The sequence below is a fragment of the Alexandromys fortis genome, unplaced genomic scaffold, assembly GCF_014885135.2.
Source record: "Alexandromys fortis isolate MF-2015 unplaced genomic scaffold, M_Fortis_MF-2015_v1.1 scaffold_13, whole genome shotgun sequence".
NCBI lineage: Eukaryota > Metazoa > Chordata > Mammalia > Rodentia > Cricetidae > Alexandromys > Alexandromys fortis.
The window spans coordinates 12385836-12514039 of record NW_026067908.1 but is presented as its reverse complement, the minus strand read 5'-3'; the positions used below and the strand labels follow the sequence as shown (position 1 = coordinate 12514039).

The following is a 128204-nucleotide window of genomic DNA, read 5'->3' as shown; positions in this document are numbered from 1 at the left end:
TCTCTCTCTCTCTCTCTCTCTCTCTCTCTCTCTCTCTCTCTCTCTCTCTCTCTCTCTCTCTCTCTCTCTCTCTCTCTCTCTCTCTCTCTCTCCTGTCTATAGATCAGAGTGTAAAGCTCTCAGCTACTTTTCTAGCATTGTGTTTGCTCCCATGCTCCCTGCCATGATGAAAATGGACTAAATCTCTGAAATTGTAAACAAGCCCCCAGTTAAATGCTCTCTTTTATAAGAGTTGGCTTGGTCATGGTGCCTCTTCACAACAATAGAACACTGACTAAGACAACACATAATCAAAAAACTGAAGAACAAAATATTGTACTGATAAAGTCATCTGGGCAGAGCAGATTCCTTGCTGTTCCTTGGACACACAATCCAATCCTGGAATTCTGTGTGTACTTCTTTCCCCAAATTCTTTCTCCTTTTCAGATTTTCAGATCTACCCATCATTGCTCATTTGTTCATACAATACTGTATTTCCATGTCTTTCAGGATCTGCTTTGAAAAAAAAAAAAAAAAGACAGATTGCCCTGACTCAGCGGAGCTGTCATTTCAGAACAGTAATCTATCACTCATCACACACCGTGCCTGTGAACTGAAGACTGGGCTGGTCAACGCATGGAGTTTCAAGCAGACACAGGTTCCCTCTGAACCTTATCTCTCTGGGAAGCCACAGACCTCTGCTTTCTGAGTAACAGCCTTGTGTAGTGTGTTCGAACACTGAGTCACTCTGCTTAGGGCTACAGCAAGGACAGGAGAGACAGAACTACAAACTCTCTGAGGTGCTACCCAGTTTCGCCAACTCCAAGGTTCCGTCTGTTGCCATTTGGTCCTGATTCATCATCTCCTGAGGCCCGGCACCTCAGCTGGGTTCCTTCTATCCATGACATTAATGAAGAAGATGAGATGCGAAATAATATCTGGTTCTGAAGACCCAAATTGGTTTTAAGAACAGTTGAGACTGTCAACTTAGAAAAAAAGAACGTGAGCTGTATTTTAACAGTGAGTAACTTGTTTTTCAAGCATGTTGCCACTAAAGCATCCCAATCCCCAATATCTCTTGGCTCCTAACTCAATATTTTTAATTACTTGCCTTTATTGGTCAGACAAAATGTAGAGTCAAGTTTCAAGTAATCCCTTTTATTGGACTAATGGGAGAATATTGACAGATAAGCTTTGGGGGATACAGAAAACTCCCCTCAAGGTCAGTGAGGGATTGACTCCGAAGAAAGAATCTCTGTAGGCAGAAGAGCCTCTCTGTCAATACAGTACGGTTTGTCTGATAAAGGGTATCTCTCAAAACATGGCTGGGGCTCTGTTTTGACATCTAAAAACCACAGTGCACTAAGGACATTGTTATATGGGGTGGGGCTTCTGCAAGCTCCCAGCAAGCTCTTTCTGAACCCCCATTCCCTCACTTCTCCCGGCTGCTTCTCGGGGTTAGCGTACTGCTAATGTCTGTTAGAATATTCTCGTAGCTGAGAAGTATGATAAAATGCATGATATAATTACTATTGATTGTTAATATGCCCAAACTATTAGTGGCAGTAAACTGAAGCTAACAGATAGCAAAGAGGCAGCATCACTGATAGTCACCCTGGTGAGAGGCCTTTGAATTCCTACCCCCATCCTACTAAGTTACAATATCACTTCAACTAAATGCTCCCGGGTCCACATTAAAGGTTCCGAGAGCAGAGCTATGCTCACCCAATGCCTTTCATAAGAGTCCTACATTTGTTCTAAAAAGAACTATTAGATTCCAAGTAGACTTCTCATTCATTGCAAAACACTTCCCTTGGTGTCCTTTGCAACAAGATCAAGACAAACAGCAAATGGCCTGCCCTTTCTGAGATCTGGAAATCTAGACGTGTTTATATGACTGAGTATTAATACCTCAAACTTGAAAAACTCTCATCTTCAGTAACACAGACAACTAACCCTTTCTCACCAGTTTTGTGTATTTGCACATGTATAGGTATCTGGGTATGCATATTTGCATGTCTGTAGGTGCATGTGAATGTGTGGATGTGCAAACTGTGTGACCATGTGCCTCTGTGACTGTATGCCTGTGAGGGGTCAAAGTTGATATCCGGCATCTTTCTCAGTTACTCTCCACTTTATTTATTAAAGCAGAATCTTCCCCAGAACCTGGAGCTAACCAGCTTGCCTCAGGGATCCCCTCTCATGCTTCTGAGAACTGGAATTACAGGCAGCCACTGTACCTATGAAGTTTTCGTGTGAGGTCTGGGGATCTGAACTCCGGTCCTCATGCTTGCAAGGTGAGCGCTGTATCTACTGAGTCATCTCTCCAGCCAGCGCTCTCTCATTTTAAAACAACTCGCTGAACAGTGCTTTCAGCAGCAACTAGCTATTTCTTGACATTGCCTTTCCTAAAACAGGGAGTAACTTGCAAAGCCTGAGTTTCTGAAGGAACTTCACAGCATTACAGTGAACATAAGAGCTGTATTTGAGTGAGATCCCTGTCAATAGGGGATCATTTAGACCAAATCACGTCAATAAAACAACTGGTTTCAGGAATTCTTTTCATTAAAAGAATCTACTCACTCAAATATGCTGATGTCTCAAATACATTATAAAGCTAGGCTTCCCCCCACCCCCCACACACACTCCTTCAGCAGACTACATAACACCTTCCAGTGCTGTGAGAGCTAACCAGCCGGGAGGAAGTTTCCTGATCAATACCAACTTGATTTCTCCATTTCCTAGCACCAAAATATATAGTGTCTTTAGTAACAGGGTCTTACCACCAAGTTCTGGGGGCAACCAAGAGCAACGGCAATAGGCCCTATTGTCTTGAGGCTTCCAGGACACCCTTGACTAACAACTAAAAGAGAAGTATCCTACACACCTCAGATGACCTTGTGCTTCAGTCAAAGCCTCCCCTTATAGAAGGAAGAACTCCCTAGGCTTGTCACATCTATAGAAGCAAAAGCATATTTCGAAAGGACTAGAGCATCTAAGAGAGTAGATGCTGGAGAAATAGGGGGAGAATTGGGGAGTCCAGATACTTATCTTCAGGTTTGCTATCATAATTAATCCAAAATTTAGCATCAGATTACTGTCTTAGTTAGATTTTTATTGCTGTAAAGATACACCATGACCACAGCAACTCTTACAAAGGAAAACATTTAACTGGGGGCTGGCTTATATTTCAGAGGTTTAGTCTGTTAGCATCATAGTGGGAAACATGGCAGCATGCATGAAGACATGGTGCTGGAGAGGTAGCTGAGAGCTCTGCATCTTGATCCTCAAGTAGAAGAAGGAGACTATGTGCAACACTGAGCAGAGCTTGAGCATATGACACCTCAAAGACCTCCCCCGCAGTGACACACTTCCTCCAACAAGGCCATACCTACTCCAACAAGACTAAACCTCCCAATAATGCCACTCCCTATGGGTCAAGCATTCAAACACATGTGTCTATTAGGGCTATATGTATTCAAACCACCATATTGATTTGCTGTCATAATCAATACAAAATTTAACCTTGACAAACACACACACACACACACACACAGAAAAGAACTTGAAAGAACTTGACTTCTTTCTTTATTTGTAATGCCTCTCCAGATTGATGACAAGGAATCTCCACCCCTCAAGATCAAGTGCACTCAAATGAAGCAGAAATGGAGATAAGGGAAGCAAAACTAAGGAGAGAAACTTGGACTTGGCTTTAACAGAGAGAAGAGTTTCAAACCTGAAATATTAAGAAATCAATACTTCTGCACACAAGACTCAACAGCATGGTTTTGTACTCACACCATTTACACCTTGTAGTTACTGTTTTATTTGAGGTGCAAAACCAAACCAAAACAAAAAACAATAAACAAAAACAAAAAACAATGAAAGCCAGAAAAAAAACCACTGTTTGTTTTTCCTATTCTCAGTCACCCAATGATGGCTCTGAGGCTGGCTGGTTTGTGTTCATAGGTAAACACCCTATGTGCCAAAGGGAGTCACGGGCCTCTGGAAGTAATATTTTTATTAATGTTTAAAATTCAAATGCAACCTTTATCACAAGACACGATATACTATATACTTTTCTATTATTGTGATAAAACACCATTACCAAAAGCAACTCAGAGTGAAAAGGGTTTATTTCATCTTACACTTCCAGGTAACAGTCCATCACAGAAGGAAGTCACAGTAGGAATTCAAAGCAGGAAGCAAAGCAGAGACCATGGAGGAACACTGCTTATTGGCTTACTGCCCATGGCTTGCTCAACCTGATTTTTTTTAAAATACTGTGTAGGACTACCTGCCCAGGCCTGGTCCCACCCATAGTGAGGCTGGGCCCTCCCACAACAATCGCTAATGAAGAAAATGCCCCACAAGCCTACCTATAGGCCAACCTTTGAAAGCATTTTCTCATTGTGGTTCTCTTGACTCACTCTAGCTTGCGTCAAGGCAGAAGAAACCCAGTAGGACACATAAACACTATGCTGAGGAAGAACAGCATCATCTTTGGTCAGCTTCACGGGCTGATCCTTCCTCTTCAGTGTCCTCCCTTCAGCTCAGGCCAGGCTCATGAAAACTACGTTTCAAGAATACAGTTTTCGACTCATCTTGTAACTAAGATTCTTAAGGTTGTTTGAGATGTGTATAACTCCATATATCAGCATTATTTATAAAGATAATGGGTGTACTTTTTTTTTGCCAGTTCTGCTTTTCATAAGCAAATGGTGAGAACATGAACAGTCATAGCCCTGAGCAATAGTCATCAATTGAGAAGCACTTCATCATTGAGTAAGTTCGTGAGTCATGTTACAAGGCCTGCTCTGCATATGAGAAATGGCAGAAAGATGGCACACACCTTTTCAAGATTGGCCATGTTCACCCCCTGTAGAATATGTCTTCATGGAATACGTGAAACAAATCTTCCTCAAGATCTCCTGTGGGACCTCTTCCGATTCTCTCTGTAGAGAAATTTCTCATTCGCCTTGTTGTTTATTCTTCCCAACAACTGTCTGAATGCCTGCTGGTGTCACGTTTTGTGATACACTATGGGCTCCCAGCGATGGATTTGATAGCTTGGTTCCTGTCTTGACTCTGTGTACCGTTCTGTGGTTGGAGTTATAGTTAAGGACAGGGACACTTGCACAACAGGAGACCTGCATACTGGAATGAGCAGGGCTGTGTGGAAACACACGGGGACACTTAATCTAGTCTGGAGAGTCAAGAAACTTGCCTGGAGATCACAGGTGAAAACTGAGTCAAGACAAAATAAATACGTGGGTACAAAGACCAAAACCAAGATGTGTCTGTAGGAGTGTGTGTGTGTGTGTGTGTGTGTGTGTGTACCAAGATGTGTCTGTAGGAGTGTGTGTGTGTGTGTGTGTGTGTGTGTGTACCAAGATGTGTCTGTAGGAGTGTGTGTGTGTGTGTGTGATGGCTTTAAGAAGTGGTGTGAGCAACCCCTGAGAAGCATCCTAACAAGAAGGACACTGGGGAGGCATGCATGGATGCCTAGGAAGGGGAAATAGATAAGATCTCCAGAGTAAATTGGGAGGGTGGGGGAAAGGGAGGAATGAAGGGAATGAGGAGAACATGAGGGACAGAGAGGGAGAGCAAGGAAGGAGATGTCTTGATAGAGGGAGCTATTCTGGAGTTAGGGAGCAATCTAGTGAGAGGGTGGCCCCAGCTAAGACTCCTAGCAATAGTGGAGATTAATGGCTGCCCTAATTGTCATCATAGAACCTTCATCCAGTAACTGATGGAAGCGGATGCAGAGATCCACAGCTAAGCACTGGATCAAGTCCAGTCACAGAGAAGGAAGAGGGATTATATGAGCAAAGGGGACAAGATCATGATGGGGAAACCCACAGAGACAGCTGACCTGAGCTAGTGGGAGATCACTGACTCTGGACTGATAGTTGGAACACCAGCATAGGACTGAACTAGGCCCTCTGAATGTGGGTAACAGTACTGTGGCTTGGGCAGTCTGGGGGCCACTGGCAGTGGGACCAGGATTTATCTCCAGTGCATAAACTGGCTTTTTGGGGCCCATTCCCTATGGAAGAATACTATGCTCAGCTGTGATACAGATACAAAGGCTTTACCCTTTCTGAGGAATGGATGTGGGGTTGGGTAGGGGTAAGGTGGGGGGGGTGGGAGGAGGAGAGAGGGGGGACTATAGTTGGTATGTAAAATGAGGAAAAAAACTTTTAAATAAAAAAATTTAAAAAAAAGAAGTGGTGTGGGCAATTCCATGTGTGAACTAAGTATACCCAGATGACTGGTAAAGTTTGATTTCTAGGGTGTCTGTGAGGGTACTTTCAGAAGATTAGATCAGTACACTGATTCAGAGACTGTAAACAAAAGTTTCTGTCCTGCCTTGTCCCACAGCCTTCAGTCCCAAAGAAACCACAGAGGCTTATAGTAATTATAAACTGTTAGGCCTATTAGCTCAGGCTTATTATAAACTAGCTCTTACAACTTAAATTAACCCATAATTCTTATCTATGTTTAGCCATGTGGCTTGGTACCTTTTCTCAGTGAAGCATTCTCATCTTGCTTTCTCTGCATCTGGCTGGTGACTGCATCTCTACCTTTTCACTACCCAGAATTCTCCTAGTCTGGTTGCCTTGCCTATAGTTCCTGCCTGGCTATTGGCCAATCAGTGTTTTATTAAGTTAATATGAGTGACGAATCTTTACCATGGACAAGAGCATTATGCCACAGCAAGAGACCTGTCATTTCCAATATGGGCAGACATATAGTACCACAAAAAGAGCCAATTGATCTCCCTTTGTGAGCTGGGACCCCCAGCTTCTCCAGCTCTCAGTCATCGACCCTCCCACTCCTGGCCCTTCAGGATGAAGGTAAGGCTTACACCTGTGACCTCCTGACTCTTGAGCTTACAGCTTTGAACCGCAGTCAGCATTCCTACGTCTACAGCCTACAGAGTCAGGTCTGTCTTTCATAAACACATGATGTAATCCTCGTTACAGAGATCGACTTGCCAGCCTAATTCACCTGCCTTCTAACATTTCTGTGTTTCTGGAGAACTGTGACTTGTGAAGATGATTTCAACAAAGCCACTTTAGAAAAAAAAAAGGAAGATAAAAAAGAAGCAGGCTGGCCTTTGAACCAGATCATTTAAAACTATCACGGGACAAGCCTATCCCAATAGATAGTGTAAAATGATAGGAAACAACCTGAAAACAGGAAATTCAAGTTCAAGACCAAAATGGTGATCCCATAATTCAGGGGACCCAACACAAATTACCCAGTCTGGAGACACGGTTGGGTGTTTTCCCCTTTGGTTAAATGAGAATTAAAATGTATCGACTTATTTCACAGTGGTGTTAGGCTCAAAAGTACCTGGGAATACACTTTTAAAACCATAGAACATTACACAAACATTAGCTACTGTTCTTCAAACTAAAGAAGAAATGGGATAGGAGAGTTAATAGGATTTAGATACAAGAAAGAAACAGAGATTATGACTATAAAGTGAAAGATAGCTCTCTTCCGTGCTAAGGTAATAGCCAAAATTAATTTCTCAGAGCCTGGGAAATTTGCCAGAAATATATAAAAGAGGTACAAAATCTTATTTTAAAAAAGAAGAAGTTTAAAATGTGCTCTTAAAAAAAAAAAGCAGTGCTCTGGAGGAGGGAAGTCCAACTCCCTATTTAAGATGTCAAGGGGGAATATGCTATCTCGAGTGGCCCTCAGAGCGCACACAAGCACACTGCATGGAGGCTTCTAGCAATAAAACATGCCAAGATTTACAGAATGAGCCAATGCTCATCAGACTGAAAATGACGACCCAAACCAAGATATTGATTAACAGGGCTTTGACCAGGTAGTGCAGGGTGACCACAGAAAAGAAGGCTTGAGGGAGAGCAGAGCACCATCACAAGCTGCAGGTAGACTGACCAGCTCCCCTTGGACCTGTGCCTGGGGCAGAACGGGAACAGCTCCTGTTCTCTGGGGCTCACACAGGCCGTGAAGGGTATTTAAAGTTTTTTTTTTTAATTCTTTTTTGTGTCAGATGGGTATCTTGTATGCTTGAGACATGGGTATGATATGTTATGTGTGTGAATGTGGCCATGCACTTGGGGAGGTCAGAGGACAACCTCGGGTGCTGTCCTCACCTGACAGCTGGTTTCAGGTTTGGAACTTTGGTACCAAATGAGCCAACCCAAGAGCTTCTGGGATCCTCCTGTCTATGTCTCCCGTTTTGTCATGGGAGCACTGGGATTATAGACACATTACACGGAGTCTGTCTTTTACACATGTTTGCAAGATTTGAACTCAGGTCCTCGTTCTTGCTCAAGGGATGCTTTGCCCACTGAGCCATCTCCCCAGCCTATGTAAAGCATTTAGAAATAAAAGGAAGGGGAGTAACAGTGACTTTGAGAAATAACATGTCTGGGCTAAGATAGTGCTGTAAGAGAGGTCACAGATATTGGAGTCATTTGGAGAGCTGGTTGCGGTAGAAACAGAGTGGGGGAGAAAGAAGCCAATCTTGCAGCATGAACTGTGGTCACGGGCAAAGAGAGGCAGAGTTGAGAGTCACACTGCTGAGCCCCATGTCCCCGAGAATAGGTGTGAGGCTTCTATAGGGATAGAGGTGTTAATTAAGACACAGTTCACAGGAGGCATGCAGTACTGTGAAGGCTGGCTTCCTAGTATCATTGCCATCAATGTCTTCATGGCAAAACGAACTTCCATGTGTGTCATGCGAGTTTCAGGGACTATTCTGTTTTATGTGCACAATGCCATCTGCAACTTTTCATGTATATGTGCCTCCTTGGTCAAGATGAAAAAGCCTGTGGGTCAGAGAAACAAAGTAATTCCTTCAAGGTCACGCAGCTTCTAAGTGGCTGGGTGACTCAAAAGATCAGATCTTTTCAGAGAGACCAGAAACAGAGTGTGGGCATTTGTGACTCTTAGGGATTTTCCAACATGCCAGAACAGAAAGAGGAGAAGGGAAGAACACGAATGAATATCTTGGGATCAAGGAAAAAGTTTTAGCAAATGACCCCTACCCTTTCTTGACGATCACACCCAGGGAGATTGCCCGAAGATTGAAATAATGGTAAAATATCTGTGAAGAAGGTGTAAGCCTGTGTTCAGGGCCTGCATGTCCATATCAGAGGCCAGAGCAGACCAGGTGACCACACTGTCACAGGGAAGAGGCAGCAAAGACTAGAATGACATAGGGTTTATCAGGGACTCCTAAAGTAGCGGTCAGTAGAGAAGCAGAGTCCATAGGGAACTTGGAGCATTGTGGTGGATCTGAAAACTGAATTATTCTGTATTGAGACTGGGGGCCGAGTGCTGAGCTAAGTACCTTGCATAGGATTAGAAGCTGATGTGATATGATTTTACTTAAGTGCTGTCTGCAAACAATGAGAGCTTTCTCAGTGCCCCCATCACACTGAGCTACCCTCCTGGCTTACACTCTTAAAGAAAGTAGGCCAGGAGCCAGGGCAGACTGATGGCCAGACACAGTAAACACTGAGAGGCGAGGAAGTGCGGCAGTCGTGGCCATGGTATTGTGTGTTCACTCATCTCTGCAATAACATAGTCCATGCTCAAGTTGGGGAGTGGGGACCAAAAGAAAATGTTCAAATGAGAGGTGCAAGTGGGCCGGAGCCAGAGCTGGAGATTATAGATGCTAAACTCCACCGAGCTTTGGGGTTTTGGTTCCAGTGTAACCTCCTCGCCGGCCCGTTACACTGCTCCAGGTTCTTATCTTGGGCAAGGTAGGTAGCTGAGCTGAGATTGCTTCTTTCTTCCCCTATCCAGTCAGCAAACACAGTGAACATCTCACGTCCACCAGGCACCGTCCTAGGCACTGGGAAGGAGTCCAGGGGAGGAAGAGGTAGGCCTGAATCTTGTGCTCAGAAAACTTGGATTTATTTTATTGTTTATTATGTTTGTGTATGTGTACGAACACATGCGTGCTAGTGCCGAAGAGGTCAGAGGAAGATGCTGGATCCGACAGAGCCGGAGTTACGTGCAGTTGTGGGCTGCCCAGGAAGTCTCTTGGGAACGGAACTGCAGTCCCCTGAAAGAGCAGCAAGCGCTCTTAAACACCGAGCTTCTCACCAACCCAGAAAGGTGCAGTTTTAACAGGGTTTGAGAGACAATAACGGAGCCATCTGTGCCACCAGAAACGATGTAGGGATGGAGAGTGGAGCAATGGGGACACAATCCGATCTGTGATTAGCAGGGAAGCCTCTACTGGCGAGGCAACGTTTGAGCAGAGACCCGGATGAAATGAGAGAGCAGCTGTTCAAATCGGTGTGGGAAAAACATTCCAGGCAGAAGGAATGCCACGGAGGCAGGCCTGAGGTGGGAATGTGCCCCTCGTATGTAAGAAAGCAGGCTCAACCTGGGGGCGATGTGTTGGGGGCAGAGGCGAGGTCTGAGGGTAGCTGGGGCCGTTGCATCTTCTTCACCATGTTTTGACCAGCTGTGGAATTAGATGTGGCAATTAGATAAACACTAAAGAGAAGAATGTCTCAGCCACATGAGCTGTTCAGTAAGCAGTGGGTATTAATCATTTATTAATTATGAATCAATTTGTTGTGTTTATTTTAATTATTATATTTATTGTTTTAATTATTATATTTCTTATTTTAATAATTAATTATTATTATTTCCCAGCTGTCGTGACAGTGAGATCAGAAGGGACATTAGGACTTTTTGAATATTTATTTTTTATTTTATGTGTATGAGCATTTGTCTATATATTTGGATGTGGATCCTGTGCGTACAGTGTCTATGGAGGCCAGAGGTTTGGATCACCCAAACTGGGAACTATTTGCAAGGGTAGCGATTGCTCTTGCCTGCTGAGCCCTGATGCGCTATGACCCTGATATTAAGATTCTTAAACCTCTTTGAGAAATAATTTTGGTAACGATAGCACCAGTTGACAGTGTGGATAGGGAAAATCTCAGAAGGCCCTGCCCTAGAAGAAGAGCCACAGGAAACAGAGGGAAGCCCAGTTTTCTGCAGGGATAAGGCCCTGCAAGTTATCCAGACCCATGTAGTAAGCTCTAAACACAGGTACATAAAAGCTACACTGAATGGATTTAGTAGGCTGTGTGCGGGTGAGTGTGTGTGTGATGTTAGCAATCATAGAAGAGGTCACAAATTTGAATAGGAGTGGAGGGGGACTTGGGAAGGGTTGAGGGGCTGAGATGGGATGGAATTTATGTAAGTACAGTACTCATGTAAGAAATTTTTGAAAAAAATTTAAATAAAAAAATCATAGTATTTCAGTTGAAACAAAGAAATAATTCTCCAATGATAAATAGAAGAAAATTACAGATCTGCATAGTAGTTTTCATCTCTGATCCCATCTCCCTGACACTCTGGGGCACACCCCCGCTGATGATACGTCAAGGGTGACTTGCCTCACTCTGAACATGACAGATATGAGGGTACAGGCTACGGCATGGCACCCCAACCCTTGATGCGAGCACCGTTGACTCAACGGCTACCTTTTCTATGGTGGCCCCAAGTCACCAATGATCAGCGTCGCTGTCTGGTCATTTCATACCACATCAGCACCTATCCTGTTGTCTCCTGTGTGGCTCCATTCCTTCCTGAAACTGTTGCTACAGTGACCAAGAACCCCACCATCCGAGGGCCAAGATGATGAGTTCATTCCTAACTTTTTCCTCTGGTTCTTGCTCACGGGTTTGTCACTCAAAACCAGCAAGTGCAGCTCACACAGTAGACAGAGTTGGAGAAAGAATTCCTGATCCCTTCCACGCACCTCCACAAGACTGGCCAGGCACCGTGACTCAGATCTTGGTGGGCTCGTCCTTTCAAATACCTCTATATCTCCACAAACTTCCCTTAGCCCGCCGCCTCTCCCGGAATCCAACACTCACACATGGGTGTTGGGTAGAATATACTGAACAAAAAGTATACAAAGGCTCAATTTTTCTACTGCCTACAAAGATCTCCAAATCTTTACTATTCTGCACAGCTGCCTAGAATAGACAACACTGAAGCTATTGTCCGGGACTCAAACCGAAGAGGAGAGAAAATGTCATAAACCCTCAAAAACAGAACTATCTTATTCTTTTGATTTCACTGCACACTATAATGTGTTTGTGGCCATATTTGGATCATATCCGGTCAGAACCAGAGGGGCACAGGAATAATAGATGGCATTCAGATAATAATTAGCCATGTACTTTCAACAGCGGGATGTGAAGTCAAAGGAAAACACTAAAAATGTTGTTTTTTTGGACCATGACAAAGAGCTTTTTAAAGGAGTTTGAGCATTTTTTGCGGCTGACTCATGTCTGGAGGCCTTGCTGTGGTCACCAATGCTTCGACTTTTGTGCTTTTCACTTCTATCTTTGATGGTTTGCACTGCTAAGTGACACGAGACGTCGCATTGTCAGCAAGTGCATATAGCTTCCCTTTGTTTCCTGTTTTCTTTCTGAAACAAACACTGCGATTTTAGTCATTACTGCCCGAGTCAAGGGAATTAGAACCATCTTGGTTCAGTAGACCTTAGTGAACCAATCTCATAAAGCCAGCCCCTTTTTGTACGTGGGGTCTTACTATGTAGCCTAGAATCTGTCTGGTAGGTAGACCAGGTTGGCTTCAAATCCGCAGAAATTTGCCTGTCTCTGCTTCCCCAGTGCTGAGATTAAAAGCCTGTGCCACCATGTCCCATGAGCCTCCAAATTTTTATCTTGTGTATCATCTTTTCCACACTTAGTAAACTAAATTTCCAGTGTCAGGGAGATTAAAAAAATATATTAAAATAAAAAATGATAATTAGTAATTTTTATAACCTTAAAAGTTTGATTTTTGTTTCTTGTCCTAAAAATATTCCAATACCTTCAGTGGCATTTATACATTAAAATCAGCTAAACCGAGTACCTACAAAAACAAAACAAACCAAACAAAAACAAAAATAAAAACAAAACCCTACTGAACACAAGTAATTGGTTTGAGCCTTTGTTTTTTTTCCCTAAAAGGAACTCCACAGCTCTGTGCTGGTTGCCCAGAAGACAGCTCTGTGGGGACAGCCACTTCCCAGCAGCTCAGCACCGGACACTTTTTCATGCATGCTGAGAAAGGGAACCGGGAAATTCATGCTTAGCTTCAACTCCTCCATTCAGTTAAGATGTCTTAAAATGGCCACCATTCTTCACTGTTCCCGCACCATCTGGGCGCCTAAGTCAGGAGGGGGCGGAGGGAAGGACATTGGACTATTTTGTGGCAAAAATCTATCTGCATGATTGATACTGGCTGCACGGAATCAATCTGCCGGGCTACGTTTTGGCATTTTAAGCATGGACCCTTTTCCCTCCTCCTAGCCGACTCTCCAGAGATAAATTTCCAGACCTAGAGCACTTTCCGTATTTTTAAAAGGAGCCACTCAAGCGCCCTCCCTCTCTGAGTCTACTTGCACCCTCCTGCCAAGTTGCCAGCTCTCTATCTAGGATGGCTTCTGTCTGAGGAGACCCTGCCAATGGTCCCTGGCTTCCCAGTGCTAACTCCTCCCGACGCTATGTCCTGAGGCCCAGGCTCTGTTTAACTTCAAAGACAAATACTGAGCACTGAGAGGACACGGAGGGCAGAGGGCATGAGAACCGGCCTCAAGCGCCCACGCTGAAACCAATTCTCTGTTCCAACCAGTGCCTGGCTAATAGTCGGCACCTAGCAAAAGTGAGATAATAAAAAAAAAAAAAAAAAACGGTTACTATTAACGAAAACAATAGGGTGGGAAGTGGGAAGGTGTTTGGGAACCTTGGCGTGTGAGGAAACAGGAAGGATCCAGTATCTTCCTGTTTATCTTCCTACTGCCTCAAGTTTAAAGAACTCATTAGAGTGTGTCTCTCTTGTGGGGGGGGGGGGGGGTATAAGAGATCAAATAGAAAACAAGCCCAAAAGAAATGCTCCCTTTAAAAAGCAAGTCATTTGACATCAAACATGAGCATGGCAAACCAAGTTCCTACCGTTAATGTTTCCAGTCTCAGAACTTCTCCCGTGCTTGCCTTGGCCTGTGAGGGCGTTATCACTAAGGGTGGAGCATCTCCCAGTCGGTAGCTGTGTGAATGGAGAGAGTGTGGTGTGCATATTGTGGAATACTAGTTAGCCTTGAGAAGAAAACCCTGTCATCGGAGACAACGCGGAAGGTGTCCTGCTAAGCAAAGTAAGCGAGGCAGGGAGGGATAAATACTGCATCTCCTCGCTTAGGTGTGGAGCCCAGACACCAACTCATGGGAGCAAGAGTGAAATCCTGGTTATAGGGCTGGGGTTAGGGAAAATGGGGAGCCGCTGTTCAGAGATTACAAAATCTCAGGCAAGGAGAGTGGTTTTGTTTTTTAATGCACTGCGTTACACGGTGAATCTAGTTAATAATAGTGTATTATTAATCTCAAAATTATAGAGTAGATTTCAAGTGTTCCCAACACACACACACACACACACACACACACAGACACACACGTTGGGGCTAGAGAGATGGCTCAGTAGTTAGAAGTCCCTGTTGCATTTATAGAGGACCCGAGTTCAATTCCCAGTACCCGTGTTAGGTGGCTCACACCTGTCTATAAACCCAGCTCTAAGAGAACTAGTGCCTTCTTCGGGCCTCTGCCAGCATCGACACCCACATGCACAAACCCACACAAACATAACTATAATAATATAAATAGGTCTTTTTTTAAAGATGTCTTTGAAGTGATAGATTTGGCATTTGGCTTGAGTTGATTATTCCATATTGAATTAATAAATCACTTTGCATACCATAAATATATAAAATTATAAATTATCAATTTACAAAAAATAAAACAGCTGCTAAATATAATTTAAAAACCCCCAAAACTACAGCAACTGATAGATGTTTATGTCCTTACTTAGCTAAAGTCTATAGCAGTATAATCTCTAGAAAGTTCTTTAACTGTCCAGGGAAAGTGTTGCTCAGTTTGCATTGTCTGCAGAATATGCCTTCCAGCTCCTGACCTCAGTGATTATTTCCCCCTTTTCTGCATTTAGCATAGCAGTCACTGAAATCTTAAAATTCCATGTTTGGAGATTTGGAGGAGACCCAAAAAATCCAAGTCAGGAAGACCGGGGATTGCAATCTGGGTCTCATATGCTCTGGCTTTGAACAAATCACCCAAACTGTCCGAGGCTCAGTTTTCTCCTCTACAACACAGGGAATTAGCATTCCTTTCAACAGTGGCTAAAGACAGGGTCCATGGAATTTGTGCCCGTGAGACTCGGCTGCATCTGGTACTCTCTCAACTACCCTGAGCGAGAGCGGCTGTGGTAGTGGTTCTTGTATGGTGTCCATTTTCCTGCTGCTTGGAGTCCACCCTGGACCAGAGCGCAGCAACGGAATTGTCAGGAGCGAGGCGGGTGGTTTCTGAGCGCTGGATTTTGCTGTGAGGTGGTACAAGCCTTTCATAATTCGCCAAGAAGTCAAAACACGGTGTTCTAGCCCACGCTTGTGGCGAACATCACAGGATCTCAGGATCTGTCTCTGAGAGATGTTCAATTTATGAAGATTATGTTATTGTGAAGACACACATCTGAGAGCAGAATTCCTAGCTTAATTGGTGTTTTCAGAGGTCCAAGCAGTGGTCCCAAGGTCTAGATATTTAGTATGGATGACCAGTTAACAGCTGTTCTGACTTCAAGAGGTAGATCCACTAATAGTCTGCACAAAAATTGTTTCAGAGAAAAAATTGTAACAATTTATTTAGAAAAAAAAACAACATAAATTCAATCATGGTGCAAGTTGGAACTCCCATGGTAAGAATTCAAGGGGCTGGAGAGATGGTTCAAGTGTAAAGAATACATGCCATTTTGTGTGTTTTTTCGAGACAGGGTTCTCTGTAAAACAGTCCTGGCTATCTTGTAACTCATGCTGTAGATCGGGTTGGTCTTGAACACAAAGACATCCACCTGTCCCTGCCTCCCAAGTGCTGACTGCATGCCATTGTTGTAGAGACTGAAGTTCAGTTCCCAGCATTCACACCAGGACTTTCACAACTACCTGCAAGTCCAGCTCCTGGAGGGATCCATAGCCTCTGACCTTCATAGCTACCTGCACACACATGCATATAGCCCTACACAGACACACACAATTAAAATAATAAAAAATACATCATGTTTTAAAAAGAATTCAAAGTATGATCTCTATTTTTTTTTTTAGAAAGCCCTAAGTAATAGGTGACAGTCCCAATTTGCAGATATGAAAGTAGAGATTTGGTAGGGTTTAATAACTGCTTGTCTAAGGTAACAAAAGTAGCTTATAAAAGAACATAAATTCCACTCAACCTTATACTTAGAAACATAATGAATTAGCATCATCTTCCAGAAGAAAGGAGAGAGGCCCATGGGAACCCTGTCACTCTGCTGTCTTCCCAAGCATCCAATGCTCATGCATGTCAGACTCGGGCACCATTAGAACCTTCACAGACATCGCATGCATGATTTATACCCTGGTTCCTAAGAATTGACCCAGTTTGGTTGGATTTGGTTAAGTAAAAGCCCTAATGGTACACACGATAGGAGAGACTTAATCCTTAATGTCAGTGTTGAAGGGAGTCTCTTCGCCGGGAGGTTAAATTGCCTCTGACCATTATCTAGAGGCTTCCAACAAAGCCGGCAGAGTGGTTAGGTCAAGGAGCTGACCGACAGGGAGAAAACTTTCTCATTCTTTGGGAACACCTGGAAGACAGAGAGCATCGTCACGGGGGCTTTAACCTTTGTTGTTTGCTCTTCCCACGACAACTTTGACCTGGGGAGAACACAGCAGAAGAGACACCGTCATGCTGGGGGGGGGGGGGGTTGCGTAAATTTATACAACTGTTTGGGAAATGTTTGCAGTAACTGGCAGCAAAACCCTTTAAAAACATGCTTCTGCCCTTGGCCTTTAAGGCCTTGGATCTACAGCAAGGGGACTGTCAGAATGAAGGGGAACGCTCGTACAGGAATATGTTCATCACAATCACGTTTGCAGAGAAAAACCATCAAAACCACCCAAGTGTCTGGCAGTAAGCCAATAGCCACACATGCTAAGGCCTAACGACACAGTGACTGTACGCAGCCATTAGAACATGTGTACCAAGCCATTACAGGCTATGCCGCAGGGCTCAATGGAAAATATACTTCCCTGGGATGTTAATGTGTCTAACAGCTTCATTGCAGGGCTCTTATAAAGAGTAAATGTCAGCACAGAAGTGCTTAAAACACAGAAGTTACCATTCTTACTTCATAAGACGAAGCAGTTAAGGCACAGAGAGGGGTCATGCCAGTCACAAGATAGCCCAGATTGAGTATCAGGGGTTATACCTAAACTCGGGTCTGTGTTGTACCAATGCCATCTCCTTCGCTGAATGCTAGACTACCACTCAATAGAAAAAGCCAGAAGTGCTGACCCATCTGGAAAAGGAGCCTGGAGGTTTACAAAGGAAGCAGGTTTGGGTACTGGAGAGATGGCACAGCGGTTAAGAGCGTTGGCTGCTCTTGCAGAGGACCTGGGTTCAGTTCCCAGCACCCACATGGATCTGATCCCCGTTTTTTGCCTTTGTGGGAATCAGGCACACATCAGGTGCACATACACACATGCGGGCAAATACTCATACACATGAATTCAAATAAATCTTTTTTTTTAAAAAAAAAGGCCAGATCATTAATATAACTTTCACATTTTTATATCTATCTAGCATTTTTAAGGAAAGCACATGTTAATGAAAGAATATTACAATATTGTTCTACATAATTGAATACAAACTAATACCTGCTTTTACAGATGTGAGAGGTAAGGAAACTCAGAGCAATCAAAGGTTTGAGGGAAATAAAACTTGGGTTCTAAAGTAGATAGATGATTAGGACGGCGGAAGATGAGCATGAGAGCCTCACCTAGAGACCACTCTGGAGGAAAGTTGTCGTCAACAGGTCCGTACGTTCCTAAGAGAGCCTTCCACACAGGCACTGTGTGATGTGGGAGTGGTTTCTTATTAATAAAGAAACTGCCTCGGCCCTCATAGGACAGAAAATTAGGTAGGCGGAGTAGACAGAAGAGAATGCTGGGAAAAAGAAGCTTAGTGGAGGAGTCCGCCATGATTCTCCCGCTCCAGACAGACGCAGGTTAAGATCCTCCCTGGTAAGCCAGCTCGTGGGCTACACAGAATATTAGAAATGGGTTAGAACAATAGGTAAGAGCTAGCCAATAAGAAACTGTTACTAGCCGGGCCAGGCAGTGTTTGAAAGAATACAGTTTCCGTGTAATTATTTCTGGGCATAGGCTAGCCATGCGGGCGGCCGGGTGCCGGGGACGCAGCCCCGCCGCTCCTATTTCAACAACTGTGTGTATGGGGTGGAGGTGGGGGGCAGCCAGAGGCTGGGCCAGAGGATGGACAGAGGATAAACACCCTTAGGACAGGAAAGTATTAGTAAAATAACTGAATTAGTGGAATCCTCATGGTAATAGTTGAGCCTTGAAAAGAACAACTCTGCTCATTGAGACAGGGTCAGCCATCTTCCAGGCATGGAACAAGATGTGGGGGGAAGTACCACCTATATATCTTTTAGATTTCATATACACATATAAATATTCTATGTAAATATATATATATATATATATTAGAAATAGGTATAAAGTGAGTGACCCAAGAAACAGTTCTCCAGGGCATTTAGTAGGGAGATAGATAACACTACCCTTTACTAGTTTAAATTATTAATATCTACCCAGTTATTCATTTTAAAGATGACGCTTGATCCAATTGGGCATAATGGGTGATAGGCCATCCCAGGGACTCCCATAGACTCAGGTCTCTTTTATTACGAGGGTGACAAGCATTGATTCTGACCTACGTTTGAATTCCAACTCCAACGCATTCCTGCAATGGAATTGTAAGCAAATTTCCTTATCTGTGAGATGAGGATAAAATAACGCTGAACATACAATACTACACTGAAAATTCTAAAAGATAAAATCTGTGTAGAAGTGCATAATTGAGCCTGGCGCACACACACAAATACACATGCACACATACATACATACACATAAATACACATTCACACATACACACATATACATACACACACAAATACACACATACATACGTACATATACAAAAATACACACACATACACACATATAATACACACAAATACACACATATACATATATGCATACATACAAATACACACATACACACACACAAAATACACACACATACACACATATACATGCACAGAGAGAGCGAGCACTCAGTGAAGATTAGCTGCTATAACTTACAGCAACAATTCAAAGGCTCACAGAGCCCTGTAGGCAGTGCCTGATTTTCGTGTCTCTGCATACATGAAACCTTGTACAATTCCCAGGATGCAATAATCAAACCTCAGCTTTAAAAGTTGTGAAATGACAGAAAAGACAGAAAGAGGAAAGCAGAGAGGAGCAGATGGGAAGAAGTTTTATTGTGCAAGGCAGTAAGAAATGGAAAAATAATTATAATCCTAAAATGAGCTGTAAAGGCGGAAGCCTTTGCTTACCAGACATGTGCTTCCTCCTTCATTTATTCAATCTAAAGACACAGAGTGAAGAACCGGGCTGAGGTAGTGCTGAGGAGTCAGAGGCAATCTCCAGAATCCCATTATTCACAGGAGAGCAGGGCATTCATGCAGGAGGCAGGGCAGGGTGACTGAATGTAGAACCGCCTTGTTTGGTAGACTTTAACATAAGGTGCAGTGGGTAGGGAGTCAGATCTAAGTCTAGAAGGAAAGCTTCCTTGACCGTCCAGCCTCACACAATCAAAGCAGTCGTGGGTGGGTTAGGTGCAGGCTAACCCTGCGCTTTCCCTTGTGTCTTTTGCTCTAGTTTGCATGCCCTGTCTAGATCACATTAATGATCGTTTGCCTTTGCTCCTGTGCCTGTTGAAGCCTAGCTTGCCTGAGGATTGCACCTCCCTTTTTCCTTTCAGACTCCTCAGCAGAATATGTCAGGGTCCGTGTTCTCCCACAGGTAGCCACAGGCAAATGTGATTGTTAAGGACTTGAAATTAGAATTTCACTGAAATTATAAAACACACACACCAGACTCTGAAGACCTCTAGGGAAAAACATCTTATTAATAATCTCATATGGCTTATAGTTGATAGTATTAATAGCTTGAGTTAAATAAAATTTATTACTGAAGTTAGTTTTACCTGTTTTTTCATTGTGGCTACTCTGACTTAAATTGCATATTTGTAGCTTACAGAATGTTTCTGTTAGACAACAAAGTTATTTGATATATTTTTTCTAAGTGAATGAATGTGTCACCAATAATGCCCGAGGGTTCTAGAAAAGCTAAGAGCACCTTGTTCTGTATATCATGAGCCTAAAGTCACATTTCCTTGCTAATTGGAACATCCCTAAGTATTTTATATATATATATATATATATATATATATATATATATATATATATATATGCTATAGTCCACATTCCTGGAGATAAACCAACAGTAAGATTTTATAAAGCATCTATTCTCAAAATACCCTATTTTCCCTGTCCACTCCCCCTCCCAAAACTATGAGGAGAAAGAAGTTAAAAAAAAAAAGTAGCAACCAAGTGTGGAAAAGCAACGAAGATTATGTTCTTATTACAAGATGAAAGCTTCTTGATAGAGTACATCCAAGCAGGCCAAAGCGAAAGGGTATGGAGAACATGCATTATATTAAACCATGAGTTATTTTATGGAGGCCTGAGACTGTGGGGAGGAAATGAGAGGGAAAATTACAGAGGCAATAGAAGAAAACGGAGCTTTATAGCATTTGGAGATAATCTGAGAAGAAAAATGCTGGAAGTAATGCTTTTGATGAAAAGAAAAAAGGCCCAAGGAGCCAATAACTCTATAAGCTGTATGAATTCACACCAACTATATGGAGGAAGAAGAGAATTAGAAGAAAAGAGGGAGGGAAGACACATCCCACAAGTCAGGAACTCACTTCAAAATGGGAGCTGTGGTGATGTCTGGATTGTGGGATTGTCGCTGTCTGTGGTTTTCTCCATGTTCCTGAAATTCCTCTAACAGAATTCCACTTCGTAATCAGACTCAAAATGCAATGAATTGTTTCTAATGGAAGGGGTGATGAGCGGAGGGAAGGTTGGGATAATGATGGACCGGCAAGCCAGAAAGAGAATGGAGAATCTGGAGTCCAAAACCATCAGGTGGCTTAGCAGCCCGACACACAGGAAACTGAGATCAAATAGCCAGAAGAATGATGGAGTGGGTACCAGCAGGGAGTGGGCCAATGAAAGACCACAGGCAAGAAATCAGGACCCAAGCTTCAGAGCTTGAGGTGACAGAACTAAGGGAACAAGACAAATGAGCCAACTTTCAAAGCTAAAATGATGATGGATAGACCTGTGAGCAGCAGTGGCCTAAAAAGAAAAAAAGAAGAAAAAAAAGGATCCTGAAAGAAGTTACGAACTTTATCAGGTTTTTTGGGGGTTCTGTTTTGTTTTCCCGAGGTTAGGAGAAAAAGAAGGGAGTAGTTAGGTAATTGTATACATAGCACTTATGAAATGTTAAGGTCTTCAAACACAAAGACCTGGTGAGTACAAGGTAGTGGATCAAGACTTTGGTGTCTTTCTTTGCTTTTGTGTGTGCTTGTGTACGTGTGTGTGTGTATACGTGCATGTGTGTGTGTGTGTTCAAATGTGTGTAGGTGCACATGTATGCATGCGTGTGGAGGTCAGAAGTTGACATTGGATGTCTTCCTCCCACACATGTTTTAAGACATATTTTTTTGTTGGGACCCAGAGCACACTAATTCTGCCAAACTAGCTAGCCGGCTTGCTGAGGAGTCCCTGTCCTCGGCTCAGGAGTGCTGGGCTTGCAGGCAGGCTACCACGTCCTCCAGCCGGGTACATGGGTACTACATGGGTACTACATGGGTACTAGAGATCTAAACTCTAGTCCTCAGGCTTACACAGCAAGTGCTTAATCCACTAAGCCATCTCCCCAGCCTTGATCTGTTCTTTATAAGACTGTAAAATTAGCTTTGGAAATCATTTATTTCTATATGAGATATATATAGTCAGGGGTTAGAAGGAAAAGATTAAGAAGAGGTTTAGCCCTGCGACATCCTCCTGCTGATCTAGGCTCCTGTACCTATGAGATGGGCCAATAAGATGCACAATAGCCAAAGGGAGCGAAACCTCAAAGCTCAGTGCATGGAGTTGATGTGACTGTCTGAAGACATTTCTACATTTCTGGTGCTTAGAACATAATCAATATTTGAAAAAAGTATGGTTGTAAGGGGCTTCAGTCACCGAGGAAACTGTAACTAATGTATAAGGACTAGACACCATAATTCTATGCACTTTTTTTTTCAGCTGTAATGAAGACAAAAGGGAGTTCAAATGACCAGAAGGCTACCCACCTTTCAGTTATATTCAGGTAAACTCAAGTCAATCAGAGAGACGTAAAAAAATGACATCCACGCCAATCAATACAGACCTAAAACCCTTTCACTTTCTAAATAGAATTATCAAATTCGACCGTGGTCATTGGTACCCTACCTACATGCATATTCATACAACACACTTGGGTTTGTTTTTTTTTAATAAGTAGTTTTCAAGTGTCTAAATGTCCTTCTTATAACTGCCTTATATAGCATCTTTGGCTAATCTTTGTCTATATAACAGAAACCACATTAGGTGAAAATCCAAAAATAGTGAAGATGTGGCTACCTGACAAATGACAAATTTGATATCAAAATATTCTAAGGATGAAAATTCAAGAATGCCTAAGGCATTTTGTGTGGATAAATTTAAAGAAAAAAAATCGGAGGTCCATCTTGGGTATGAAGACACCAACCCTTTGGGGGATGACTCCAAGACATGGCTTTAAATACCAGAATAGTTACATCTTCCCCCTTCATATTCAATTTAATCTTCTTATTTTTATTTAAGGAAGAGTTTTGCCCATTAAGTGGTTAAAACTTAAGGTTATCCATCCAAGGAGTGGGAAATGAAGGTTCTCAATTTGATGGACAACAGCTCAGAGATCCCTGATGTCCCAAAATATTAGGTTTCTCTTCTAATAATGTTGGAAATATTGCCTACTGTCATGGTTAATCTGAGCCACAGCACCAATTGATTGCAGGTGACAGTCACAGAGCAGTGCCCGTGTTGGTTTCCACACCCCGTCAAATCCGCTATAGATGCAGGGCGGACGGGAGCGAACTGTGATCCCAGCTTTCCCGGTGGCTAATAGATTGTGACACGGAAGAAGGAAACCTTTATTTTAATTCAAAAAACAAAAGCCAAATAGCAAAACTTATGTACGTGCTGAACTTTTTTTTTTTTTCCTTCCTCGAGCGGGAAACATTGACTTGCTAACAGCTCTTGGCTGGCATCAGGGGAAAGTGGAGGAAGACACACAAAACATTTTTCAAATCAAAGGCTTGAATTATTGCACTGAGTTCATGAGGTTTCACAGGCATCTAGATGCACCATTGTCTTCACACTGGAACAGGCTGCCCTTTCTTTCTCGAAAGAAAACAGCCCAATGTCTCTTGCCGTCAGAGCTGTATGGGGCACGCAGCTATCTATATTTTGAAATTCTTTGCATTGTCCGCGGAAGGGTGTGCTGTTTGGACCCGACAATGGCAACATTGATTTTAAGATTTTTGAATTTTGGTTGTACAGAGCAAACAGTGAAAGAAAACTGCTGGCTTTCAGAACTACAACAACAGTGCTCTTACATAAACTCGCTTCTTTCCTGGCTGTTTTACATAGCCCGAGATCAATACTACTCATTCAGCCGACGTTATTAACCCCATTTATCAGCTTCTCCCTTACCAAAAAAAAAAAAAAAACTGAAAGGATCTTGCCGACGAAGTTATGTCATCTTCCGTCTATTCGGTCTCAGAGTGGATAATTCGCTTTGTTGTGCACCCCAACAATCGAGCCTTGTTTATGGACTTACATTTATTAAGTGAAAGTATTTGGAAACTGATGGTACATTCAAGCTCGGTTGCCATGGGCAGTCATCATGGCAGAAAGTCATGACCTCCCCGTTATGCAGCGAGTAACTAATTGAAATGATACAAATTACTCCGATTCTCTGTCTGCCAATTTAGAGCCTGGTTCTGGTCAAGGGTCAAATGGGCTCCTATTCATGAGCCATGTTTGAAGTCGCTGCCACCGTAGCAAGGGGCCTTGCTATGGCCACCGCTCCTGCTTTGGACTTTACCCCCATCCCGTCAGGGGACCGTAAAGAAGGAAGCTCCAAAGCCTACCTTCACCCACACATCAAAAGCTTACCGTTGTCACTCGGTTTGTGCTGCTTGTCAACAGCCCTGGACATGGTTTGCTAAACTTTACGGGCTAGGGATCAATGTTGTATTCAGAAGCCCACTTAGGGAATCCATCCTCTTTAGCCTGCATATTTCATCGGCTCTCGGAGGTGCCCACGGCAGAGAAAAACCAAACGCCATCAACTCAACGTGGAATGGTTCTCAACCTCTCAATTCCCATCAAGTGTCAGCCTCGCAGCTTCCCTCTGCCCGGCACACATGCACACACCTGCCAAATAAATAAGATAAATTAAAAGACCGAAAGGTAGAGAGCACACACGTTCTCTCTTCAAAGCGTCTCCGGGATGATTAGCCCTGCTTGAGAAATGACGCTAAATGTTAATCTAATTGAATCTGGGAAATGTGGCAATAAAAAGTTAATAATTTACAGAGAAATTGTTCTTCAGAAAAGTCTAAGTGAATACCCACTAAATGAATTTCAGGAATCTTGCTCAAAGGCTTCTAGGGTGTGTGACAAAAGCAATAGCTTACTTAGAATATGTTTTTACACTACCCAAACTATTTGCTTTCAAGCGGCATTCTGGCACTTGTGTGTGCACAGAGGTGTGAAGACACTGTCTGACAAAAACCTAGGGAGATGCAAGGGGGAAATATCCAAGCCACTTGGAAATATAAGGAGAAAGCAGCTTGAATGCTTAAATTTTAGCCTGAGTAGGTGTGCCCCAGTACTTTCCAAAAATTAGGTCTCCTAAAAATTGGTGTGTAAAAAACAAGTTCATTTCTGTTGATTTCATCTCATTATTTTAATACAGAGATCTCACATATGGTATTTAAGATGGCTCAGATTTTCCAAAGCAAATAGGCAAGTGTCTAGGTTGAGCATTTTCCATAGCCAACCCAGTTAGCATCACGATGGAAGTTACCCTCCCCCACATCCAATTTCTGTAACTTCAGAGGAAGGTGTAACTTGCTGAGTCCAGACTTACATGGGAATCCCAACCCTGTCATTTAGTATAAACTATGGGCAAATAATTCAGTTTCTCTTGACATCAGTTTTCTCAAATATTACAGGAAACTTGATAATACAATGTCTGGCAAAGAATAAGTGTCCTGTGCAGAGCATGGTGGTACCTGTCTTTAATCCCAGCACCCAGGAGGCAGAGGCAGGTGGCTCTCTGTGAGTTAAAGGCCAGCCTGGTTTACACAGTGAATTCCAGGCCAGTCGGGACTACACAGTGAGACTCTATCTCAAAAAAAAAAAAAAAAAAAAAAAAAAAAAAGTGTCTCTATCAAGGCAGTTTTTATTATTTACATAGTAAGAAGACCTGCCAGGAGGTGGTGGTCACTCCCTCAGGAGTCAGAGGCAGGCGATCTCTGTGAGTTCGAGGCCAGCCTGATCTACAAGTGAGTTCCAGGACACTCAGGGATGTTACACAGAGAAACCCTGTCTTGAAAAGCAACAAGAGAAGTCCTGTCTCGAAAAACAAAAATGAAGCAAAACAGACCCTTATAAAAAAATCAAGAGCTTTAAAAACAATGGGGTTTTCAGTCAGACATTGCAATCAACTGTAACAACTGGGTAGCTTACTGTTATCGGAAGAACAGCACACACAAATATTTTTATCATTGCAAAGAGTCTAAATCAGAAGGAATATTTCATTTTCACTAACTTGTTGATGAAACAAATTCAGGCCCTGGAAATAAAACTGTGAACGAAACCAATGAGTTTCCTATCCTCACCTGGCAGGTATTTAGCAGAGTTTCCGACCCTCACCCGCAGGCACCTAGAAGCCTTTCCCATCCTCCCGCAGCTGATGCCTAGCAGAGTTTCCCATCCTCATCTCGCTGACACCCAGACAAGGCGAATGCCGCAAACCAGGTAAATTTCAAGCATAGACTTGTCCAGGTGGAGGCCAGAGCATTAGAGAGCTCAGGGCATGGACCTGTACCTGTCTCACACTCACAGTCTTCCCTGCTGACTGAGAAAAGTTAAAATAGAATTTACATGACTTTTTCTCCAGAAAGTCCTTTTCCATTTCAGAGTACCTCTCCCCAGGAAGCAAAAGAAGAAGATCCAATGCAAGTTCTTAGAGGACCCAACCCCACCTTCTGATCCCATCTCAAGATGGGCTTACAGGGCATTTCACCTCTGCTCTCCCGGGCCATCCTCTTCCCCATCCAGCTTGTGATGCCCTTCCCTACAAACAGCTCAGCCCACCCCTTCTTCATTGCCTGTTGCCACCTCCTCCGTGACACGTTTTCTTGTTCCCCATGCAGGAGACTAGACCTCCTTCCTCATGACATCCCGGACTCAGGCAATGCTACCCTCATCGCTGCCACATCTGATTTCTGAGGAAATGCTTGCAGTTGATAGCTCTAGAAGGACCACAAGCTTCCCAAGGGCAAGGATCAAGCTTTGCCCAACTCTGTATCAGAATGTCTTGAACTTAGGGCATTAATAAATACTCGAGGGCCAGCAAGATGGCTCAGTAGATTGCTTGCCACAAAGGCCTGCTGACCTGAGTTCAATCCCCAGAACATAAAGTTTAAAACAGCCAGATTCTGGGGTACCCATCTCAACACTCCTGTGGTAAGATGAGAGGAGCGGACAGAAGAGTGTCCCAGATGCTCACAGGCTAGAGCCTGGAGTACCAGCAGGGCAGAAATCTAAGCAATTCTGTCTCGGTAAGGTTAGAAGGAAAGAACGGATTCCTGAAAGTTGTCCTCTGACCTCCACACGTGTATTGCGGCATGAGCACACACACATGCACATACACATCACATATCACGCACGCGCACACACACACAAAACAACAACAACAAAACTTCAAATCTTGCTGATGGTGATGGTGTTCTCATTTAAAAGGTGTAGTGAGTGACTGGAACAAGAAAGCAGGCAGCGACTCCTCAGGAAGGGTTGAGAGTAAGTCATTCACCCGAATCTCATAGGAAGAGACCCACCGCTCCAGCTGAGCTTCTCCACGCCTGACAAAGACACAGAGGGCTGGGGTGGCTCAGAGGCAGAGCCCTGCTCAGCAGTGTGAGGCCCGGGGTTTCTGGTCCAACAGAATGGTGAGTGCATGAACAGGCAAATACTCTAAACACTCGATTTTTTGGTAAATATCTCATTTCTCTCGGTCAGTGCCAAGGTGTGGAACTGCTGTGTCGAATTTTAATTTTGTAGGAAATCGTTGAAATTTTCCAAGGTGGTTATTGTACTTTTTCCTCTCCCAGCCTGGCCTATTATTTGAAATCCTTCTACCACAGCCTTCCAAATTCTGGGATTAAAGATATAAGCCATCACACCCAGTCTTCCCATTCATTTAATTGTAACCATGATCATGGGCAAGTGATGATATATTTTAATTAGAACTTTTAAATTTATGTATTTGGGGGCTAAAATACATAAAAGTCTTTTGTCTGTTTCAAATTTGTGGGGAAGAATGCTCTAAAAAAATGGAAAGGCTCTAGGAATTTTAATGATTTTAAAAAGTGTGTGCCTAGGGGCTGGAGAGATGGCTCACAGGTTAAGAGCATTGCCTGCTCTTCCAAAGATCCTGAGTTCAATTCCAACCAACTACATGGTGGCTCACAACCATCTGTAATGGGATCTGGTGCCCTCTTATTTGTATACATAATAAATATTTTTTTAAAAAGTGTCTGCCTTACATACAAAGAATGTAAATTCTATAAATTACTACAGTCCCAGGTCCTGCTCTAATTCCTAGGAAATAATAGTGTTCAGTAAGTCTTTATCAGCAACTGGCTCAATGGATGTATTTGCTCATTCGTTCATTCATGCATTCATTTGTTCATTCATTCATTCATTCATTCATTCATTTCATGGTACTAAGATAAAAACCAAGGCCTCACCTACAGAACTGCCCCAGACCCAGGAGCAATTTGACTGAAAACCAGAAGCCATTCCCACATTCCCACCTGCTAGAACAGAGACCGAATTGCCGTATCTCAGGTGCGAGGGGTGGGTGGGGTGAGGACTGGACTGTAGAAGGTTGACAGACAAATACGAGGCTAATAAAATTACCCGGGACCTGACTGTGGTGACGGTGGCCGTGAGCATACGTTTGTCAAGGCTCAGTGAATCGTGCACTAAAAATGGGTGCAGATGCTACATACAGGAGATAGATAGTACGGCAAAGCCGATCTTTCTAAAACGACCCTCAGTACAGCCAAGGAGAAGCACAGGCTGCATTAGAAATGAACCAGGTCTTAAAGGGAGGAAAACTATTTGAGCAATGGTGTCAGTCCCTTTGTTTTGACCTGATGCTGTCTTTTTAAAGGCCTCCCATGGGTTTCTTCCATGATTAAACTATCACCTTTTAAGGGCGTGTGAAGAAAGGAAACTTATTTTTATGAAATACCTTGTATCAGCCAGGCTTCAGGTAGATGTCTCACTAATACCTTAACTCATCCTGGAAGACAGGCTTTATTACCGGCACTCTACAGTTAGTGAGCGTGGGTCAGACAGTGTGTTCCTTGCTCAAGGTCACCCAGTGTCTGAGGGTGGAGCCAGAGATTGGCCCCAAGTCTGTCTACTTCCAAAGTCTGGACTTCCCCCTGGGTCTCTCAGAGTGATCTTGGTTGTATGTTTCTGTGGCTGTGCTTTTCCTGTGATATTCTTATTATAGGCTCTGCCTCTAACTTCTTTTCTTCTGATTTCTTCCCCTTTCTTCAAGATTTGGCTAATGGTCCCTTCCCTAACATGCCACCTCCTGATTTTGACTTTGTCCTTTCCTTCAAACTACCATAACATTTAATCAGTAAATGGACTGTTTCAACATCTGATTGTCTTACTTACTGGTTTTATTTCCCTAAAATACCCAAGTTACAACCGCTTACAGCTCGTGGCGGAGGAGGGAGCTCTCTCAAAGAGTCTTAGGCCATTTTCTGTGGTCAATACCACAATACCATAGTCTAGGTGCATTTGGGGAAAAAATAGATTTACTGTGGTTCATGGTCCTGGTCCACAGCGATGTGACCACTTCTTCTTCTTTTTTTTTATTTATTATGTATATATTATTCTGTCTGTGTATGCCTGCAGGCCAGAAGAGGGCACCAGACCCCATTACAGATGGTTGTGAGCCACCATGTGGTTGCTGGGAGTTGAACTCAGGACCTTTGGAAGAGCAGGCAATGCTCTTAACCGCTGAGCCATCTCTCCAGCCCCGATGTGACCACTTCTGATGGTGGCCTTCTTACTAGCAGAGACCTGACACACAGGATAAGGCATTACGTGGTAGGAGATAGTGTGAGAGGCCTCACCCATTGGCCTTTATAGTAGACACATTCTCAGGATGACCCATTTGCCAGTGAGTCTCCTACTGTAAATAGACGAATGCACTCGACAAGGCGGAAGCCTCAAAGCAGGTCCTACCTGCTCCCACCTCCAAATATTTCATAATGGAAGTTAACGTGTTAAGAGACAACATACCTCATTCCAGCCATAACTGTTGGCTGACGCTGGGCAGTGGGTCTGGCTCTCTCTTCAGGGAGCACACGCCAAGGACCAGCTAGGATTTCACCCTCCTGAATCTTAGATTACAGTTCATGCATTAGCTTTATATTTTATATTTTTAATTAAAAAGGTTTTGTGTGTGTGTCTGTGTGTGTGAGTGTGCTTGTCCACTCACACGCATGTGGAGGCCAGAAGTCAATGTCTGGTGTCTTTGCTTGGTTACTTTCCACCTTTATTTCTTGTGACAAAGTCTCTCACCGAACTTAAAGCAAGCACAAAACGCTAGGTCAACCAGCTTCAGGAATCTGTCTTTCTCCCGCATCCCCAGAGTGGGGTTTAGGAGTGAGCTGCCGTGGCAGCTCTCAAGTGGGTGGTGAGTGTCCAGGCTCAAGTGTGCATGCTTGTGCAGCGAGCATTTTACACGTTGCCATCACCTTAACCTTAACCTTCGTTGTTTTTTTAACAGCGTTGTTAAGGTAGAATCCAAAGTTTCTCCAGTCTTAAATACACAATTCAGTGATTTTCTTGTTTTACTAAGTGAGTAGTTGAGTAGCCTTTACCACGGTCCTGTTAAGAACACGTCCTTTGCCCCAGTGAGACCCTTTGTGTCCACTGCAGTCGATCCTTCTCCCCCCACAGCCCCAGGCCACCGCTAATGTTCTTTCTACCTCTGTAGATTCGTCCTCTCCGACCTTTCATGTAAGTAAAATGATGCAATATGTCATCTTCTGCATCTAGTTCCTCTCACAGAGCATGTTTTTGAGATGCAGCCGAGTTGCCACAGGATCATTCCTTCATTCATTTTACCGCTGGGTGATATTCCGTTGTGGACACACCAGTTTATCCAGGCCCAAACTGATGGTCACGGGGATGGTTTGGGTGTTTATAATGTTGTCTTATGATATCTTTGTGAGATAAATATGTCTGTCTTCATTTTACACTTGAGAAGATTAAGAGTTAGAACAGTAATTCTTTGCCCAAGCTAAAAAAAAAAAAAAAAAAAAAAAAAACAACTGGTAAGTCATGGAGTTCAAGGTCTCCAATCCTAACACCCTTGCTCTAAGATGATGGTTGTCAGATCTGAAGATTTTTCTAACCTGAAATTTTAAGAACAAAATCTTTTTGATCTGAAAATAAACTTAAAAGTGTTTTTCTTGTGTGCAAAGGGCATTTTAGAACACCATCAAACATAGTGCCTATAGTTCACAATGTTAGATATTTTTGTTTAACTTTTGTTATGAAAATTGATGTTATATTAGTTTTCTTACCACAAAAAAAAAGTAGTCATAGCATTAATAAAAGAGGTGAGAGACAACTTTGGGAGGTGATGGATCTGAGGCCGGGAGGAGGTGATGTGAAGGTTTACTGATGGAGATGGTTTCACAAGTGTACGCTTGTTCCAAAATTTGTCAGATCATAAAAGTTAAGTGAGTACGGCTTTTCACATGTCAACAAAGTGGCTTTTTTAAAAAAAAAATAAAGTAGGACCAGAAGATATTTCAATGGATAAAGGCACTTGCTGTCAAGCCTGGCTCTCTGAGTTCAATCTCCAGGACCCACCGGGTAGGAGAGAACCACCTCTTACAAGTCCTCCCCTGGCCTTCACATGTGCCGCAGCTGTCTTGACCTCCCCATAAACATAATTTTAAATTTTTTTGAATAAATTAAAAATGCTTATCTCCAGCATCATTTCATAAAACGAGGATACTCTATCACAGAAACTAGAATAAACTCACTTCTGTAGAAAAGCTTGCTAAACTGTAACTATTTTTCTGTAACAGAGCAGGCAAACTCTCATTGAACAGCACTGTTCCCAGCCACTAAGCTACCAAATTAGTAGGGAAAAGAATACGTGCTAAGTTGAGTTCGATGAAAACTTTTAAGCTACATTTAAAAAAAAAAAAAAAGGTATTAGATTTAAAAAAAAATCTCAGCCTCATTTAATCCGTGTCAATTGTCTACAATGTATTTCGGGGGCGGGGCTTATTTTTATAACAGTGTAGCCTTTGCCTTGGTGTCTCCTACAGGAATAGAAGGTTACATCCCATAGCACACCCAGCAATAGCTCAGCCCTAGAGCAAAAATCCATGTTCCAAAGACCCTCGTCTGTAACAGCCCCCAGCCAGGTGAGCCGCTGTTTTCTTTCCCTAGGAACTAGACTGTATTTACAGGCCCCGCCGTGTACATCCAGGGCGGTCCACTGAATCTAGAGTTCACTGCAGCCTGCACAGATACCGAGAGAGAAACGCTGAAGCCGCTGACATTTATTTTGTGGTTTCTCCCCCGGTCCCAGAGGAACAGATGCGGTAATGAGGCTCGGGGAGGGAGGCCAGAGATTGACTCGAGTCCCTCTCCAAGTCATGCCTGCAGGCTGTGTTCCGCTGAGATGTTCACTCTGTCCCTCCCCGGCTCGGGAGCTGTTTGCGCAAGAACAAAAGGACTTCAGTGTCCCTTGCTATTAACCCAACTTCACAAGCATGGAATTTACAGACACACACAAGAATCCATCACGGAAACCTTTCTCCTTGTCATGTCCAGCTGCTGAAAAGGGGGCACGCTCTTGGATATGAATGCTAATTCGAGAAGGCAAGAGAATACACCATCTGAACTGGCGCAAGGGAACACCCCACCCCCCACCCCGTACCCTCGCACCCCGCACCCCCCCACACCCGCCCCTTGTAGGTCACCATCTTGAGAGTTGAGCTTTTGGGGGGAGGATTTACATCTTTTCATAGACTTGGGGAGATTTTGCTAAATTTTATTGTCACCTTGAAAGTCAACTCTTTCCTCTCAATAAATAAAATATACCCATAATGTAAGACCAATAACTCAATCTATAAAGTGACTTAAAAAAAAAAAAAGAACAGAATTGTACTTGAAAGTCAGGAAACAAAGACTATCTGATGAGCTCCAAGCCAGTGGCAGCCACTGGCTTTGCTCGCTGTACCCACCGCCTCCTCATCACACAGCCGTCATTTAGCTGCAGGGTGGATGTGTTCACACCGAACTATTAATCTGTTTCAAAATGCCATAACATTTCCATGAAGAACTTCCTAATTTTTTTTTTCAGAAATTAAATGTCTGTTTAAAGTTCATTCCCTCCTGCTGCAACTAATTGAAATGAGATTTGGTTTATCTTTACGACATGGAAATGGGGCTGAGTTTCAGAATAATAACAATAATGATAACTCGATAGATTCTAGAAGTAGTAGTTAATAATTACAGTAATGTGGGGGAGATTAGATTAGCCTGCTTCTGCCTAAACAGACCCCCAGCACAGGGAGGCACCTGTGAGAGTAAGGCCCAGGGTCTAGCAACAGGGTCCTCTGGGCCCGTTTGTTTTCAACTTTCATATCTGGACATCATAATTAGTGTCCCAAGATGAGTCTCCCTCCTATGACAGAAGGAAGTGTTAGCACACCAGCTGGGGGATGTCTTGGACCCTCGTGGTCACAACGGCAAGGACTTGGGCTAGAGAAGGCACGAAGCAGGGGCTCCTTGGAAAGGTGTTTCCAAAAACAAAGCTAACTGAGGCACTTTCAATGTCACAACAAAATTTTCCAAGTATTGTTTCATTTGATCGTCATTATCTGATAATATTATCAGCCCCACTTTCCGGATAATGTCATCGAGGCCCAGAGAAGTGCCACCATGTCATCATCAAGCTAGTGAGCAGCAGACTAAACATTTAAGGCCGTGCCTACCTGTCTGTGATTTCCCGTTCTTTCTCTTGTCATCCGACCATCCAAATAAGGGATGTGTATTAGGGCTCTGCAGTATAAGGGGAAACTAGCTTCCCCTAAAGCCTTTAAAGATCAAGTTAGCTACCTGCACATTTACCACCCAGAAGACAAAGAGCACCAATTTCCAACTGTTTTTGGTTATGCTACTAACTTATTTTTTAATATGTGATTATGTGATATTTAGCATAATCCCCGCTCATGTGGCTGACGGCCGGCATTCTTTCAGTACCTACTCAAGCAAGATGTGATGTGTTATTTTTCACCTTCATTTTACAAATAAGGGCCATGGCAAGGCCCTGTGTTATCTGACCTCTTCAAAGAGCCGATCGCATATCCCAGCCCAGACCTGGCGCAGAGATCCGTGTTCCTAGGCGCCTACAACTCCCCTGTTTATGGGTCACATCCTCTATTTCATATGTCCTTCCCATCTCACCCCCTTTGTCTTGCCTAAGTGTTCAGGTCCTTGCTTCAATAATGGCATCTCTCTGGGGTCTTCCTGAGGTTCTGACATGGTTAATCACACCTTGGGATAGGCTCTCGGAAGCTCCGGGCTCTTCCCTCTGGGAATACATCTTAACTCTGTAAAATTAACTTGTTCAAAGACCGTATGGGGTCTAGAGTACATGTGCTACATGTATGTTCAAGGACTGTGTTGGGTCTAGAGCACCTGTGCTACATGTATGTTCAAGGACTGTGTTGGGTCTAGAGCACCTGTGCTACATATATGTTCAAGGACTGTGTTGGGTCTAGCGAACCTGGGTTACATGTATGTTCAAGGACTATGTAGGTCTAGAGAACCTGGGTTACATGTATGTTCAAGAACATACATGTGTTACATGCATGTAACCTTGGGTTCCATCCCCAGAACTGCTAATATAGTCTGTCTTTTGCTATATAGGATCACTATCAGAGCAGTGACTCTATTTGCATTATTTATCAATATGACTGAAGGTATGAATGAGGAACGTTGTTGTTACTACAACACATGTGTGTTGATATAAAAATGAATGGGGAAACTAGATTTAGCAACACAAATGACTAAAAAGAAAAATCAAGATTTCTTTACTCAAATGTGATAGGCTAAGCCAAGAATGAAACAAAATTTGGGGGACTGATAATAGTAGAGCGTGCATGTATTGGGGGACGGGAGGAGTGAGTGTCAGTCTGCGTACTAGCTGGCCCCGAACTCACCATCTTCCTGAGTGCCAGAATGCAGGCGTGGTCCAGGTTGAAAACAAGGTCCCTCATGGATCGCACAGTGACCACGCCAGTTAAGACGACAAACCACACCCTGGAGCCCACTCCTCCTCCTTACTCAGTGATCTATTCCCCCAAACACAGCACCTAGCAATGGGTTTCAGTAAGGGGTGGGATATCTCTGTTATAGTCTTCACCTGTGGGTTGTCTTCCCGCCCTAGGTAAAGAGCATCCTAGGAATAGGGTGGTCACTGGCTGTAAACGGGGCTTTCAAAATTGTAGGTATTCCATATGTTTTTATTGAACAGAATTGGAGAAATTCTTAGAAGGTCAATTCTCTCCATTTTCTTTAGCACATACTAACCAAGAAATACTGGCTTTAGATGCTAAGATGGCAAGCCACCTGAGCTGTTTGCACTGGGTGTGTGTGAACCGGCTTTCCTCTGCATATCCCATGGTTGACCAGCTGCCTGGGCCTCATTCTGCCCTCCCTGCTTTCCTGATCAAATAACACAAGAAGGGCCATGGTTGTCCCCCCCATAACAGTGGGAAGGAGCTGAGAGCTTCTTTCAGTCCCAAAGGAGATCAGTAGTTGATAACTTCTTTAGTGTGTGTGTGTGTGTGTGTGTGTGCGCGCGCGCGCGCGCGCGCGCGCGCGCGCGAGGGTCCACCTATGTGTACATGCGCTTGAATCCTCGAAAGAAGATTTTTGAGTCTTCATCTACCATTCTCTGTCTTATTCCCTTGAGACAGGGTTTCTCGCTGAACTCAAAGCTCCATTTCTGACAGGCTAGCTGGTCAGGGAACTCGTGGAATCCTCCTGCTTCTGCCTGCCAATTCTGGAATTACAGGCACCAGCCATGGCTAGCTTTTTAAAAGTGTGTTTTTTGGGGATTCAAACTTAGGTCCCGGTGCATACACAGCAAGCGCTCTTACCCGCTGAGCTGCCTCTCCAGCCCCTCGTCATTTTATAACAGGGAGAGACTTAGGCTTGTTGCCTCAGCTAACTCTGGAAACCTGGGAATTTGACTGGCCCAATTTTCACAGCTATCCGGAGGTGATGTTTATTAAATGCCTGGTGCTCCAGAGAGAGCACTGCTGTACAAATGTGTCATGTTGCTGGAAACACAAGCAAGGTGGAAATCAGATTCCATCTCCTGGTAAAACCCAAGCCGAGGTAGGTGACTGCTGCAAGCTTCATCTGCATGAGCGGATGCTTTTCGTCGCCCCACCCCCCATGCCCAGGGAGCCTCACCACAGAGACTGTGTGCTAAACAGGCCGGGGTTTGTCCGTGAGTTGCAAACTCATGCGTTGCAGGTGACATCAAATTCTGAAGACAGAAAAAGAGTAGGCGTGGACGCAAAGGAGGGAAAACGGAAACAACAGCGCTGAAAGCAGTGAGTGAGACGCCATGGTGGGAAACTGCCCTTTGCTCTCCGCCCAGGTGCAAAGGCTCCAATTACGTGCACCAGCTTTTACCTCCACCACGGTCAGCCTCTCAATCGCCTCACCCCTGTCTACCATCTCTTCTGCAGACACAAGAATCTCTAAAATGTCTCCCTAATCTCATCAGCCTCACTGTATCTAAGCAGCTCCCTTAGGAAGCCCGTAGTATGGACCCCACGCTCCTCCGCGATCTGTCTCCACCCATCCCCTCTCCTCTCTTCCGGACATGCTCCATACTCTGGCTATAACCACCCTTACAGTCTCTGGAGACTTTCTATACCTTGGTGTAGACACCCCCGCCCTCCGCCCCGCTCCACCTACAATCTTGTGCTAGACTTTCACCCACTCAACTCATTCAGAGTTTCGCGATCTGCCTCCAACAGTGGTCATGGGTATACTTTGCTTCTACATGGAATTAGATTCGCCAGACAAAGACTTCTTTTATTCAGCAAGTATCAGACCGCCAATGGCATACCACACGGAAGGCTGAGGCAGGACTGTACATCCCATACGGCCGTTGCCATGCCTTCCACTCATGCCCAGGGACTCTCTGCATGCTCATGGCGTGGAAGCAATGCTACACAACCGCCAAGCCATTTCGTTATGATCTTCTGAAATAATTTACTTTACCACAGTCCTTCAGGATCCAAGACACAAAGAGAGGCCATGTAGATGGTCTGCTCTTTAGTCCAAGTGGATACTCCTCTTTGAGTCCCCTCTGACCAAATACCAAACAGCAGACATTCAGACCTGCCAGATGAATCTCCCTGACAACAAGAAATAAAGATGAAGCACGCCTGCTGTGGGAAGCAGATTTCCAAGGACACCATGCGTGGGGCAGACTCTGGAAGCATAAAGAAATGGCTGGTGGGGCTGGACAGATGGCTTAGCTGTTAAGAGCACCTGCTACTCTTCCTGAGGACCTGGGGTTGGCTCCCAGCACCAACACATCAGCTCACAACTGTCTGTAACTCCAGCTCCAGGGGATCTGACTCCATCTTCTGGCCTTCTCAGGCACTGCATGCATATGGTACACTTAGCTGCAAGCAGGCTATACACGGACATAACATAAAACATGAAAATAAAAAATATATGCTGTACACACTCAATCATTATTTAACAAAAGTATGTCTATTTCTCTTATATTTAGTTCCATGATGAAGTTATTTCTCACAAATCAGGTAATAACAGTATTTCATATATATTTAGAAAAAATAACAAGAGCAAATAGCTAGTATTTTTTTGGCACTGAGTTTGAGTTGTTTTATGCAGCAGGCACCTGAAGCATGTAAGCTCTAAAGACAAGGATCTGGTCATTGCATCCTTCTTCTTGTCATAGAAAAATAGGAAAATAAACTGATAAAACATGGCGCATTTCTATCAGAACACAATCGCTTGGATACAAAGAGGGTTGATGACTTCTGGTGGTGACTGGAATTTAGATGGAAATGTCTAAATGGTCCAGATATTTTACCACAGATGGGAGGTATACTGTCCGGTCCGTCAGAACAGGCGTGGACTGCAGCTCTCCAGCGTGCCTTGTGTGCCCTTGGGCGGGCATTCTCTGCTCAGTTTAGGTACCTGGGGTCTATTTGCATGATCTGCAATGCAAAGCAAGGTGAGATGGCCCCGTGGCAAAAGGCACTTTCCAACAAGCCTGATGACCCGAATTCAATACCTAGAACCCACATGGTAGAAAGAGAGAACCAACTTCCAAAATCTGCCCTCTGACCTTCACACCTGTGCAGTGGCACACACATAAATAAACAACAAACAAATAAATACATTCATACATATATACATACATGTAATTTAAACATTTTAAAAGAAACACGAAGTCTAGTATACTGTGGTTCCTCTTTTATTGATTTATTTAACCTTTTGATAGAAAAATTCTCACTGAGCACCGGTTGCAGGAGACCCTGCAGAGATGTGGCTCTCTGCACACCCTTCTTCAGGACCCTCCCATGCTGAGAGAGCTAGGCCAGATCAGGGAGAGTTCTAATCCACAGCAGGCTGTGTGTGTTCTGTATGCATTTCCCTGTCACTACGTGAGGCTTCAGAGGAAGGGAAGAAAGAAAAGCTAAGATGAGCGGAAGGCTTCTGGGGACCTTGGGAATGCAGTGGAATCCTGAAGAACAGCTAGAGATAGCCAGGGGTCAACTTACACATTGGAACACCCCCTAGCATACAGCAGGTGGAATGGGATGTGGGCACCATCCCTCCCCCACCACACCCCCACATCGGCATACACCCATACAGTTAATTGAATATGGCTCAGGGATTCCAAGAAACCCCTCAGTACATGTAGCCACTGCTGAGGCGGTGAGCAGCAACACCCAGCAGTAAGCTTAGCATCTCAGGACATGGTGCTCATACCAGTTGTCTTCCAATACAGATGCTCAACCCCAAAGCCCACACATGAGCAAGAAAGAGAGTTGGGATAAAGATCTTTAGGAGCTCTGCAGGGAAAATGCCCTGCAGTCAGAGTTTTCTTAGGGCCACCAGCACACAAATAATGACACAGAGACTTATTATGGACTCTGAGAGCTCGGCCTTAGCTCCCACTAGCTCTTATAACTTAAATTAACCTGCTTTTATTAATCTGTGTTTTACCATGTGGCTTTTTACCTTTCTCTTATTCTCTATGTCCAAATTCTTCCACGTCTCATTGGTGTCTCCTCTGCACCTCAATTATCCTTTCCTACTTCCTCTCTGCCTGGAAGTCCCACTTATACCTCCTGCCTAGCTATTGGCTGTTCCGCTCTTTGTTAAACCAATCCCAGCAATATATCTTCACACAGTGGACAACTATCCCACAACAACGCCCCCTTTCATCATGGCTCCACTCTTCCTCGTGCTTAGACTTACAGCATATTTAGGGCGTCTGAGATGGCACTCTTGGGGGTGGGATATTTTCCAGTCTATTGGATCAGCCTGATATCCAGACTGCACTTTTCTCCAAAACCTCAACTCCTTTTGCTCCTTCTATAACTTCTCCTGACTGAGCACTTTGTTTCGGGTTGGTGTGCATCTCAGTATCAAACGTGATCTGCCCGTCCTCTTGTGGTGAAGTGAGAGCCGCCTCTTGAGCTACTTGCTCTGTCCAGACTCATGCTGTGGATCATCCTACAGAACCTTCTCCATGTTTCTTCCATTGTGCATGGAGGACTAGGAAGGGACGTGTTCCAGCCCCCATTCTTCCCATTGCCTTTGGCGTTGCCCAATTGCCGCTGCTGCTCATGGGTAGCTCCACCCAGGAACTGTGGCGGCCAGGGGACACTGGCAGGGGCTGCTCTGCTTTCTTGCAGCTGTTGTTATTATTGTTGTTGTGCAGGGGCTGTAGCAGCTCGACTAAGAGAGACACAGCGGGGACACTGGGAACGGTGCAGCTCCAGCAAGACCATTTCTGGCTCTCAGGCAGCCCTTACGTGCTCTTCACAAGGTCATTCGTTAGCCCTGTCGCACACCCAGGAAAATGCTACCAACTTTGAAGTTACGGAGGCTGAAGAGATGACTTAGTGGTTGAGTTGTTATTCCAGAGGACCTGGGTTCGATTCCCAGTACCCACATGATGGTTCACCCATCTGTATCTCCAGTTCCAGGAGATCCGATGCCCTCTGTGAACACCAGGCACACATATGACGTTCATACACACATGCAGACAAAACATGAATATAAACAGAATGTAAAATAGATAAACCTTTAAAAATTGTTTAAAATGTAAAGTTATGCGATTTTACATTATCATGGGAATTGATTATTTTTCCATTTAAAAGGGTAAAAACAATTCTTATTTCATGCACTACACAAAAACAGCTAGCTAGCCCAGTTAGCCAGCTCCACTCTGAACCAGGCTGCTTCCCAAGTTCTGAACACTCTTGAACCTGTCCCTACAACACACATCACATATACTACACACATGAGCACACACGCATGCACACGCATGCATGTCCACAGACACACACACACACACACCGCTGCAGGTGGAAGGAATGGAGATCCAAACAGCAGGATTTCAGATTCTGGCAAATAAATGACATCACAGCTCTGACGTTGTCCCTGCAGGCTGTGGTGTCTCTCTCTGAAGCCTTCTCCACACATGGACACCCATGAAATCTCAGTGTCCCACAGTCCCAACATCTCTCCTCCAACCGTAAGTCACTTCCAAGGAATGTCTAGATCATGTCAGGATTAAGTAAGGCACCAAATAATAAAGCCGGTCCATTCCAGGAGGGCAATTATCTCATGCGCTAATGAAAGAGCACTCACAATTCATAGCAAAATCTCATCTGGTATATTCATTATAGCCCAAATTAAGATAAGTGAAACTTGCCTGGTCCTCTTATTAAGCCAGACAAATGACTACATATATTTTCCAGAGAGGAGGCTGTTTAGAGGAATGGATCTCTATATTTTACAAATGTCCTTTCCATTTCCTTCCTAGCGGGGATATTCAGAAATTCTGTGTTGCTGGAAGTCATAGGGCTCAAGTTGCTTTAGGTCTTCCCCAAATGAGGCGTTGCTTGACATCCAGCATGAGGCAAGATCTGAGAAAAGCTTCCACAGATTGGTGAAATTCTTTCTACATGAATATGCAATGCAATCTCCTTATTGAATAAGAACAGATGATTCCCCCCCCCAAAATGAGTGCAATAAAGAGGCATAGAAAGAATAAATAATTCTAATAGTGTTCTTTAATTCTTCTTGTAATTTTCCAAATTCCAGAGCGATGGCAACACAGTGGGCCTATTCTACAGACCGTTCCAAAGTGTTTGTGCTGGAGAGGGAAACCCAGGGGGCCAGTGCTTTTAAGCAGCCCCAAATGCAGAAAATGCACTGCATTTCGGAGCAAAATAAAAAGCCATTATTTCATCATATTTTGTCTACTTTACTTCTGCTTGTATTCGACAGACATTTCTGGAGCTCCCACTACTGAGCCAGGAATTGTGCTGAGTGCAATCAGGCATCCAGGAGAGGCAGGCTTCACCCTGAAGGTGCCCACAGCTACATTAGGGAGGTGATACAAAGATGTTTATTAAGCTGGAGGCACCGATCGTGCGTCTGGCACTGTTCTCAATAGCCAGATTGCGCCATCCTGTTTGTTACCCCAAATTCTAGTGATGTACCTGAAAGATGCTATTTTTAGTTCTATTTTACAGTTGAGAAACTGAGGCAGAGAGAGAGAGAGAGAGAGAGAGAGAGAGTTAACCTTCACTGTCAACTTGAGTGGATTTAGAATCTCCTAGGAGGCATACCTGAGGGAGCAAGACTCACCCTGAACATGGGTCTGTGGATTGGAGTCCCAGACTAAATAGCACATGAGAAAGTCAGCTGAGAGAGCTCTTGCTCTATTTACCGGCCCCTGAGATGGATCAAGCCCCTCCCTCCGCAAGCCTTTCCTGCCATGATGCCAACAGAAAACCTTCTCTCTCTCTCTCTCTCTCTCTCTCTCTCTCTCTCTCTCTCTCTCTTTAAATATTTATTTATTATGTATACAATATGCTGTCTGTGTGTATGCCTGTAGGCCAGAAGAAGGCACCAGACCTCATTATAGATGGTTTTGAGCCACCACGTGGTTGCTGGTAATTGAACTCAGGACCTTTGGAAGAGCAGGCAATGCTCTTAACCTCTGAGCCATCTCTCCAGCCCCCCGCCTTCCTCTCATTATCATCTCAAGTGTTCCCCAGATCTCCCATCTGCATCACCTTACGTGTGCCGTGCATGTGTGTTGTGCTGAGAGACTGAGGAAGTGGACAGATGGAAAGTGGGCAGGCCTTCATGAGGACAACTTGAAATATTTCTTGTTAGGTTTTATCAGGCTGGATTCCATTATCCTCAATCATTCCTTAAACTCAATTTCTTACTTAAAAGTTTTAAACTAAGGGGAAAAGAAAGAAACAGTAAAAGGTCAGGGAGGATGGCTCAAGAGGTAAGAAATCGTGTCGCGTGTTCGAGTTTCGCATCTGTTGCCAAGAAATACCAAACAATCAGAACAAGTTGAGTGAGGCAAGGGTTTATTTGGCTTACACTTCCAGGCTGTAGTACACCTGTCTGAGAGAAGCAGCTGTAAGAAGGTGAAGGCAGGCCTGCTTGCTGGTCTGCACGTCATCACCCCGAACCTGGGGATTCACTCACAGCAAAAAGTGCATCTGAAACCTCAAAGACTGCTCCTGATGCTCAGGTGGTGCTCAACTAGCTTCCTCATAGCCCTGCCCAGGGGACGGTAACACCCACAGTGGGCTGGGCCCTCTATGCCAGTTAGCAATCCCACACAGATAAACCCTCCAGCCAATTTCATCTACGGAACCCATCAACTAAAGCTCTCCTGTTAGGTGATATCTATGCCTAGCTGACAAGTAAAGCTACTAAGGATACTGTACAAGCATGCGGACCTGAGTTCAAATCCCTGGCACCCATAGAAAAATCCAAGAAATGTTTAAGAAGAACAAACTATTATTACCCCATCATCTACACGAGAGGCAGGAAGTTCAGTAAGGTTTGCTCACTAGTTCACATAGCGAGAGGCCATTGTTCAGTTATGTGGTCTAACTTGATCGCCTGTATCACCGTGCCCTGAATCCAGAGGGAAGCAGGGATGCTATGCAAAGGAGGGGATGCTAGGAAAGCTGCCGAGGAAGTGAGTTGCTGGGGTTTGAGCCCCATAGAATCAGGGAGCTGAGACATCTGGCCTCCCTGAAGAACACATCTGTTAACACATCCTCTGAAATGCTGGGTGAGGAGATTGAAGTACGCCTGAAGTATACACCGTGCTATTTCTCGCTAGCCCCACCACATAACACATAAGAAATAAAGGACCAGAAGTGAGGAAAATCAGATCTCATGTCCCAAGAAAACAAAGCGAAGGGTAGATGCACCATCCACACCCAACTGTTATTATATTTTACTTTATTGTGTATAAATGTATGCGGACGTGAGTGCAGGTGCCCGCGGGAGCCAGCAGAGGGCGCAGATTCCTGGAGCTGGAGTTACAGGTGATAGTGAGCTGCCAGTGTGAATGCTGGGGACCAGACTTACGTCCTCTGTAAGAGCAGAATGTTCTCTTTGTTTATTAGATATGCTCCCTCCTATCTTTGTAATTGTCCCCATTTCCTGAGAATAATAAGCTCCATTTTATAGCAGAAAAATCGACATTAGCATTCTTGAAAAGTGAGCATTCATAGTGGGTCACACACTCTGATGGGGACTCAAGTCCTGTAATTAATACCTAAAGGAGGTCAGAGAGATCACGGGAAACCGTGCAGAAACACCGGGATAAATAATCAAGGTGACAGAGAGTCCATGGCATTGGGGAAGGGGAAGGTGTCTGCTGTGGCCGGAGTGTTCATCAGCAGAGGAGAATATTAAATGGGATGATGAGGAAGAGCCACTAAATGAGGACTTGAATCAGTATTTATTGAAGAAGACAATAGGGAAGTTCCTGTTCCAAGGACACATTTTATGGCAAAGCAGAGAATGGCCTTGACAGAGAGTCTTCCGTCTCTGAGGACAAAGGTATGGAGCAAGTTGAGGGACTCTGTGCAGTAAATCACCCGGGCAGATGGCGTTCGTCCATGGGTTCTGAATGAGACAAAGTGGATAATCTGGAGTTCAGAGACAGAGATCTATAATGGATGCTTTAAAACAGGTAATATCCCTAAAGATGGTGAAGCCGTTAATATGGTATTAGGGGTTTGTGGGGGGGGGTATGCCTTGTTTGTTTGTATACTTTGTATAGAGGAAAGGGATATTTCTTTTCTTTCTCTTTTTGTAAAACAGGACTCAAGAGAAGTCCATTGATTAAACAAAAAACGGGGACAGGGAATTAGGCAATAGGAGAAGAGCACTGGAAGATAAGAGAGCAAATTCGAGACACAACGGAGAAGATTATGCTTATTAATCTTTCGACACACAGAGCTATGCCAGTGGGGAAGGAGGAATGATATGAACGTCATTCCTTTGTGCCGAATAGAGTAAAACCAGAGACGCAAATGCTAGCAGAAGCCATCCTTAAACCAATGCCATGCCACACTCTCAACCGGTTGCCTGCCTAAAGCGTGACGTCAGAGCCCTGCCGGGTGCCCCACCTCCTCTGCCTCCACGGCAGGCAGGACGGCTGCTGTAGGGGCACGAAACAGCAACGAGCAATGCTCCTGCTTTTCTTACCGCCTCTAAAGACAATCATTATTCCTGGAATGACAATTTGTAAGCTCAATCTAATTACAGCCAAATTGATTAAGAGACACATAATCTCCAGATTAGCATTTGGGCAAATGCTGCTTAACTTAGCCACCGAGGATTCGGAGGAGGAAACAGCTGTGCTCTTCAGGAAATTGTTTGGAATCAAAGAGGGGAGTCTGCCAGCCAAACTCAACCTTAGCAAATGCCTTGGCATCGTCTCCGTCTTATTTGAACTCCCGAGCTGGAGATTTCCTGAGATCAAATGCTTTAATGACAGGGTTCCTGGGACTGTGGGGAAGGCAGCCAGAGGCATTTCTGATGCCATGGTTTGGGGCTCTACCCTTCTTAGTAGGGAAGTTGACTGAATTTTCTGAGCCTCAGAAGATCCGACCTCCAACTACAGTTGCCGGTCACCACACACTGGTTGCTGGGAGCAACGAGTGACCATACAATGTTTCTAGCGCATGCCTTGGCAACTCGGAGCTTTCAATGCTGATTCCTTTCTCTCCTTCCCTTGGATGTAGGACTTTCAAAAACTTTTTAATGATACAATAGTCAAATTATTGAGAAAAAATGAATTTTTTTCCTTTATGTTTCATGTCATGTAACATACTCTTAACAAAAAGCCCAAGAATAATGATGGGGGAAGAGTGTCTGAGTTAGGGTTTCTGTCGCTGTGATGAGACACCATGACCATGGCAACTCTTATAAAGAAAACGTTTCATTGGGGCTGGCTTACCGTTTCAGAGGTTTAGTCCGGTATCGTCACAGAGGGAAGCATGGAGGTAAGCAGGCAGACACAGTACAGGAGAAGGAGCTCAGCATTCTGTGTCTGGATTAGCAGGTAAAAGGCAGTGAATGCGTCTCTGGGCCTGGCTTAGCATCTGAGACCTCAAAGCCCACCCTCACTGACATACTTCCTCCAACAAAGCCACACCTACTCCACCAAGGCCACACCTCCTAATAGTGGCCCTGTGGACCAGGCATTCAAAAACGTGAGTCTCTGGGGGGCCATTCCTGTCCCAACCACCACAAGGTGGAAATGTGAATATTTTTTGTACACTCTCCATATAGGTTAACCTGGTCAGTGTTTAGTAAGTTAGTGAGGGAGCAAAAAAATAAAACCCTGGAAGTGAAACTGTAGGGGCTTCTGGTATGTGACAGGTATTCCCCATACCAATTGTGCAACGTTACATTCTTTCGTGTGACCACACATCCATATGTGTGTAACCTTAAGTCTCAGCTCCGCTCCCTACTAAGTGGCCTTGAATGAATCGATCAACTTCTTCACGCCTGAGTGTAAATATCCTTAAAATGAGGAAAACAATAGTATTTACCTCAGAGAGCTGTTAGATAAATGAGTTCATACCTGTGAGATTTTCAGCATGGTGCCTGTTGAGCAAACACTGATTTGACCTTAGCTTAATAATCATGATAATGATAGCAACAGTAATAATATTCCATTGACATCAGCGCTAAGACTGCACTTAGCAGTTGCTCAGTAAATACTACCTATTACTTCTTAGGTTTAAAAAAACAGTAAAAGACAGCTTCTTTATGAGGCTTATTCCACACTCTCTCTGGATGGAGCCAAAATAAATGAGCACCCACTCCGATTTCATTTTACAGACTTCCCAGTCAGAAAGGAACACATTCCTTGTCTCTGACTCTCTTTGGAGCCCACAGTTAGCTGGTCAGTGCTCTGGAGTGGGCCGATGGGCTGAGCTCCTAAACACAGCACTTCATCAAATCCCTCTTTGCCGTCTCCCTTTACTTCTGTGGAACACCGAGTGAGTGCCGGCCATTGCCTACAGGTTCTCTCTCCCTTCCTCACCTTCTAGCCCTTTTCCTGCCATTCTTTCCAGGGCACACAGGGGTTCCCCACCAAAAGCTCCTGCAAAGATGCCCCCTCGCCACCTCTGCCCAGGCTAGCGGGCTGCCTCAGCTGCCCCCTGCCCTCAACTCACCTCCACTCCACAGCTCTCGGAGCAAGCTAATTGTCTGAAGGTGGCTTGATTGAAAATGAATGTTTTGGCCAGGTGGTGGTGGCTCAGGCCTTTAATCCCAGCAAAGGCAGCCTGATCTCTGAGTTCGAGGCCAAACCTGGTCTACAGAGAGAGTTCCGGGACAGCTATGGCTACCCAAGGAAACCCTGTCTTGAAAAAATAAAAATTAAAAAAAAAGAAAATGAACTTTTACAAATTATGACTCATAAACCAAAATACACACACTCTGAGGTGCTGTGACAAACACAGATTATATGTTCGATCTGTTCTTTGTCTTTCAAGGGCTTGTTATCCAGCTGCGGAAGGGAAGATACCGAGAGGGCTCAGAGGATTGCATCACTAACCTGCTGCTTCTGAAAAGGCGCCTCCATCTATCTGAGAATGGAGACTTGGAGGCAGGAAAAAAAATGAAAGAAAGTATAATAAAAAGTTGGAGTTCTCAAAGTACAAAAATACTGTAAAATTCCCTTTAACCGGGTTAATAACTTCCCCCAAATTTATAATTTTATACATATTTCATGCTAGCTGTAGAGTAGGTTACCGCGCTGGACTGTGTGCTATCTTCTTATGAATACTATTTAAAATACATATTCCCATAAGTGACAAAGTTGGGACTCAATATTTCAATACTAATGGCTTTCAAAAAGTTACAGGATCTTAGAGCTGATTCAGTCATTGCAGAATTCAAACAGAGCCAAACCCATCCAGCTCCTTTGTAGGAGTGCCCAGGACATTTCAGATAGGAGCGCTGTTTTAACTCTTAACTGTTTGATCAGTCTGCCGGTGAAGCCAGTTTTCTACTGTGGAGAGCCACCTCGCTCTTGATGTGGGATGCCCTTCTGTAGGCTGTGAATATGTGTTGCTTTTATTGACTGATGAATAAAGCAGTTTTTGTATGCAGGGCAGAATACAGCTAGTTGAGAAATCCAAACTGAATACAAGGAGAAAGAAGGCAGAGTTAAGAGAGATATAAGCAGCCACCAGCGAAGCGAGATGCGAGGTAACGCCACGACCACATGGTAATACATAGATTAATAAAAATGGGTTAATTGAAGATGCATAAGCTAGTTAGTAATAAGCCTGAGTCATCTGCCAAACAGATTGTAATTATATTAAACCTTGAGTGATTATTTGGGAACTGGCAGGTGGGAGAGAAACCTCCAGTTACAATGCACAGAGTTCTGGGCACACACTGAGTGCTCAGACCTAGTATTGTTACTACTATTATCTTACAAGTACTGCTATTGTTTGCTCACCAACATTCCCTGCACCAACGGCTTGGCACATAAACACAAGGTTGTAGGGCTTATCCTAGACCAGAGGCTCTTAAATGGAGTCCAAAGACTTTTGATGGTGTGAACCCAGTGCCGATAATTTATATCTTTATTTTCATGGATTCCTATTGAAATTTAGAATCTCCTTCACTTGTAAGTATAAATGATGAGCCCCTCTGACTGTAATAGTAGGTGTGATTTTGTCATAGACGTTTCCATTTTATCTCAACGTATTGCAGGACTATCATTTATGATCACTGAATCCTTAACACTGCATCTTGTGTTTAAGGCATGACAGAAGAAGCATACCAGACACTATCTCACACATTCAGGGTATTCCTATGTTCATAGCTGTGGGTATGCTGCACACCAGACAAAAATGATATACATAAACGCTTCTTTTGTAATTTTGTTACATTCCCTTAAAAACGTGCTAGCTAGCTGGTCACTCTGGTGCACACCTGCAGTCCCCACGCTCAGTTGGATCAGGCAATCAAGGCCATCCTCGGCTGCATAGTTAGTTGAATATTAGTCTCGAACACAGGGTCTCTGTCTCAAAAACAAAAGAAAAGCGTTCCACAGAGAAGATGACATCAGGGGTCACTGTACAGATCATCAGGTTCATGGCACAAAAAAAAGTGTTGGGAGCCCCCAACCTAGCCATTCAGTTGCAAAGCCGTTCACCCTGTCTCTTGTACCTGAGACGTTGCTCCTCTTCTTCCTGCTGGTCCATCCTTTGCTGCATGAAGGATCTTCTTCATGCACACTGCCTTCCCTCTCCATAGCTTCAGAGCCTCTTGCTGACCTGGACCTACTTGGGTAGGGTAGGCTGGCTGCCCATTGAGCCCTAGGAGTCTACCTGACTCTGCTTTCCCAGGGTTGGAATTACCGTGTGCACCACTACACCTGGATCGTTAAGGTCTTAGGGACTGAACTCAGGTCTTTGTGCTTCCAAGGCAACTCCTTTCTGACTGAACTATCTTCCCAGACCTGGCATGGGAATTTTGATGATGTTTCACTGAATCTGTAGATTTCTTCTGCTACTGGAGCCATTTTGACTCTCTTCCTTCTTCCAATCCATATGCAAGGGAAGACTCTCCATCTTCTAGTGTCTTCGATTTTTTTTTTACTGTTTTAACATTTTCATTGTGGAGTTCTTCCATTCCTTGCTTAGATTTACCCTCCCCCACCTCTTTTGAGGTCATTAATAATAGGATTGCTTTCCTTAGTCCCTTCTCAGCGTGTTTACTGTGGGTGCATGGGAAAGTTATTGGGGCTTGTATCCGGGTTGGTATACTGACGCTTTGATGAAACTGTTTATCAGCTCTAAGACCTTCTAGTGGCACCTCTGAGGGCTCCGACGTATCCAATTATATAATTTGAAAATAAGGACGCTTGGATTTCTTTCCTTACTGTTTGTGTCCCTTTTGTGTGCCTGCCTTGTCTCACTTGCTTAGCTGTGACATCACTCTATTGAATAAGAGTAGACAATGTAGGCACACTCTTGCCTTCCTGACTTTAGTAGAAGTGTTTCACTTTTCCTCCATTTACTATGACGTTGGCTGTAGGATTGTCATAAATAGACTTTATCAGATCGAGATATTATCCTTCTGTTCCCAGTCTCTCCAGGGTCTTTTTGTAATCAGGAAAGGACTTTGAATTTTATCAACAGTTTTTTCTACATCTACTGAGCTGATCATGTGACTGCTGTCATTGAGTCCATTGTGTGATGTAGCACATTTATTGATTTGCATGTTGCCACCCTATGTCTGGGATAAAGCCAGCCTGATCATGCTGTTTAATGTTTTCTCAGAGTTCTTAAGTTAAATTTGCCATTGTTTCATTGAGAATTTTTGCATCTGTGTTTATCAGGAAGTTAGTCTATAGGTTTTGTTTTGTGTTTTTCTGGGTTGGGTATAAGTCCAGCATGTAAATTGAGCCTGGAAATGGCTCTTCCTTTTCTATTTTTGGAATAGTTGTGAATCATTGGTGTTATCTCTCTCTGAAGGCCTGGGGGAAAAAAATCTTCCAGTGAATCCATCTGGGTCTGGACTTTTTCTTTAATTGGGAGATTATTTTTATTACTATTACTATTCTATTACTCATTGCTTCTTTAGATCTGTTTAAATTGTTTATCTCATCTTGGTTTAGTTTTGATATATCACACATACCTTCTTCAACCCCTCAGGTCATGGTTACTGGGTTTTTTTCCCCCACTCTGTCTCATAGTATAGCTATAAGTACATTCAGTGTCCAGGCATCACGACCCACTAAAGGAACAAGCTGAAGGGTCAGGAAGGGCAGAAGACCATCAGCCCCAGGAAGTTTCTCAGCAGCAGCAATGTGCAAATGGACCCAACCCTCAGCCTCAGCTTCCTCCAAAGACAAGAGAAACACAGCTCCCTCCTCCTCTTCTTCCTTCTCCTTCCCCTCCCCCTCCCTCTCCCCTCCCCCTCCCCCTTCCCCCCTCCCCTCCTCCTCCTTCTCCTTCTCCTCATTCGCTTGGGGAAATTATCTGTAATATCCAAGAATGAGAGACTTGTTCCTGCCATTTGTTCTCTAAAACAGAAATGATGTCCATGAGGATAGAGGCCACCACACACACACACACACACACACACACACACACACACACACACACGTCTCCCAGCTCTCTCTAGCGCACACCGCAAGGGCCTGAACGTTTCCACAGGGAGTGCTGAGCTGATCTAAGTCTAAGAAAAAGTTAATGGTTTAACTGCTTTAGCAACATGAAATCGTCTTTTTTTCCTGAGTGTGCATGACAACAGAAAACACAGTGACGTATCTGGGGCGCGTGCTGATGTGCAGACACGGCACCGACAGCCCTGCCCAGGGCTCCTTTCACAGCTGTGATGAAACGCCAGCACTGTGGAAAAGCACGCCTAGCCTTGTCAGAAGAATGCTTTTGAGGGTGGAGACCTTGGGGGAAAAGCCCCTGAGAAATAAGCGTTTCACTTTGGGTATGCCTTCTCTGCCCACAGCACCTGCCTATACATTACTGTGATCAACTCTAGGGACTATACGTTGCACTAAAACTCCACATTATATAATCCACCGTGGTCTGTATATGAATAGCTAATAAGAGAAATAGAGAATGCCTATCCCAAAATCACATTTGTTTTTATTTCTTTCTACTTTGTCTCATAATATAATTAGAAGTATACCCAGGATCCAGGCATTAAGAGTATTTAAAGGGCACAAGCCAGAAGCAGAATCCTCCACTACTCCCCTTACCTGAGCCAAACTACCCCACCTAGGCAGTACCCAGTATCCACTACCTTATCACTTATCTGAGTCAGTACCCCTTCCCTGTCCCACTTAGACTCCACTGTCCCACCTACCCAGCACCCCACACACAATATTCCTGTACATCACAGCATCTTTATATAGAAAGAGGGCTTAGTAAATAAATACTTGTTAATGAACGACGAATAGACGCCTGTGTGCATTATCAGTCTCTTTTGGGCTTCTCAGAAACTCTTTAATTGGAATTTTTATTTTTGAAGTTAAGTGTATGTAATGCCTGCATGAGTTTATGTGTGTGGTATGCATGCAGGTGCCCTCAGAAGCCACAAGAGGGCATTGAATCCCTGGGACCTGGGGCTATGGAAAGTTGTGAGCTGCCTGACATGGTTGCTTGGGATTGGACCCAGCTCCTCTGTAAGAGCAGTAAGGGCTCCTAACTGCTGAGCAGTCTCCCCAGCCTCCAAGGCAGGTTTCTTGACTGTGGTCTTATTTGGAAAATTGAATCTTTGTAACAGCCAGTCAAGGTTACCTTTTGGGGGAAAAGAACTGGCAGTTTTCCTTACTAAGAACATAATGTGTTATTTATGCAAAATACAAACAATAAGAAATAAATACTGATGGTATTATCATCTAGAATATTTTGAAATGTTTTTGAAATATATAGACTACTTATTGAAATTTTGGTATTTTAAGTAAACAGACAATTTTTTAAAAAATTCTTATTTATTGGCTCTTTTTTATATCTAATACCATAAAACAAATAACCTTATCTAATGTGCTTTAACGTGTATCTTTATATATTAGTTGGGTATGCACAAAAGTGATTGACCAGGTAAGATCTGTTTGAATTACACACACACACACACACACACACACACACACACAGAGAGAGAGAGAGAGAGAGAGAGAGAGAGAGAGAGAGAGAGAGAGAGAGAGTTCTTGCTATAAGCCCAAACCAGTCTCAAACTCTCTACACGACACAGGCTGGCCTCAAACTCCTCCTATTTAACCTTCCCACGCGGCGCTGGGATTAAAGATGCATGCCAGTGTATCTGGCTTGGATTTTTTTTCCCCAATTTATTACCATCCCATCCCATCCCATATCAGCCGGGAACGCCATGATTCAGCAGCCACACTGACACAGTAAACACCAGGGATCCACTGACTTGTTCCCTGCCTGTCATTGCCACAGCGCCATAGCAACCAGTCACACGCTCAATAGCAGGCGCGTTCCTGACAACAAGAAAGAAGTAACAATCGAGAACACCCACAAATAAGATATTGTAAGGTGTACCTAGAGAAAAATAAGCCTAGATCGCAAAGCCAAGAGAAAAAAAGGAATTTCCCTCCTGGGAGGCTGCACTGGCAAAATGTTCAACACTGTTCAGATGTCCACTGAAAGTCAACTCAGAGGCTGCGTGAAATGAACAGTCAGAGGCATTAAGCCCCAAGTAAGCAGGAGCAGACGTATAAAGGAATCTATTACTGCATGCTACAGGAGACATTTAGGTGTGTGGGGGGGGGGGAGGGAGGGTTAAGGGCACTTGCTTCTAAACTCCCGGCGTCTCTGCTTTGAAAGCTACATCTGAAGTTTGAACTTTCTCCTGACTTCGAAGAGTCAGCATAGTACTCCTGCATATGAAAGAAGTGTCCAAACCAAACACGTCAAAGATTGAGGTTGAAGATGAGGTGGGGAGGTAGTAAAATGGGACAGCCCCAAAGAGAACCCTAGCATTCTCCCGACCTCTGGGACTCTACTCTTAGAACACAGCCAATATCCTAAGCATACAATAAATCAGAGGTCTGGGAACAGTAAGGAATTCTGAATTCTATAAAGTGGATAAGGTCATTTCATTACTTACCTTGGTTCAGTGACTTAGCTAAGATCAGAGAGCTTCTCTTTTGTTCTTAGTTCTTGCAATAAATAGTATTGGGGGGAAAAATCTAACCCCTTTCAGACCACCATACTGCGTCCTAAATTTATACTTAATTTATGCTCCTCAACCCCATGATTCTTCCAAGGTCATTCACCCAACTAAATCTGTCCATTCCATCCAAGCCCGTGATGGAGCAAACTTTTCAGCACATTCTACCACAGTCCTTCCTCCAAGAACTTGCCTGTGTAATTCCCCAGAGTGTCTGGCCTCCTTTCTACCACCTTCCCTCAGAGATGAAAATACACATGCTCTCCCCACCACCAAAATATTCCTTACCTAACTACACCCCGCAGGAGGCTGGGGAGATTGCTCAGCGATTAAGAGCTCCCATTGCTCTTGCACAGGGCCTGAGTTTGTTTTCCAACAGCAACACCCGTGTCTCACAACTGCCTGTACCACTAGCACCAAGGGGGTCTCTGGCTCCCGTGGGTCCCTACACTCACGTGCACACCCACACAGACACACACACACACATACGTAAACATAAGTAAAAGTAATAAATCTTTTTTAAAAAATAACATCCCGCAGCTGAGCAGTGGTGGCACACGCCTTTAATCCCAGAATTCTGGAAGCAGAAGCAGTTGGATCTCTGAGTTTAAGGTCAGCCTGGTCTACAGAGTGAGTTCCAGGACAGCCAGGGCTACACTGAAAAACCCTGTCTTGAAAAAAAAAAAAAAAAAAAAAAAACAAGAAACAAACAAACAAACAAAACACAAAGCAAACAAACAAAAATAATATGTCCCACTCTATGTTGAGCATTCATTTCTCTCATTTTTACATTTTAATATATTTGTGTGTGGGTGTGTGTGGGTGTGTGTGGGTGTGCATGTGTGCGTGCACACACCATGATCTATGTTTGGAGATGAAAGGAAAACTTACAACAATCTGTTTTCTCCTTCCTCCATGTGGGTCTTGGGCTTGAACTCAGGTCCTTGGGCTTGGCAGCAAGCCCCTTTGCCTGCTGAGCCACCCTGCCAGCCCTCATTTTAAAGAATGTAGTTTGGTTCATATTACCATTGACACGTAGGGCTCTCAAATTGCTTCAAGTCTTGCTTATTCTTTAACTGGGTCGTAAGTTCCTTGAGGGTTGGCTCTGTGGTTTCTATCTCTAAAGTAAACGGCAGGTAGAAAAAAGTCAAAAGAAGGCAGAAAAGGGGAAAGTGAAAAATAGACAAGAGAAAGAATCGTAGACAGAAAAGAGACAGAAAAGAGAAAGGAGGGGTTATTATTATTTATTAAATAATAACGACATGGAGGTGCTCTGTGAAGGTCACAGTAAGATACAGTCCAGTTCTGACTAGTTTACAGCGAAGGTTCCCGACCTTCACCAACCTGGCACCACAGCCTACCTTCTCTAATTATGCTCTTAATATTATCATTTCTAATAAGCAATTCCATGTCTGCTGATCACCCAAAATTAAGATTCACCTCATCTCCTTCACTCTGTTCCACTAATCAGTTTTTAATACTGTACACAATTTGTTTACACGCTGCATCTGTTTTAGCATTGTTTCTTCATCCCATCCAACTCCGGCTCCAACTCCCTGTCAGCAGCGACCATCATCTGTTCGTTGATATAATGTCCCTGGTCAACTAACTCTTCCAGAACGAACAAAGCTCTCTGTGTAAGTCACACACGGGCTCTGAGACTGCCAAAATCACAGCAGAATCACAGTGAACGGCAGAAAGCTACTTCCTCACTAACGGGTACCAGGTACAGGAGTCCTCTAAACACGCGCTAATTTAAAAACTGATGCTGTAGGCGCTGAGTAGAATTTTGCCTGCCGAGAATGCGGTCAAGTACAGGCTTCACCGCAGGCCCCGAGGGGCTAGGTGTTAACCAAATGAAACGGTGATAAGGGGTGACAGGTGGCCAGTGTGGCTTAGGGACCTTAATTGCTCCCTCCTCACTCGCAGAGAAAACCACAAAGTACCTATAAAGAGTCCGGCTACACCAGCACATCTCTCCCGGCAAGTCTCGGATTTCCCCGCAGAACCTCTCCGTCCAGCTGGCTGCCTTGGTGTAGGCGCTCTGCTTTCAACTAAGTGGCCATCCCGGGCCTGCTTTGGAAAAGGAAGCACTTCGTTAAGTAGGTGCCCAGTTAATTGTTCTTGGCTTCCCTTTGGCTCCCCCAGCCTTGGGCTTGTTTCCCTTGTCACAACTTCAATAATTGCTCTCAGGGTACCTGGAGCAGTCGGCTAAGCTGAAATAGCTTCAAATACTGGTCCTGATCTCCGCCCCCCCCCCATTGATAAGCTGAAGGAAAAAGATAAGTAGTTGGACATTTCTTATCCTTAATAGTAGATAAAGTCCATAACATGCTATCCGCAGATCTGACACCTTGGTATTTGCCTCTGAACTGCAAATTGATAATTCTACTTTTGGGGTTGAACCACACACACTTAAACACTTTCTTTTAGAATTGTATCAGGCTGAAAAGATGAGAGCTGTCCCTCTCTTGCTGAGCAAAGTCCAGAACCCAACACACTGCCATCCACCCATTCTCCTCTTTATACGAACAAGGTAAGCTCTGCTCTACCAAGAGGAACGAGGAGCCTCTTCATTTGCCAGGGGATAAAAGGCTTTTAACAGACTCTCAGAACAGCTGGGTAGAACTGTTTCCTGAGGGACAAATTGCAAATTTAAGTAAATCTCTCCTGGGGCTCTCAACGGCTTGCCAAGTGTGGAGGGTTTTCCATGTGTTGAGTTCAAATTGGGCCAGCCTATAAATAAAATATCTAGCATTGACATTTACTACATCTAAATAACTTCTTATGCTTAATGCAAATAAAATAGATTATTAAAATCAACTTTGAACTGGTTGGTGGTGAACAGGCCTTTAATCCCAGCCCTCAGGAGGCAGAAGTCAAGGCCAGCACGGTCTACAGAGGGAGTTCCAGGACAGCCAGAGCAACACAAAGAAACCCTGACTCAAAACAAGCCAAAGCAACAACAACGAAAATCCACTTCAACCTCTTTGAAGCTGTTATGACATGACTATGAAAGAAATTTAAATTACATATGTGGATGGTATTATTTGTTGTGGTTTTTTTTTTTTTTTTTTTTTTTTTTTGGTGAGGGGCTGGGGGAGGAGATTCTTTTTGTAGAGCTGGATTCTTATTTATGCTTTAAGCATAGCAGACAAGTATTATACTATAAATTACACCTCCAGCCCCAAACAATGATGTTTCAAATAATTCTTCTACTTGACCAAAGGGCAAGTTCTAAAGATAACCAACACATATATTTTTGGAGTCCACATATTTGACATAATTTTTACCTAATTGTCACCATTCAAAGATTGATAGATCTCCCAGTAAATGCTGGCCAGGGTTCCTCTGTGTAGCCTTGGAGCCTGCCTTTGAACTAGCTCTGTGGGCCAGACTTAAGACAGTGTATGTAGCAGTAGCTACCTCTGTCTCCCAAGAGCTAAAGCAGGAATTAAAGTATGTGTCCCATTCCCCTAGCCTGTCCATAGCTGAGTCAGTGTTCTTTGGATTTTAGTTCCTTAACTCAGAGGTTAGGTGGAGTTAGGTGTGTTCTCAGAGTTGACCTCCAGCTCCACCAGGATGTACAGACGTTTGACTTTCCTTGGGCCTGTCATCCTGACTGAGTACCCACAAAGGGGGCTGCTTTGTTCCTAACTCCTACCAGTGTGGAACTTGCTGGAAGCCCCTGAGCCAGAAGACCCCCTTCTGGAAGGACACTCTCCCCTTCTACCCTTCAGATCCCTAGCATGCCCACAGCAGCTAGCCTGCTTCTTGTGTTTTAACCTATCTCTCCTCATGAAGCCCCTCTCCGGGCTTCAGAAAAGGCTCTGTTCCCTTTAAGGCCCCATCATGCTACCAAGGATAAGCTGTACCTACTGTCCTTCCTAATGCTCTCCCACCCCAAGGCCCAATCAGGGTCCCAAGGCTCCCTGTCCTAATAAAACTCCCTTTTAAAGTGTCATTTCAGATCACCTCCCTTCTGGAACTTGCTGCCCTTCATTCTCTCTGTTATAAGACAACCTGTAAATGTGGATGTCCTCTCCCTGAGTGCAAGACAAAGAAAGATCTTGGGGGAAAAGAAACTAATGAATCGGGGCTGGAGAGATGGCTCAGCCGGTAAGAGCATTGGCTGCTCTTCTAGAGATCGGAGTTCGATTCCTAGCACCCACATGGTGGCTCATAACCATCTATAAGGGAATCTAAGGCCCTCTTCCAGCACACAGGTGTACATGCAGAACACTCATATGTGTAATAAAGCTTTAAAAAATGAAAAAAAAAAACCAGAAAACAGATTTTTAAAAACCTTAAAAAAAGAAACTAAGAAAAAAATGAAACTAATGAAGAGTCATGTTAATTTGTTAATAAGAAACAAAGGCTGGCGATGTTTGACCATTGCACTGATGTAAGTAAGAAATGCCTCCCATAGTCTCAAGCATTTGAACACTTGATCTCCAGTTGTTGGTGGTGTTTGGGGAGTTTAGGAGATGTGTTCTAACTAGCCAGATCAGTGATTCCCAACCTTCCTAATGTTGTGATCTTTTAACACAGTCCCTCATGATGTGGTGACCCCAACCACAAAATTATTTTATTGCTACTTCATAAGTGTAGTTTTGTTACTGTTCAGAATCGTAAATATCTATTTTTCTGATGGTCTTAGGTGACCTGTGTGAAAGAGTCATTTGACCCCAACCTGTGAGTTGAGAGATGCTATGTTACTTTGGGGGGGGGGGGCTTTGAGTGGAAAAAGCCTCAGGTGTTTCCAGTTCTTCCTGTTTGAAATATTTAGTGTGTGTGTGTGGGGGGGGGGCTCATCCCAACCGCTGACATCCATCTTTGGAATACTGGGCAGGAAGCTCCATTTCAAACCCCCTCCCCTGGGAGTTGCCTCACTCCAAATTCCACCTCCGCCGAACGGTGACCCCTCCCCAGCGAGGGTCAAGACCACAGGCTACTTAAACTGCCCCCCAGAGAATGAACACGTGGTCTCCGGGTTTTACGGTCTCCCCTTCTCTCTCTTTCTCTACCATGTTTTCCCGGTGCCACCGGGGAGCTTTACATGAAACATGGACAACATCTTTTATTCAATCTGATTTGGTCGGATTGGAATTCTTTGAGTAGGCGGAGAGGCTGGTCTTAAGAAAAACCTGACACTTCCTGCTCCTGCCACCGTGCCTGCGCTTGCCTCCACAGCTGACTCCTACTCCTCTGGAACTGGAAGCCCAGCTAGAGTTATCTCCTACAAGTTGCCTTGGTCAGTCTTAGCAGCAGAAAGGTGATTCCCATAACCACCAATCAAGGCTCCTCAAGTCACACTGAACCTCGGCTAACGCAGGCTTTTATTTCTATCATTGCCACGTGGTAGCTTTGTTTTTTTCTATATACGCATCATCATCTTTGCAGTAGCATATATAAATTGTACAAGACAAACTTTTCATGCCCAATAGTGATTATAAAATGACAAAGTTTTTAAAATGAAAGCAATATAAAAAGAATGAGAGAGTCAGTTAACTGACAAAATATTGATATCTAAAATACATAGAGCCGGGTATGATGATACACACCTTTAATCCCAGCACTCAGCAGGTAGAGGCAGGCACATCTCTATGAGTTCGAGGACAGCCTGGTCTACACAATCAGCTTCAGGCCAGTCAGGGGTGATACCCTGTCTCAAAATAAAATTTGTATAGGTGTGTGTATACCATAAACAAGAAGAAAATAATTTGAATTAAGAAATAAATAACCTAGCCAAGCAGTGGTGGTGCACACCCTTAACCCAGCACTCAGAAGGCAAAAGCAGGCGAATCTCTGAGTTCAAGGCCAGCCTGATCTACAAAGTGAGTTCCAGGACAGCCAGGGTACACCAGAAACCCTGCCTTGAAAAAAAAAAAAAAAAAAAGAAAGGAAGGAAGGAAGAAAGAACAAACGAAGAACAAAGAATCTAAATTGTCCTTTCTCAGATGAGATATGAAGCTGGCTAAGAGTCACATAAAATAAAATGGTGAGTGCCAGCAGCTATCAGAGAATAACAAATTAAGACACTGGTGAGCTATACCTCACACTTGTTAGAATGGCTACAATTCCTGCCTTTGATGACAACGTGGATGAAATCCTAAAATGGTCTAAGGTAAATAAACCAGGCATAAAAGGCAAACGCATGATCTCGCTTGTATGCAGGGTGGAGAGTCCTCCCAGGGCTGGGGTGGGAGGACGGTTATAGCAGATGCTGGTCAAAGGGAACAAACTTCAGTTAGCTGGGCAGTAAGCTCAAGAGAGTTAGTGTGACGTGATAACTCCAGCTAACAGTGTTTTGTCCTTTGAAATTTCACTAGAATGGATTTCAATCATTTTCATTACACACATGCGTGTGCACGCACGCACACACAGTTAAGTGTATCAGACAGTACCTGTGTTAAGTAGCTCAGCAAGGGGGCTGGAGTGACGGCTGGGGTAAAAACCATTTGCCTGGCATACAAGATACCCTAGGATACCTCCGCAGAAGAACAAAAAAGAAAAGAAAATTAATCCATTCACTGCACAATGGACACAAATTTCCAAACAATATATTGTTTCTAGTAATAGTTTTCTTGCCATTTTTTTATGAATTTAATTAAAGCAATATGAATAAATTACGGGTTTTACTTAATGAAAAATGCAGAAGTACATCTCTATGAAAAATGTCCTGTCTTTACAAAATCTGGGACACAAAGCAGAATGATTTGCTCTCTGGACTAAACCCTTGTTAGCATAAAATTTGTGTTTCATGTGTGGACCAGCCTGGGCAGTAGCTGCAGATTGGACTCAGGTATCTGCCTCCCCGTTCTTATATCGTGATTCAAACACACTGCTACTTCTTCCTGTCTGCCTGTAATTACTGTGGGGAATGCTTCTTCAGTGGATCGTCTGCTTTACCCTTCAAAACATTTCTATGATTCACAGATAAGTCATGTCGTCTATATGGGACTCCCTCCCACAGTAAATCCAGCTTGGGAGAAGAGCTGCCCGAGATCCCATTAACTCAATCAACCCTTACAGCATACAAATAAACATCATTCAAAACAAACTGCCAGGTGGAAAATTAAACCGCGTAGACATTAAAAACCAGATGAGTGCCTTGCAAGGCAGTGGTGGTGCACACCTTTAATCCCAGCACTCCGGAGGCAGAGGCAGGAGGATCTCTGAGTTTAAAACCAGTCTAGTCTACAGAGTGAGTTCCAGTCCAGCCAGGGATACACACAGAGAAACCCTGTTTCAACACCACTCCCCCAAAAAAACTAGATGAAATATTAATTATTTCAGATTGGGTGGGACTATCCAAAACGATGGAAGAAATTCTAAACAAATATGTTAAAATGTTCGACGATCCAAATGATCAACCTTAAAGAAGCTTAGGCTGGGCGTGTCGCCCCGTCTGCAGAGGGAGGGCTTGCCAGGCGTGCACTGCAGAAACCGATGTGGTGGCATCTCAGCTGTGATCTCAGCCCTTGGGAGGGGGCACCAGGGGAATCAACTCCAAGGACAGGGGAGGAGGGAATGGGATAAAAAGAAGGAACAATGTGAGAGAAGAATAATTGTTTTTAAAAAGCTTACAATAAAAAAGAAAAAGAAGAAACAGTCCATAGAACAAAAGAAAACTAACGCATTTTCTCAATGAATCCTTGACATACTGTGAAGGAGAAACGATCTCTTAACCACCCATTGCTAGCCTCTTAGCTGATGCAACCATGACAAAAGCAAGTTCACAAAAGCATGCAAATGATTTAGTGCAAGCTTTGCAAAACAAGGGAGCTTTTAGGGAAAGGAGAGCCAGAGCAGGGGGACGCTTCCATGTTTCAATGCGGTTTTATGGAGAGGCTGGTTACTGACAGGCATATGCACCAAGAGAGTGTGAGGTCTTGATCCACGGAGGGGAGATTTGGCTAGAACTTCTTCTGTTTTCCTGTTTGTCTATGTCTTCAGAAATGTGGACATTTCTCCTCCACATATGAGGAGAGAATTTCTCAAATGAGAATCTGAGTGTGCAGAAAGAAGAACGGGAAAAAGTCAGGGAGCAACCTCTCTTCTCTGGCTGTTTTCTAACACGCCAATATACTAAACCTTGAGCTAGGGGTGTGTGTGTGTGTGTGTGTGTGTGTGTGTGAGTGAGTGTGTGTGCGCGCGTGCGTGCATGCGCATATGTGGTTTCTCATTGGTCATTTACATGGTACAGGGAATGAACCCAGGGTCCCCCTGAGAATCATCTCTGCCACTGAACTTCCTTCCCCCAACTGCTTTCCCCTGCAGCCGGAATTCTCAGAGTGAGGCCTGGACCACCAGCCCCAGCATCCTCTGGAAAGAAGTGTTAGAAATGCAAATGGTCTGGAAACTCTAGGGAGGGGCCCCAGAAACCTGTGTCTCAGCGGATCCCGGCACCTAAGCAGCCCTACAGCCAATGCGCAGACATCCCAGGAACTAAAGTGGCTAGGAGGATGGATTGAATCATTCTGTGAGGCTCCAGACAGAACGAGAGTGCGGGAAATTCTAGGTGATCAATTATCCTTTTTCGTCAACAAATAGCTGGCTGGGGGTGGGAAGTAGTAAAGATTAGACGAGACTTAAGAGACATAACAACCAAATCAATATGTGGATCTTATCCGAATCTTGTTTCAATCAAACCAACTGTAAAAAGAGATTTTGAGACAATTAGGAAAAGTCGAACATGATATTAAGGAATTATTATTTGTTTTATTGTGTGTGAATATTATAATGTGGTTATGATTTTAAACAGCCTTTAAAAAAATCTTTATTTTTTTTTTAAATGGACAAAACAGACGAGGCAAAATGTTAACAGCTGTAATACCTATGGATTGAGCCCAGGGCTAGACAAATGCTCTGCCGTTATGTGACATCTCCAGTCCTTAAAATGTTAAAACAACAAAAATAATTTTACTGTAATGATGTAAAAATAAAGTATAATGCAATAGAATTAAGAATTATGTTGGGGGAAGATAATAACTTTTCCCACTCCTTGCTGACACTTATGGTTGACACTCCCTATAAAAAGACGTGTATTAATAGGTGGAAAGGACTTAATCAGATCTTACATGATAGGAGGAAGACCGAGGCTCTGGGGTTCGAGTAAATGACAACATATGTGCTTATGTTTGAGAGGCTTGAGGAACGGACAGTTGTGGAGACATGTGATGGACAAGCTGGAGGAGGGCTGGGGTGATCAAAATGAGGACTTCAGCCAGGTCTGCTTGTCAGGTGTCCTCTGGGTCTTGGCTGCTTTCTCTGAGAAACAGCAAGACAGCTATTGCACATCTTCCCAGGAGGAAGAATTCTTTGCGTGGCTTTGGGGAGAAGGCTGCAGACTTCTAGAGGCCTCAGTGCTTGCTAGAGCTCTCCTTCAAGGCAGAGTATTTGATGTTATTTTGGGGGATATTGCCTTCTCTGCCCTGGCACTTCTTTTTGAGAGAGAAAGGGAACATGAAGTTGGGTGGGTACATAGAAGGATCTGAAAGGGGCTGGAGAAGAGGAAAACATGATCAAAATATATTGTTTTTAAAGCATTTAGTCAGGCTGGTGGTAGTGGCAGATGTCTTTAATCCCAACACTTGGGAGGCAGAGGCAGGAGGATCTCTGTAAATCAGAGGCCAGCATAGTCTACATAGCGAGTTTCAGGATAGCCAGGGCTACACAGAGAAAACTTGTCTCAAAACAAAGCAAAACTGAATTAAATAATTAAAATCATTGAGAAGGAAGGAAGGAAAGAAGGAGGGACCAGAAGGTGTGAAGAAAACCGTAGTGAAAACTGGCAGGCAAAGAAAGTGGGACATGCCAATGCCCTAAGGTGAAAGTTTGCATGAGGTAGGCATCTTGCCTTTCTACTTTGATCAAACATCTTTGAAAGAATTGTGTCAACACCTGTTTCTGTTGCCACAACTGTGGGAAGGGTAGCAAAGGCCTATAATCCTAGCTACTCGGGTTGCAGAGAAGAATTTCTAGTTCAAGGCCTACCTGGGCCATATCATATAGTAACACACACATGCACAAACACACGCAGACACAGCGCGCGCGCGCACACACACAGAGACATTTACAAAGGTACATTCGCACATATTCACACATACAAAAATGCTCACAGGTACATGCACACTCATATACAACCCACACAAATGTGCATTCACACACACATATATATACACAGTTACATGCACACTCACATGAACACATGCACACACACATTCAAAGAAAGACACGCACACGGGCAAGTGCACACATAGTTACATACACATTCACACTCTCACACCTGTGCACATGCACACACACATGCAAAAACATGCACACACACATACACACATAGACATTTCCAAAGATGCATTCACACATATTCACACACACATACATACTCACAGGTACATGCACACCCATACACAACACACACACAGATGTGCATTCACACACACATATATACAGTTACACACTCACATATGCACACAGACACACACATTCAAGCAGAGACACACACATGCACACACTCCCACCTGTGCACATGCACACACACACACACACCTGGTCACAAAACCTAGTGTGGTGCTTAAGAGCTCACTCGTCAGCGATCTTAATGTTAACAATCCACAATCTTCCTTAAAATATTCCAGAGATATGCACAGTCTCATTTCTTTATAAAGAATAGCTTGTTAACACAGATCTGCTCGGATTGGTGGGTAGAAATGTTTCCTTTTTCTGGAGATATTAGAGAGAGGGAGAGAGAAAGAGAGAGAGAGAGAGAGAGAGAGAGAGAGAGAGAGAGAGAGAGAGAGAAGCATCCAGAGGCAAGAGTAGTCTAAAGGCAGCACAGCGTGGACTCCATCAATGCCAGTACATCTCTCAATATTTAGTATTGTGATCAGTGAGCAGGTTCAAATCCCTGTTCTTTATAATCTTTATGGTATGCATATGAGCGCTTTCCCTGCATGTACGTGTGTGCACTGCTTACATGCCTGGTGCCCAAGGAGGTCAGAAAAGGGCACTGGATTCCCTGGAGCTGGAGTTAAGGATGGTTGTGAGCCACCATGTGGGTGCCAGGAACAGAACTCAGGTCCTCTCCAAGAACAAGTGCTCTCAACGGCTGAGCCAACTCTGCAGCCCCTAAATGAGCAATCTCACCAGCATCTTAAGAGCTGATGTAAACCTACTAGATGGCAAGCAGTCCATATTGGTTAGAAACGAGAGAACCTTCTGTGGGGAGAGCAATATGCAAAGTCACTGCTGTAGTCTCCCCCTAAAGGTCCTTGGTGAAAACAATCGCATGCACAGGCCTGTTAAGTCCAGCACTCAGGAGGTGGAGGCAGAAGGAGGCAGAAGTTAGAGGTCATCCTGTCAAAAAATAAAAACCAACCAAGACCCTACGTGTTGAAATGTTGATTAAACACATTGTCTTCAGGAAACTCCAGCTTCTCTGTTATTACCTTAACCATGAACTCACGGTTTGTAGTTACTTATGTAGGCACTGATAGAAGGCTGAATAAAGCAGAGTTATAAAGACAGTCACATTTAAATGGATTATGGATTTGCAAAGTTTTTCTCTCTTTCTCGCAGTGAATGATACTGATTCCAAATTTAATATTGCTTATGCTAAAATTGCTCAAAGAAAGATCAATCTTTATTTGCATATAAAAATCCCATTTAGGAGAGTTAATCAGGTATCTCCATGGTTTGGTTTGAAGTTTTCTCTGTGGGTTAGTGTTTTGCTTTCTTTTCTTTCTTCTTCTCCTCTTCTTTTTGGCAAAATCTCCCGTGTAGCTCAGACTAGCCTGCAAATATAGCATCCTCCTGCATCAGCATCTCAAGTGCTGGGACTCTAGGCCCATGCCCCTAGATCCAGCTGAAAATAGAGATCATTTAAGTAGATAAAAAGAAAATTATAAACTGTTCCTGGGACCGGATGCATGAGGTTCCCCAGCACCTTGGGAATCAAGAAAAAGGGGAGGGGTGGTATTTGCCTCAGAGTTGGTGTTGGGGGATATAGTCAACAAAAGCAAAAGGTTAAGAAGCAACAACAACAACAATTAAAAAAAAAAAAACCAACCAGCCTTCAGAGAGGAAAAGGAGGCAATACCCCTGGAAGAACAGATGTGATGCTTGCCATGGGTGCAGTCGCCAAAGTGCAAGGAGGTTTCTGCACTCAGAAGGCCTGGGGCCCAGGGAGTCACAAGAAAACTCTCTCTCTCCCAAATACTAATGCCACGAGGAGCAGGTTCAGAGCTATGGTGGCTGGCCTGCAAGCAGTCATACTAGCCCGGTGCTGGCAAGAGCTCTGCCATCTTCACCACAGCTTGTCAAGTGGCTCTGGACATCCGCACTCCAGTCAGTCAGGAGATCAAAGCAGGGAAGCAGGGCTGGATTCAGCTTAGCCATTGTACGCATCCTTTTCCCTCAAGGCCCACATCCCATGACCATGCCTAACTTCCCAAGAAGCCAGAAGGATGGGGTCTGGCTCCGGTTCCGAGAGAAGGAGCATGAACGTCACAGAATTGGCTGGTTTCTACCGTTGGCAATTACAACTGTTCAGTAGGTAACTCTCTCCGCTTAGAAAGTGGGAAGAACTCGCCCCTTCGAAATGCATTGTGTTCTAAAAGCTCACTTGTGAGTTTGCTCCCGGATGTTTCTGACAGGAAGGGAATTCCCTGCTTTAATTCAAGCACATTAGAAATGCTTGAAGTTTGGACACAGTAAAAGGAAAGTGTGTCGTGTGTGCCCCCCCCCCCGTGGAGCAGGGAGGGGCAGCAGGAGGATGCTCTGAAGGGGCAAGTTCCCTCTCAGCAGGAGAAAGGATGAGGTGCTGGAACCTGTTTGTTTGTTTATCCCTAAGCCTCCTTCCCTTGTCATTCTCCATTCCACAGGTGCTCGTCACCTTTTTACCTGGCAAACGCCCCTCCCGAGTCCCTCCTAGGGTCCAGTTCTCAGTCATTCCTAATGACACTACTGTTTTCTGGGTGATGGGACAATGTGTAAATCTTTTACGTATTTACACATAAACTCGTAGAATATTAACACTTATTGGATATTTATTGCACACCAGAGCTAGTCTCCAGATTCCGTTTTACTCTTTCATTAGAAGGAAGTGCTAGCCCTGTGCTCACAAAGCGGCGGGGAGGATGGAATTAGAATGGGCATGTGAAGTGCCTAGCACCTCGCCTGACATTAGTAACTTCCTCAACAAATACTGGCTCTTAGGCCCCTAATGTGTTTGTTCTTCCTCAGCGAGGGGGCGAAAGCTGAGGCAGCCCTGCCCAAGTCCCCCAGGGGACTTCCAGTTCCCAAGGTCAGTCTTCCTAAATCGTTGCGTGTTGACTTAGGCTCCTGGAGCTAATACTCGGGAAGTGCTGGCTGAAATGTAAATTCCCGGCAACCACTGGCAGAAACCTCTATTCAATCAGTCTGCAGTCAGCAGACTGCCACATTGAACAACACCAGGGGGCACCATTCACATGGTATTGCATGTGAATGGTGCTTCCTGGAGTTTTGCTAATTTGTGGATCTGAAGTCCAAACCCAGGAAACAGCACTTTTAACAAACATCCGGGTGAGAGAGACAATCTGGGCGCTCAGAAAGACGGTTTTAGGATGATCGTTTAAAAGGGACGGGGAACCCAGGAAACTTGGTTCAGAGGCAACTTCAGTGTCTCAAAGATGTACTACGATATCACAGAATAATGCCTCTAAACTGCGGTCACACCATGGGTTAGATTCTCAACACGGAGGAAGGAAAATCACTTCGCGCCAGCTGTATTCTGAGGCACGGGGCCTGCACCTGCAATTTCCTTTTAAAAGCTTCATCGGGCCCTTCAGACCGCCTCGCATTAATCCTGGGGACAGATCTCTGAGACAGGTGGCAGGCACCAGCTTTTTCATTATAGGTAGCTTGAGGCAAGAGCGGGGTCGCTGGCCCCAGAAGAGTCTGTCTGTATCAACCTCTGTTTTCTGATGGGAAGATCTTCCTGCCTTTCATTTTTGGTTGTGAACCTAGCCTTTAATGGCTGAGCCGTCCCTCCAGCCCCTTCTGGCTTTTCATATAAGAAAACTTGTTGGAAAAGAGATCCAGTACTTTTAAAAGTAGGTGGGTGCTGAATTCTAAATGCCACGAAGAGGAAAGGAAGTGAATACTGCCCGCTAAAGCCAGCGATTGCTGGATTCTTTACTTAGATGATCGCTTATTTGTTGCAATGATTTAGAGGAAGAGTGAGAGATGGCACCATTTTCACAACACAGTAACTGTAAATATTATAGTAATATTATAATTTAATATAACTTAATATAATATAAATAAATATAGTAAATATTATAGACAGACTATTCTAATCTCGAGTTTGACTCCAAATCCGTTTCAGTCTCTGCATTTAGTATAAACCCTAAACAAAAGCAAGCATCTGAGTGACTTCTGCATAATGACAGGTCTGATGGCACCTAGCCCTTCTGAGTGCTTGGCTAACAGTGTCTTTGGGTATTGAAACACCCTTCCTATAGGGGTGCTCATCAGGGCTGTGTAGACTCTGCTGTACTATGTTAACTGGTCTCACTATAGATTGTAGAGGCGAGGACCCTTGAGGCTTAGAGACGCTGAAAACCTTGCCAGCAGGAGAGAGTCGAGTGTCACCTCTGCCACAGAGGATGGATTTGACTCGTCTCACCGGCCCCAAGAAACAGAAACCAAGACAAACACTCAAGGACCACTTGAGAGACAGGTCTAAGTTCAGATGATGATCGGGGCTTGTTTTGATTTCTATTTAATTGAGCACATGCTCTTGTAGCCCAGGCTGGCTTTAAATTCAAAGGGCAGCAGAAAGTAACCTTGAATTTAGGCTCCTCCTGCCTCCATCTCCTAAAGCTGAGATTACAAATTTGTATCACCACACCTGGTTTAGTCAGTGTTGGGCATTAAACCCAGGACTCCCTGGAGGCAAAGCAAGCCCTCTAGCAAATGAGCCACACCACAAGGCCGAGTTGCCATTCCTAAACAACACAGTAAAATGCTGCGCGTCCCATCGCACCACGATTGCACACCTTGCTCTGCACTGCCAACGCCCACTGCTCCTTCGGTTTCTACACGTTCCCCGTATTTCAACCTAAATACCACTTCTTCCAAGCAATTGTTCTAGGCCTCCACGCTAACCTTGATCCACCCCTGCACGTTGGTCGTATACCCATAATATGTAAAGCAGCAACCCAATTACTAACTACGAAGCTAACTGGAGGATGGTACATGCATCTTAGTGATAGGATTCACCTACCTGGTGTCTTCTACGATCTGACGTGCGTGAGATCCGTAACGTAATCTACGAGTGATGATCACTGGACAACCAGAGCAGATGTGGACTCTCAGAGCTGACCAGCAGCCGATGACATTAGCTCCCCTGTCCATTAGACTGACATGATCACTGCAGAGCTATCTACATTCTTGGGGGCTTTTCCCCACCTGTTAACGCACACATCGTATTGCACACTCGGTCACAATTCATCTTCTCCCCTGTAGAAACTCCATGTCAAACCCTCGTCCATACCGGTCTATTCTTACCGTGGAAACTGAGCCGCAAGGAGGAGCATCCATTTCCAACACCCTTGGCTCCCATGTGCCAAGTCATTTCATGTTCATCCATGGGCTTTGGCCTGCCTAGCTCCCTTGTCCATCTGTTTGGCCAGCAACAAGCCTGTTTGCGGGTGGTTAGATTCTTGGCAGGGGGAGGCTCTCCAAACAATGCGAGAGGTTTCACTGGGTATTACATCTGTGTCGTGGTGAGGCCCTTCCCCGGGAAAGCCAGGCAGCATGTGGTGTTCTATGATTCCACTCCATGGAATCATAGGCTTGGGTGCCCAGATCAATAGGAGGTCAAAGGAAAATAAAACATAGTCCTTGACAGGCATGCTGGGTTGGGTAGTGGCAAGTTCCAGGGGAACACGATGCCACAGAAGAACGTGTGACTGGGTATGACCCATAGAGGAAGCTACGGGAGCATGGAGGTGGATGGACGTGCCCGATTTGCCTGGGAGTCGCTGGGAAAGTGAGTGCACAGACCTAGGAAGCAAGTTTTCCACACTCTGTTATTTCAGACAACAGAAGGGAAAATGAACCACGATGGAGAGACTGCCGCTCAGCCCAGAGCTCAAGAGGAAGGCGTGCCAGTCAGTGGCAAGCAGGCAAATGGGCAGGATGTGGGCAGGGCCATGCCAAGGAAACGCAGCCTCTTTCATCTAAGATGAATGTAAACATTTTCTTTCCACTTATTTAGGAAAAAAGAAACGCTGGTAATGTGGGCACTGGGAAAGGAGAACTGTGTCCTGGGTGGCACAGTTCCTTCCGAGCATAGCGCCAATACCTGCACACAGCGTTCTCACTTGAGTGTGTGCGCGCACAGCACACAGAAAGCTATATTGTTTGTAGTGCACAATGCACATACAATTCTAAGAAGGGAACGAGCCAATTATAGGGTCTCCAAAAAATTGGTATTTCAATGGTTTTTTGTTGTGGTTTTTTTGTTTGTTTGTTTGTGGGATAAGCCAGGGAACCTCAGGATGTGAAATCCCCAGTTCGAAAACACACTGTCCTTTAGGATGCCAAGGCCCTCGGGGCCTCACAAATCCTAAAACGAATTCAACTTTCCCAAGTAACTATTGTAAGGAGTCGAAAAAAGATGGGTGGAAAAAAATGATAAGGGAAAATTATCAAAGTCTTTTTAAAATAAAGACAGGAAAATAGAAAGAGAGATAAAATAATGAGCAACCGGATGTGATGACACGTGTTGTCTCCTGTTCAGGAGGTAGAAGCAGGAGCAACAGAAATTTAGGGGTAGAGCTGAATGAGACTGCTCAGTGGGTAAAGACACTTGTTGCCAGGCCTGATAAACAACCCGAGTTCAATCCTTGGGACTCACGTGGTAGAAAGAATCAACTCCCATGAGTTGCTGTCTGATCTCCACTGTGTGCCATGACACATGCATACACACACATGCGTACACACACACACACACACACACACACATACACACAGAGTAAATAAATAAACTTTTTAAAAATGAAATTTAAGGTGGCCCCAAGCAATATAGCAAGTTCGAGACTAGCTATATACATGAGAAACAGTCTCCAAGAAAGAAAGAAGGGGGGGGGGGAGACAAGGGGGAGGAAGGGAGGAAGGGAGGTAAGAGAGAAAGGGAGGAAGAAGAGGGAAGGAGAGGGGAGAGGAGGGGAGGGCAGGAAAGGGGATGGGAGAATGCCTACTTTCACAGTGCTTTATTCTTCAAAGGGACACAGGCCAACAATTATACTAAGTGAGTCCACAAATGAATTGCATAGTTTTAAGAAGAGGAAAGTCAGGACACAGGAGGCCATCTTAAGCAGCTCGCCAAGAAGTTCCTGCCAATGGAAGACAGGTGGAAAGTCCGTGTGGCCAGAGCTCAGGACAGCCCAGGGGTGGAAGCAGCGAACTGTGGGGATCAGGACAGGACGCAACCAGCCACAGTGACAGGCTTAGATTTTCGTTACCAGCTTGCATAGGAAGCCACTGGAGGGTGTTCTGGAAGTGCACGGTTTTGAAAGATGACGCTGTCTGTTCCGTAAAAAATAAATTTGTGGGTGGGCAAAAGTGGAAACAAAGAGACTTGTTAGAAATTACTGCCACAGCCCAGGGAAAGACGGTCATGCACAGACAGAAATAGTCACTTAGAATATATTTTTGAAGAAATATGTTTTGTATCCTTAACCATCATGCCAAATTTTTCACCTATTACACATTATTTTATATTCTTCCTCATGCTTTGCTTTTCGCCTTCCCATCTGAGATCGTGATCACCATAACTTATTTGTAGAATTCCATGTGGAATTCTTAACTCCTGTGGTTGACATTTATATGTCTCTGTTACGTCCCGGGGGCTGCAGTTGTTCTTGGGCAGACAAGAACTACTAAGCGCTTGTCCTCACAATGTGGGCACAGGCAATGACCATCTTGCAAAGCAGCTCGTGAGGACCTTGTTTCTTCCTTTTAACAGGTGAGCAAAGAGAGTCTGGGAATGGGGGCTAAGTGACTCGCCCAAGGTCAAAGGACAAGCCTGAAGCAAGGACAAGATGTTACCCGCTAAGTCCAGATGCAGTGTGCCCTGGCCAGCGGGTGCTTCTATGAAATGGTGACCAGCTCTTCTGCAAGGGTAAAGACAGCTAACTCTCTCCCCGCATTTAATATACTGACTCAGATATCTGCGTTATCTCAGTTAATGTGTTTTTGCCAAGACAATATGGGCTTTACATTTATTATGTAAATTTCACCATGAAACAAGAATTGTGTCTGCTCTCATGGGGCTTCTACGTTGGCCTTCTCTTGAAACTGCTTTTACTGAACAGCCAGAAGCTGCCTTATTTCTCAGCGATTATGTGCTCATACCTCCTGGACACTGAGCATGCGTGAGTGACTACATTGCTGTCTGCTCTCGACTGTGCATGCAAGGTGGCCACATCTCTCAGCTCCTGGGACTGACCTACCATGATGTAATCTGAAAGTGCGAGCAAAACTGACAAGAACCAAAAATAAAAACCCCACTCACGGGATATTTACTGTGGTGGTTTGAATTAGAATGCCCCCTGTGGGTTCATATATTCAAATGCTTGGTCACTAGGGAGTGCCACTACTTGGCAGGGATTAGGAGGTGTGGCCTTGTTGGAGGAAGTGTGTCACTGAGGGTAGGTTTTGAGGTTTCAAATGCTCAAGCCAGGCCCAGTCTCTCCTCTTCTTACTGCCTGAGGATCCAGATGTAGAACTCTCAGCTACCATGCGTGCCTGCATGCCACCATGCTTCCCACCACGATGATAATGGACCTCTGAAACTGTAAGCCAGTACCAATGTAATGTTTTCCTCTTTAAGAGTTGCCATGGTCGTGATGCCTCTTCACAGCAATAACACATTCGCTAAGACCCTTGCTAAAGTTAGCGCATTTTATCCTCTCAATAACCCTGTGAAAAAGGTGACATTTCCATCGGCTCCTTTTTTCCAGAGAAGAAACCATAGGTACAAGAAGAGTCCTCTGAGATTGAGTAGCAGTTAGCTTGGAACCAGCAGCCTGGCCACTGAGGTCACATGCCCAGCCATTAGGCAGAGGGTGACTCTAGGTTTTTTCCAACGAGGCTGTTACAATTCTAGGAATTTGTCCATGAGGGGGAAAAAAAGACTTTAACATTATAGGTACAAAGGAGGATCTGGAGCCTTGGAAGGGGCCTGCAGAAGACCCGAGCTTTAGCAGCTTCACAGAAAAATCTGCCTTTGGCTTCAAGGTAATCCCACATGTCACTATTCAATCCTGTATACGTGAGCTCAGCTGTTGAGACAAGGACTGGCCCCACTGAAAGGCCCAATCCTGAGGTACTGAGAGGGGCGAGTGTGGGAAACTTTGGAAAGCCATGTGCTAAGGAACCTGGGTGGGAGGGAAGAGGTGGCGCTTGGAGGCGCTTGGAAGCTTCCGCTCTCCACTTAGTTCTTCTTTCCTACTTTAGCATTCTGAAAGCAGCAGAACAGTTAGCGCACTTAGGAGTACGGCTGATGACCTGGCGCCTCCGAGACCAGGCATGGCCTCATCTGGTCCTAGCACCGTGGAAGCAGAGGCAGGCAAATCTCTGTGTGTTAGGTCAGCCCGATCTACAAAGTGAGTTCCACAACAGCCACCAATGAGGACATTCGAGCCAGGCTCAATGACCCAGCCTTCAGTGCCAGCAACTTGGGAAGCTGAGGCAGGACAGTAAGTTCAAGGCCTATCTAGGCTGCCAGGTGAATACAAGGCCTGGCCAAACAACCTAGTGAGACCTCGTCTCAAAATAAATAGTTTAACAAAGTGATGGCACAGGGGGAAGGGCACGGGGGAAGGGGTTGGATGAAACTCACTAGAGCATTGCCTACCACAATGAAACACAAACGAAGCTTGATGCTCCGTTCTGAGCGCTGGGAAAAACAATATGCACATCGGTATTCAGATCCAGTCTTTATTACTCTGATTCTTGTCTGTGAAGTAGGGATGATGCCAGTGGTGACACTTCTTCCTTTAGAACATGGATTTCTTGATAAGGACCTTCAAAATATTTGAGGAATCATAGCAAATAACATGTATGGTCCGGTCAAGCGGTCTGTGGCCTCTACAGCAAACAATTCATCTACTGTAGGTTCGAGATACAACTTAACCATAAAAAGGGAGAAAGAGGAGGACATGTCGAGTGAGGGCGACCGAGAATAACCCTGGCAGGACTGTACTCGATTCCTGTTGCCGCAGACATGATTTAAGACAACGCAAATCTGCTCTCTCAAATCTGTGATAGCAAAAGTCTAAGATCAAGATGCTGGCAGGGCTATGCTCATCCCAAAGGGTCCCAGGCACGATCTCCTCCCATGCCTTTCCCAGCATTTCAGGCTGTCTGCATTGCTTGGCTTGTGGCTCCTTCTGTGTATTACCCAGTTTCTTGTTTTCACTGTCTCATCTCCCTCTCTGATGAAACACCAGCCTCCCTACTACCGCTGTTATTGTTGCTGTCATTATTTGCACTATTACTGTATTACTGAACACATTCCAAGAATCTGAGATGGTTTTCCCACCTCTAGATCCTGAATATAATTATATATAATATATATAATATCTGCAAAGTGTCTTTTTAATGTAAGACACCACATTCCTAGCCTCCCCCGGTTCTGAGGGAGACCACGTCTTTGGAGAGCCACTTTGCCATCTACACAAAAGGGAATTAGGAGAGAGAGACAGCCAAGACTCCGCAGAGTTTCTGGCCCATGAAGCTAAAGGCTGAGTGAACAGAGGGTCCAGGGCTCTTCCCAGGCCAAGGCGTTTGGGCTCGTTTAGTAGAAAGGAGACCAGTTGCAGAGTGTTGAGAACTGCGAAGCCATTGAGAAAAGCATGTGTTTGATGACTGCCGTTTAGTTCAGCGGAAGGCAACCTTTTCCCACTGAACAATAATAGCTTGACAGTGTGTAAGGCTTTGTTTTCCTATGCCATCAGCCTCCCATAGATGGTCACCTGTGTCACCGACTGGGGCAGAGCAGAAGCCTGGCCACCAGCAGGGGTACTATGGGACACCTGGCAAGCGTGAGAGGCCATGGACAGCGATTGAGCCCATAACTTAATTCTGCTGTTTACTACATGATTTTGACCACTCTCTCGACCCTCTAAATTTTATTTCCCTTTTCTCTAAAACCATGCTGGTAACGTTTGTACCTCAGAGGCTATGGAAGAAGAGTTATTTCCCTTAGAAACTCCTTTTGGGTGACATGGACACCACACTTGAAGTCATCTTAAATGAGGGCTGACACAGGATCTGAGGCTAAAAGAAGCAATTAAAAGTAGGCTCCATAATATGGTCTAGCACATGCGCTTATCCCGGCTTCCCATTAAATGTCTGCTGTAAAACTATGCTGGCAAATCCTAACCCTCTGTTGTCCTTCATGTAATTTCCTGTCAACCTTCCAAGTCTGGTTGTGTTCCGATGGTTTGTATTGTTCACGAAAGACCACAAGCTATCAATGAGCTCTTTGTAGTCAGCCTGCGTGGACAGGTTGGTGAACTTGCGTGGCTAAGAGAGCCCTGGCCAAGAGGTATGAATTAACCTTCACTTTGTGCCCATTTCCAGGAAGAATGAGCAAACAGCACGGCCGGTTGGCCCCAGAGCCTTGCTGCCCGGTGTCTGGCATCCAGAGCCTTCCCAGTCCGACCTTGTGGAGAAAGGCCAACACTGAGCAAGCCGCAGTAGCCAAAGCAGTACACAGAACCTGGCCGCACCGCGGCAACCATTGGCGATCGGTGCGTGCAGGTCCAGCCGCCCTGTGCTCTGTCAAGCACATTACAATGAAATTCAAGGAGAAGGCTGTGAAGCCATCCTTCCCGCTCCTGAAAATCACCGTGCGCTGCTGGAAGCGATGCTAAACCCTTTGCAGCACACCCTGGCCCATTCATCAGAGAGGCAGCTGAGCCAATTGAGGCCGCATTCACAGGTGACTGTGCTGTCCGCCTGCTTTCCCAGAGATGCACAAAACCAAACCGAACTGGCAGCGAGCTGGCGTCGCAGGTCCACGCGGGACAGCGCCAGGCCAGGCGTTCTGTGACAGAGCAGGTTGGCCGCCCAGCCTCCCAATTCACCGGCTCCTCTGGCGGCGCAAAGCACAGTTCTGAGGGATAAAAGGAGATCTCAAGCAGAAAAGGAGATTACAAATCAGGATGATTCAACAACAATAACCGAAAAAATAAACCCTGGCAGGGACGGTGCTGGGGCCTGGTGAATGCCAGGCTCGCCCCATTCGGCTCCTGTTCCCTCCAGTAGCAAAGCGAATTATCTAGTTTCCTAAATCCTATGCTCTCTGACCGCAGACTCAGGCTAGCAAGCTGCATTTCAATGTGAAAAGCTGTTGCTGGCTGAGCCAGGCTGGCAGGCCTGAAAACACCTTTTACAAAAAAAAAAAAAAAAAAAAAAAAAAAAAAAAAAAAAAAAAAAAAAAAAAGAATGTTTGGAAAATGCAGTTGTTTCAGTGCTAAGTTATACTACATTGTAATGGGCAGGAAGGAAAAAAAACAGCAAAATACCAATAAATTTAATCCATCTTCCCGTTCAATATGCCCACTGGTCTCTTCATAATCTTTTAGCTCTTTTTAAAAATCAGAGAGATGAAAAGAAAAAAAAAATATCTGTTGTTATTCTATAACCCTTAAAGGTAGCTTTAATACTAAAAATATTTTTCGAAAGTCAAAATCAAAATTAATGGACGGGCTCAGATCGTATGTCGAGTACCGTGAGCTATCCCCCCATCTCTAGACAGTTACCTTTTCCCCCCATTTAGCCTGTTTTTTACAGTTCAATAAATATTTTTCCAAGCCCCACTTGGCAAACAAAAGAGTTCAGCTTCAGTGTAACTCCTCCGACAAATACCCTTATGGTCTCAGCACATGTGAGAGCCATTGATAAACAAATTAAAATTCTGTCCCAGCCCAGAGCTCAGCTGGCCCATTTTATCTTGCAGTATGGGTTTGTAAAGGTCTGGGTGTCTGTCATCCTCCCCTAACCTTGTCTTTGTCAAAGGGGTACAAAAGCCTGCCCGCTCGGGGGCCCTTACGATACTGATTAGCGTGAGTGACAAAGTGAGCCGCGAGTCCACTCGGCCTTTCATAATAAATCTATCAAAGAGTAATAGAATTCCATCAATCCTGCCTCATCCCCGAGGGTCGCCGGGCTGGGATGGAAAGTGTGTTCCGTTGGGATTGTACAACTGTTATTATTCAATTACGCTCTTTTCTTCCTAGTTAAAGACCATGATATCATTATGACTTAATGAATACATATAATTGGATCTGGACTCTGTTTGGCTGATGAATACCGCTCACTATTCATTCAGCCTCCGCTCATCTTCTGACCATTTATTATAGACTTTTTGGCTGGAAACCATGATGACAAAGGGAATTTGAAATTAGCTGCGATTTTAGTCAATGCTCAGTTAGGCACAAAGACAAAATAAAATTTTGATGCTTAAATGAGTTGCGGGTGGATTAAGAAGTTTTGCCTAACTCAGCAGTATGTGACTTACACATACTGAGTATACACACACGGACCCTCCCCCCACACAACACACACACACACAATAACAAAACTAGCTTTAACAATCAAACATCTCCTAAAGGTAGGTTTTATTTTAAACAGCCCTGTGGTGCTTTAAAGGGAAGATTTACTGTTTTAGTCTTATTAAAGAAACTATTATCTATGAAGATACACACACGCGCACACGCACACACAACATAAAAAACCTTCACTTTCACCTTATCCACCAAACACAATTTTATGATTAAATAACATTTAAATTTGACAAAGCCAAAGTGCTTCCACCATAGTCTATTTATTATGCCCAATATAGAGTCCACCATTAAGTTTCATCATACAATGTGCCCCCAAAGGAAACTAGCCCTCCTATTCATATTGTTGGGAGTAAATGTAGCATACCTCCTTTGGATCACTGGTGAACAGGCTACCTCATTAATCCTAGTTAGTACATGCTGCCGGGCATGTGGAGCCGCCAAATCCAGATGCTCCCCACAGAGGCTCTCCAGGCAGTTAGGGAATCACGGAGTACCACCTCAAGCCTTCAATACATCACTTCAAATTAAATTTACATTAAGTGCTACTCCATCAGAGCTGAGAGAAGCTGACATCTTTGGAAAATGCAGATGATAATCCATTAAATCCTATTATATACATGTCTCCTAATTTTACTTAAGTCCATGCATACCAAAGTATGAGTTTGTGTTAAAAATTAAAGACCCTTTTACTAGAACAAAAGACTTTATGAACTGTTGACTTTGGGAGGTTTTATTACAGGGGCAGGCTAGTCTATCAAGGCAAGTCGGCTCTTTCCCTGCAAATTCTACTTAAATATTTCTTGTAAGGACTTGTGTTGGGCTTTTGTTTTTAAGGCATCACTTTCCTCCCGCCCCGCCATCCCTCGGGCTCTCCAACTAACGTGGTCTTTTTCATCCTCTATGCGTGGTCTTAGTAACGTCTGCCTTGGATGTTATGAATGAGACGGTGGAACGTGCATTGTCTCTTTTTGCAATTAAGAAAATATTTGCTGGCAGCTTCCAAACTGGCAGCCAGAAGAAGAGGCTGTAAAACCACCACGGTGAAAAGCTAAGGTTTAATTAGCCCATTATCACATATGTTAATCCCTTTATATTTTCATAGTCCTTAGTCACAGCTACTGTGACTTTGATGAGTCTATGCTAATTTCATAGCAGAGACCTTCTTGGTTTTGATCCCGAGCATGGCAGTTTTTAGATGTGGTGGTGGCGTCCTGTGCTGACGTGTCTGTGGGATTTGTTTTTTTTTTTTGTTTTTTTTTTTTTTTTTTTTTTTGTGCTGCTAAAGCTGGGCACAATTGGAAAATATTCAGAAGAACATGAAAATAGATGATGGTCTGGATGAGTCTACACAAACCCAGACTTGTACCCAGAAATAACACATAGCACACACATACACACCGTACAACAACATACACATAGCACACACATCCCACACAACGTGTATACACACATATACACCATCCAACAACATAAGCCAGAAGGCTTCTACCCAGAAATAACACATAACACACACATACACACCATACAACAATATATACATAGCATACATACATACCATACCATATAGCAACATAAGCCAGAAGACTTCTACCCAGAAATAACACATAACACACACACTCATACACACCACACAATAATATATGCACAGCATACACACATATACACACACTCCACACAAAAATACACACATAATTAATTTTAATGCTATTTATCAGCTCCTTTAAATTTTAATTGAAATTGGTTTTTTCTAGCCAGGATTTTTACACATTAAAGCAATTTCTAGACTACACCATTGTCCGTGTCTGTGTTTGGAGGGAAAGAGGATAAGAACCAGACCCTCCCCCTCCAGCCTGAATCTTTTTACATCCTTCACTTTTCTCAAGTAATATTCATTTCTTTTGTTGGCTTTTTCTTGTGACATTAAATTATTCTACAGATACCGGCTTAATAAAAATTTATTTGTTGCGTAACTCTTCAACATATATGCTAATACTCATCCTAGCAAACGAAGTCCTCATAAGATTAAGCACCGTAGGATAAGAAGTGCTTCCATCAAAAGTTGCGTACACACAGGGCCCTCTGTAAGTAGTTGTGTTTGTTTTTGTGTGTCACAAAGAACTTTCCTGAAAGAGGTCAGGTTGAGTGCAGTTTTTACTTTACCATCTTTAGACATTGCTTGCCATCTGTGTTAACTACACAGCCTTTACCCTTTGAACATGCGTTTACCCACACATGTGTTTAGGCACAACAGAATGATGGCCCAAATCCCTCCCCGTATGAAAACCTAAATGTCAGTGGAGTCCTTATGATCACGCACCAGCCAGTAAACTCGAGGCTACTGTGTGAGGCCATTTGAAAGCCAGTATGGAAAATCACGGAGCGTTATCCCAACTCCATCGCAATCTCCTCCCCTTGCCACAACCGTCTCTGGTTTCCAAATCCCTGTTAGGAAGGGATGGGTGGCAGGTCACTGGGAACAGTCACACATCTGCATTGGAGGACAATTTTCAGGAATCAGTTCTTCCATTCTGCCAAGTGGGTCCAGGCTTGGCTGCACGTGTCTCACCCCACAGAGTCATCTCCCCAGCCTCCTGTCCCATATGATTCATCGGGAAATCCTATCAGTTATACACCCAGCTGTGTTCCAGATACACCTTCTTTTTCTTAATCTAATTTAAGCCTTCGTTATCTCTTACTTTATCTCTGTCCAAGCTTTCTACCTTAATGCTCCCCTCTTTCTCCAAATGCAGACCTTGAAAAAACTCACATATATAGAAGAGTAAAAAAGAGCTGGGCATGGTGGCCCATATCTATAATCCAGATATTTGGGAGTCTATGGCAGGAGGGTTGGAGTCTCTCTTGGGCTAAATGGTGAGTCCAACCCAGTGGGGGCTACATAACATCAAAAGTCAAACAACCAAACAGCAACAAAGCCAACACCCACCTCCTAGCCTTTAGAAATACTAATGCATTGCTGCGTTTGCTTCAGCCTCTTCTTTCTCTTGGGTGTTAGGCTCAGGACCTAACATACATTTCTTACTCTTGCAGCATTTTATTCTCCCAATGGGGAGGGGGGAAAAGACAGGGAAGGCACCGTGGCACATAACCATAATCCCAATGCTTGGGAGGCTGAAACAGGAAGATCTCAAATTAAGGCCATCCTGGGTTATATAGTAAAACTTGTCTGAGAAAAAATAAATAAATAAATAAATAGCATAAAAGAAAATACAGCTATTTATTTGGCTCACAGTTTTGGAGGATAAACCTTTAAGATTGGGCAATGCCAGCTCATGAGTCTTTTTAGAGGACCCCTGGTCTTCATTACATGCTGGTATGTGGCATCCTGGTGAGATTGCACATCAAGGAAGACATCACAAGAGGCAAGAAGCCAGAGACCAAGTCAGCCTGACCTTCTGTCTAGCAACCCCTTCTGAGATTTATACTGTGTAACTAGCATGGATGCTGAAGGGCCTACCTAAGTTCTGCCTATCAACAGGCCAAGGCAGTTTCTTTATTCATTAACCAATGAAAGCAACACATAGACAGAAGGACCTCCCACACCAGGCTACCTCCTCCTCAGCTAAGAGCCCTTGAGCTTCTGCCTCCTTTTTACAAGAGATGCTGGGTGAACAAAGAAAGCAAAGGAAAACAGTGTTGTGGGACAGTATCAGAAGGCAGAAGCGGGAAGATCGCCAGCTGAAGGCCGGCCTGGCTACACAGTAAAACTATCTCAAAAAAAACACAAAAAAACAAACAAACAAACAAAAAACCCAAGCAATAACCAAAGCAGAAGGATGCTAGGTTCCCAGATAACTTGGTGCAGCAGAACTGCCAAAGATCTTGGTGAGAAAAAAAAGCAAACTGACTTCTTTCATGCCTCTGTTATAATTTAGTCTCTCTCATTCAGTCAGAATCGGCTTCAGTTCAGATGGTGCTTCCTCACCACACCTTCCCCGCCTAGCCTGCTAAAGTAGCTCGACCCACACAGATGTAAGTCCTTGTCTAGCAGGCCAGTCTATTCCGTTGCTTGCATGAAAATTTTGTCCTTTTTTTCTGCATCCCCCACTGAAAAATAAGCTTCATGGAGCGAGAGATATGACTACCTACGTAACTTATACATTTTCGGGGCCTACAAAGTACCTGGTGTGTATACACAGTGATTATTTGTTGACTGAATGAATGGATCAACAGAAATGGGGGCTACTAATTCATTTTCATCATTTTAAACTGTTGGTAGACAGGGACAATCTGTGTGTGTGTCCAAGTGTGTGCATGTGAGTATTTGTGTATGTCTGTATTCATGTGTGTGGGTGTGCCTGTGAAGATCAGAGGACAACCTCAGGACTTGGTCTTGTGTGTGTGTGCATGTGAGTATTTGTGTATGTCTGTATTCATGTGTGTAGGTGTGCCTGTGAAGATGAGAGGACAACCTCAGGACTTGGTCTTCACCTTCCATCTCATTTGAGAGAGCATCTCCTGTTGTTCAGCCCAAGTATGCCAGGCTCTCCGGCCCAAGAGTTTCTGGGGAATTCTCTTGCCCCACCTTCCTACCCACCATAAGAGCAGTTATAGACACATGCTACCGAGTCTAACTGTATATGGGTCCCAGGGATCTGAACTTGGGTCCTCAGGTTTTCATGGCAAGTGCTTTACTTTAGCTGTCTCTTCAGCACCGTACATTTTTGAAAGTTAGGTGACAAACGACTAAGAAGTCATTGATGGTGTAGTGGTTGGCATTGCTGCCTTCCAAATGAATAAGAGAGAATATATTCTCAAAGATTCTTTTGAAGTAAAAGTCAGTGATAAAAGTTCATAACAGATATGGTAGCTTGTAAACCCAGCATTCAAGAGACCAAAACAGGAGAATCTTTTGAGTTCAGGACCAGCCTGGGCTACATATTGAGACACTTCTAAAAAAAAAAAAAAAAAAAAAATCCTCCCCACCCAAAACAGAAGTTCAATCACAAATACTTTCACTTAAAAACACATATTTAAAAGTTTAGGGATTGGAAATACCGTTGAGTTGGCAGAGTGCTTATCTAAGAGGCAGGAAGCTTTGGGTTCCATAGGTAAGAACCAGATATGGTAGAACAGACCTGTGATCCAACACTTGGGATGTGGAGATGGGACAATCAGAGGTTCAAGGACATCCTCAGCTACACAACAAGTTCTAGACAAGCATAGGATACATGGGGCCCTGTTTGGAAAAAAAAAAAAAAAAGCAAATAAGCAAACCCAAAGATTTCAAAGTCTAGAATCCTGGGGAAATAATTTGTATATTAGAGAAAAAGCCAGCAACACTTTTATCGCTACTAGATATAAAATGATGAAAGAAAGAATTATTTGACTTTGTTTTAGGGGTTTTAAATTTGGGGTGGGTTTTGGCGGTGAGGTTAGTTGTTTATTTGCTTGTTTATTTTTTAAAAAAGATTTATTTTTATATACATTGGAGTTTTGTCTGCATGCATGTCTGTGTAAGAATGCCATATCCCCTGGAACTGGAGTTACAGATAGTTGTGAACTGCCATGTAGGTGCTGGGAAATTGAATCCAGGTTCTTTGGAAGAGTGGCCAATGCTCTTAACCACTGAACCATCTTTTCAGCCCCTGGTTTGAGTTTTTGATGTTTTGCTTTGGCTTTTTCCTCAGGGAATTCTTTGCGTGTGTGAGAGTGTGTGTGTGTGTACGCACTACACATGTGTGTGCATGTGTATATGGAGGCCCTTTGACAATCTCAGGTGTCACCCCGCAGGCATCAATCACCTTTTCTCTGAGGCAGAATCTCTCACTGGCTCGGAATTTATCAAGTGGGCTACAGCGGCTAGCCAGCAAACCTCAGAGTTCTCCTGTCCTGCCTGTGCGGTGTTGGTGTTTCAAGCACACTCTACCATGCCGAGAGAGTGTCATATCCCTTGAAGCCAGAGTTACAAGCAGCTGTAACTGAACCCTGGTCCTCCGGAAGAGCAGAAAGGGCTCTTAACCACTGAACCATCTCTCGAGCCCCTGTCCCAGTTTTCTGAGCAACAGAAAGTGTCCAATCAGGAGGGAACTGTGCCCTGATGAGGAGATTCACTGGTCAGAGGGGTTGCATGAATGAAGTAGCCTTGAGACACCATTTTCATCTGAAATATCGGACCCTTTGCAAAGTGCTGGCAACGAACATGGCTTCACTTGCTCAGTTAACAGATGAGGTTTCAGCATTCACCATAGGCTAAGCAGGTAAGGAGATGGGAGCAGTGATCAAGCACGGTCTGTGATCTTCAAAGACTTCCAATCCAGTGGAAGGACCACGACACAGAAACAGAAAAGGCCAAACAGCCTTGCAAACTGGGTCAGCTATAAAGTCGGAGAGAGAAAACACAAAGCGATGAGACAAACATGAGATGACCCAGGGGTCAGGGGAGAGCCTGTGGTAGGCATGGTAGGCATGGCCTCAGAGAAGAGGAAGGAATTATACAGATACAAAAAAAAAGGGGGGGGGGCTGGAGAGATGGCTCAGAGGTTAAGAGCAGTGCCTGCTCTTCCAGAGGTCCTGAGTTCAATTCCCAGCAACCACATGGTGGCTCACAACCTTCTGTAATGAGATCTGGTGCCCTCTTCTGGCCTTCAAGCATACACACAGAAAGAATATTGCATACATAATAAATAAATAATTTTTTTAAAAAAAAGTATGGCTTTACCAGGCTTATATTTCTGTGGGACAAGGGAAGATGGGAGCTTTGAGTTCGAAACCAGCCTGGTCTGCACAGGCCAGCCAGGGCTACATAGTGAGCGCTGTCTCAAACTCTCAAACAAAACAAATACAAAAGAGGAGATGGTACTGAAGATAACCTGCGACACCCCAACTGCCTGTCCCCCAGAAAAAGCCTGTATTTACAGCTAACAAACATAAATATTTTGCCCGCCCTCACCGTCAGCGGACGCACACATGAGGACCACCTAGGCACTCTCTGAACGAGACTTTGAGTAGGCATCTGTAGTGAAGGACAAACACAAGCTCGTTTATGCCCCTGGAGGAAAAGGCACTTCGACCATTTCTGAGCAGGTAGCACGCCAGATGCCTCTGCAGGGAAAGAAGGAGCCCTAAAATCAATCAGGTACCTAAGAAACGCAAGCCGCCTCTAGGACAGAAGGCTCCAGTGAGCTCTCGAGGAGAGACTGCCTCCTTCACTTGCACATCTTCAAGCACAGGGCTGATTTACACTCCTGTGTCCTCCAAGACGCCATCCCTTTAGGGCATCTGCATAAATATGCCTTCTGACAAACACGTACTACTGCGTGAGTGTAAAGTAACTGACAACATCATACGCATTTCTGAGTAGGCCAGGAAGGCTAATCTCTGCATACTCAAACAAAGGAGATCGAAAAATCACCCTATGTTTAAAAGCGAATTGCTGTTTCTCAGTGGGGTCCCTAAAACAAGCTCCCAAACCTATGACATTGTCCCCTCTTGAACAGAATATTGCTAGATGAAATTTCTGCCCAGGAGTTATTTTTTTCTCGCCTGCCTGCAGAAGAAGTGGCACAGATAGTCCGTCCTTGTGTTCTGAAATGATTGTGATGCTGAGTCACACCATTTGGGGTACATGTCTGAAAGATCACCAGAACCAAGTGGCAATTACCAAACATCCCTTGGAATATCAGGAGGGCAAAGGTCCAGACTGTTGTGTGGTAAGAAACCAGACCATTTCTTAATGAATCTTGGGGATATTAAACTGTCGCCTTCATATATATTGCTCCACAGAGCAGTGGGATCTTGCATGTCAGGATTGGGCACAAAGAGCAAACACTTCCTACCACCCTGCATTTCGTGGGATTTATCTGGGAATCTGAGTCCTTGCCTTTGTATATCTATGTTGAAATAAGAAGCGCGGCGGGGCTGCGTCCCCAACACCCCAGCCGCTTGGCTAGCTCACGCCCGAAATAACAACACACAAACTGTATTCATTTAAAGAACTGCTTGGCCCATGAACTCTAGCCCTTACAGGCTAATTCTCGCACCTGGACTAGCCCGTTTCTAATAATGTGTGTAAGCACCCCAAGGTGCGCTTACCGGGAAGATTCTAGCCTACATCCATCTTCATCGCGTGTGCCTCAGAGAGCAGAGCTATCGCGTCTACCCGGGAGAGCTGAGCATGGCGTCTGTGATCCTGAGAGCAGAGTCTCTCCGGGAGCAGAGCAGAGTCTGACCTCACTTCCTCTTCCGCCCAGAATTCTATTCTGTTTACTCCTCCCATCTATGTTCCAAGCTGAGGCCAAGCAGTTGGTTTATTATAACTTAACCAATGAAATCAACAGATTGATATATGACACTCCCACATCACTTCCCCTTTTTCTGTTTAAACAAAAAAAAAAAGGCTTTAACTTAACATCCAAAGCTCTAGAAATGACAGAGACATCTCGCTGCCTGGACAGTCACCCAAAGTTCCTCTGTACCGTTGGGGCATCCATCTTCGGCCTACAGGCCCATAGTTTCCAGCAGACATTTCCACAAAGCAGGAAATTTCAAAGGCAGTCACTATCTGCTTGTCCTGAAGAATGTCTTGCAGACTCTTTCATGAATCAGGAACCCCGAAAGATCATCTCACCTTTAGGCAAGTTCAGCAGTCCTCTCTCTGCGGGTTCTCTGTGTCCAGTTTATGCAATAGTCCAGGCAAGAGCAGTTTCTTGCCCAAATGGCTATCAAACTCCATAAGGATCCTCTTCGATGCCCATCTTCCTCTTGAAGTAGATTGGTGCTGCCAGGAGCAGAGTGTCTCATTGTCATGAAAAGTCCTAAGTTATTAAAACATTTAAAATGCCATATTCTATAATCTTTGAAAAATATGAAGAATGCCTATCTAAAATATATCTATGCACATCTAGAAAATCTTAACTAACATGACTACAAACTTAACTATTATTAATGATTATTCATTAACAACCTATATACATTACAAAATTAACCTTAAATTTAAATCACTAAAGCAAAATCCATATCAATGTAAATTATTCATACCTATATCATCTCCCCCTTTAAATGTAAAAGAACATTTATAAACAATATTTGGGAACATGGGCGCAGTTTTTTCTCTCCAAACTGCTTCCTGCTGAATGGGGGCGTCGTTAATTAGGTCTTTCATGGTATAACCTGTGTGCTAGTTTCATCTCAGTTGGCAGTTGAGCGAAGCAATTTTCTGAAGGTATTCACAGCAACCGTTCAGGAGGGCGTGGTCCATCATACCATATCGGAATAGAAGAAATGAACAGGGTCTCATCCTCTGTGAAAACAAAATAAGAAACTCCTTTCCAAAGTATCATGTCCTTAGATCCAAATTTCAAAGTCAAGGCATCAAAATCTCTACGATGGATTAGTTCAGCAGCATTTATAAACAAATATCTTTTAGCAGCTGTTGCTCCTTCCTCAGCATTCAAACAATTCAAAGAGAGCATAATAGTATACAGTATCAAGATTCTCTGTGTATTTTCCATCTTTGTACGCTTTATTTTAACCTCTATTTCGTTTATTTTTACTTTTATTTTATATTCTCTGTATCTCTTTGACCTGGAATAACTCTGTAGACCAGGCTCTCCTTGAACTCTCAGAGATCCGCCTGTCTCTGCCTCCCAGGCATTGGGATTAAAGGTGTTTGCTACCACACCTTGAACTCACAGAGATCTGTTTGTCTCTGCCTTCTAGGCACTGGGATTAAAGGCGTGTGCTACCACACCTTGAAGTCACAGAGGTCAATCTCCCTCTGCCTCCCAAGTGTTGGGATTAAAGGCGTGTACTACCACACACAACTTCTCTTTTTCTTACTTTTTTTTTAAAACTTTTAACTTTTAGCTTGCATATATTTTTAACACACTGTAAATCATTTAAACATTTTCTTTATCTTTGAATCTCTTTACTGTATATCTCTCTTTTTCTGACCACACGAGCCTTTAAATTACTGAGCAATATGAGTAGGATTAAAGCCGTGGCTTTGCCAGCTAGATCCAGTCCATTCCTTAGCTTTCCGGCCTCACGGCTGAGGTACCGGTTGTAGCCACGTTTACTGCCACAACTCTATGGCATTTCAAGGTCCCTGGCAGCCAGCGAGCTACAACAGACAACACTTAAGTCCTCTCTCTCTGTAGCCGGCCCTCCTGCCTCAAACAGTCAGAGTTTGCCCTGGCAGGACGGCCCAGAAAGCCGGCATTTTTAAACGAAACGGCACAGCTTTTTTCCTGCTACGGCTGAAAACCGAAAAGCATGCATTCAGCTTTTCACCAACACCGTTTAAGTGTTTCATGGCAGGACCTCTTAATGAGCTGCAGGGTTTTGCAGCTGAAGCTGAGTCAGGAAGCCTCTCTTAGATGAGAGCGCTTGCTTGCTTCTAACAAGCAGAGGAGACCCGAGAAACTGCAGCTGGTTTATTATAACTTAACCAATGAAATCAACAGATTGATATATGACACTCCCACATCATATCTACATACTCATGAATGCAGTGTCTATGGAGGCCCAAAGAGGGCACCAGATCCTGTGGACTTGAAGTTACAGACGGTTAGTTACTACGTGGGTGCTAGGAACAGAACCTGGGGCTTGTACAAGAACAGTAAATGTTCTTAACTTCTGAGCCATTCCTTTAGCCCATTTTCTTTTAATTTTATAGAATTAGTGAATTGTCTGTATGTATGTAAGTGTTCCATGTGCAAGCCTGGTCCCCTCAGAGGCCGGAAAAGGTCCTCACCTCCCTGGGGCCGGAGTTACATAAGATTGTGAGCTGCCCTCTGAGAGCTGGGAACTGAACTTGGGTAGTGGACAAGAGCCGGAAGTGGTCTTAACCACTTGGCCATCTTTCCTTCCATTCATGCCCTCTTTGAACACATTGTAATCATCCTTTTGACTTCTCTGTCTGAAAACTCATTTAAGTCATTCCCCCGGGCTCATTACTGCAGGACTTGTAACATTTGGAGGGGACCTGATGCCTTGGGTTGTCGCATGCCTTGTGTTTTTGTACTGGGACATGAGTATCAGAGTTAGATCATTTTAAGGGATCTTTCTTCCGTGCGTCTGCAATGCTCAGAAGGGATTAGGTTGCAGTAGGGATTGAGGTGTCATTTTCCTCTGTTAGGTTTGTGTTCAGGGCCCCAGACTCTGTCCCTAGTCCTCCCCTGAGAGGAGAATTTTTTTTTTTCATTTTCCAGGTGTAGACCCACTATGAAAATACAGTAATAATTACCCCGGAAGTACTCATTTTAGGGATTAAAGAGACACTGACAGTACTGCGTATTCTAAAATATCAGTAGTCATGGGTGTGAATGGCAATACAAAGAGGAAAAATAGGAAGACTATGGTTAGTATTAGATTGATAACTAGAAAATAAAAGATGCCAGGTAGTGGTGGTGTACGCCTTTAATCCCAGCACTCGGGAGGCAGAGGCAAGCAGATCTCTGTGAGTTCAAGGCCAGCCTGGCCTACAAAGCGAGTGCCAAGAGAGGCCCCAAAGCCACACACAGAAACCCTGTCTCAAAAAACCCAGAAAAGAAAAAAAAAATGTAAAAGATATACATAGTAGAAGGAACTGTAGGGTGTGAGAGGGGAGGGAGCTTGACTTAAAGGCAGACTGGAGAGAAGCTATGATATCAGATAACACAGAACAGTCTCCTCTCTCAGGAGGCTGAGGCAGAGAGACCCTGCACACCAGGGCAGTCAATATTCTTTGTGCAGGGGGTAGGGAGAGAGAGGCAATACAGGGCAAAAGCAGAGGAGGATGAAGAAGACCTGAAACCAACATTGGGTATTAAAGAAGAAATCAGTGTAGTGGGTTAGAAGAGCTGGGTAGCAATATCAAATGAAAACCGACTGTCCTGACTGCTGAATTCCATCTGCAGTTCATCAGGGTTCCTTCCCCAGCTCCTCTGCCAGCACTGACATTTCAACCCCCACAACCTTTCCCCACCCCACCCCTGCTAAACTGTGTCCCTTTCAGAACGGGGCTGCTTGAGTTTGCTTTCTTTTGCTGTGATAAAACACGCCGACCAAACGAAACTTGAGGAAGAAAGGATTTATTCCATTTTACAAGTCCAAATCCATCATCGAGAGAAGGCAATGCAGGAACACAAGCAGATCAGGGGCTTGAAGCAGAGGCCAGGTTCCCAGAGGCATCAAGATCAGCTAGGTACCTTTCTGAATAGCCTAGAGGTGCTACTGCCCACCGTGGGCTGGGCCCTCCTCTGTCAATCAACAATCCAGAAAATGCTCTACTGGCGTGCCCACAGGCCAACTGCTGGAGAAAATTTCTCAACTGAAGCTTCCTTTTCCCAGGCATGCCAAGTGGACAACCAAGATTAGGCATCACAGTGAAGCGTGTTGAATATGAATTATATTGCATTATTTCATTAAGGCTTCTAGGAAAACTCCTCAAAAATTCTTTTTGGAGATAGGGTTTCATGTAGTCCAGGCTGGCAGGCTCTGCAGCTAAGGGTGATGGTGTGGACCAGCCTGCCGCCCCACAGCTGCACACCACCATGCCACATCACGACTTTGTTTTGCTCTTTTGTTTTGTCTTGGCTGCTTGATTGACTGGCTTCTTGGTGTATTCTGAGACAGCATCACACACACACACCACAGACTGGTCTCAAGTTAGGATGACCTCAAATATGTGCTCTTCTTGCCCATCTCCCGAGCAGTGCTCTTAGCCTCTGAGCCATCTCTCCAGCCCTAAATGTAAAATTTTAAAGTAAGCTGTTCTAGTTTACTGGCTTCAGTTGCGTCTGTCTAGCGTGTGTTCAAGTTTACACAAAAACTGAGACTATTTCAGGTGCCTCAACTTCTACTCAGAAACGCAATGTTCCAAAGGAAAGACTGCTCGGTCTGTCCTACTGACGTGAATGAATCCTCTCCCACTCCCTCCAGCCACTCTGACTCTCCCTGAGCACCCAGGACTCTGTATCCTTATCTTTTAGTCTCTTGTGTTATAAAGCTTGTTTGGTTGTTAGCGTGGTCTTCTCAAACAAGGATCGTCCCTTAGTATGCCTGGAACAGCCCTACCAGCGATTTGGTAACGTTATTTTAGTGCATAAACTGAAGCACATTTGGTGATGATTAATAGCTTTAATATATTTTATAATGTTCTTAAAATAGTTTTTAATAATAAAGCAATTAACTCTAATAAGGTGTTTGGAAAAACTCATGAAATAATCATATAAATATTCTACACATATTCCGAAAGGCACGTTTAGAAAATGGACATGAGAAATCAACAAAGAGGACCCTAAGAGAGACATGTACGGATCTATATAGGAAGGGGAAAAAGACAAGATCTCCTGAGTAAGTTGGGAGCATGGGGGTCATGGGAGAGGGTAGAAGGAGATAGGGGAGGAAAGGAAAGAAGCAGAGAAAAATGTATAGTTCAATAAAAACAATTTGAGAAACCAAATGATTTTGTGCCATTCTTAAGATTCATCCATGAGCTCAAAATAAGATGCTCAAAAATTTTGCCAAAGGGATTCTGAAGATCAAAAGCTGAGCTTGGTGGCACACACCTTCAGTTCCAGCACTTGGAAGACAGAGGCAGGCAGATCTCTATGATTTTGAGGCCAGAATGGTTTACAAAGTGAGTTCTACATAGAGAGACCCTGTCTCAAAAATAAATAAGTAAATAAATAAAAAACAAACAAAACAAAAACCAAATTCTGAAGATCACCTGGTAAGAAGTTAGAGAGGGGCCTAGCTCACTTCTCTAGGAAACGAAAGGGTGCAACCCCATAAATAAACGTTTAATGGTTTGTGTATTCAGCTTCTATTAATGCTAATGGGGATTAAACCCAGACAAGAGAGAGATGAGAACACCAAATGAGTTCCTAAATGTGAAAACCAGGAATATCTACACATTGCATAATCCTAAAGTTAGGGAAACAAAGCCCAGGAAACAAGTGGAGTTCTACAGCAGCAGACTGAGCTGCTAACAGACCAACTGGCTCTGTTCACTACAGTATGTCTGCAGCTTTGCAACCACACAGTATGCCTGCAGCTTTGCAACCTCCACAGTGTGTCTGCAGCTTTGCAACCACACAGTGCGTCTGCAGTTCTCCAAACTCCTTCAGTTCTAGGAGGCAGCAGGCAGATGTTGGTGATCTGCAGTCACTCTTGTCCAGCACAGAATCCCGTGGGCTTTCAGAACTACCAAGAGGACAGAAAGGGAGTGGAGGAGCCCTGTTTGGTGACACAGAGAACCTGTAGAGGATCCCCTTGTCTCCTATTCCTCTGACTTGGTCCTTTGACTTGGCAGTTTCTTCTGCTTGGAATAGGACTTCTGAATCTAAGAATTTTGAATGAAAGCCAAATAATTTGTTCTGTAAGAGCCTGCCTGGAAAGCCAATTGTCCGACAACATGAAACAAACAAAAATACCAGCCTAAGAGAATCATCTAGCTTTTCTGAAAACCCAAATCTTCCCTATAGGGAATATAATATATAGTTTCAAGAATATGTGACCATAATCACTTTCTATTTATTTGTTTTTAAATTTGGTCAGTTTCAGACACCTTGAGGTATGTGGAGGGGGGGGGTATGTGTTTGCATGTGAGTGTGGAAGACACTGGGTGTCATCCTTAATTGGTCCCCACTGATTTTCATTTGCTGATACGTGTTCATATAATACAATAATGAAATACATTGTATAGACAGCATCCTATGAATAGCCACTTATGACTGCTTTCACAGGTAGGTCTCCTTCTTTTAAAAATATTTTTATTACAGTTATCCTTGTATTTAATGTATTTTTACCATATTCACCCCTAATAAAAGAGTTTGTTCTCATATTCCCCTCCTACTCCCTCTGAACTCCTACTTTTTCCTAGAACATCCCCCTTTGGCTTTTGTATCTTTCTTTTAAATGATCCACTGAATTTAATTAGAGTTGTGTGCATGAATACATGTGTGGGGTCATTTATTGAACCATGGACGACTTAGCAGTGACTACACTGATGGGGAATAAAAAAAAGATGACCCCTTGCTCAGCAAACACTACTTGACAATAGCTCTTCCGCTGTGGTGAGCCTCAGCTCCTCTTGCATTCTCTTGCATACTGACTGGCTCAGTCTTGTTCAGGCCTTGTGCATGTGACCACAGCTGCCTTAAGTTCCCTGTCACAGCATTCCTCCTCATTCTCTGGCTCTCATGTTTCTTTTTCTCCAGTGTCTCTTCTGAAATGTCCTCCGAGCCTTGAAAGAGTTGAAAGAAGTGTCTCACTTATGGATGGGTCACTTATTCTCAGCACTTTGACTAAGCATGGGTCTATGCATTAACCACTGCTCACTGAGAAAGGAAGCTTCCTTGACCAAGACAGAGAGCAGTTATAAGCTGTGGTCAAAAACAAATATTCAGGGGGTTGGAGAGATGGCTTGGTGGTTAAGAGCACTGGCTGCTCTTCCAAAGGTCATGAGTTCAATTCCCAGCAACCACATGGTGGCTCACAACCATCTGTAATGAGATTTGGTGCCCTCTTCTAGTGTGTGGGCATACATGGAAGCCGAGTGTTGTATACACAATAAATAGATAGATAAATAAATAAATCTTTAAAAAAAAACCAAATATTCAGAAGACACTTGACATTATATTCACTTAGCAAAACAGCAGTAATAAGGGCCTATGACCTCCTCAGCCATGGATTTTTGATTCGGTTAACAGTATGAATTCCCTTCTGTGGAAAGGACCAGAGATCCAACCAGAAGACAATTGGTTAGCCTCATAACAGTAATGCCATTATTGCACACTGAACATCTCTTACTTAGCAGATCTGTCTTCTAGCAGGCACTGTTGAGCCCTGGGAAAGACTGCCGATGACTTTTCCTTCCCAGCAGCCTGCATAGCACCATCCAGGACTACGGAAGCCAGCCAATGGGACAGCTTGATTTATGTCTGCAGCCAGAGTTTCACATTATTCTGCCTGGCCATTGGCTGAAACGACCTTATTCATCAACCAATTAAAACACACACACACATAGTCACAGCATACAAAAGGACATCCTACATCAAGTATTAATTCTGTAGTTAATATAACCTACTGAAAGTTACTGAATCTTGAACTCAACAATGTGGAGTCAAGTTTCACATGGCTGTAATTCTTTCTACTGGAAAATGAGAAGTGATAATCTTTGCCCTACTTATCTCTGAGAATTATTAAGACACTCAAATTAGAAATGAAATGAAATAATTTGAAACTGGGCATGGTGGCTCGGGCCTGTAACAACAAGCACTCGGAAGGCCGGGAGTCTGAGGTAGATAATCACTGTGAGTTCTAGACCAGCCTGGGTTAGAGTGAGAAACTCCGTCTTCAAAGAGCAAAACCATTTGAAGCACAAACCTCAGTTCCTGTGCTCAATAATAAGTACTTCTCTTTGTTTATTTATTTTTGTTTTTCAAGACAGGGTTTCTATGTCTAGCCCCGATTGTCCCGGAACTTGCTCTGTAGACCAGGATGGCCTCAAACTCACAGAGATCTGCCTGCCTCTGCTCTGATCTCCCCAGCCCCAGTGCTGGGATTAAAGCCATGTCCTGGTTATTATAATAATTTTTTTTTAGAATTAAATATATGTGTTTTCCCCTAAAAAATCTTCAGAAATAGACTCTTTTACTAAAAACCAACTCAATCTCCAAGGTCCTTTTCATAATTCACTCTCCTTGGACCAGCGAAGTAGCTCAGCGGGTAAAGGTGCTTGGCGCCAAACCTGACGACCTGAGTTCAATCCCCAGCTCCCACGTGACGGAGGCTACAACTGCTGCCGTGGCTTGCCCTCTGACCTCTGTACTGGTGTAATGGCACACTGTGTGCACGCCCACAATAAACAACCAAACAGAAAGCGTTCTCTGCCCTGTCTCCACTAATCCTCAGCTCATTCACATTGAGAGTCATCTGGTTTCATTTTCTCCTTGTTCCGTTGCTGTTAGCGTCTATGTTCCAGCTGTGCTGGGAAGTGGGAGCAGCTTCACCAAACAAGACCCCCGGCACATCCTCGCCGTAACAACCCAGACAAGCCCATAGAGCGCTGTCGTTCCTAACTTCACTCCATGCTCTTGCCTCCGTTTCCACTGCTCCCACCCCGGTCCAAGACAGCAGCAGCAGCATCTCTTGTGTAGATTTACTACTGCCCGCTAATTGGATTTCTCCCATTCCCCTCTAGGCCCTTGAAGTAATCTTTCCAAATCCTGCATCTCCTCTTGCCACCCGTCAAGCTGAAAATCCATTAGTGACTTCCTGCTGTTCTAAAGACAAAGACCCTGCTCTTTAATAAAGCCTCCACGAGTCTGCACGTTAGGGACCAGCATGCCTCTCAAGCTTCATCAGTCCCCTTTTCAATCCGTGCCGCATCCCTTTCTTTTAAGTTCTTTGTAAGCAGCCTGTCCTGCTGCCACAGGATCTTTGAGCACGCTTCTCCTCGCCTCTTTGCCTAATTGCCTCCTACTCATCGGAGGTCAAATTATCACCTCTCTGCCCTTCCTTCCTTGGTGTTTCTAAAATTCCTTCTGAGGGGAGACATAATATCTACCCTTCCTCTTGAGGACCCAGCAACAAACCAAGGCATAATTCCACCAAAGTTCATTCTAGGGAACCAGTGACTTTACCTGGCTTACTTACAGAGCACAGGAAAAGGGTTATTTACTGGAGTGTAGGTACTCACCCTGAAAAGACCTCACTACTAAGTCTGTATCTAACAGGGATATATGTGGCTTTTCCAAAGCCTCGTAGATAGAGAGCCCCCTGTTCCAGTTTTCCTTGCCCTAGATACGTCAGCCCCTCCCCAAGGTTACATGCAGTTAGGACAGAGTTACAACAGGTGGTAAGAAGGTAGGTACTCAGGTGAGGGTCTCCTTACCCTCCCTGCCCCTCAAGAGAGGACGGAAACAGTCAACAAGCCCAGGAGGTGGGCTCTGATCTTTGGCAAAGGAGAACAACTGAACTCTAAAGTTAGCAGTTATTTGACTTGAAGGAGGGTCAGGTAGATCACTCAGTCAGAGGGGCTTTGAAATGGCCACGAATATCTCATAACACCGGTCATTCAGCCATTGTCTGATTCCCATAATGACTGGTTTTGCCGCTCATTATTCTCAGCACCTACCCGTCCTCATACCAAGCACATAGTAGCTGCTCAATAAATATTACGGACCAAGTTAGTTCATAAATTAATTCATTCCAGTAATGGGGAAAGCTCATCAGTAGGCAAATTCATCTCAGTAAACAATAATGTCAACCCTGAGAAACTAGACGTTTTTCTTTCTTATTTAAAGATGTGCTTGCCATGCCTGTAATAAGGCTTGGTACCTATCAAGAAACACTTCTTAGATCAATGAATAAATGAAGAGATAAAATATGGATACCACAAGGAATAATGATAAAACTTAGCAAAATTCAGTATACCTATTTAATAATTTAGTTTGTGTTTTTGTTGTCTGCTTTATTAACAAAATTTCCTAGCATCAGTAGCACAGCTGTTTTCTCACTGAGTGGTCTTGGGGAACTTCCATAACCTCTTTGAAACTCTGTTTTCTCATTCTCAAAGTGAGGATGATCCCCACTGGTTCTGGCACCCTCCCAGGGCTGGCATAAAAATCAGAGGAGATCATGTAAGCCCTGGCATCTTCACAGGGCCAGTGTGAGAACCAAGGAATGCCATGTAAGCTGCAGATGGTCATACAATGCTCTGGAGAGAGCATTTCTGTCACCTTAGCAGTTATTAGGGGTTTTGTTTTTGGTCTTTTTGTTATTTTATCTTCTTTTGAGGACCAAACACAGGGCAACTGCTCTACCACCAAGTTAAATCCTCAACCCCAGGAGAGAGCATATCTGAATGTCTGCCATACCACACACAGTGTGGTACTCAGTAAGGGATCGAGTAGTTAGTGACCACAGAAAACCCATTCCTCTTCATTCCTTCCCACGTCTCTATGTTTGTCAAATGTAACAGTCCCCATGTTCTCAGAAACGCTGGGAAGGATGAGGTATATTAAGGAGCAGCCAATGCTGCATGAAACAGGACGTAGACCCTGAGCAAGAGATCTGGCGGGCATCCAGAGAGTAGAGGAAGGATTGTAATTTAACATCTGGGACCACACCAAGCAGAAGATGTGGTTACAAAAGGAGTTGGGAGGAGTGCTTATGGTGCTTGGGGTCAGACATAAGCATCACTGTTTTAGAAAAGCTCTTTTCTGGATGCAGTTGCCTAGGAGACGTTAACTGGCTGGCACAAAGAGCATGAGGCAGGGTGGTAGAGTGGAGGGCTTCAGTTGCCTTTTCTGATGTGTGCTGTGGGTGGAAGGGTACATGGGGCACACATGGTATGTAGAAACCAGAGATCAGCATCGAGTGACTTCCTCTCTCTCTCTCTCTCACACATCTCTGAATTTTTTTTATTTTTTGAAACAGGATCTCTCCCTGAACCTAGAGCTCACCAATTTGCCCTAGAGCTTGCCGATTTGGTCCTGCTTACTGGCCAGCAAGTCCGGGATTCCTTCCATCTCCACTTCCCCAGTACTGGGACTGTAAGCACACACCACCACCCTGGTTTCTATGTGGACACTGGGGATGGATAGCTATTGTAAATCAAATTCAAGTCTTCCTGCTTGGGTGGCAAACACTTTCCCAACTGCGCCACCTCCCCAGCCCCTAGGCACCTTTTCTTTACGCAGAAGCATGGAATTCCATGCTGTCTTCCTCTAGAAAAAAAGGCCTCTTACCCTCCTCAGGCCGCTCCGCAGCACGGCCTGTTCGTCCCATACTTGTAGCCCCCATTGCAGCCCTAAGCAAAGCGCCATGGAGTCTGTAATACAGGAAACAGGACCGGATGTCTTCATATAGAAGTAATCAGCACGTGGGATGTACACATGGGATGTAAGACAAGCTAGAGGACCAAGCATGACTAAAGAGGCCACCATCTTTGAAATCTTGCCTTCATCATTCTGCGGTATTGGGCCCTTATTCAGGTAGGGCTACTAATTAAACTCTTCAAGGGAGGGCATGGTGTATTTTCTCCCTTTTAAATGTTTTATTTAATATCTTCCCCTGAGTCTGAAAAGAGCTTTACCCTGGGCATAGTGATACATACCTGTAATCCTGGTATTTGAAACTCAGGAGCAGAAAGATCAAGAGTTTAAAGTCCTTAGCTACATAATAAAATCCAGATCAACCTATACTGCAGAAGACTCCTTCTAAAATAAGCAAACATGTGGACATAAAAAAAAAAAGTAAGAAAGAAAGAAGAGAAAGAATAATTGATGACATTTAAAAGGGTCTCAAAACCCAAACCATGCCTTTTCACTGAAAACTAGATGTATACTGGGGAGCAGTGGCACATGGCTTTAATCCCAGAACTCAGGAGCCAGAGACAGGCTGATCTAAGAATTCGAGGCCTGCCTGGTCTACAGAGCAAGTTCCAGGACAGCCAGGACTACACAGAAAAACTCTTTCTTGAAAAACAAACAAATAAACAAAGGAAGGAAGGAAGGAAAAAAGGAAGGAAGAAAAGAATGAATGAAGGAAGGAGTAAGAGCAAGCTGCCAAACGAACTCAGTATCAGGAAAATTGCCTGTGCTTCAATGCTAATGTTAACCATCTTCTGTAACTGAGGCATAGCCAGTAACCACATGCAATACAAATCATGTTCTCAAATTACTGTAGCCCCATATACTCCTTGTCTGTATTACAACAGTTCTCTCCATAAGGAATTTTTTCATTCCTTTCCTCTGCTGGTCTCAACAGAGGATCCAACTAGGAAACTTCACCACACCAAAACTCTAGTATCTACAGTTCTACCAAGAAATCCTTAAAGAGGGCCTGGCGAGAGGGCTCATTGATCAAGAGCACATGCTGCTCTTGCAGAGGCTTCTGTTCCCACCACCCACACAATGACCGACAATGGTCTATCACTCCAGTTCTAGGAGATCCACGCTGTCTTTTGGCCTCTGCAGTCACTGTACACATATGGTACCCAGACACATGTGCAGATAAAACACCCATACATATAAAATAACAATGAGTCTTTTTAAATAAGATTTTTGAGTATTTAAGGATGTGTTTTTTTTTAATTTTTACACAAATACCTTTAGAATTTTGATAATGGTTCTTATAAGTCATAGATCAGTTTGTATTGTGTTAAGCTCTCAGTCCATGAACATGACACATCTTCTTATCTATTTGCTGTTTTGGGGTATGGGAGGGTGACACTTGGTCATTTTCAGTCTTTTTAACTTAATGTTTAGTGTATGCAAGTGTAACTGATTTTCACATATTGATTTTGTGTTTGCAAATTGACTGGATTTGCTTTTTAGTTCTCTTTTTGTTAGTTTTACAGTTTTTGCCCTTAGGATTTAGGACCTATTTTGTTAGTGATATCATCCCACTCTAGCTGGTTCCCTCTTGATGATGTGGGAGGTCTTTCTGTGTATGTGTTGCTTCTATTGGTTAATGAATAAAAAAGCTTCTTTGGCATGGAATAGGGCACAGTAGAGCTAGGTGGGAACACTAAACTGAATGCTGGGAGAAAGAAGGCATGTAGCCGCCACTGCAGACAGATGCAGCAGAACCCTGCAGGTAAACCACAAACCTTGTGGTAAAATATAAAATAATAAAAATGGGTTAATTTAAAATATAAGAGCTAGCTAGCAATACACTTAAGTGCCTGGCCAAGCATCAATTTAATTAATATAGTTTCCGAGTGATTATTTCTGGTCTGGGAGGCCAGGAACAAACAAATAGTCCTCCAACATCTCCCCTTCTATGTTCCCGTCCCTCATATTTCCTTTCCCATTCTTTTTTCCCTTCCTTAAGATTTCTTTTTCTCTTATTATGATCAGAATGGGAGTTTTTCTAGTTTGAATATTGTGACTTTTCGCCAACAAGATCTGCTTACCTAGCCTAGGTTGGCCTTGAACACAGAATCTCCTGCTATAGCCTCCAGGGCGCTAGGATCACAAGGTTGCACTACCACACTCAGCTTTGCTGTGACTTCTAAACTCTAGGCTTTATCTGGGTTGGGGGCACAGTTCCAGGTTCTTACTTCACTCTATGAGGGTAGGAGAATCTTTCCTGTAGGACCTCCAGCTCATCTTTGTTCACACAAGCAAGAGTTCAGCCACACAGCCAGCTCCCAGGCTCTGAAACCTCCCCGAGCCTTCGCATCTGATCTGAAGACCCAGAGCATCCACACAACCCAAGGCCGCTTCCCCAACCAAGGACAGGATTCTACCATAAACAATTTTCTATGAGATACACCTCCCTCCTATTTGTATTTCTTTTTGTTGTTTTGAACTAGGTACATCACATAGGCCAAGATGACTTCAAACTGTACCTGTAGATGATTTTTGAATTTCTGGTTTTCCTGTTTCCACTTCCCCAGTCCTGGAATCACATGTGCTCACCAGGCCGGGTTTATGTGTGATCATCCGGATAGAACCTAAGGCTTCATGAATACCAAGCAAAGCACTCCACCAACTGAGCTCCATCCCCAGTACCGTCTTCTCTTTCATAGTGTCTTAGTTAGAGTTACTATTGCTATTATGAAACACCATAAACAACAACAACAACAAAAAAGTTGGGAAGGAAAGGGTGGATTTGGACTACACTTGAAGTTAATCACTGAGTCACTGAAGAAAGTTAAGGAAGGTATTCAAACAGGACAGGAACCTGGAGGCAGGAATTGATTCAGAGGCCATGGGAGGGATGCTGCTTACTGGCTTGCTCCTCATGGTTTGCTCTGCCTGCTTTTTGATAAGAGCCAGAACCACGAGCCTTCCCACATCAATCACTAATTAAGAAAATGCTCTACAGGCTTGCCTACAGCCCAATCTTATGAAAGTGTTTTCTCAATTGGGGTTCCCTTCTCTCTGATGACTGTAGCCTGTGTCAAGACATTAAAAATTAGCGAACACACATACGCAATATTCTAAACAATTTTAGATTGGCAAAAGTATCTCTGGAATATCTTCAGAATGATGCACAATCCTACTCAAATACGTTGTCCCTTCAAGACTTGTCTGTTTGAGACTAGCAAATTCCCTCATCAGGAGAAATGACATTGGGGGACCTGAGCAAGAAGGAAAGAAACCTTACAAAACACACTCATAGAGACATTTTTAATGAAATTGAAATAAGTCTTATTCCTAATACTCACAGAATCCCTTTCCCTACCAATACAGCATATTTATCACCTTATGCTTTGGTTGTAGAAACCTCTTTCTGGGATAACTCATGGGTATGGTTTGGATGGGCGTGACTCAAGAGAAGATACTCAGAGCTGGCCAACTTGAGAGACCCGTTCCACTGGCCTTCATCCTCATCTAGAACCTGCTTTCTCTGCTGAAGCTAACAAGAAAATGAACTCATCCATGTTGCTAAGTCTGGAGTGCGTTTAGTTAGTACCACCTGCAAACATTTTTGGCTTCCATATGGAGAGAATCTGGTGAAGAATGACCCAAGAAAACCAAGAGACAGAATACTGTGGGAGACCAGGAGCACAATGTTCCTTCTCCTCCTGGGCAGGATCCAAACTTGTGATCCTCAGAGAGCTGTCATGGTCTAGCCGGGAGCAGTGATGCCCTGACCCTCCATCATTTCCCCCATTCCTTCTCCTCTTGGCTGGCTGAGGAGGGATGGTCCAGCAGAAGTCTCTAGGGCCCTGAGAAGGCAATCTAGAAGAAGACATAGACTTGCAGCCTGAAATCACAGCAGGGAAGGCCACCCACTGGAGACGCTTACTGAGAAGGACCACATGGGCTATCGCGGGGCATGCTGAAGTCTGGGAGTTTGAAACAGCACCTCAGCCTACCTGAGTGACAGAGAGGGTGCCTTGCTCCAGACTGCAAAGCCATCTAGCTCTGGGGCTATCTCTGCCTTGGGAAAACCTTTTGCTGAAACTAGTTTGGATGGGTTTTCATTTCCTGCAACAAGGAATATCCAAGGAATACTTTCCCCAGCATAACAGGAAGTGTGAAAACAGAAATAATGGCCTGTGTATCTTCAGGAAGAGTCTTAGTTAGGGTTTCTGTTGCTGGGAAGAGAGACCATGGCAACTTTTTTTTTTTCCCCCGAAACAAGGTTTCTCTGTAGCTTTGGTGCCTGTCCTGGAACTAGCTCTTGTAGACCAGGCTGGCCTCGAACTCACAGAGATCTGCCTGCCTCTGCCTCCCAAGTGCTGGGATTAAAGGTGTGCGCCACCACTGCCCAGCCAACCATGGCAACTCTTACAGAGGAAAACATTTTACTGGAGCTGGCTTACAGTTTCAGAGGTTTAGTACATTGTCATCATGACAGGAACATGGCAGTGCGCAGGCAGACATGGTGCTGGAGAAGGAACTGAGAGTTCTACATCATTATCCACAGGCAGCAGAGAACTGTGAGCCACATTGGGCATAGCTTAAATATATGAGACCTCAAAGCCCGCCTCCACAGTGACACACTTCCTCCAACGAGGCCATACTTCCTAGTAGTGCCACTCCCTACGGCCAAGCATTCAAATACATGAGTCTCCATGGGGACCGTTCTTATTCAAACCAGCACAGAAACAGGTACAAATTCATTTTCCTTTCCATGAGAAGCCAGTATCGAGTACTTGAGAGGCAAATTTTTCTTGAGTTCAGAAACCTGATAACAATTTTCCCTCCGATTCAGATAATCATTTTAAATCATAATTATACTGATAATTGTTGAAATAATGTTGTTTCTCTCCTCTATCATTAATAGTTAAAATTCATACCATAATTTATCAGTGGGGAATGAAAGATGATGTATTATAATATGGAAGACAAGCCTCAGTGCTGTAGGGTTCCTGCTTCAGATCAGCCAAAATGGCACATAGAGGCCATGTAGACCAGCCCTTTCCGTCCCCAGATGGGGAAGTTATAGCACAGAAGGGAGAAATCCTTTGACCCAGTTTACACAGTAAGCAAGTGGCAAAACCAGAACTAGAATTCGGATTATTTATTTACCAATTTGTAGTGCTGGGGATCAAACCCAGGGCCCCATGCATGCCAGGCAAGCTCTCTATTCACTGAGCTACATGGACGACCCAAACTCAAACGCCCTACAACAGGAAGAGGACGAAAGCACAGGAAAGTCACTTGAGCACAGCTACCCCTTACACTGAAACTAGAAGTCAATGGGGGGGGGGGCTTTTGTGATGGGTGTGGTTATCAGCCTGATACACATGGGAAGAGAGCCCCTTCACTGAGGAATTGCTGCCATCAGATTGGCTTGTGGGCAGGTCTGTGAGATATTTTCTTGATTGCTAGTCCATGTAGAAGGGCCTCGCTCACTTATCCCTGTATAAAGCTGTATATATACTGCAGCTGAAGTCAAGCCTGGAAGCAAGCCCATGAAGAGCCCCCCTCCATGGTTAGTTTCAAGCTCCCGTCTGGTGTCCCTGCACGGGCTTCCCTCCGTGGTGAGATATACCCTTTCCTTTCCAAGTTGTTTTTGACCATAGACAACAGCAACCAAAACCAAAGTAGCACGGGTCTAAAAAAGTTACATTTCCCATCAATATTGTGGTTTATTGGCACATTAAACTGTCTCCCTGACCTCCAGGAAAGTGGGGACTGCACAAATATGGTATGTATCTCCTGGGAGCTGGGAAGGGCGAGCCGCGTATAAAGAGCTCTCGTTGCTACGGACAAGGCAGAGGCCATTCAGTGACAGCTTCAGAGTCCCCCAGTCAAGGCCCCTTCCAATGAGAATGAGATCAGGAATTAAAACTGAACGAGGAAAACTTTAAAACTATGCAGATAAACCAAATCTGCACCCAAGAACGGGGGTTTGTGACGTAAAAACAGCCATCCAGGTGGCTAGTAACAAAAACCAGGCTGTGAACAGATCTTTCTGCTTTCTGCCCCTTTACACAGGAGCAAGGGGAATACACCGCATGCCATTGGGTGTGAAGGTGGTTTGGCAGCGGCAGCCACCACCCCTTAACGCCAGGCTGGCTCCGTGGGTTCTGACTGGCTAGGTCCTTCTGCTCTCACTTCTGTGTGTCTCTGTTGGAGGAGGGGGCTGCTCACTGGTTCCCTGCTGCCCAGCTAGCTTAGACCCAAAATAATCACACAGAAACTATATTATTTAAAATGCTGCTTGGCCTCTTCGCTCTAACTTCTTATCGGCTAGCTCTTACATTTTAATTTAACTCATCTCCATTAATCTGTGTATCCATTAGTGTGGTAGTGGCTTACCGGCAAAATTTCGGCATGTCTGACACTGGTGGCGGCTCCATGGAGTCTCTTCGACTCCGCCCTTCTTTCTCCCAGCATTCAGCCTAGCTTTGGTCTGCCCTGCCTGCTCTGCTACAGGCTCAAAGCAGTTCTTTATCGTTAACGGTAATCACAGCATACAGAGGGAAATCCCACATCATGTCTTCACTACATTGCTGTCAAAGAAGACAGCCTTCCCTGAAGATAGAGCTGTTCTTTGGTGAAGAGCTCTTCTTGGTGGTGGTGGTGGTGGAGGAAGAGGAGGAGGAGGAGGAGGAGGAGGAGGAGGAGGAGGAGGAGGAGGAGGAGGAGGAGGAGGAATTGATCAGCCCACTAGAATCAGGGACCTCATAGATTCCATCAGTCCCAGCACACTTGTGACCCTGGGGAATTCTACTAGTGCCAACAGCCACCAAAATTGATGAGCCGGCCACAGGAAAAGAGATTCTGTCTCAGGGACTAAAATTTAAAAAGGGGAATGCAGAGATGGATAGTCCAAAAATTGTGGGGTGTATGATGCAAACTGCTGGGAGAAGCTGTAGGATGTCATGGAGCCGGGGGCTTCCTGTGTCTGCTTCCTGGAAGGGGGCAGGTCCCATGGACTAATTTAGAGTCTACCCCTCGGTTTCCTGACTTTAGTTATCATCAGTGCACTAATATCTAGAAGTCATTCTACTGCTCCCAACGCTCTCACCATCTGCCTATAGCACCCTTCTTCTTTAGGATCCCATAGACTAAGAGTATTTGCTTGTCCCCCACTGTGTGCCAAGTAGTGCCTGGATCTGCATTTACTATCTTCTCTCTTCACAAGGAAAACAATGGGCAGGGATGGTGAGATGGCCACAGGTACAGGAGATTGCTGCCAAGCCAGAGGACCTGAGTTCAATCCCCTGCCCCACATGGCTCCTGACTTCCACACATGCACCATGGTACTTGAGGGCACACATGCACAGCCTTGAGGCCTGCATCAGAATTTCAGATTGAACTGATGCTGGCAGCGTCTATAAAGTACCAAGGGCACTTCCAGACACCTCCACTTATGCGTCTTGTTCAACCTTTTCCCTAATCTGACAATACAAGAATCATTACTAGCCATTCAACTGGCGAGAAAGCAGGTTTGTGTGAGCAATGGATGGGAGCAAGACTTTTAGGGATCAAGAGCACTTCAGGAGATTGCAGAGGTTGGGGTCACCCAGGATTGCTTGCTATTCATTTTGGCAAATAGAAGCACTGGGACTATCATTTATTATAATTCATAAAAGAGTGGCTATATTAAAAGGAAAAATGAAAATCAGAAAGCAGCCATATTCTCTCAATTCAATCACTGTAGCTTTATGGAAAGTTTCTGTTATCCTTATTCTTCCTCGTTTTGCTGCCAAGCAGTGATGACTGCCACAGGACCTACGTTCAGGGCAGAGTGGTTTGAGCTGCTTGCTCAGGACTTCTAGACTGACCGGTCAGTAGCTGCAGAGGCCTCTGCTAACTGCCTAGCAGGCCTGTCCCTCTTCAGCCACGTTAGCAGGCACATAGCAGGCGAATCAAATAAAGTGAAACGGAACAGCTGGCCTTCACCTTAGTGGCTAGCTCATTCAGTGCAATTGCTTTACATTTGAAAAATAAAGGGAGGATATTCTTTAGCCTTTCCAGGGAAAGAAAAAAAAAAAAAAAGAGCTTCACAGTACTGCATTTTCTTTGAGATGAAACAGTAACTTTCCAGAGCTGGTGAGTTGCCACCCTGACTGGATAAAGGCATCTGCTGCCAAGTGACAACCTGTGTTCAGAGCCAGGAACTCAGGATAGGAGAGAACCAACTTCCCCAAGATGTCCTTTGACCTCCACATATGTGCTGAGGCTTACGCCCCTTATAAATAAATACATATAATACAAATATGTAATAATAGTAATAACTTTCTGGAGAAACGTAATTTTGTTCTAGCTGTAGTTTTAAAGATTGTTCAACTATTCCAGAGCGTTATTAGCAGAATAAATCAGAATGAGTGTAATAGGGCTTGAAGTTTTAGTTTGCAGAGTAAACACAGCAATAATTTTCAAATTGCAGTCTAATGAAATCTTCCAAGTTGTGAACAACAATAAAAACTAGTCATGTTGGTGCCGTTTTAAATTACAGTTAGATTTGAAAATGAAACACCGTCCACTGTCCTCTGATGCATAGAGATCCTTAAAGCAGTGAAACGGCCCGGCTGGCTAGAACTGCCCCATTGGACTCTGTACTCACTGACACTGAAAAGAATGTAATTTAGTATATGGAGTGACAGGTATATTATGCAATTAAATTTTTGGTAATAAAATACCACTCGGTGGAGAAAGCAAGGCCCAACAGCAACCAAGGTGAAACAGATAGGAAGAAGAGAGAAATCTAGAAAACGGTGATATTACCAAAATATTTGAAGCTGTAGTGATTTGAGGTAACTTTATCACATTTTGGGTCAAGATAAAAAACATCAGATTAGGCCATATGAAAAGTTTCTTTTTTCATAGGGAAAAATAATGATGAGATAACAGCTATTTCAAATAATAATAAAACTGTTTACTGACCCTCGTCACAATTTAATCTGGTTTTCTCAGAAAAACCGAGTGCCCATTTTCAAACAGGAAGTTCAACAGACCCAGTGACTTGGCTTTGTGCCAGGTTACGAAGAGAGTGTCAACACAGAAGTGTAAGCCCATAATGGAGCAGGGTTACTGGCCACGCTAATTTGTTATCCCAAGCGCCAGGCAAAGCTGTGGGGAGGTGCAAGGGCAGTACTCGGGACCGCATGCTTTACAAGGGTTAGACGTAAGCAGTTGGCAGAAGCAGAGGAGAAGACATAAGCCAACCTCTTTGCGACCGATTTTACTTTGTTTTCAAAATGACATTTTCTGCTGTCTTTAAACTTATATATTTGCATGTGTTTTCCGTTAACAAAGAAACTAGCTTACTCGTGTTATGTATATGAATTCCCTAGCACAGCTGGGATTAACCAGTAGCTTTGTACGCGGCCTGCAGTCCAAGCGCTTTGTCAAGGGTTTAGACTGAGTCATGAAACGACCCTGTATCAAAGCACTAGTTTAACCACGATTGGGCTAACTTTTCTCCTGGCCTGTGGTTTTGACATCCGTACATTCCTACCCTTAGCCCCTTGGTGCTGCTGTAACAAAACATCTGAGACTGAGTGATTTAAAGTGACAGAGAGTCCCTAAGGTTCAGAGTGGGGAAATCTGAATTCCAGGCAGATTCAGGCGAGGTGAAGCCCTCTGCTTCACGCATGGCACACGACTGCTTTGCCCTCTTACCGCACAATGCTTAGAGACAAAACGGCTAGTACCAAGCCCTCAGGTAGCAGGAACAATAGAAGGGCCAGGGGCTTCTCAAGTATCCCTCCCTCTTTAAATCATTTTATTATTAAAACTTACAAATAGCCGGGCGGTAGTGGCATACACCTTTAATTCCAGCACTTGAGAGGCACACTCAGGTGGATCTCTGTGAGTTCGAGACCAGCCTGGTCCACAAGAGCTAGTTTCAGGACAGCCAGGGCTGTTACACACAGAAATCCCATGTGTAAAAAACAAACAATAAAAAAACTTACAAATAAAAACATCATGCAGCCAGATTAATGGAGCCATGCAAGCAAGCTCTTGTAGGCCTTGAGGAAATTTCTAGCAGATGGAATAACCATTCCCAAACCGTGGAGCTTCACTGTGGATTCCACACTTTAATTATGGATTACATTTTTACATCCTAAAGGAGAACTGGAAAAGGGATTTTAGGTGAGGAGGAGGAAGGCTGGAATTCTGGTTAGGAAAGAGCTTAGAAAGTCAAATGTTTTTCTAGCTGTAACTCTGCCGTGGAGTTTCATTGTTCTTGTTCTGTTGGCTTGGTTTTTGTCTTTGTCAGTGGTGGGAGAGGTGTTAATCCCATTCATGTCTGGGGAGCCTTCATGACTTACTTTCCCTCAGCAGGCACGGGAGTGGGGCCTATAACTTCAGCATTTGGAAGGATCAGATGTTCAAGGTCAGCCTGGTTATGTGAGAGAAAGACAGTGAGGTGGCTCAGCAAATAAAGACACCTTTAAACCAACTCTGACTACCTTTGGTCTCCAGAACCCATATATAAGAGAGAACTGGTTCCTAAAGGCTGTCATCTGACTTCCACAGGTTTACTGTGCCATGCACCCCTACACACACACACACACACACACACGTATATTTGTTAACTTGTTTTACTAGGGGCTAGAAAGATGGTTCAGTCGTTAAGAGTGCTTACTCCCCTTACGAGGACCAAGTTCTCTTCCCAGCACCCACATGGCAGTGCACAGCCATACCCGCTCCAGAGCGAGTGTCTAACACCCTCTGGCCTCCATGGGCACCAGGCACACCGGTAGGGCACATTAATACACTCCAGCAAACACACGCGTACGTAAAATAAAAGCAAATAAATCTTTACAAAACAGTTTCTGTAGATAAACTAAGTTCAAAACACTTATTAGATATAAAAATTTTAATAATGACAGCCATTGTAAGTTCGTTTAATTCTGACATCTCTCCCTTCAAGATAGAACAATTATCGCAGCCAAACATTTTAGGGAAAATCAGTGCATGAACTGCAAAATTATAAAGTATTGGAAGTTATATCAAGCAACTACAATACTGTTGAAATATTCTAGTGCATGTTATAACTGATTTGTCTATTTTTATACTAGAAATGCGATAAAATTGCAAGTATACAAAAAATTCTCTTAATTTCCTACGATGCTGTGTAGTATAGTCACTTCATAAAGTCGCTAAATGAACTAATGAGCTACCCCCAAAATTAAAATTTAAATACAAAAGGTATCTGCTTGTCGAATTATAATGAGTGGCTTCACTGTAGTAAGGGAGCCTAACCTGTACATTGGTCTCAAAAGAAGGCTGATTTACAACACTGTTTCCATCTGTATTTTAGGCAAAGGGGAAAATCTAACTTTGGCTGTAACCAGATAACAGAAAATAAAAGCAACGTCAAGATAAGAATTTCAACTGCCCAATCCCATAGACCAGATAATAATTTTAAATAATAGTTACGCTGTTAATTGTTGAAATAATATGTAATAGTCTTTTTTCTCCTCCATCATTAAAATCTTATATAATATTCCGATAATAATTTATCACCAAGACAGGGATTTTTCTAGGCAATGCATCACCAAACCACATTTTGTTTCTGGTGTCATCTGCTGGCATCAGTCCACGTTATAAAATGATACATTGTTTAAAAACTTGATACACTTTGGAATGAAGTTCACAGGCACGCTGCTAAAAATAGGCCCGCTTTAATTTTTTTTTTCAACAAATTTCATATGACCATGGTGATAGAAGTACATTAGGATAATAGAAATTCACCCGACATTAGTTTTTAATGAATCTTAGGTTTCACAATTCTTTCATATTCCAAAATTTAATTAGTCTTCGAAAATAACTATCATTTCTTGAGCTCCAGGAGCCCAGAAGACGACGCCCTGCTAAGCATTTTCCATGCTCTTCTTCCCCAGAGTCACTCAGCCTCTGCACACAGTGCTGATGAACTAACAACCCCATTGCACAGAAACGCAAACTGAGGCTCCAAAGTTAAGAGGTGTCTGAGTCAAGTGTGGAAGTTAAGAATAACAATTCTTAGGCAGTGGTGGCGCACGCCTTTAATCCCAGCACTTGGGCGGCAGAGGCAGGCGGATCTCTGTGAGTTTGAGTCCAGCCTGATCTACAGAGTGAGCTCCAGGACCTGTTACACAAAAGAAAGAAAGAAAGAAAGAAAGAAAGAAAGAAAGAAAGAAAGAAAGAAAGAAAGAAAGAAAGAGAGAGAGAGAGGAAAGAAGGAAGGAAGGAAGGAAGGAAGGAAGGAAGGAAGGAAGGAAGGAAGGAAGGAAGGAAGGAAGGAAGAATCAGCCTTTGAATACGTCAGCTCTAACACCAAAGCCCTTACCCTGAAACACCACAAGTATCAGCCAACAAATTTTAAGGAAATGGAGTCCTAAGCACACAGAAAGCGAACACCAACCTTGGAAAAATACGGGGCTGGGTTAGCCATGGAGAGGAAAAGGCACTACTGATATTTTAAGGGGATTATAAAGAATCATGTTTCCCAACTTTCTTTATGAACATGCTTTTCATTCTAAATTCAAAATTTTAGGATCAGTGTTTGCACTCTGGTTTCGCTAGAACTCAGGGCACACTTCTTTAAGATCTGGTGACAAGCATCTAGTATTTGCCAGGAAATGAACGGTACTTATTTAAACATCACTGTCATTTCTCCTTCATAGGAAATCCATAAGAAAATCTGAGACACGATTATAACAAACAAGAACCACACTTTATACAGTGGCAGTTGTATTCATGTGCTGGTGGTATAGCGGAAAGACAGGACATTTCAGTGGCTGGTAGCACTGAATTCCTTCTAGTGGTTTCCTTGAGCTCATTAGATATTCCCTGGCTGATTCTCCTAAGTAATTAGATTTTAACAGGATTTTCAACAGATCAGAGCAATCTCTGTGGGTGCCAACAGAAGAGTCCCCCTCTGGCCTTGCCAGCAGGGCACGGCAGATAACATGCAGACTGGGAGTTAATAGGACAATTACTGGCCTCTTTTAAATGAGTTACATTAATGCACTTAAGCTAAATGGCTCTGCATATGATTAAATATTAACATCTGCAAAATACAGAATCATGCTATGCAATCAAGTCCTGTTGTTTTAATTTCCCCAAAGAAAGATTTCAACTGTTTACACAAATGCCTTTAAATATCGTAGACTAAATATTTCTAGGGTGTACAAATAGAAAGTTGGAAGACGTTCCTCTCACTTGAGAGTCCTAACATATCCTTACTTTTAGAATCTCATCATTGGCCAAGACAGAGAAGCTTTCAACTCTAAACAAATATATAATAACAGTAATGACGTTCGGGTATTGTACATACAGTAAGGAAAATAAAACATGGGTCTCTAGAAGAGGGACAGCAAATGAGGGAGATTCCTGAGCAACCCATGCTGGCTTGAATTCATATGACAGAGACCCAGAGGAGAGAAAACCAGTGTACAGAAGCCAAGAATGCTAAAGGTCTGTGGCTCTTTCTCCACTCAAGCTCAGATTTATACCTAAATTTATACTCTAGGGCTCCACCTAAATCATCTAATCATATTTAGGTATAAATCTGGTGTGCACCTGGACTGTATGTTCCCCTGGTCTGCTAGCATTTGATTAACTGGCATTGTCATTGACACCTTAGACTGAGTCACAGACTTCCCTAATTTTCTTTGTTCGAGGTGGTTGTGGTGAGACAGGGTCTCTCCGTGTAGCTCTAATTGTCCTGGAACCTGCTCCATAGATCAAACTGGCCTCAAACTCACAGAGGTTCTCCTGTCTCTGCCTCCCGATTGCTGGGATTACAGGTGTGCATCACCACCACCCCACATAATCTTCAAAACATTAAAAATGGGAGCAGGTAAGATGGCTCAACAGGTAAGGGCATTTGCTGCCAGGCCTGGCAGCAGCTGCTCGAACCCACATGGTAGAAGGAAAAAAAAAATCAAAACAAAATAAAACCATTCCCACAGGTTTTCCTCTGATCTACACACACACACACACACACACACACACACACAATTATAATAAAATATAAAGGATTTTTTTAAAATAGAGAAGCCTAATATTTAACTTTGTCTCAGCACTCAGATGACCTTTTCTGTGACCCTAATACTTTGTCATTCATGAAACCTCCTTTGCCTTCCCATGGGATGACTATGCTTGCTCCCTTTTTTCTGCATAGGAAATGTTAAACTAATGGGAGGTCCTTTTGTGACTGGCGGCGGACGAGGACGGACCGCCATGAAGGCCTTGGGCACACTCCGGGAGTACAAGGTGGTGGGGTGCTGCTTGCCCACCCCGAAATGCCACACACCACCGCTGTACCGAATGCGCATCTTCGCGCCCAACCATGTGGTGGCTAAGTCCCGCTTCTGGTACTTCGTGTCACAGCTGAAGAAGATGAAGAAGTCATCCAGGGAGATCGTGTACTGTGGGCAGGTATTCGAGAAGTCCCCCCTGCGCGTGAAGAACTTCGGCATCTGGCTGCGCTATGACTCCCGCAGTGGGACACACAACATGTACCGCGAGTACCGCGACCTGACCACTGCTGGGGCTGTCACACAGTGCTACCGAGACATGGGTGCCCGGCATCGTGCCCCTGCACACTCCATCCAGATCATGAAGGTGGAAGAGATCGCCGCTGGCATATGTCGCAGGCCAGCTGTCAAGCAGTTCCATGACTCCAAGATCAAGTTCCCACTGCCCCACCGTGTTCTGTAGCGCCAGCACAAGCCTCGCTTCACTACCAAGAGGCCTAACACCTTCTTCTAGACCCAGAGACCCACTGAATAAAGCTCCAGAGTTCTGCCTGGGGAAAAAAAAAAACAAAAACGAATGGGAGGTTAGTTCAGGTCCATCACTAGCTTCCTGGGTGACTTCAAATAAGTCTGTTACTATTTCTTGGTTTTGTTATCTTCTGGTGTGTCATTCTGATTGTGGGGACCTGGCTCAAGAATTCCTGGCACTTTAGGTAGAGGCTTATGCCTGTAATCTCAACACTAGGATCAGAGGCCAGAAGATCAGGAGTTCAAGGTCATCCTCAGCTTCAAGTTCGAAATCAGAGTTAGGAGCATGAAACTCTGCCTCAAAAATTTGAGGAGAGGAGAAGAAGGAAGAAGAAGAGGGAAGGGGGAAGAGGAGAGGAGGGAGGAAGGGAGGAGGAGAAGGCAACTCTTATTCTACAAACTGTGTAGCTCAGTCGGTAGAGCATGAGACTCTTAATCTCAGGGTATTGGGTTTGAGCCCCGCGATGGACGCCAAAATGTTACGGCGTAAATTAACAGCATACAGAATTTACAATAAAATATTCAGCTTTAATAAGGAGAGGACTTACAAAACCGAGGTTCCCGCAGAGAACAGGAAAACAGAAGGGCAGGCGGGGAGCACACCCGCAATATTTATAAGTAAATAATATCCTCAGGGGATCCTGCTCTTCAAGCAAAGTGATTGGCTGGGCTTCCCCTACAACAAACTGTCTCTTCTTCTAGTTTTAGCTTTCAGCTGTATGTCAGCCCAACACTGTGCTAGAATAAGCAGCCAACATCCTATCTGTATGGCGTTCTCTACACATATAGAATCCACAGCATTATAGTTTCATGTCGGTCTTGCAGAAAATCATGCTTGCCCCAGTCACACTCACTCCTGGCAGCCGGTCTAAGGGACGCGGTCCCCTCCACTTGTCGGTGACGTTCATAGACATTTCCACGGCTCCTACTCCTGAGCAGATCTTCATGTCACAAAAAAAGAAGAGGAGGAGAGAAAAAAAAAACAAATGAAAGAAAAAGAAAATAAAAGCATGGGGCTAGAGAGATAGCTCAACAGTTAAGAGTACTCGCTGCTCTTGCAGAGGACCTGCGTTCAGTTCCCAGCATCCACACGGTGGCTCCCAGTCATTCATCATCCCAGCTCCAGGTGGATCAAGCGCCATCTTCTGGCCTCTGGAAACAGCTGCATCCGCATGTGCACATGAATAAAAAGAAAATTTCAAAAAAAAGAAATCCTTTAAAAACAATTTTTAAGAACAAAGCAAATAGATGAGCTCCAAGGTCAGATTTTTAAAAATTTATATTTGCCATTACAATATCTTCAGTTTCTAAAGTTGTGTGTGTGTGTGTGTGTTCGCCGTGTGCAGGCATGCATGAGAGTGCATTGTGGATGTTAGAAGACAACTTCTAGGAATTGGTTCTCTTCCTCCAGAGCAGGTTCTGGGGATTCAATCAGGCTCCCAGAGCAAGCACCTTTGCAGCTGAGCCATCGCACCGACCCACAGTGTTTTAAAACACTGGTTGTAGCGTTATTCCTGCTTCTGGAAAAAACTAGAGAGAGACTATTACCAGGAGACGTGTTAAATGAATCATGGGTGAAAATGCCAAATACAGCCCAGGAAAAAAAAAAAGACAGAACATCGGTCTTCCCTTGCAGTAACTCATCAGAATTAACCAGCCATTTGCATACACCTAATTCTAAGTTGCTACATTCGGAGATAATCTCATTAGGCTGGGAACATTTTCCCACTGGCTTAATTTTCTCTGCCCGTTGCCTATATTATGATTTCCTCTTATAGTTCAGTTAGAGACCTAACCTTTCTAGATTTCATCTCTTAACCTTTCATGCATTTGATAAAAAAAAATTAAAATAAACTCTACTTCAAAAGCATCATAAGTGCTCAATGTAGTGACAGGCACAGCTGCTTGTCCAGCAACTGATAGTTCAAATCTAAAGCAGGAGGTTCTCAAGTTCTAGGCAAGTAAATGAAAAACCCATCAAAACAAACCAAACTCCAATTTCTTGCTAGAAGATAGACTTATTTTGAACTCTAGCTGCCAAATACTTTAAGTCATTATGGCAAAAACAAAACAAAACAAAAACAAAAAAAAACCCCTCTATTCCCCACTTTGGTGTTTCTTAAATGGAAGCAACCATAGTCAAACATTACCCTGTGCTCCATGTATGTGTGTGTGTTGGGGGGGCAAACATTACTCCATGACTTGTATGTGTGTGTGGGGGGGGGAGTAAACATTACTCTACATCCTGGGGGGGGCAAACATTACCCTGTGCTCCATGTATGTGTGTGTGTGAGGGGCAAACATTACCCTGTGCCTTGTGTATGTGTGTGTAAGAGAGGGGGGGCAACTGTTACCCTGCATCCTGTGTGTGTTGGGGGCAGGCTAGTTCTGGAGGCCAAAGGGCAACTTTCAGAATTCTGTTGTTTCCTACTATGAGTTCTCAGGATAGAATTCAGGTTACCTAGCTTGCAGGGCACATGCCTTTACCACCTGAGCCATCTCCATATTGTACTTTAAACATTTTAGTATGGAGCTAGAGAAATGGCTCGGTGGTTAAGAGCACTTGCTATTCTCCCAGAGGACCATGCCAACTCTTACAAAGGAAAACATTTAATCATGGTGGCTTACTTACAGTTTAGAGGTTGAGTCCATTATCATCATAGCAGTAAGCAAGGCAGCATGCAGGCAGACTTGGTGCAAGAGAAGGAGCTGAGATTTCTTACATCTTGACTCACAAGCAACAGGAAGTGGTCTGTCTTACTGAGTGTAGCTTGAGCATGTGAGACCTCCAAACCCGCCTCCACTTCCTCCAAGAAGGAAAAAAGACCACATCTACTCCAACAAGGGCACGCCTCCTAATAGTACCACTCCCTTTGGGGGTCATTTTCTTTCAACCACCACAAAGCACAAAGGCAGCAATAGCTGATAAGGAAGGAATGTGTGTCAACCAACTGTCCCTGAACCTCTACTATGGTTGTCCCTAGAAACCAATGCTTCTTTATCTTCCATAAGCAAGTAGAATTATCCTATTATGAAAATGAGTCTCTGAGTAGAAAAATAGAAACATCATCCCACATGGTTGAAGAATTTGGTGCATTTCTATGAACTTTTTTAACAGATTTCTCTCTATCCATGAACTTTTTTTTAACTGATTGATTGCATTTATTTATTTGCTGTGTGTGTGTGTGTGTGTGTGTAGCATGTGGAGGTGAGAGAATAACTCCCAGGAACCAGTTCTCTCCTTCCACCATGTAGCTCCTGGGAATACAAGTTGACTCATCATCAGGCTTAGTGGCAAATGCCCTTATCTGTGCTTACCTCTCTGGCTCACTAGCAATAAATTTTTAAACTGATTTCTTAAAAAATAAAAATTACACTTAGGTCAGCAAGAAGGTTCAGTGGGTAAAGGCACTTGTCTCTCAGCCTTAGGTTCTGAGTTCTATCTCTGGGAATCACAGGGTAGAGAGACAAGAGAACCCAACCCTATAAATCATCTTCTACCCTACCCATTCACATACAAAGCCCCAAAATGAAAATAAAATAAAGTATTTTTAGTTGTATTGTTACTGGAGAATGTTTTTATCTTGTCCCACTGATTCCTTCCTACAAGGAGAGTTTGACTGTCTCTCCCTTTATTCATGCAAATCTAACTGGTAATTTTGTAAAAATAAAACTGGGTATGTTCTACCTGGCTCAGCAAAGACCACCAATGGACAGAGAACACGAACCCTTCCATGTTAGAAATCCTACATGCGGCTAATCTACATAGAGAATTCCAAATAACCAGGACAACATAGAGACCCAATCTCCAGAAACCAAAAAGAAAAATGATAACAATACTAATAAAAATAAGTCTTCTGTGTAAAGAAACTGGGACCTAATGCTGGACTCTGCTAGGAACCCTATTTGCTCCTAAATGAAATCAGTGTAGCTGTGTTCATCATAAAACAGTATTTTGGCCTGAATATTTTATTTCTTGAATGGTTAAGAAAGAAGCAAAGCTTTTTAACTCAGGCGTATTCTGAAAGGCTACCAATGTCCCTGTAGGTCAAACCTTCATGTTCTTCCAGTGTCCCTGCAGGACAAGCCTCCATGTTCTCTTACTGGAGCGCTGAGAAGCCAGGAGCAGATATGAACCTGAGGGGAGGTGGAATTATCCTTGCAAGGACTGCAGTCAATGTTTGTTGAAGGGGAAAAATGGAAAGAGAAGATCTACCATATATACCCAGTCCTAATGGAAAGCCTATTCCTGCCATATACATTAGAGAAATTGTTCGAGAAGAGATCACCCATGTGAAAATATTAGCGCTGTAATTCTGCCAAGGTCAGCAAGACCTAGTGATTCGCTGAGATATCACCTTCATTTCACCAGGTAAATAAAGGCTCCTTCCCCGGTGCGTCCTAGCAAGCGGCACTGCAGAACAACAGTTAAATTATGAGTACAGCACATATGTTCCGTACCATATCGTTTACGGCACAATTTAGCATAGACATAATGCTTTGTAACAAACTACAGTACCATTCACAAAATGCATTTAAATAGCATAATTTAGTTCATTAAGTTCCGTCATTTACAGTAAATCAAAATCATCACAGGAATTGAAGAGAGTACACAGTTGTTTGTTTGAATAGTTAAGCTAGCCAAGTCAATTTCTTTCTGAAGGTCAAGGACAGAGTTGTTTCCATTTTCTGTGATAAAAAAGATACAGCTGGTGTCAAAAGATAATTTAATGTCATCTCAAAATGATCAACCCGCTTTTTCTCCCTCCCCCCCTTTCCTCCCTGGCTCCTGGTTCCATCGCCTATCACTGCCATGATAGAGACAGATTCCACTCCCCCAACGGTGGGTCAGTTACCTAAGACAGATGTGCAGATTTTTACAAAGCCTCAAACATACTATCTCTTCAAATTTTTAACCAAGATGTATATATTTAATCCTGAGAAAGGTCCAAATGCTTCAAATCATTGTGCGTGTAATGATTTAACGTATCTATTTATCATGGCTTGACAGAAGTTTTTTGTGAGTAGGAGCCTGCCCGGTTCACTTTGTTCCGGGACTACCATCTGGTAGTGTCTGTTGACTGTGAATGTCTAGAAAGAAAGGAGTGGCCTAATTCTTCACTGGTTTATACTCCTCATAGCCCTAGCCAAGGGCTCCATCTACACCAGGAAATATTTGTTGGTAAAATCCTCGACCAAAGGCATGACTCGGCAGAGCACCAAGCCTAACAAACTGAGCTCAATGCCTGGAACCCACGTGGCGGAAGAAAAGAGTCACTTCCCCCACGGTATCCGTAGGTACACCATGCCACACACGTGCCTACACACATGCACACGTGTGAAATCAACCAAGAAATATGTCTAACTTTAAAATCTTGTTAGATCGTGACTTAATAAGGTTTCCGTCGATCTGAATAAAGGTCATGACCAAAATCAACTCAGGAAGGAAAGGGTTTACTTATCTTTCAGCTTCCAGTCCATCATGAAGGGAAGGCAGAACAGGAACTCAAGGCAGAAACCTGGAATTGAAGCAGAGCCCATCAGTGAGCATTGCTTGTTACTGGCTTACTCCTCATGGTTTGCTCAGCCTGCCCAGGAGTATCGGTGCCCGCAGTGAGCCAGGCCCTCCCACATCAATCATAGTCAAGGAAGTGCCCCCACAGACTTACCAATGGGCCAAGCTGGTGGAGAATTTTCTCATGTGAGGTTCCCCTCTTTCCTGCTGACTCTAGCTGTATCAAGTTGACAGTAAAATAAAAGGGACATACCTTGGGATACAGTTCATGAGCACAACAAATCAATCTGTACTTCAAAAATATTTTATATTTATTTGCGTGTATGTGTAGGTGTGTGTGTCGGTGTAAGAAAGCACATGATATTGTCCCCATATAGAAGTCAAAAGTCAATCGCACAGGACTGGGTTTTATCCTTCTACCACGTAGAACCAAACAGGCCATCAGACTTGGCAGCAAACACCTTTACCTGCTGAGCACCTCACTGGCCCAAATCTGCTTTTTAAATGGTTTTAATACACAAGTACCTACACTAAAAGACACAGAAAGGAGAAGACATAATTTAACGTTGTATTCCACCGATGCGACTGCTTACTGTCTGCTGTTCACTGAGCAGAACCGCACGTAGGTACATAAAATCATGTTTTACCTTCCACGGGTCTTTCTATTAGCCTGCACCTGACACACTCAGCGGTGGCTAAGAGTGCGGAGACTTAAAACACTAGCCAGTGCACCACACTTAGCTTGCATCTCTCCCCGTGTGTGCCTTGCACAGGCACTGGGTGAACCACAGAGCGACAACCTCTGGTTAGATCTGAACTCAGTCCTGAAGCTGCCCAGAGGCCAGCGAGGTACTCCAAAGGAGAGCACAGTGTCTTGATTAATAAAGGGGGCACAGCGCACTCGTTTGAAGCACTGGCTTCTCTTCTAGCACGTTCTAGGGAACAGGCCCACCAGAATTGTGAATGGACACCGTGGGAACAAGTGTGAAGGGAAGGTGCCAGAGAGACAGCTTCTCCCGCTTCCTCTCCTTTCCATCACGTTTCTCTTTCCTACAAGTTGAGAAAACTATTGAAATTAGGAATTTTTTTTCAAACTTGAAACTAGTGCCAGTGAGATGGTTCAGCTGGTAAAGGTAATTGTTGCCAAACCTGGCTACTAAGTCTATCGTTAGGTCTCACATGCTAGAAGGATAGAACAGTCTCCTGTAAGCTATCCTCTGACCTCCACAGCCCTGTAGCCTCTTCTGACCTCTATGGGCAACAACACAGACAGACAGACAGACAGACAGACACAGACACAGACACAGACACACACACACACACATATACACAAACACAATTTTTTAAAAAAAAAAGTGTCATTAGATTTCCCATAGTGTCTAAATAGTAAAATGTAATAAATACTATTTAAAGTGTTTAAAAACAAAAAGTTCTAGGTAGGTGTGGTGGTGTGGGCCAGTATTTCTAGTACTAAGGAGCCTGGAGCAGTAAGATTGGCACAAGTCAGAGGCCATTCTGAGTTTCATGGCAGTACCAAGCCAGTCACGGCTACATAGCAAGACCCGCTCATTAAAAGTATGTGTGAGCGAGTGACCGGACAGTGGTGGCACACACCTTTAATCCCAGCACTCAGGAAGTAAAGGCAGGTGGATCTCTGGGAGTTCAAGGCCAGCCTGGTTTACAAAATGAGTTCCAGGACAGTCAGAGCAGTTACTTGGGGAAACACTGTCTTGGGAAACAAACAAACAAACAAACAAAAAACACCTAACAAAAACAAATAAAAAAGTGTGTGTGTCTGTAAGGAACACACACAACACAAAAGCAATAAGAAACAATAACAAAAATTCACCAAGGGGGCTGGAGAGATGGCTCAGAGGTTAAAAGAACTGACTGCTGTTCTGAAGGTCCTGAGTTCAATTCCCAGCAACCACATGATGGCTCACACCCATCTATAATTAGATCTGGTGCCAAGAACACTATATACATAATAAATAAATTTAAAAAAAAAAAATTCACCAAGGACTTTGATTTGTAGCCGAAGAAACTCCTCAATTCATCCTACGCAGGTTCCAGCAGCATCTGGAGGTGTTATGTCACAACAAGCGGTTAAATGACGTGTAGACCCAGTCTGATGCAGACTCAGCAGCATCCTCTTACAAACCCCCAGGAGGACACTGGGGCTTCTCACTGGGTATTTAAAGAAACTGTCTGGGAAGAGGTTGGGCCGGGTCTCTCTAGGCAGATCACTCTATTTAAGAACCTCCCATCGTAAATTCTATTTTGGATTTGGCAAGGAGAAGGCAGAGGCCAGCTCACTTGCATTATCATTCCAAAAATCTGAATTTGGGGCTCCTTTAGAATTCTTTACTCTCCGAAGTGGAGAGTTAAAGATCACAGTTCAGGACCCATGCTGTCAAATGAGCCCCTCCCGACACAATCATTCTGGGGTGACCTTTCAGTGGGTCTCTGGCACGGGCAGTGCACAGTCTCCCGGAGCAAAGCCAGAAGTAAGAAGAAAAGTCACAGGCCGGGGGATGACGCAAGGGAAACTATCATGACTCCCGCTGAGAGCCAGAAAGAGATTCCAGGTCCCAGCCCGCTCTTGAGCTCAGTAGAAAAACCCCTTTCACCTTTTATCCTTTGAGACGCCCAGGCACAGAAGGGTGGCATGCCAGAAACGAGATTTTGCCAGGGGTCGAGGGTGTCTCCTTGCTCCTCAGAGAATCCTGAATGCATTGCTGTTGGGTCCTCTGGGAATTTCAAGGGGCACTTTCCCAGTGTTCCAAAGCCCTTGATATGCTGCAGAGGAAGGAGGTTCGCTCATATTCTTTCAGCAGGAGCCTACTGAGGCGGCACCGACCTTAACTTCCACATGGAACACTAGGAAAGAAAAAGACAACATCAGAGTCGGAAATCTCAAGGGAGGTGCTTCCACTCAGAGTTCATCCACTGTTGTCATCAGGGCCCCAGGAAGAGATGGGGGTTGAGGGGCTGTAGAGGATGGGAGAGGAGAAAAGAATGCAAACCCAGCTGAGGCCAGTGTCCTATCATCCAGAATGACTGACCCACTGGACATGTTGGTAACACTGGTGCCCCTCTGTTTTTTCTGATGGTGGACTGGAACCCAGATCTTTGAGCACGCTTAAAGCACTATAGCTCTGAGATGTATCTTTAGCTCTGTCATTTTTTAAAAACCAGATCCAGGCAACAGTCCGGGAACGACGTCTTCTCATGATGACTGACCCCAGGACAAACGACCAGGCACTCACAGGCATCTGATACCACCTGCCTGTCATTGCTCTGAGTAACACCCAGAGTCCCATCTGTGCCAGTGGGATTCACCCAGTGAACCTGGTGTGGCAGATGCTAGCCCTGGAAGTCCTGCAAGTGTGTGGCACATCTCCCAAGAGCACCGTGGGAGGTCACACCCAGTGACTACCTCTGCGGAGATTGGAATGGAAGAGCTGGAGGAGAGCAAGGAGGACGGCATGAAATCTCCCCAGGTCCTGCGGCTGGCTCTGTACTAGTAGAGGTACGTGATGCTGACACCAACGACAGCCTACCGAATCCCGCTAGCCTTCATCTCCACTGCCGTGGGTTGTGCTGTAAGGCAAACACTAACATTATCATCCGACCAAAAAGAAGCATGCCAGGGAGACTGAGTTGGGCATGGTCACATAACCACGGTAGGAAAGGCTGCCAAGAGCCCTTCCCTTCCAAAGTCTCCTCATTAGCCATTGTGCCTCAGAAGACAAAGACTTTCAAAATCAAAGTCAACTCCAGATTTATAACCAAGTTGAGCTTTTCTTGGGAGACAGGGGAGCCTTCTTACTCGGCTGTGTCTCTGAGAACAAAGGGCTTAGAGGAAAACCTGAAAATATACCTTAGGAAAGAGAGTGCTCAAAAATAAGAAATGTCTTAACATTGCTGAGAGCAGTGGATACAGTTGTATTTACATATATAATATATGTTGGGGTTCTGTTTTGTTTTATTTTGAGATATTTTGAGTCTCACTATGTAGCTCTGGCTGTCCTGGAACTCACTATGTAGACCAGGTTGGCCTCGAACTCATAGAGATCCACCTGCCTCTGCCTCCCAAGTACTGGGATTAAGGCGTGCACTGCTACACCTGGCTACTAAATTTATTTAATATTCATTCATTTGAAGTGTCAGGGAGCAAGCCTAGAGCCTTGTCTGTGCCCTATAAGTGCTCTACCAAAAGCCACGTCCTCAGCCTTATTCTGTGACTTTAAGGAAATCTTTTTTCTGGACTCACAGCTGTTCCCCATGTTTCTCTATCTGTCGGCGTGATCACTCTATGTCTGGTTGTTGAGGTGTTGTGAGCACAGCCACCTTTTTGAGAACCTTCAAAGTGCCAGTACCTGGAGTTACGATGAAATTGAGAAATCTGGCGCTAAAACAAGCTCCTTGTTAATAGAATCTCTTCTAACAGAGAAGGAAGAGTAGCCATGGAGCCAGGCGAGCATCATCTGCCCAGGTCATATGAGGAGAAGAGAGGCACCTTGCTGTAGTGAGTTGTTCTAGAAGATCCAGAACAGCAAGAGGGACTACCAAAACCAGGTAAACTCTGGATGCTAGAGTTCAAGGTAAAGCTAAGAAAAAAAATGACACTTAGTGAAAAAGCAAGGGAAAGGTGGCTCACCTGGAACACTGAGAGTCTCTAGCCCACTTCTGGCAGCAAGGAACAGGCCACAGCTTAGGTCGTATGGTGTTACTGCAAAAGGAGAGGCTTGAAGCAAAATAAAATAAAATAAAATAAGGCCACTAGGAACTAGCTGGCTTGGTGACATGATTGTCTCACATGATCCAAGCCCTGGTTCTATCTCCAAGTGTGGTGGTGCATGCCTGTAATCCTAACACCAATAAGAGATGGAAGAACCAGGCCAGTGAGATGGCTCAGCAGACAGCACTTGCCATACAACCCTGAAGACCTGAGTCTGAGCTCCGGAACCCATGGTGAAAGAGAACCAACACCCAAAAGTTATCCTTTGGTCGCCATACACATGCCACGGTATACGCATGCGCACACTTATACATTACACACACTAATAATTTGTTAATTAAAAAAAACAAATAGAACTAGGGAAAAACATAAAGGAAGAAAAATATTAACAGACTGTTAAGTACATGCTATTAGAAGGGAATCATGACAAGGGAGAGAGAGTGTGCTACATGAAAAGATGCTGCTTTTATTCTGATTAAACCATGAACAAGGAACAACGCTGCCTTTACATTCTTTAACTGATAAAAGTAATAATAGAAGGCATGCAAAAGAAAGCTAAAAAATTGTCCAGTAGACCTAGATAGATAGAAAGATGAAACAGATTAAAGCCCATGATCACCAGCTTGGAACATCAAGTGAGCCAAAGTCAGGGTACTGATGGTTAAGCATCCTGTATGACTGGTGGTGAGATCTCAGCGAGGGAAGGGACCTTAGACTATGTGGAGGCTCCACTAACTCACACAGGGAAAATATAGACCTGAGAATGCACGAGACACTGGGTTCAATCTCCAGCACACACACAACAACAACAACAACAATAAATGGAGTCCTGGAAGGTGCCGGTAACTACTTTGCTAAATAGGAGTTTGCCCAAGAAGAAACTCATACAATGGAAGGGAGGGAGCACAAATGAATGAAACAAGTTTTAAGTGTATATTGGGTTGCAAAACATCTTTTGAAAACTTAATTCTGATAGTAACCCCCCCCCAAAAAAAAAGAGCCAAGCAAATGTGAACTTGGGCAAATCTAGCCTAGGGCACTGCTAGTGTAGTTTCCTGAGCAAGATGTCTGTGACTCTGAGGTAGAGCATTTTTAACACCAGCTGATGCGTGGAGCTGAGACACAGTAAGCCCCTCTGTGGGTGTCATAGAATAAATTCAATAGGAACTTGTGTCAGTCAAAAATTAAGAAGAAGAACCCATTACCACAAACATGCCTACATTTTTGCCTTAACTTCTTTCTTTCCTTCTCTTTTTTTATTTCTTTCTTTCTTCCTTCCTTCCTTCCTTCCTTCCTTCCTTCCTTCCTTCCTTCCTTCCTTCCTTTTCTCTTTCTTTTTTCTTTCTCTTTCTCTTCCTTCCTTCCTTTCTTTCCTTCTTTTCTTTTTTTTTCTTTTTTTTTTTTGATAGGGTAGCCCAGGTCAGTCTCCACAATAGAACAAGACCCAGTTTTTCTCTACTTCTCTCCCCCCAAAAAAGAGAAAGAAAAGGAAAGAAGATGCCAGGTACAGCAGCACACATTCGGTATGTGGAGGCTAATCCAAGTAACTCTGAGGCCACCCTGGGCTACCTAATGAGACTCTACCAGAGAAAAGGAGGGGCTAGAGATGGAGTTCTGTTGGTAGGTGCCTGGCTAGCAGGCACGAGGCTCTGAGTTCAATGCTCAGTGCTATGTAAAACTGGATGTGGTAGGACATGCCTGTGATCTCACACTCAGGAAGTGGAGGCAAATGAATTTGAAATTCAAGATCATTCTACACAGGGAGTTTGAGGCTCCCCTGAGTTGGATGAGAACCTGTCTCAAAAATAAATAAAGACATAAATAAATAAAATATTATAATAAAGAGAGAAACATGCTCATTTGACCATGGGGGGGCAGTTTGAGACAGGATTTCTCTATAGCTTTGGAGCCTGTCCTGGAAGTCGCTCTGTAGACCAGGCTGGTCTCGAACTCATAGAAATCCACCTGCCTCTGCCTCCTGAGTGCTGAGTTTAAAGGCATGTGCCACCGCCTGTCTCATTTGACCTTCCTATATTCACACCAGTGGCTCTCAAAAGACAAAGGTATTTTTTCCTATGTGCTGAAGAAACTTAATAAATTGTTAAAACCAAAATCAAAACCACAGAAATGGAATTTCACTGTGAAATTCCACATAGTTCCAAAAAGTATGTAAGCCTCTTGTTAAGAAGCAGTATAATCTTTTTTATGAGAGTCTAGCAAATTATGTGGGCTACTAAATCAACTTGGTTCATTTATTTACTTTGTTTATCGGTCAGACCAGCCCATCCCAGGATTTTACCACTCTAAATGGGCCCCTGGACTAAGTCGTGCAGGCAGGCAACAACTCCATCAAACCCAATAATTAATTGGGCAGTCCTCCTCCATATGTCATGGCGACTACTCATTAAAACAGTGCATATGGCTCGTACCTGCACATGCTAGCCTTTCGCGTTTGTTCATGGTTCAACAAATTTATGAACTATAGATCTGGTGGAACAATGAAAAATTAATTCGGGGCTATTATAATAAGACGGAGAGTTTAAAATTAGAAAGGAAAAAATCTAAAACAAGGAAAAAAATATGTCAGGCCGACAACAGAATTCATGACCAACTCACAGTACGCGCCTGTGGTTTGGCCTCTATGTCCGACACACAGCCAAGAGTTGAGAAACTAAGAGACGCCATTGCGCATGCCCAGAGTCTCGGTTTTTCTTCCAGGAGCTATCGTCTGTGTTGAAACAATGTAAAGTTGTCGCTGGTGAACGCCACTTTATCTGTCCATTTCATCATCGCTTTCGCCAAACACCAGAAAGGAAGACCTTAGGGTGGGAAAGTTTAGTACGTGATGGCTTGGCCCTGTCCGTGAGCAGAACGAGCATCATGGCAATGCGGCCATGGGGTAGAGGCTGTTCTCCACTTAGGAGCAGATAGGAAACAGAGCCACAAGACTTGGGACCAGGCTCTCGTAGATGCCACCTCCTAAACTTTCTGTAACTTCACAAAAGAGTTCAAGAAGCCGGATACCGAGTGTTCATACATGTCCCTGTGAGGAACATTTCATATCTAAATCACAACAGTCACACATTTCTGGTCACCGCAATCCTCATTTTAGGTGGCTGTCTTAAGAGATGTGATTGCGTGAAGTACTGTAAAGTTTTTCCGGCCTAACAAACCTCTCCGCGGAGGCAATAATCCAAATCAGACCAAATCAAACCAAATTAGAAAAAGCCCAGGTTTAATGGAGGCCAACACATTCTCTCTCTTTCTCTCTCACTCTCTCTCTGGGAGGCCCTCGGGGAAAACAAGGAGATGGGGAAGGAGAACCAGAAAGACCACGTGTTTGTGTTTGTTCTCTGGGTGGGTGGGGGGGGCAGTTTAAATAGCCTGTGGGGGTGGTCTTGATCCTCTCTGGGGAGGGATTACCTTTTAGTGGGCTTTCTCAGAGGTGGAGTTTGGAATGAGGAAACTCCCAGGGGAAGGGGCTTGAAATGGAGCTTTCCACCAAACATTGCAAAATGGGTGCCAGGGGGCTAGGGTGACACGCTTCCAACCAAACAAGGATGTCATTTCGGCAATGACATGTATTTTATTCCGTGCAAAATTAAATATGCAACTTAGTAAAAATGAAAAAGATTACCAAGGCAGGTGTGATGCTTCATGCCTCTATTATCATCAGGACTTGGGAGGTAGAGGCAGGAAGATCCAGAGCTAAAGGCCAGACTGGGGGTCAGTGAGATGGTTCACTGGGTAAAACTGCTTTGCCTTGAGGGCCAGACAACCCCAGTTCAATCCACTGAAACAGCCTCTCCCTCCTGAGTACTAGGATTAAAGGCACATGCTACCCGACTGGGAACCAACTCTCGAAAGTTGTTTTTGACCTCCCTGTGTGTGATGTTCCATGCACCCACATTCACAAACCCACACCATCCACACAATAGTAAAAAACTAAAATAAATGCTTTAAAAGTTGAGTCTGGGCCACATGGAGAGCCTGCCTCTGCCTCCAGAAGGAGAGTGAGAGAGAAAGAGAGAATGTGTTGGCCAGCAAGATGCACTCAGCGCTGGTGCCGTGGACTAATGCTCCTGGACACTAAAGATTTGTCACTCCCAATTGGTTTAGTAAACTGCTGATTGGCCAGTAGCCAGGCAGAGAGTACAGGTGAGGAGAGCAAACTAAGGATGCTGGGAAGAGAAGCAGCAGAGTCAGAGAGCTGCAAGCACACACAGAGAAGCAAGATGAGAATGCCATTCTGAGAAAAGGGACCAAGCTATGTGGCGTAACATAGATAAGAATGTAAACATTACGGGTTAATTTAGGTGTAAGAGTTAACTAGTCACAAGCTTGAGCTATCAGCTGAGCACTTACAAATAATATTAAACCTCTGTGTTATTTGGGAGCAGGTGGTTGGGACAGAAACTTCCACCTGCACACTGACTGTCAAGCCTGCTCCCCTGAGTCTGGCTCAGGACCCACATGGTAGAAGAGAAGCAATTTCCTCAGGCATTCTTTGACAGCCACATGTGCTGCACTGTGGTATTCATGTGTGCGTGCACACACACAAACACACATACACAGTGATAAGTAAATACATTTAATAAAAATAATTTTAAAATGCCCCTCTTATTTTGTCTCAGGATGTAATTCTAATACTCAGGAGACTTAAGCAGGAGGGTGTTGACTTTGAGACCAGCCTGGACTATATAGTGAACTCTTCCTGAAGACAAAAAGACAGGAATGTTCTCCTATGAGTGGATTATGAATAATATCTGGACGCAGATTTCCACTTGTGCTGGCAGCCTCTGGCCGCATGACTTTCTTCTGGTCCTTAGTATGGAACGTCACGGTCCTCCTACTTCAGTTTCAAGCAAGAAGCAGAAAGCATGGGAAGCAGAGGGCACAGGAGGCAGGAAAGACCAGATGCTCTCGTGGATCGTCTTTGACGCTGTTTAGTGGAAACAGCCTCAGGCAGGTCATTTTGATCTCCTTGGAAATGAATCTTAACATACCTACCAAAAGAAAGAATTGAAGGGCTGGAGCAAAGGCTCAGAAGCTAAGAACACTTGCTGCTTTTGTAGAGGACTCCGGTTCAATTCCCAGAACCCACATGGCGACTCACAACCATGCATACTCTAGGTCAACACCTTTTTCTGACTTCTGTGGGCACTAGGCATGCACATGCTGACATACATACGTACATGTAGGCAAGACACAAATACCCATAAAATAGAGCAAGAGAATCTTAAAAAGCAACACACACATACACACACACATATATATATATATGAGTTGGAGTAAATGAGTGCTTTCCAAGGTGTGCTAAAAAAGATGGAAATGGAGACACATGAGCAGGTGGGAACGCTTCGTCTTTGAGGGGAGTAGCTGTCCTGAAATCTACATATTAGGTTTCAGACTTAGTGCTGGCACAAAGCAAGCCAAGGCTTTCCACGGTCTGAACATGGCAGGTTGGACCAAATGCTAAGCACCGCTGCACCCAGAACGCTCGGCCCCTCTTCTCTACCCAGGTGCACGCCAGTACATCACGCCGTTTTATCTGCTCTGACCTGCTTTAGAGACATTTTAACTGAATCCTAGCGTTCTTTCTGTCATCGCAATTCTGAATCCATCTGTTCAAAAAAAGATTGATTTTTTTTCCTCCACTCGCATTTATCAGTCCATTTTGGGAAGCACTCTTTGCCACGTTCTTAAATAAGTAAATAGGATAACTGTGGTAATTGACTGACCTGAAAAGTGTATAGCGCTTCAAGGTTAATGGTCCTGGCGCAAGATTTTCGCTACAAACAGCAGAATCCTCTAGCCCTTTGCTGAGGCATCGGTTCGATAGCACGAGGAGATCAAGCCATGAATCGAATTACTCAAAAGAGAATTGTCTGAGTCCCCGAATGATCTAATGCACCTGAACTGTGCTCCCGAAAGAACTGTATCAAAGAGCTTCAGTAGAAGAAGCGTTCCCTGAACAGACAGTAGAAAAGTCAAATATTTAACAAAACAACACACACACACAAAGACATGACACAGCCCTGTTTCAAATGCCCTAAATTTCCCTGATTCATTGCAAAACACTGAAGTTCCTTCCTCACGAAGCAAAAAAAAATGGTTACCATTAAACCTTTCCATCTCTGCAATCCCTTTCATCCATTCTCATTAAAGACTGTCAAACACATACATCATTAGGGGACTTTTAAATCTGAATTTTATTGAAGATACATTACATATGCTTAAACACTTCAGTTCAGCAAGCCCATCAGCAATAAGTATCACTTGGGGGGGGGGGCGTTAGGTAAATTTTCTAGCAAACACAGTGATCCAAATAGCCAAGTGAAATCCAGGCATGGAGTTCAGATTCTCCACCCTCTCTCTCCACCCTCTCTCTTGCAGTGTACTGCTTGTGCTCGCTCATTCTCTCTCTCTCTCTCTCTCTCTCTCTCTCTCTCTCTCTCTCTCTCTCTCTCTCTCTCACCCCACACACACACACACACACACAGAGAGAGAGAGAGAGAGAGAGAGAGAGAGAGAGAGAGAGAAGCTAGGTAACTGGCAGCACTTCCACCGTCCTTAGAGACCATAGGCTGCAGACAATGAACAGCGCCCCCATCAGGTATTCTGTTAAACTTTTAAGTAGAACAAAAATGTGCAGTCAATTTGCCCTATAAAAAGTTTATTTAATTGGGCCAGGCAGAGTTGAACAAGAGTCACTGCAACCCAGGCTGTCCTGGAGCCCACTGTACAGAAGTAAAAGGTAATTCCCTACAGTAAGTCCCCAAGCTAAGCAAAGCTAGAAGCCTTCCCCTCTAGTTCGATTTTACTACTCTTCCAATGATGACAAGCCCAAGATGTTTCTAGTCTATACTTTTAAGTCTGTCTTTACCGTTATGTATTTTTTTTTTTTTTTTTTTTGGTTTGGTTTTT

General features: G+C 44.0%; 1 protein-coding gene and 1 pseudogene across 1 annotated transcript; one reads left to right on the top strand and one right to left on the bottom strand.

The window, feature by feature from the left end:
- Positions 1 to 38511: 38511 nt before the first annotated feature.
- On the bottom strand, positions 38512 to 96164 carry LOC126498095 (BCL2/adenovirus E1B 19 kDa protein-interacting protein 3-like; annotated as a pseudogene).
- A 14309-nt stretch (positions 96165 to 110473) lies between these two features.
- On the top strand, positions 110474 to 111038 carry LOC126497993 (60S ribosomal protein L18a-like). The gene has a single exon (XM_050136306.1). The coding sequence runs from the start codon at positions 110474 to 110476 to the stop codon at positions 110951 to 110953; it is 480 nt and encodes a 159-aa protein (XP_049992263.1). The 3' UTR covers positions 110954 to 111038.
- The last annotated feature ends 17166 nt before the right edge of the window (positions 111039 to 128204 follow it).

Excerpts from the sequence above, each read along its gene's own strand:
- LOC126497993 (XM_050136306.1), top strand. The coding sequence starts at position 110,474 with ATGAAGGCCTTGGGCACACTCCGGGAGTACAAGGTGGTGGGGTGCTGC.